This window comes from Esox lucius, chromosome 18, assembly GCF_011004845.1.
Source record: "Esox lucius isolate fEsoLuc1 chromosome 18, fEsoLuc1.pri, whole genome shotgun sequence".
Classification (NCBI taxonomy): Eukaryota; Metazoa; Chordata; class Actinopteri; order Esociformes; family Esocidae; genus Esox; species Esox lucius.
In genome coordinates this window covers 10,382,076-10,512,868 of record NC_047586.1, presented here as the reverse complement: position 1 = coordinate 10,512,868, position 130,793 = coordinate 10,382,076, and the positions used below count along the sequence as shown (strand labels likewise).

The 130,793-nt window shown below is 40.1% G+C and overlaps 9 protein-coding genes across 10 annotated transcripts; 7 read left to right on the top strand and 2 right to left on the bottom strand.

The window, feature by feature from the left end:
* Positions 1 to 9,297: 9,297 nt before the first annotated feature.
* On the bottom strand, positions 9,298 to 62,445 carry tbc1d32 (TBC1 domain family, member 32). Its single transcript, XM_010883008.3, has 34 exons — positions 62,252 to 62,445; positions 61,396 to 61,587; positions 61,150 to 61,308; positions 60,779 to 60,956; positions 60,276 to 60,347; positions 60,025 to 60,150; positions 59,666 to 59,744; positions 58,242 to 58,336; positions 57,689 to 57,750; positions 57,446 to 57,596; positions 56,597 to 56,656; positions 54,693 to 54,795; positions 51,655 to 51,792; positions 51,415 to 51,504; positions 50,635 to 50,777; positions 48,497 to 48,624; positions 48,061 to 48,262; positions 44,521 to 44,600; positions 44,203 to 44,347; positions 40,881 to 40,968; positions 40,654 to 40,772; positions 39,716 to 39,835; positions 39,062 to 39,150; positions 23,417 to 23,539; positions 22,643 to 22,751; positions 22,078 to 22,171; positions 19,097 to 19,222; positions 18,182 to 18,265; positions 16,533 to 16,602; positions 15,993 to 16,108; positions 15,216 to 15,370; positions 14,085 to 14,225; positions 11,710 to 11,898; positions 9,298 to 9,636 (listed from the first exon to the last, which is right to left on the bottom strand). Exons 2-34 carry the CDS (start codon positions 61,548 to 61,550, stop codon positions 9,517 to 9,519), a joined length of 3,909 nt encoding a protein of 1,302 aa, XP_010881310.2. The 5' UTR covers positions 61,551 to 61,587; positions 62,252 to 62,445; the 3' UTR covers positions 9,298 to 9,516.
* Positions 62,446 to 62,545: 100 nt separating this feature from the next.
* On the top strand, positions 62,546 to 64,752 carry hsdl1 (hydroxysteroid dehydrogenase like 1). The gene is made up of 4 exons (XM_010883006.5): positions 62,546 to 62,973; positions 63,061 to 63,500; positions 63,616 to 63,825; positions 64,066 to 64,752. Exons 1-4 carry the CDS (start codon positions 62,748 to 62,750, stop codon positions 64,135 to 64,137), a joined length of 948 nt encoding a protein of 315 aa, XP_010881308.2. The 5' UTR covers positions 62,546 to 62,747; the 3' UTR covers positions 64,138 to 64,752.
* Positions 64,753 to 65,028: 276 nt separating this feature from the next.
* On the top strand, positions 65,029 to 66,827 carry cx34.5 (connexin 34.5). Its single transcript, XM_010883004.3, has 2 exons — positions 65,029 to 65,086; positions 65,811 to 66,827. Exon 2 carries the CDS (start codon positions 65,833 to 65,835, stop codon positions 66,730 to 66,732), a length of 900 nt encoding a protein of 299 aa, XP_010881306.1. The 5' UTR covers positions 65,029 to 65,086; positions 65,811 to 65,832; the 3' UTR covers positions 66,733 to 66,827.
* Positions 66,828 to 67,371: 544 nt separating this feature from the next.
* On the top strand, positions 67,372 to 69,204 carry LOC105017942 (gap junction Cx32.2 protein). The gene is made up of 2 exons (XM_010883003.4): positions 67,372 to 67,478; positions 67,916 to 69,204. The coding sequence occupies exon 2, from the start codon at positions 67,939 to 67,941 to the stop codon at positions 68,791 to 68,793; it is 855 nt and encodes a 284-aa protein (XP_010881305.1). The 5' UTR covers positions 67,372 to 67,478; positions 67,916 to 67,938; the 3' UTR covers positions 68,794 to 69,204.
* A 1,849-nt stretch (positions 69,205 to 71,053) lies between these two features.
* On the top strand, positions 71,054 to 73,502 carry LOC105017941 (gap junction Cx32.2 protein). 2 transcript variants are annotated; one of them, XM_010883002.4, is made up of 2 exons: positions 71,054 to 71,153; positions 71,825 to 73,502. In XM_010883002.4, exon 2 carries the CDS (start codon positions 71,830 to 71,832, stop codon positions 72,613 to 72,615), a length of 786 nt encoding a protein of 261 aa, XP_010881304.1. In that variant the 5' UTR covers positions 71,054 to 71,153; positions 71,825 to 71,829; the 3' UTR covers positions 72,616 to 73,502. The 2 variants fall into 2 exon arrangements, with proteins under 2 accessions (XP_010881304.1, XP_010881303.1); XM_010883001.4 differs by having other exon boundaries at positions 71,822 to 73,502.
* A 104-nt stretch (positions 73,503 to 73,606) lies between these two features.
* Positions 73,607 to 75,729, bottom strand: LOC105017940 (gap junction Cx32.2 protein). The gene is made up of 2 exons (XM_010883000.4): positions 75,660 to 75,729; positions 73,607 to 75,440 (listed from the first exon to the last, which is right to left on the bottom strand). Exon 2 carries the CDS (start codon positions 75,423 to 75,425, stop codon positions 74,673 to 74,675), a length of 753 nt encoding a protein of 250 aa, XP_010881302.1. The 5' UTR covers positions 75,426 to 75,440; positions 75,660 to 75,729; the 3' UTR covers positions 73,607 to 74,672.
* A 2,205-nt stretch (positions 75,730 to 77,934) lies between these two features.
* LOC105017939 (gap junction Cx32.2 protein-like) lies at positions 77,935 to 79,763 on the top strand. Its single transcript, XM_010882999.3, has 2 exons — positions 77,935 to 78,103; positions 78,343 to 79,763. The coding sequence occupies exon 2, from the start codon at positions 78,361 to 78,363 to the stop codon at positions 79,201 to 79,203; it is 843 nt and encodes a 280-aa protein (XP_010881301.1). The 5' UTR covers positions 77,935 to 78,103; positions 78,343 to 78,360; the 3' UTR covers positions 79,204 to 79,763.
* A 1,527-nt stretch (positions 79,764 to 81,290) lies between these two features.
* On the top strand, positions 81,291 to 87,730 carry cx43 (connexin 43). Its single transcript, XM_010882998.4, has 2 exons — positions 81,291 to 81,413; positions 84,955 to 87,730. Exon 2 carries the CDS (start codon positions 84,968 to 84,970, stop codon positions 86,117 to 86,119), a length of 1,152 nt encoding a protein of 383 aa, XP_010881300.1. The 5' UTR covers positions 81,291 to 81,413; positions 84,955 to 84,967; the 3' UTR covers positions 86,120 to 87,730.
* A 1,832-nt stretch (positions 87,731 to 89,562) lies between these two features.
* Positions 89,563 to 93,168, top strand: LOC114829440. Its single transcript, XM_034287961.1, has 4 exons — positions 89,563 to 89,610; positions 91,404 to 91,479; positions 92,294 to 92,604; positions 92,643 to 93,168. Exons 1-4 carry the CDS (start codon positions 89,563 to 89,565, stop codon positions 93,063 to 93,065), a joined length of 858 nt encoding a protein of 285 aa, XP_034143852.1. The 3' UTR covers positions 93,066 to 93,168.
* Positions 93,169 to 130,793: the final 37,625 nt, after the last annotated feature.

Below are 130,793 nucleotides of genomic sequence, written 5' to 3'. Positions count from 1 at the left end.
CTTGGAAGGGTAAATGTCACATCCCAAATTGGCACTCCACTGAGCAGCAGAACAAACAGGTGGAGGAAAACAGGTACGTTCTCAGTCAGATCATTAAACTGTGTGGAAAATGTGAAACTGCACTGCGGGGGCACGATGAGTCGGTGGACTCCCTGAATCCTGGAATATTCAGATGCATTTTCGAGACTATGCGTGAAGCCGATTCGAGACTTCAGAGGTACTATGCTCACCAGCTGAACCTGACCTGCAGCAACTTTGTTCAGCAAGGATGAGTATCCTGAAGGTGTTTTTTGCAGATTTAACTGCTTTTGCCACCTTTTTCTTTGGCGCTCCAAAAGTTTTGCGGCACTTGCTAAAGCAGCACAGAGACGCATTCCAGGGCCCCCCGCTGTACGATGGAACTTTATAAGTAGAACTGTCAATGCAGTTTGGGAAAACCGTGTTGCACTGCTCCTGTGTATGGAGGACATAGACACACAACCAGGATGGGATGAGGCCACCATAAGTGAGGCATACAGCCTGTCAAAAAAACTCCGGGACTGAGCCTTTCTGCAGCTGCTGGAATTTTTTTCTTCCTTATGCCAGAAGTTGATGTTTTATACAGCAGTCTGAAAAAACGGAGCATCAATGCATCTGGGATTAGCAGTGCACTCACACGTTTCAAGGACAATGTCCAGAATATGGGGAAGCAAACTGATGAATGGGCTGCCACCGTTCACGATGGAACAGACGAGCCAGGCTGACGAGTAACCAACACAGCGCCAGTGATGAAGGAGGCATGCGACACAGTCATCTCCCAGGTGGAGCAAAGGTTTTCACAAAGTGACCATCTGATTGCTGCCAAGCTTCCCACAATTTGTCCCGTCATTCCCTACATCTGAGCTTGACTGTGCAGTGAAACTGGCCTCTAGGAAACGAGGAAAAGTTTAAGTCTGAGCTGACCACTCTGTACAGCCACACAGAGCTTCACACTGGTAAGACGGCCATGTCTCTGTTAAGATCCATCTTTGAGAACAACCTTGAGGAGGCTTTTGCTGAGACACTGCTGAAAATTATCAGAGTCAGAGAGGATTTAGGTTTGTAAATATGACAGTGGTATGACAGTAATTTTACATGTGTGTGAGAGAAGGAGAGCAATTACAAAAGAAAGTCTCTCTCTCTCTCTCTCTAGTATGTGTACTTCAACACCTGGTAGAAGTGCTGCTCTGTCGTTAAAAGTGTTTTGTGGAGCCACGCTGTTTGTTGATGTGTTAATAAACACATCAGTAGCAAGAGGGAGTTTTGTAGCTTTACTGGTAGGTTTCCTATACTTAGAAAAATGTTGTGCCCCACCAATTTCTTACATATAAAACGCCACTGTTGAGGGTAACAACATTTAGAACTTCTCATTGCGGGCCTGCTGAAATAGACTTACCTGGTCCCTTTTCTGGTTAAATCTGAGAGGGTCATGTTATTTCTAAACAATGACGTTCCAGTTTATCTCAGCTTTTTTAGAATGAGTTGCTTATTCTCAATGTAGCCCATTTCCTATCCTGTATGCATCCCCTATTTGCCAGTCTAGTCGACCGACCGGTGGGTCACGGGAGATTAAAAAAACAGGTCTGGGGGCAGACAAAGGCATTGACCCCCAGATATAATATGCCAAGGCATTTTCCAATGACATTCTCTGCAGTTAACCTCGTCCAACATTATTGCGAACAGCGTATTTGTGCACAAGTGTCTGCGAGCGACATTTCTCTGCTAAGTGTATTGTGCCTCTCCTGCACAATTAGGGCGCGAAAAACAATAGTGGAGTGTGTATACCAGCGTTGGCTATATACTGTGTAAACTGGATGCTAGTTGGACGCACTGGTAAATAATTGATGAAGATGGAGTAAAACGCAAACTGTCCAAGTTACAGCATTGTATAAATGTTAAATACATAATGAATAATTGTGACTGCAGAAATTAAATGCCTTCTGTCCATGCAAAATGAAAGCAAGAGAACCCCTTATACAAGGATGTAGCAGCCAACTTGCAACAGGAGTGCTGTAATGGTAGGCTATACTTTGCCACGATACTGCCAACATCAGAGATCACGGATACCTCTGCAGGCAATTCCCCTTTACAACTGCAGGCTGTAAAGTTGTCTGAACTTGACTGGTCCAGTTAGTAAACGTTCACTGTTGCCCATGCAGTATATGCAACTCCTCAAACTCTGTGCATTATTGTTTAAACAAATTAAATTCTGGTACCTCGGATTTGATCCAAAACTCACCCCTTCGCCCGCACTGTTCATTCCGCAATTCACCAATTCAGCACTGGTTTTATTATTGTTGCAATAGGGGAGGGTCAGTTGTGTTTTGCCATTAATTCAGGGTCGCGTGAGTATATCTCGCTATGTCATAGTAAGCCTACTATAGACAACTTCCGTTTTTACCTGTTGTGTTTTTTTTAATGCAAAACTGTATTCACAGCTGCGTGTCCTGATATGTAGAATAATAACATGCTTTTTAAGAATACTGCATAATATTAGTTTTACATTTATAATAATATTACATTTTTATCAGATATTGTTTGCAGAATTCTCATAACCTAAAATGCCTGGGCTCGGACCCGCCTAGCTCTCGTTTGGACCAAGGTGCCACAGGCTAGACCCTACTGGATATAAGCTCTGTGAACATGCGGAACGCGGTCTGGTAGAATTGTGAATTCTCCTCCTGTTACTTCTGGTGTCATTCCATGTGGGTAAGGCAGAAATTATAACCAGCTTGCCAACCCGCTCTCTAATTGCTGATATTGTGCACATGCAAATTTTGAATGATGACTGTGTAATTATCAAAGTTCTCGAAAAGATGCTAGCCTGGGCCCTCTCTTATTTTTGGGGTGAACATTTGCTGCAATCAATACACTGTTGCCTTAAAAGCCTAGGCAACTCTTTAATGTGTAATTATTATTCAGTATCTACAGAATTACCAGAGATATGTCTGGAAGGTAGAGTTCATACTGTCCATCAAACCATACTGAATAATTTTATGGAAAAAACTCTTAATTTAGTACAAATCTACAAAAAGCTAATTTGGCAGGAATTGTAACATTAATACGTTTTCTTGACTGACCTCAATAATCAAGAGGGATTTAGCTTTACTCATCTAAGTTCATAGGGTACGTGCTGTGTGTGTGCTGTGTGTGCTTGTGGGTGTTGATACAGGATCTGTGTATGCTTATGTGTGTGTATAAGAACTACATGCGTTCTTGTGTGTGTGTGTATATATGTGCTCTGTCTGTAGATTTGAGAGCTCATTGCCACCCAGATCACTGGTTGTGGAGGCTCCAGGGCCACATCATTAATTAGTGCTGGTATAATTTGTGCCCCCACGTTGAACTTTGCAGGGATTCCAGTGCTAGTGCAGCTGCCACCAAATTCACGTCAATGTCTTCGGATGCAAATGAGGGTCTTCTATTTTTGTGCTGCTCTCATAAACGCCAGTGGCTCCAATGCTCGTTTCATTGTCATTCATGTATAGCTACACTGATCGCAGAACACATTGCGCAACTATGTAAATACATAATCTGAACTGGAGTGTACAAAGCATCTATTCTGTATCATGAATGTTTAAGGTTTTCAATTAAAAACATTACGGCACGCCTACTGCTACCTACTGCTGTTGAATCCATCCATATGATATAGCTTGATGCTAGCCAGCAAAAATACCTCTACGCTTTTAGGAGCCCTAAGTGAGATTACCAGGGCCTAGTCGAATAAAGTGAGATGTTTTAAATGAAAATAAATTGAAATAAACAGGCTACAATTACAATTCTTTTCAGCATTTCCTCTTCTAGATCATTCCCTTCAGCTACACTCTCTCCATCCTGACTGATTGGGTGTCTTTTGGACTACAACATAGTTGCATGGTATTAGTGTAAATATACCATAATTTAATGACAGATGTATTAAAATGCATTTCCTGCAGGATGGTGACTGGAGGCTATTCCAAGACTTGCTTTACAGGTGCATCAGTATTGGTTATCTGTTTTATAATATGCAGATGATTATACTGTTGGCTGTTCCCAGCTGGTAAAAATATCTAGGTAATGTTTATTGCATGGCAGGCTGGCCGTTCAGTGGCCCATCTGACGAGACGACACAGACCATCTCGCTCACTGACCTTTCATCTCCTGTCACAGGGAGAGCTCCTGTGACTCACCACGCCAAACTCATTTAATGTTGTACTTTCATCATTCGAACACATTCTCAGTCTAACTGCCAAACCTTGCCTCTGCTCATATCCAATGGTGAATACCAAACCAGAAGTGTTTGGAAAGTAACCAGTGTTTCTGCATAGCTGTAAATATTATTGTGTGCTTTTCTTTTTCTTTGTCTCAATTCGCAATTTTAGATAAGTGTAATGAATTTGCAGGATTTGCCGGGTGAATCACTTCTCCATGACTGGGAGCCTGCAGAGGGCACTCCGTGACATATTGTGATTAGCATTTGACTGGAACTCTCCCTGGTACTGTATATGGTCCCCAACCCCATGAGGAAACCATATTGATAAATTAAGTTCAGCTAGTTTCATCTGCCCAGTCAAAGCTATACGAAAGAGAACGGTTGGATGCCAATTTATCAGTGTCATCTATCTTTCACCCAAAGTTCTTTATCACATCCCCAGCAAAACCTGGCCAGTGTTTACTGTACCGGCCTTATTTCACAGTAATAAATCATGAGTCATGGTGACCTGTATACAAATATTTATCTCTGTGACCAAAATACTTATGTATGGACACTAGCTAGAAGACGAGACGTGTTCAGAATTCACATGAAAGAAAGTTACGCAAAGCGTGTAATTACTGGCATCGCCACCCAGGAAAGAATATGTTTAAGGCCTGGTAGAGAGGTAAACGCAACTTTTTCGTCAGTTTGCTTTTTCTGGGTACACTACTAAACCTGTTTCTTTTTTTTTTTATAAACATGGAGTGACATTTAGCCCTGACCTTTAAAGGACACGCGCGTGGCGTTGTTACCCATCGCCCCCTGACGTATAGCAACAGCCACGGACTTGGGCGTGCGCCGCTCAGAACAGCGTCTCTGGAGTTGTGATATTCATCAGCATAGAAGCAGATAGTGCTTCCGTGAACACTGACACTAGCCTGACATTTCCTCTCACCAGCAGAAAAGTGTCAGAGACATAGCTTTCGGGTTTCTGGCTGCACACTCATTTGAACTCAAAACCTCCAAGCATCAATTAAATTGCTGCCGAAATGAATGTAGCATTTTTATTCGCTATCCAATGAGAGACTTATACACACACTATTAAACCATATTTCAATTCAGTCCATTTATAAAGAAGGCCAAGTTACTGAGAGCTCCTGTATCAAAACAAGGGGATTTCTTTCAGTGCTAGTCCAGTACACGTAATATGCTGAGCAGCTTACTGTCAGGCTCTCCTGATGTGTCCTCAGAGGATGACCTTTCTCAGCAGGTGGCCTGACACATCAGGAAGCATTCCTGCTATCATGTTACTGTGATGTGTGGTGGGGACCTGCTCTGATTTAGCCTTCTGTCCTTCATTCATGTAGCGTAGTGCCCTGTTAGGTACTGGCCCTTAAACTGACGGAACGACAATGGCTCACAGCAGCCTTGCGGCCAATGTCACGCTCTTAAAACGCCTGGTTTGGATCTTGATTTCCTGCTTTAATGTGTTGGATGAATCAGTGCTCTTTGTGAAGGAGCTGGATTTAGACCCGTTTTAAATTAATTCCAAATAGTAAATTAATTAATGTAACAAATGAATTAAATATATAAGGAGTGTATTACAATTACAGGACAAGTATCAAAGATAAAGGTTCTCTGGAGACACAAGATGTTGCAAAAGCAAAGTATGTATGGAGAGAGGAAAATGCAAGAGAGCCCCTTTCCACAACCCACTCTGGCTTTTATTGTAAAAACTAGTGGTGGGTTGGATAGCTAACCTAAAGATAACCAGACTAGTCATAAAGAATAGCCCATCTTATCAACTATAGGGACACATTCCAATATGCTTCCTGGCACCATACTGTAAACAGAGTGATCCGTTCACGGGTCAAGATAGGGTGATTAAGGCATGACCTTAGGTCCTGTAGTCAAACCAGAGTTGAACATTCTAACACACCAATCAATCAATCATTCTTTTTTTTACATCAGCAGTTGTAACAAAGTGGTTTAACAAAACACCCAAGGAGCAAGCAACAACAGTGTTGAAACACATTGACCAAGAAAAAACATAGAGAGGAACAAGGCTCGGAGGGGAGTATAAATAGAGCAGGAGACAAGGAACATTTAGAGAGTACATTCCTTAAGTTTACAAGGATTTACAATGGAGAAGGAGAACTGACCCTACTCCCCATAATAATATACTGTAGCAGCGTAAAACCTTGAGGCTGAGACAGGGGGGTCCAGTGATAATGTGGCCTTATACGAGGGAGGCTCTGGACAGAGCCCAACAGGCAGGAAGTCAATCCACCCACATTGCCAAGAATCAATCAAAGGGACACCAACCAACCTCAACCCCACTGAATGAGTTGAGTATTGCCAGCAGAGTTCACTCCAATTGCACGATGGGCACAACAGAGAGACAACAACAAGCCATTGACTCCGTACCTACAAGTGTTTCTGTTCCTCTGTACTGCAGTCAGGTCTCTGTTTCTTTGCCATTACTCATCCATTCTGGCTCAGGGCTCTTGTTCAGTATTCAAACAGGGACATATTCTCTCTGCAGATTCTCTTGCAACTAAAAGTTTTTATTGGAATTATTCAGGTTAGTCCCTGTTATTTAAAAAAAAAAAAATTATATTTTTGCTTCAGAATGGCCAGCATTAACACAGCTCAGGACATGGGCGTGCTCTTGAAAAATGTGCTTTAACTGCAGGGGACTTTGCAGGTTGTGGGTTATAGACGGTAGCATTATAAGTGATTCAATGACTGGTAAATCAGTGTTATTTTGTAACACCTCCACTCTCAAATGTATTTCACACTTGTCTCTCCTGAAAACATTGTCAAACATGCTTAATTGCTGGAAGCGCTTCATTACTATAATGTGCAGCAAGTCCCTCAAGATACATGTGATGTGATATCTGAAATCGCTAGTACAGAATTCAAAGCTGCATTTCTTTTGGGTGAAAAGGGGTAATAATAACAAGGTGGTCAGTGCGATTAATGTGGTATTGATTCGCTCACTTCTACGCCCAGTGGCAAGGACTCTTTGAGCAATCCACAGGTCAATTTACAGTTCTCCACAAATTCTCCCAAAGGGTCAGAGACCACTGGCTTGGATGACATGCAGCACTGCACACAGAATGAAAACTACCCTTGCAAAGCTCATTTCTTTGCCAGTCAGGGGCCTGCACTTTCATGCCTGCACCTATCCATTTCAGTCACCCTCCACTGACCTGGGACCTGTGGATGGTATGAGCCCAGTACTGTGAAAGTATGAGGAGCCGTAGTTACAATTTAGACACACCAAATTGCTTTTTTACTGGGATTATCATGTACAGTTGTCAAACCATTCTCTCCTATAAGCTTTCTGTTCAAATGTCTACAGCTGCCTTTCAAATGGCAACAAATGTAGATTAACACTGGGTCGAAGTGTTTCTGCAGACTAATACAATCATGAAAGGTTAGGTCACGGAGGCATTAAATGAGATGTGGAAAAAAGAAAATAACATACAGAGTCAGCCACTTAGCCACTAAGTTGGGGACAGCAAAGCCATTACTCTTTAAAAGGCCAAGCAACATTCTGAATCAACCAATTCAAAGCCTGTACCCATGAAAAATAATCGGAAGATTACTAACTAGCAACTCAGAATCTTTGTTCAGTAATAATCCTGTCCTTTAGTACCTTCTCGCTCAAAATTGTTTATTATTCTGGCCACCGTTCTATTCTCTCACTGAAGAGAATAAATATAAGACACACAGAAGAACTTGTCAAGCTAGGGGTTGATGCCAAGCAGGGTTTAAGCAGAGGGACTATGATAGTCTACCTCTTGCATATTAATCAACACCAGCCCACTTCACATTAAACAAGGCAGACAAATAATGGAGACTCAAGTCAGGGAGTTTCTACTGCAGCTTGCACTTTTAGATCAATAAACAATTCTAAATGTCTGTCGTCAGCAAATAGGTGTTTGTAAAATGCTAAGCTCAGATGACATCTTCAACTGAGATGTATATAATCACCTATACTGTGAGCAGGCTGCCCATACATAGACTTTATCTCTACATAATGGTGAAAGGTATTTAATAGTCATATCTAAAACACACTGCTCCTGTGTATTAAGGTTTACATTATATGGTGCCAAAACCATTAGTGACCACTGACATACTAGTGACATACATATATTGGTAATACCTAGCCTACAGTACTATGCTTAGGAAAGTATTGGCAAGTCTTCTGTTGTGTTGCAATGCTGTGCCTTAATGACCACGCAATCAGTGTAATGATAACTAATTAGCCAATATAAAATGACTTCCTATCATTTAATCTCTATCATTTAGATTAACTATTAGATTGATTACTGTAAAGGTTGCAGATGTCATTTCTAAAATGTAATCTTACAGCAATCTCCAGCAGACACGGCACAGTGTTGTCCAGTAATTACGTTTTTTAACATAATTGAAATAAACAGCTCATTAGTCACAAATTATTGAGTCAATTGGTTTTCGACAATAAATGCATGGGTTGTGCCAACAGAGGACAAAATGAACAGACAATCAAACCTAGATAGGTTACATTTTATTACAGGGAGATCAAAGACTAAAAAACAATACTTTACTTTTAAACCCCACTTCAAGTGGTAAAAAAAATTGTGACACTGATTTCTATCACTTCTGTTCCCCTCTGGCCTGTGTAGATAGTAAACAAACAGTACAACAGTTGCTTTGTTGGAGAAACCTAAGGCTTTAATGATCTCATTTATTATTCAGAGGTGTTGGGATCAGATGGTCAGGCTGATTTATTAATGAGGGTTCATCATATCAACAAGCCTCCCTCTCCCTGGTCATCTCCAGCAGACCCACAACATAAAGCTACTTGGTAAGCTAGAAGGCATGCATGCAGACCCCACACTGCTCATTATGGTTTGGAGCTTAGCGTCCGTCTAAAGGAGAGGCTGTGCAGTCATTTGCTGAGTAGAACCAGATGTAGAATGTGTAAACAACTAGTCATCATATTGTCTAAATGGTTGAACTGGATAGAAAAGTCCAGTGGGGTTACAAGTAAATAATAGTTGGGAAAATATTCATAACATTTTAAGACACCTGAAAATAGAAAATAGAAAAGACACGGAACAAATGTTTATTACTATCAATTACATAATATTACACGTTTTGATGTCGGTTTTCTTTTACAGAGAGAATTCACAATCCATACAACATGACATTTGGGACTCCCAAAGCACACACAGGCTAATCCCTTCATGGGAAGCATTTAGCTTCCTAATACCTGTCCTTGTCCCAGTGGACGCAGCCTGGTGAGTGAAGTCTATGGTGTCTCAGCACTGCTAGTGGATTCTCTGGGAGATATTCTTCATGTCTGTCAGCACCATTGTTCTGTAGCTCCGCTCAAGGCCCTCCATGTATTCCAGGTAATTACTCACTTTGAAACCTGGGATTGGCTCCTCCTTATGGGAAACACGGGGGAGAAGGAACGCAAATACTCTGGTTAGGCTTTGGGACCAGCCCAGTGTTGGCTGTGTGTGTGTACAGTATGTGTGTGTGTTTTTGTATATGTGGTGGTGACATAGTAATATATAACCAACAACAACATGGAATTTAACAACCAATAGCACACAAAGTGCAACCAGACTGTGTCACATAGCTTGTCTGATGTACAACGACAGTTCCACTAAGTAGACAGAGGCCAAAATGCAAGGGACAAAAGTACAACGTAATTGCGCAATTTGTACAGTAGTCAGCAACTTAATTTAAGACAATGAAAACAGAGAATAAGATGTTTACAGGTTCATTGGAAACTTATTGTGCGCTGTAAAAGCATATTATATTTTAATGCTTTGGTTTGAATTTAAGAGGGTCCAGACTGAAGGAACTCATTACTATTATGTTTGATATTGGAGGGTAAGTAAGTCAATAACTGAAACTGAAAACAAATACTGCCAATCATTTTGGAGGTGATGCAAAGAAAAACAAAAAGCAAAAGACTGAACTAGTTGGTGTGTCATAATCCCCATAAAATGAAACACAGACCTAATTTGAAATGGATCCAAGCATCCCCTATAGAAGACATGCATGCTGTAATAACACAACAAGCATCCCCTATAGAAGACATGCATGCTGTAATAACACAACAAGCATCCCCTATAGAAGACATGCATGCTGTAATAACATAACAAGCATCCCCTATAGAAGACATGCATGCTGTAATAACACAACAAGCATCCCCTATAGAAGACATGCATGCTGTAATAACACAACAAGCATCCCCTATAGAAGACATGCATGCTGTAATAACACAAGAAGACCCTGTCAAACTGCAGCAACCTTGTACTAGTTCATATGATTTGCATTTTAAAGATTTACTAACAAGATGTTTTCCTTTTATGATACTTAAACAAAGACACATATAGGAACGTGATTGAACTGTAAAACTCACAGGGCTGAACTGACATACAGATATGCAACCTTAACCCTAAAGATTCTAGGCATGTTCACACACTGTTTTTGAACAACCACTGACGACACATTTTTCTTTAAGGTGTTATAAACTACATTTCTGTGTTATAATTCTAAACGAGTAAAAATGAAAAACCCTGCGGCTGGATTCAGGCTACAACATTCTCTGTTTTTACATGATATATGATAGTAGCAGAAACAGGTAGCTAGATTGGATTAAACTTTATTGTCATTGAATAGCATGAGTACAGTACAAGCGTACAGTACTGTACAATGAGCACAGTACAGTACATAGCAACAATATGATGAATAATATTTTATAGTTATGTTAGCATATCATAACCTAGTTATGATAGCTGCTGAAAAGGAACACATTTTACTGCTTGTATGCCAAATATCATGCAATGCACAAGTCTATTTTGCATGTGTTTTATATTCTGACAGAAATATATTCTAAATAAATAGTACAGTTACAAAAGCAGTGTAATTTTCCAGAATCTTCACCACAAAAAATTGAAGTGTGAAATAAGAATTCCTATTGAAAGTTAAGTACCAAATGTAATGTAGCCTTGCTCTTAGTGTTACTGTGAGAGAGGTACGCGGGGGCGGAGATGAACATGTTAGAAGGCCCTTTAGAAAAAGTCTCAGAGCAGTTCTTTATAAAAGCCCAAGTCAAGTCAGCTGAAAACCTGTGGCAACACTGCATAGTGACAGGCAATTTCTTTTGAATTTTGAGGAACACAGACAGGCTTTATTTTCCATTTTGTTTCATGTAACATCTGAGTCGCCGACAATACTTTCTCACTTTGTGTCTTCCTCCATATCGAGCCTGCATACTGCAATTGTGACAAATAATTTTTCCATTTCCATTTTTAATTCAGATGAAATACAGATATACTCAGCAAGCGCGGATATCTCCGAAAATCCAAAAAACCCACCTAACCGTCTGCCGGAAATGGTCCACGTGTTGTGGAATGTGTGAACCTCAATGAGCGTGCCAACTTTCCAAGATGACCTGAAGACAACTAGGAGTGTCCAGGCAACAGACCGACCGACAGATTTACCTTGAGGAAGACCTGCAGGTCCTGGTTCTGCGTATGCTGCAGGATCTCCTGCTGCAGGTGTTTCAGCACGGCCACACACATGTACACCTGGTAGTCCGGCCCCATCACCACACAGGTGGACACATAGTGGCAGATCTCAGGCCAGTCCAGGTAGTTCCAGAAACACTGACCCAACCACTGCAAACACATCTGTGAAACGAACAAACCAAAAAAAACATACACACCGGATTTACACTAGGAAATGACACAGGTAAAGGGACCATATTACTGGTTATGAATTTAAACTAATCAACATAAAACTCTGAGAGTTTTATGAGGTCTGTTACGTGCTCCCTGTCCTCGGGCTACATTACCTTGCAAGTTTGACACTAACCATAATTAACTGTCTTGTTCCTCTACTCAAGGTACTGAACCAAGCAGAAGACAACCATGACTTAGAATGCATAATAGAATACAATTAAGCTCACATTTTGCATTACATTAAAGTAAGGACAACTTTGTATGACTTTATTTTATAAGAATAACAGATCTATCCTTGAACCATCAGAGTATGTTAAGAAAACAATTGTCTCTTTAAGCTGTTTTCAATGACAATATTTTGATGGAAAGAAATGACTTTCAACTTGAACAGTTGAACTTCTACACTGCAATTTACTTTGTATGTTTAAAGTCTCTGAGTATATCTCCTAACACCTCCAAATGATGTTAGCAAAGGTGTAGCAGGAATTTCAATAAGGCAGACACCCATGTCTTCAATAATACATTGAAGACTTAATTTGAACGTCACATACATACATCATTCCTAATTCTACATCAGTACTGAACATTTAGAAATCACACCACATTTAAAACATAGTCACCAAAGGTATAGGGACAAGTGTTTCTGTTCAATCAGGTCTGTACGCTTGGGTCTGCCGAGTCTGTCCAGCTTCCTCCCACGCCATCGGATCCAACTCACCACCAGGTGGTGATCAGTTGACAGCTCCGATCCTCTCTTCACCCGAGTGTCCAAGACATATAGCCGCAGGTCAGATGAAACGACAACAAAGTCGATCATCGACCTACGGCCTAGGGTGTCCTGGTGCCACGTGCACTGATGGACACCCTTATGCTTGAACATGGTGTTCGTTATGGACAAACTGTGACTAGCACAGAAGTCCAATAACAGAACACGGCTCGGGTTCAGATAAGGGGGGCCGTTCCTCCCAATCACGCCCCTCCAGGTGTCACTGTCGTTGCCCACGTGGGCGTTGAAGTCCCCCAGTAGAACAATAGAGTCCCCAGTCGGAGCACTTTCCAGCACCCCTCCCAGAGACTCCAAGAAGGTCGGGTACTCTGCACTGCCGTTCGGCCCGTAGGCACCAACAACAGTGAGAGACCTATCCCCGACCCATAGGCGCAGGGAAACGACCCTCTCGTTCACCGGGGTAAACTCCAACACATGGCGGCAGAGCTGGGGAGCTATAAGCAAACCCACACCAGCCCGCCGCCTCTTACCATGGGCAACACCAGAGTGGTGAAGAGTCCATCCTCTCTCAAGGAGTGTGGTTCCAGAGCCCAAGCCGTGCGTAGAGGTGATCCCGACTATCTCTAGTCGGAACCTCTCAACCTCACGCACGATCTCAGGCTCCTTCCCCGCCAGCGAGGTGACATTCCACGTCCCTAGAACTAGTTTCCGTGTCCAGGGATCGGGTTGCCCGATCCTCTACGCACCGACCCCTTATGGTACCTCCTGCAGGTGATGAGCCATACCGGGCGACGTCACGGTCCTCAAAATGTTTGCCATCATTAAAGGGTTTTTGAACCCACAAAATACCCTCAAAATAAAAGCACAGAATCTATATAACCTCCTTGTTTGACTTTAAATACCAGTTGTTTGATTATAGAGCCAAAAGAAGAAAAACAATATTCACTGTCCAAATTCTTATGCAGGGCGCACTATATATTATGTATATTATTATAAAGTGTTTTACACCGAATGAATGACTTTAAATCTACATTGTAAACTCTTGAGCTTAAGAGACTATTTGGCTTTAGTTCCTGTTGACACATTATGTCTGAGATGACAGTCAGCCGGAAGAATATGGAGTCAAAAGAAGATGAGATCAAAAACAATATTTTGAAGGTGAACTTTTGGTTTGGACGTGAAAGATTCCGTCAAGGGAACGAAGTACGCTGAGAGCAGGAGGATTCTGCAACCTCAGTTCAGAACTTTTATACAGGGAATGAGTGTCACCTTGAGTTAAACTTATTTAAGTTTAATGTTTCATGAAAATAAGGTCTAAACTAGTATACTCGGAGTGTCCATTTCATTATAACATGATTTTGTAAGTCCCAGTAGAAAAAAAGAAAAAGGATGGTGGGTGATATTGTACCTGGGAGGGGGTAAAACCAGACATCTTGAAGGCAGAGAAGACCAGAGGCACCTCTTTCTTCAGCAGCATCTCTACATAGTGTGTTGTACATGAGTACACTGGATAGATGCCAGACTGAGCAATCTCAACAGGGAGGTGAACCTGTATAGCAGAGGAAGATTTACAGAGCATAATACTTTAACTAAAAAGGCAAGCTCTGTAGGTTAATAGCTAAACTTGCCAAGTGTGAAAGTGAAATGCAGACATTAACAGACAGCTGCTTTGTGTGATTTTCCCTCTTCAATTTCCTCAAAACAACAGTATTTTCAGAGCCCAATGCTTCTGGAGAATGCAGTATATGCAGTGTACTGTGTGTAAATGCGCTACAACCCCTTAATTACTTGCCCCTCCATTCTCTTAGGTATTTACAGAATCAACCACATACAATTTACAGGCTTGGGCCGCCTCCATTTAGACATTCCCCCTAATCTGCAACATGGTGCGCTAACTCCCATCTGTCTGCATACGTCCTGATTTTCTTGCACCGCTGATCAGATGGCAGAACTGAGAATTGTAATCCGTTTTACAAAGTTGTCCATGGTAGCATTCCCGATTTCCAAGACATACTCTTTCAGCTGAAACTCCATTAACTGCAGCATATTCACCATCATCTGCACTGAGAGATTGCCGTTTCCAAATTTGATGGGGACAATGGTAATGACTATGCCCCCGTAATCTCATCATATTCACCATTTCCATAGAGGAAACATGAGGTACTAAGAATCCCTAGACTGCACAGATACAAACGATAACGTAACACCAAACTTGTATATTTGGCTTATGATGCATAAATGGGGGCGAGAATATTAACATTAAAATGCAACTCATCTTTCCAATGTACGGCCATACAAATGACAGCATTTCATAACAATCTAAATGCAGCAGGATTCGGCGGACGTGCCCACCAAATGAAAGGCTTGTTTATCTCCCGGCATACTTTCGGTGTCCTCCTACTTGATTACTTCCTAAGCTTCATGCAAATAGAAAGCAGGGAGACACAAAAGAGGGGTAGCGGACAGAGAATGCAGCGACGCTCCACTGTCAGCCCGAAAACCCCCGGTTAACGCTCCCTTTCTGGCCATCTGGACTCACCGATTTGTGGAGTCTGGCAGGCCAAAGGAAGGCCGATGTGAGCAGAGTGGAGAGGTGGAGGAGGATGCGGAGGGCTCTCTCCACGTCTCCAGCCACGATAAGGAACACAGTGGAGAGGAACCAGTCATGGCCGGGGTAGTCTCCCTGCAAAGTATCTGGTGATGCAGAGTCAAGTGGAGGCTCGGACAGGAAGCAACATCTGGGCCTTCTTGCTAGGCAGGTTAGCGTTTAGCGCAGCGAGTGCATGGAGTGGTTTTAAATGCTCCAACCTCAACACTAAAACCCATCACAACATTCCCTGCATTGGGGAGAGACCTGACTCCAGAACAAGATCCGTGACAAAAAACACCAACCTCTGTTTGACTGGATCTCCCCATGGCACCCCAGCAGAACAGCCAGGCCAGGGAAAAATGTCATCACATTTTATGGCACACCACAGATCAGTCTCAGCAGGCAGCATGAGGGAGGGGTCCAAGACTCTACACAATTTCTCAGCTCACTTAATTTGATTGACAGACAAGTACCATAGTGGAGTGGAAGCAGCCAATCAAAATGATAAACTTATACTTCTCAGCCTGGGCAAATGTCATTTTCTGAAAGCTTCTGACTGCTCATGTTGTGTATTTGGAGAAAATCATCCCTGTTTTTGTTCCTATTTTATCAGATAGGTGTACATTTCTTAGATAGAGGTAGATTTATAGTTTTGGAATTGCTTGTGTGGGTTTAGTCAGTCCCTTTGTGATTCATGCGGTTGTCATACATAGCTGATAAGGATACATAGGGTTGACTTGAGTCTGGCTTTCTGTTGTGAGAGGAGCGCTTGGCAATGTTTCATCAAAAGACAGAGGTCCTGCTCAGAATCTTCCCTCAGTAACTTCAGATATCTCCCATACCTGGAAACAAAGAGAACGACTTAGCAGGGCTCCACCTATCTTATGGTGACACATCACAAAGTCAGAAGGAAAACATTCAGGTTCCCAGATCACACTGACTCATTAAACATGATGTGGCGTACAATCAGAACAATTAGAGTTAATGGAAGGATATCATAAGCCCAAATGAGCCTTGTTTAAATGCTCATCTCTTCATTAGCATAATGCCAAAAGACAATATGCGATATCTTAATTGAGTTCATTGTAAGTTTACGTCTCTAGAACATCTCTGTTATACCCCTGATCACGCTATAATTCAGCAATAATTGACTTTTTTGTTATCTTTTTTGGCCGTTCAGTGCCCTCTCTGAGAAAGTATCTGGTGCTTACAGGGGGTGGGGTGGGGGTTGGGGTGTAGAAGACCTTTAGGATGCAGACAGCATACCTGACAGAGGCCTGAATCCCCAGCTGGGCCACAGGCGACAGGGTGCATGTCTTTAATCCACTCTCCAATGCTATAAAACAGGCAATAAAGGAGCTGAACATTACCAGGGGTTTACACGTTTGCACTCAGCAGCCATCAACACAAATTTCATTTCAATGACTGCTGCAAAGCAACCGTGGCTTTGGCAAAGCTCACTCAGGCAACAAAACGAAACTAACCCTAACTAATCTTGCCTCTGAGTAACACATTGCAGAGACGATCAAATGAGCAATCTGTATTCATCATAGACACCAATACATGCTTTAATTGAGAGAATGACCTTGATGTGAGTAAAGAAAACCTAGAATCATTGTGGCAGCTTCATGGATACTACTCCACCCTCCATATTAATATCATTGAAGTCCACTTTCTGATTGCAATTACTATCTAATAGAGACAAATGGTTTCTATCTCCTGTCTGCCATTGTTGCTTCTTGACAGATGAGTCCGTGAGAAACGTTTGGGAGAAATATGGAGGAGATCACAGGGTTAAACCTCCAGCAAATGAAAGACACTGAACAAAGTGCTGAGCCTGTTGTTACGTCAATCACAAGTCAGGACAGAAAAGGGGAAACAAAGCTGAACCGTATAGACTATGACAGCTTCTCCCCTGATGGGCCATTTGGCAAAAGGAATAACTTAATAAAGGAAATACCTTATGCGGAGATGGAGAGCGTGAGAAATGGTTATCTTGACTTTTTCAAGTTTATCTTGACTTTTTCTTTGATTCACTGAAATTTATGAGCTACAGCGTTTATGCCAGCTCTGGCGGGTTTGTCTCACACACAAAGACTCCAGTATGTGTTTGCTCGGAGTTCAATAAATGAAGCAAGAAAGGAATATATTCTGAACATACAGTGGGGCAAAAAAGTATTTAGTCAGCCACCAATTGTGCAAGTTCTCCCACTTAAAAAGATGAGAGAGGCCTGTAATTTTCATCATAGGTACACTTCAACTATGAGAGACAAAATGAGAAAGAAATCCAGAAAATCACATTGTAGGACTTTTAATGAATTTACAGGCCTCTCTCATCTTTTTAAGTGGGAGAATTTGCACAATTGGTGGCTGACTAAATACTTTTTTGCCCCACTGTACATGCTATTTCTCCAGACGTCATGACTAAAACACCAAGAGAACTAAATTATGAATGACTTAACTTACACATTTAATAATATAATTCTACAAAGACACAGATGCCATGAGCCAGTAGTAAGTGGCCAATAATACATTTAAATTACAATATTTAGGTTTGGATTATAATTTAAGTATCAGACAGATTTTTTCCTAACATGTCCATACAGGTGACAAGACTCATCACTAATTAAAACACAGTTTTAACTGACAAATGTGTAATTACTGAGATGGTGAAATAAACATATCTTAAATGCAAAATGTAAATGTACAGCAGTTTCATGTATAATAAAGAAAAGGTCTGCATGAGTAAGTTTATCTAAAATTAAAGAATAATTTTCACAGAAAGTAATAGGTCTACTATCATTTATATGTGTTTTTTTTTTATATTTGCTGAAGCCCCTCCTAGGCCTAGCTGTTCACCCATGGTCCAGTTCCACAGACAGTCCAGGGGCAGATAATGTTTCCCTCACACTGACCTTTATAGTCTGCAGATGGGAAGAAACGCTTTGATGGCGAAGCGGAAAGGTAGAACACAGCCTGCTCCAGTAGATCAGCCAGAACTGAGGAGAAGGCAGGAAACAGAGGGAGCTTTTAGGAACATCACAGAGGCCTTTGAAAAGATATTTATCTTCAGTGGTGCATCAGGCAAGTACAAATTGTGCTTCCTTTAATGTACACCCAGCCGGAAAAATGGGAAGGTAATCAAGCATCTTGTTCATCTATATGAAGAAACAAAGCTCTGGAGAGACAATTCATTTAATTTTGAAGCAAAATCTAAGGCCTTAATCCTGGGTGTTTCTTTGTCTCTGAATAAATATGAAATCAGGAAGTATTATTCTGCGAATCGCAATGCCTTCACAACCAATAGAAAGGAAAAAAGGAACATTCAGAGGAAGCAATTGGAAACACAAAATGAACGTAAATTGTGGTTTCAATGAAAATCAACAACCAACAAAATAAAAGTCCTCAGAGAGCCCGTAGACACATGACAGCAAAGGCAACGTTTATACTTTCACAATTCCCAGTTATAGGCAGTTTTCTACAGTTCAAAATGTATTATTATTATTAGTAGCATATCCATTAATGGCAAGAACATCGAAATGACGATATAGGGATTTATTCTGAACTAACTATCAGAAGTATAGATCTGAGTGTGTTTTTACCATAAGACTTGTTTTTACTAGATTTTCAGGTCTCGCAGAATGGCTATGTTTAGAGTATTTTAGAAGATACATTATTCAAATGCACCGGGTTTAGCCATAGGTGTGAGTTTATAACTCTGTAAGCCATTAATGACCAGAGTAATTCCATGGCATTACAAGCTGCCAGAATCTTTCCTGGTCAGACTATGTTATCCATAACCTCATAAAACCGTATCAGGTGTCACCTACCATTTCCTGAGACAATGTTGGACTTAGTGGTCATTGCTTTGCAGTACTGTTTCCTGCAGGTATCCATCCAGCTCCCATCCTTCTCTAAGTCCTTGGAGGATGCCAGGAAGGCAGTTATCTCAGTGTCTATAGACAAAATATAATCCTTACTGAATCCCACATGCAGATATTCACATTCAACTCCAGAATAATTGGCACTCTTGAAAAGAGAAAAAAAGCTATATATAAACTGAGTACATTATCGACATTTTATGCTAAAAATATGTTATGAACAAATATATATTATTTAACACTTAGTACAAATGTTTATGTAAGCAATAGTATTACTTAAATAAACATTTATATAAAAAAAGTAAATATGTTTAATGTCAAAAAGACAAGTGTCAAAAGGAATGACACCCCCTAAGAATTCTTATCATCAAACAAAATAAAATTACTATTTACATTTGAAAAATACAGTGCCTTCATTTTTTTCCATAGTCAGGTCTTTGCATTTTAGAATATTTTTGTCAATGAATGTTGTCAGATCTTCAACCTAAACCTAATATTAGATAAACGGGAACATGACTGAACAAACACCACATTTTCATACTGTTTTGATTCATTTATTAGCAGCACTGACTACAACCAAATGCTTCTTGTACTTATTGATCTTTCCAAGCACTGTGGAGGAATTTTGAAAGCTGACCTTAGATGAGACGAGTGAAGAATTGAGATCCCTGGATGTTGTTCTAGTGTTCTTTGTAACTTCCTGGATGATTTCAAAAGTGACACAAGCACCTAACGCTGGTGTTATTCTTATTCTAAAAGGTCGGACCAAAGTCAATGTAACAAATGTGCACACTGCAGAAAACCAGATTGGGAGAAAATACTTCTTCACATCACTGTCTCTTACTGTGGCCTTCCATTGTTTCCTGTTCTACGAGTTGATACATTTTAATTCATTATGTAACACATAGTGAGGAAGGACTTGGGAGACAGAAGAGCCACAGTTAAAGAGTTACATAACTTGGATGCATCTTGACGTTACCAGATCTCAGAAATCTAACATGTGACGACGCCTACATTCAAATTGCCTTTTGGCCATGGCTCCCGGAAAAAAAACTTATTTATTGAGATCAACCAAAGCATTTGGTAAGATTCAATATGTTCTCAAACAAATGACAGGAAAAGGGTCAGGCTCATTTGCACATACACAAGAGTGCCAAATATATTTTTCCTTTTGCATTGCAAAGAGAGCATAGCCAAAAAGGCAAGTGAACTGTTAGTTGAGAAGATGATCAAAAACGTATGGGAGACATGGGTGTTTGCAGGGCATGACAGAAAGAGGTCCATAACATGTCAGGTAGTTTGTTGAGGCCACACCTCCAGCCTTAATTCTGGTTTTGAAAATAACCCAAATAGGTTAGGACACACCCTCCAACCTACACTGCTGCTTTGTACCCTAAGAATTACTAAAGACTTGTAAAACTGGGCCCAGTGTCTACATTGAGCAACTCTAGCCTTCATCTCTAATGGCAGTCAATTGGATGATGTTCCTAATCAGACTCCACATTTCTAAATACCTTTTTTTTCAAGGGATCTACAGTATCTCACAAAAAAGTGAGTACACCCCTCACATTATTTGATTATATCTTTTCATGTAACAACACTGAAGAAATGACACTTTGCTACAATGTAAAGTAGTGAGTGTACCACAGTGTAGCTTGTACAACAGTGTAAATTTGCTGTCCCCTCAAAATAACACAACACACAGGCATTCATGTCTAAACTGCTGGCAAATAAAAGTGAATACACCCCTAAGTGAAAATTTCCAAATTGGGCCCAAAGTGTCAATATTTTGTGTGGCCACCATTATTTTCCAGCACTGCCTTAAGCCTCTTGGGCATGGAGTTCACCAGAGCTTCACAGGTAGCCACTGGAGTCCTCTTCCACTCCTCCATGATGATATCACGGAGCTGGTGGATGTTAGAGACCTTGCGCTTCTCCACCTTCCTTTGAGGATGCCCCAAAGATACTCAATAGGGTTTAGGTCTGGAGACATGCTTGGCCAGTCCATCACCTTCACCCTCAGCTTCTTTAGCAAGGCAGTGGTAGTCTTGGAGGTGTGTTTGGGGTCGTTTTCATGTTGAAATACTGCCCTGCGGCCCAGTCTCCGAAGGGAGGGGATCAAGCTCTGCGTCAGTATGTCACAGTACGTTGGCATTCATGGTTCCCTCAATGAACTGTAGCTCCCCAGTGCTGGCAGCACTCATGCAGTCCCAGACCATGACACTCCCCCCACCATGCTTGACGACACACTTGTCTTTGTAATCCTCACCTGGTTGCCGCCACACATGCTTGACACCATCTGAACCAAATACGTTTATCTTGGTCTAATCAGACTACAGGACATGGTTCCAGTAATCCATGTCCTTAGTCTGCTTGTCTTCAGTAACTGCTTGGCAGGCTTTCTTGTGCATCATCTTTAGAAGAGGCGTCTACTCACTTTTGTTGCCAGTGGTTTAGACATTAATGGCTGTGTGTTGAGTTATTATGAGGGGACAGCAAATGTACACTGTTATACAAGCTGTACACTCACTACTTTACATTGTAGCAAAGTGTCATTCTTCAGTGTTGTCATATGAAAAGATATAATCAAAAACGTGAGGGGTCTACTCACTTTTGTGAGAGACTGTACATATTGAAGATAATTTTTTTTTATTGAGTGCTGTTGAATTGAAAAACTGTAAATGAAAGGTAAGCATGATTTAACAGGAGGATTATTTGTAGCCAGCTGTGAAATTGGTGCTGAATAAACAGCATTGTTCGGGAGACCGTTTTCCCGGACCCCGACTTCCCAGCTCAGCCAAACTCTTATGCACACTTCAAACAGCAAACTATTAATTGACCTAAATGCCAAGATATTTCTGCATGAATAACACAAATATCATGGGGACGCACCGCAGAAGCAAATGTCAACGTTTGGAATGAATTCTTACCCTGTTCACCCTGGATTGTCTTGGGGAGATCTAGAATGTAACACTCAGGCAGAGGGTATGATGAAAACATTGGCCATGGATAAGGGTCAGGGCCCTGAAAGAGAGGATCATTAGGACAACACATTTCAACAGCCTTACGTATTTCATATTACTGACACGCCAAAATAGTGAACTGTGTTTTCTGAAAACACCATCAAATAATGTAAATGTGAATTATTCTATGTTTAAAGATTTGGAAAATAAACCATGACATGAAATGGGGGCATGGTTAACCTACCTGATGCGGTGTACTCTAAATGTTAATGAGGTTTTGTTTGCTCATCCTTATTGTCTTGTCCGTGCTTTTTACATTAATCAAATACATGTTGGTTTTAAAGCACATCTTTTCAGGTCATATATTGTATTATAATATTATAATAAGCCTTAAAACAGGTTACCTGGTTACCATAACTAAGTAAGACATGCAGGTGATGGTATTTAAGTGAGGGGTGATAACTGAAATTTAGAAAAAATCTGTAGACTATAATTTGTGTAAGGGCGTGGGGGGGTGTATAAGAGCAATGACCTTCTGAAGGGCCCTAGGGGGCAGTCTCCTCTCTGACGGCCCTCCAATCACACTCATACGCACCAGGATATGGTTCCTCTCTACAGATAGACCATCAATTATGAAGTCTCTGAGTGTGGAGTAGATGGTGAAAGGTGAGAAGGAAAAACAATGGAGAGGACAAGAAAACAGGTTATCACCACTCCAGAAAACCTCTGTTGCGCATACAAATTTATCTGAGACCGGACAAGTCGGAGTCTTTCAATTCATGACAAGACGCAACATTGGGTATGTATTGAAAAGCTATTTGGGAAATGGCTTTTGCTTACACTTTCTTCATTAAAATGTAACAGGCCTAATTTGCTCCAACATTGTGGATGTGCTTTATCACGCACTCAAAATAGTTTCTGGTGAGTTAATGTTGTGAAAATCTAGAACTGCGCCATTACTTCAGATACAGGGCCTCTCAAAAGTATTTACCTCCCTTGCACTTTGACAAATTTTATAGTGTTACAGCATGATTTTTTTTTTTGCCACTGATCAAGAGAAAAAGTCTATAATTTCAAATTTGCAAAACCTCCTAATTAGACCAATACTGTCAGGAATCAATGAGTGCATGTAGTAACATCATAAAATGTAGAAAAACTCAAGGGGGTGAATACTTTTCTTAAGAGCTATTTTATATTATGGAGCATTTCTTAGAATACAGTACAATAAATACAAAATGCCCGAAATGGTGGAATCACAGCCTGTCATAACTTCATGAGACACAAGATAATAAAACAAAATAAGTACCCTTTACCAGACGATGGATCTAAGTTGTTGTCCTTCTGAGATTGCAGCAACATGTCAGAAACTTTGTACTGGGACTCCAGAAGTAGTAGCGAATCTAGGTTGCAGCACATTACACACAGTAATCTGAAAGTACACAAAAATATTAACAAATTGATTTCTCAAGGACATACAGTGGGCAAAGGTATACTGCAGGATGGACATAAAGATTGTTTGCTACTTACCAGACAGTGAAATAATTAATTAACGGCATATACATGGCTGTTACAATGTTTTTGTAATAGTTTTCTTTTCTGTCAGTTTCAAAAATAAATGTTCAATTTCAATTTATTTTCAGTCAGTTTCCAATCTTTTCTAGGTAGTTTTAGTTAGTTTCTATTTTAAGTCATATTTCTGTTTATTTATATATATAGTTACGTTTCAAAAATGTTTGGGTTAAACCTTATTAGAGGACAGTTGTCTGCTCCATGCTTAGACAGTATACTTATCAGGTCCACCAATCCCAAATAGCTAAGAGAAATTAAATGCATACATTTTAAAAGCTCAGGTCTTAGGAGGTTAAATAAATTCAGATTTTATGCAACTACATATGTATATATCTCGATATTCTATATTTTATATATATCTATCTATCTATCTATCTATCTATCTATCTATCTATCTATCTATCTATCTATCTATCTATCTATCTATCTATCTATCTATCTATCTATCTATCTATCTATCTATCTCTATCTATCTATCTATCTATCTATCTATCTATCTATCTATCTATCTATCTATCTATCTATCTATCTATATATATATATATATATATATATATATATATATATATAGATAGATAGATAGATAGAAATATCCATTGGGGTTGAAAACTTTTGAGAGCCACTGTAAGTCATTGAGCACTCACTTGTCCAGAGCAACTTACATTACTGAGCGCACATTGCGCCAGTAATTGTGCTACGCTAACAAGACTTAACTTGAATAATTTCCAAACTATAAAAAGAGACAGAACAGTGGCATTGCCAAATTTTTTCTGTGTAAGTCACAAAAAAAAAGAATAATTACAAAAAGAAAAATGTATGTCTTGCAGTATCCTTTTAAACATTTTAAGAACGACCCAACCATTTGATTTACTGTGCTTGTTCTGGAAACCTATTGGGTCTAGCTGTCTACAGAACTGTAATGTATGACATGTTCTCTTTTTCCCAGGTCTTATAAAAGCTATAAATTGCTTCTGGTAGCCTGCCTTATTGCCTTGTATATCAACAGAATCCACAGAGGGCCAAGCCAGAGTGCTTTGCATAATAGGGAGAAAGAATCCCTAACTGAATTGTGGGTTCGGCATTAGCGCAGCAGTTGTGAGAGTAATAAATCATTAATGCAGATCCAGGAGAGATGTGACGGGGACATTGTGTATCTGTGGAGGATATGGCCGACATAAAACAGGTTGGTGGTAGTGAGCAGTAAAATATGATAACCCCCGGGTGTTATTGTTAAGTGACATTATTAGCCATTCCCTCTCTAATGGCTAATAATGACGGGATTTACTACCAGTGTTTGTTCACATCAGCCTGGTTCTATTGCATTGACAGTAACACAATCCTATTGCCCGGGATTCGTGCAGAAACAAGACATTCACAGCCAAGTGCTCACGTATTTCCATTGCAGCCTGCGCTTTAACCCAAAGACCAAAGCAATATTGGGACACTTGGAGCAATTCTAGACAGAACTGTTAGAATACAGACAGCAGCAGTGCATGTCTGTTTTTTGTAAACAGGAAGAAAGAACAGGCCTAAAGCAGTGAGAATTCTACCATTCAAGTCATTAACTGCAAGTGAAATATATGGTAATACTTATTAATATATGGTTACTCATTATGATGCTATCATAACATGCAATAACAACTGACATAAGTTGTCATAGCCTTCAATAATATTGTCACAACACCTTCATGACACCTACAGTGGGGAGAACAAGTATTTGATACACTGCCGATTTTGCAGGTTTTCCCACTAACAAAGCATGTAGAGGTCTGTACATTTTATCATAGGTACACTTCAACTGTGAGTAACGGAATCTAAAACAAAAATCACATTTTCAGATTTTTAAGTAATTAATTTGCATTTTATTGCTTGACATAAGTATTTGATACATCAGAAAAGCAGAACTTAATATTTGGTACAGAAACCTTTGTTTGCAATTACAGAGATTATACGTTTCCTGTAGTTCTTGACCAGGTTTGCACACACTGCAGCAGGGTTTTGGGCCAACTCCTCCACACAAGACCTTCTCCAGATCTTTCAGGTTTCAGGCTGTCACTGGGCAATACAGACTTTCAGCTCCCTCCAAAGATTTTCTATTGGGTTCAGGTCTGGAGACTGGCTAGGCCACTCCAGGACCTTGAAATGCTTCTTCTGGAGCCACTCCTTAGTTGCCCTGGCTGTGGGTTTCGGGTCGTTGTCACGCTGGAAGACCCAGCCACGACGCATCTTCAATGCTCTAATTGAGGGAAGGAGGTTGTTGGCCAAGATCTCGTGATACGTGGTCCCACCCATCCTCCCCTAAATACGGTGCAGTCGTCCTGTCCCCTTTGCAGAAAAGCATCCCCAAAGAATGATGTTCCCAACTCCATGCTTCACAGTTGGGATGGTGTTCTTGGGGTTGAACTCATCCTTCATCTTCCTCCAAACATGGCGAGTGGAGTTTAGACCAAAAAGCTCTATTTTTGTCTCATCAGACCACATGACCTTCTCCCATTCCTCCTCTGGATCATCCAGATGGTCATTGGCAAACTTCAGACGGACCAGGACATGCGCTGGCTTGAGCAGGGGGACCTTGCGTGCGCTGCAGGATTTTAATCACTGGCGGCGTAGGGTGTTACTAATGGTTTTCTTTGAGACTGCGGTCCCAGCTCTCTTCAGGTCATTGACCAGGTCCTACAGTTTTTGCCTTCTCACCAAGCTGCTTGCCTATTGTCCTGTAGCCCATCCCAGCCTTGTGCAGGTCTACAATTATATCCCTTATGTCCTTACACAGCTCTCTGGTCTTGACCATTGTGGAGAGGTTGGAGTCTGTTTGATTGAGTGTGTGGACAGGTGTCTTTTATACAGGTAACGAGTTCAAACTGGTGCAGTTAATACAGGTAATGAGTGGAGAACAGGAGAGCTTCTTAAAGAAAAACTAAAATGAGAGCCGGAATTCTTACTGGTTGGAAGGTGATCAGATACAGTGGGGCAAAAAAGTATTTAGTCAGCCACCAATTGTGCAAGTTCTCCCACTTAAAAAGATGAGAGAGGCATGTGATTTTCATCATAGGTACACTTCAACTATGTTGACATAATTAGGAAAAGAAATTCAGAAAATCACATTCTAGGATTTTTTTATGAACTCATTGGTAAATTCCTCTGTAAAATAAGTATTTGGTCACCTACAAACAAGCAAGATTTCTGGCTCTCACAGACCTGTAACTTCTTCTTTAAGAGGCTCCTCTGTCCTCCACTCGATACCTGTATTAATGGCACCTGTTTAAACTTGTTATCAGTATAAAGGACACCTGTCCACAATTTCAAACAGTCACACTCCAAACTCCACTACGGCCAAGACCAAAGAGCTGTCAAAGGACACCAGAAACAATATTGTAGACCTGCACCAGGCTGGGAAGACTGAATCTGCAATAGGTAAGCAGCTTGGTGTGAAGAAATCAACTGTGGGAGCAATTATAAGAAAATGGAAGACATACAAGACCCACTGATAATCTCCCTCGATCCGGGCCTCCACGCAAGATCTCACCCCGTGGGGTCAAACGGTGAGCAAAAATCCCAGAACCACACGGGGGGGGGGGGGGGGGGGGGGGGGGACCTAGTGAATGACCTGCAGAGAGCTGGGACCAAAGTAACAAAGGCTACCATCAGTAACACACTACACTGCCAGGCGTCCTGCAGTGCCAGACGTGTCCCCCTGCTTAAGCCAGTACCCGTCTAAGGTTTGCTAGAAAGCATTTGGATGGTCCAGAAGAGGATTGGGAGAATGTCATATGGTCAGATGAAACCAAAATATAACTTCTTGGTAAAAACTCAACTCGTCGTGTTTGGAGGAGAAAGAATGCTGAGTTGCATCCAAGGAACACCATACCTACTATGAAGCATGGGGGTGGAAACATCATGCTTTGGGGCTGTTTTTCTGCAAAGGGACCAGGACGACTGATCCGTGTAAAGGAAAGTATGAATGGGGCCATGTATCGTGAGATTTTGAGTGAAAACCTCTTTCCCTCAGCAAGGGCATTGAAAATGAAACGTGGCTGGGTCTTTCAGCATGACAATGATCCCAAACATACCGCCCGGGCAACAAATAGTGGCTTTGTAAGAAGCATTTCAAGGTCCTGGAGTGGCCTAGCCAGTCTCCAGATCTCAACCCCATAGAAAATCTTTGTAGGGAGTTGAAAGTCTGTGTTGCCCAGCGACAGCCCCAAAACATCTCTGCTCTTGAGGAGATCTGCATGGAGGAATGGGCCAAAATACCAGCACCAGTGTGTGAAAACCTTGTGAAGACTTACAGAAAACATTTGACCTCTTTCATTGCAAACAAAGGGTATATAACAAAGTATTGAGATAAACTTTTGTTATTGACCAAATACTAATTTTCCACCATAAGGTACCAATAAATTCATTAAAAATCCTACAATGTGATTTTCTGGATTTTCTTTTCTCATTTTGTCTCTCATAGTTGAAGTGTACCTATGATGAAAATTACAGGCCTCGCTCATCTTTTTAAGTGGGAGAACTTGCACAATTGGTGGCTGACTAAATACTTTTTTGCCCCCACTGTATGTCTTGCAATAAAATGCAAATTCATTATTTAAAAATCATACAATGTGATTTTCTGGATTTTTGTTTTAGATTCTGTCTAAATTACAGACCTATACATGCTTTGTAAGTAGGAAAACCTGCAAAATCAGCAGTGTATCAAATACATGTTCTCCCCACTGTATGTAGACTTGTTGTGAAAAATGTACAATATATGATACAGCAGACTGTATCATATATACAGTATTTACATATACAGTATGACTGCTACATAAACATGCCATAACCCAAAGAACTACTCAAATCAAAGTACTCAGACAACTTGTAAATAAATTGAAAACATGAGCATAACATTTCCAATGCTTTTTACTGACTTACAGTTCATGAAAGATAACCATCAAAAGAACGAATCAATACCTGCGCTCTATAGATTTCACCCATCACTGGGAATACATATTTGAGTGTTCGGAAAGTTTCTGGCTTGTTTTATTTCAGCTTATGAAACATGGGACCAACACTTCTCATGTAATATTTTAACAAAATCAGTGTAATAGCTATGTTTATCCAGGAATGTTTGGTAATATTGTTTTAATATAGAAGTCTGGAGTGTAGCTACCAGAATGCTGTTGCTGATGACTGTGATGAATTCAGGTGCAGATTTCAGGAAAAGTGAATATGATCAGAATCAGTGTCAGTATCCGACTCTAAGATTATGTAGTGTACTGCACAAGACATTATCAGTGGGACTGATACTGTAATGATTATGATCATATTCAGTAATAATGCTTCCTGACAGTATCATAAAGTTTATTTGCCGTATCTGATCTATCTTTTTTGTTATGTTCATTTACAAGTTGTTTGATTGAATGACTTGCCTTGGGTAGCACATTTTGTGGATTATGACACGTTGAGGTAGTGTCATAAATGAAAAATATGTCATAACAAGTTACTGTAACATATGTGTCATGACAAATATTATGACAGGTTATGACGTTCAGTCTGCGGCTCTTAAATGCTATTACATGGTTATGAGAGCGTGAATGCACAAATTCTAAATGCTTGTCCTGCATTTATAGAGTGCCAAGTTCCCTCTTTGTTCATGCAATTACAGGTTCTGATGAAAAATGGTAGCAAACATACTGCTGAGACACTTGTGAACATTGAATAAAACTGCACAAGAAAATTACACAGCTGCAGCGTTTTGTCAACAGGAAGCCTTCTTCCTCCAAAACAAGAGTCCAAATTGATCCAGTTTGCATATTTAGTGGCCCTGAACAGGTCCCACTCAAGAGGGTGTAGCTCTGGCTCTTTCATCGGTAGTCTCCACCAAAGTCCTACACTCCCTGAGAAACAAACACTGCCTTGCCCTCCCTCTGACTGGGGCGGCCATCTCAAGATTCATTTGACTTCAAAATCTAAGAAGCCTCTGGCAGAGAACAAGTACAAACGCACACTGCTGAGTGTTCACATACTTACAGAGCCCTGGAGGTGACATTGACAGAGATTTTATTTTTAAAGATGCTCACAAATTATAAAACATGCAAAAAAAATGTTTACCTGCTCACAGTGGGCTAGGGCGCCTTGGGCAAACCCATTTTCCTTTCCGACCAGGCACCCCCCACAAATCACACAATATGGACGCAAGTCAAAATAATCTTCTACTTTCAAAATATAATTATGTAGGCTATTTAACCTACCAAAAAAACAAAAGCATAATGTTAGTGTTTGGTGCTTAAATATTTTAGACTAAATCTGATGACGTTATCCAGCTAATGCTAGCTTAGATTACCTAGCGAGATAAATAGCCCAGTTAAATCGATAATGTTAGGTAATGTAATAACCAAATGCTATTCTGGAGGTATAATCCAGTTAGTTGTCCTGTCTTGCTTATCAAAATTGACAAAATGTACAATTTCAAATTTGCTTTATGAATGTAATGTATCCACCAGGTTGGTACCAATATTAATGATATTTTTGGCACTAAATGGGGAATACAATAATAACAAATGGCAGCAAGTGAGGCATTATGCTCCATAACTTTGGAAGTGAACTCAATTACTGTGAGGTTAAGGAATAGAAGATCTGAAGCCCATACCCACAATGCAAATATAAAAAAAGGCATTGCAGTAGCATAGTTCCTTTATATTGGAGTTGAAAGCTGAGCTTCCCATTAACATGGAAAATATATATGAAATAAATCCCAACTCATAGGCTACAATATGTCATTTTCACATTCAAAATCTATTAACATTGTCATCTATCTTCTAAGGATCTGTCACTCACAGCAGAACAAAGTCATTTACAGTAATGGAATACACAATATTGGACAAAGTAGCTCACTAAACGACGTCAAGTAAACAAAAGTAAAATAATATGGACTCAGAAAAGTCTACATAAAATAGACCTAGATTGAAAGCAGGAACAATAATGTCTAGGGACAATTCACAAATGATTGAGCTAGAGACAGAAAGGGAACAACTTGTGATGAATGAGCGAGGCATACAGAGACAAGGGTGTCTGTCTGAGGAATTGTGAGCGGAGTTAGAGTGGCTTGTTCTAATCCAATCATGGCAGCAAGCTCAACTGATACAGCGGAACATGCCAAAACAGTTGTTTGCAGCAAACCTCTTTGTACACCCTGTTTGAGTGGCATTACAAAAACCTCATCACAAAATAAAATAATCTACTCCTGTCAATTGTGAGCAAAACAGAATTTTACAATGAGATTACTTTTTCATAGAGGGCAATAATTACTTTATTAATAATTTATACATGTGTAAGTGTCTCATGGCAATGTGTTTGGCCCAGCAGCAAGAATGTAATGCCAAACTGATGGTCCGTCACAGAGCATCTCCAGCTCAGGGAGAGCTAGCATGACCCCAGTCAAACTAGCATGACTAGCCCTGCAGAAGCCACGTTGCGTGAGGCTGATAGAAGAACACAAGTCAGTGGCTTTCAGACTCGCGGGTAGAAACAGGGCCTGGATGATGCCAACAGAGAAGGCCACTTGATTGGAGGAATGGAGGATAGGAAAAAGGATAGGAGAACAAATACAATAGTAAACCAACAAATGTACTATTTCAAATGACCCCCCTGTTGGCTATATTTACCTTTTTTATTAAATGCCATTTATCTTTACATTTGTGATTTGTTCAGTGACGGAATCAATCTCAGCTGTGCTGTTTTAGCATAGGGCTAACTGTATTTGGTTACTTGATAACCCATACCTTAATTATGGGAACATTTGTTGAGGTATTACACAATATTGGACAAACTGTCATAATTGGGAATTACATCTCGACACATCAAATTTGGCCTCTATTTATTAATTACAATTGGGTTACCATAAAATAATCTATTTAATGTCCAAAGAAATTGAAGACCCACTAGTAACAACTGACTGACATACTGTAGATGAACCTTTGTAGCATTTCAGTGACTTTTGCTTATGAGCTGTTAACAATTAATTAAGATGCATTGTATGTTAATTGGCTGCAATTCTAGATGCAGCTCAAAATCCCAAACTAAAAGTATTTTTATAATGCAGGATTTGAGAGCAAGACATCCCATAATCGCCTTGTTCCAACCATGCTAATGTTTTGACCTCTGGGGAGAGGTGGGTAACCACATCATAATGGATCTATACTTATAAGGGCCTTTTGCTTCATTTAAAAACTATGACCTTCCTCGAGATTTCTGCAGATGATAGGCTAACACCTCCCTGCATTCTAAAATGCTAGACCCTTTGTATTGGATGGTGCTTCAAAATGTGCCTAACATCAAGCAAACTTGCATCTCGTCTGTACAACAAATTTCGATCAGTCTACCCGCCCTTCAAAGATTTGTTCAAGGCAAAAAAGAAGGAAGAACTGGGTACTACAATTCCTTGGTCAGATTGGAAGGATGGCTTGGAGCCGTGCATTCATACTTGTTTAATCGATTCCAGACTCTGTCATCCAAAACAAGCACAAACATTCTGAGATCAGGCTAAGGTCTACATCAACAAGGAATGTGTCAGAGTGCTCGTGTGTGTGTGAGATTGAAAGAGGGAGAAAGAGTGAAGAACAGTGGAAGATATATACTCCTCACTGTTGCCATTCCTTCTTGCACTGGAGGAAATAATCTATATTCCCCCTCAGTCACATCACTGATTTATCTGACTAGCCTAACTGTCATTACGTTAGATGGGTGAGAACATTCAAAACACAGGTATATTACACAGTCAGGAAAGATTTCTCAATATGTAAGCCTACGCATTTCATTTCCAAATGAATTAGCTTTGTGCAAAATGTGTGTTTGGGAGGCAATGTTTAGCCTGTTTGTAGTCCTGTACAACACCCTGTCAGATTTGTGTGTGTATGCGCCTCTTTTTATGCGTTGTCCCCAATCGTTTATTCACCTGTTCCTGAGTTAGTTGCTGAGGCTGCCTCCTATCAGTGTTTGCAGAGACACCTTAAAAGAATTCCAAAACAAAGAAATGATTTCCCCACACTGTTTATTCTTGAGAAGTGATCTGGCTTTCGCTTTACATTTTTCTGTTGTTTTTCACATGTTGTAAAATGCAATTACTCAATGCAACTATAGTTACATAGGCAATATTTGGACATTTGTGAACAGCCATCATTAACCACAATCAATAAGGCACAGACAATTAAGAGAGCAACAGCGTGATTCAAATAATTAAAACATTGATAGAATCATTTTCAAACCTTTTGCTCCCAGACCTCAAAGATGTGGTTGTTCAATCCTAAAATCATTTTTGAATCTCAGCAGTTTTCTAGAAGAAACGGTCCATTATTTGAATGCAGCGCAAGGGTGCCATGACAGTACATAGCCAAAAGCAACAAGACCATGTTTTATAAAACAGGAGAAAGTTACATTTAAGCAATAAGGCACACAGAGTCGTGATATATCGCCGATACACTGCGGTTAAGAGCTGGTCTTGGGCAAGATGCATAGTGGAGTGCCTGGACAGTGCTTGGTATATTGGGAATATACAACAAAGCCCCTGAATACCTTACTGCTTTTAAAGACTGGTTACCAACGCAATTACAGCACCAAAAAGTTATCTGATGTTATAACTGTATTATATGGTCTCAACATTTGGAATTCAAACCAAAAATATATGCTATTTTGTAGAGATTTCAATCCAGAACCACAAACAGAAGCAATGACAGTCAGGTGCCATGCTCAAAGGCATAACAATATTTCCCCCTAATAAAACATCAGCACTTAAACATTTAAATGCATTCCTAAGCATGTTTTATGTCTAAAATATGTCAATGTCACCTCCAGGTGTTCATACATTCAAAACAGCAAAGGAAATAGTCAAATGAGTCCAAAGGTGCTATCTGATGAAAAAAAGGCTGTATTAGAAAATCTAGGGATATGCAGATGGAGATGTGATCTGGCTAAGTAAGTACATTGTGAGTCGCTGCTGTGAGCATTCTGTCAAACAAAGATGATTAATTTCTGTGATGCTGTTAACTGTCATCACACCCCAGTGTGATGGGTGCCTTCAGTCATTCAGTGTGACGTCCAGTGGAAGAAAGAACAGCTTTTCAAGTTCTAAAGGCCATCCATTTTCCCACCTCATCCTTCACTGTTTGACATTCTGCTCATAATATAACCTTTATTCTTTTAAAGAGTTTCAGCAAAAATAAACTTTATCTACATTTATTTTCAAGATGCAGATGTTCTGATCACTTCCAAGGACATTTGTGCACACTGCAGAGAAACCCTAAAGTTTGTGAAAGGCACCCTGGAAGTAGAACAAAAAAAATACACCACATTTCCAAGGGCTACATCCATGCCAGAGAAGAAATACAGCCCCTCAGCATTGAGAAATGGTATTCACAGAGCTGTGCATTATTTATTCACTCTACCTCCACTAGGGAAATGGTTTACACAGTCATAAACACACAGCAGCTGCTACATCGACGTAGCACTGTCGCGTTTGAGACCGTTGTCCTAATATAGACACGAACACGCCACCAACTGGTCTTTCTCCCTGTGATGTCTTGCCAGCCACTCCTGCTACACAGTGATGGCTGCGGCAATTGTTGGGTGAAATAAGGACACGAGTAGGGCCAGTGGCTCAGTAATGTTGACTTCTCCCCAAATAGTCGCAATAAAGCAGAGGTTATCCAGTGGCATGGCTATAAAGAGAAGAGTTAAAGGTCTATTAGCCTTTTAGACCATGCCATGCTATCCTAGATCTGAAAAACTTTTGTTGAAGCAATGTGTTTAAAAGAGGTGGAACGGCAGTGTAAATCAGTAATGCTTTGCAACATGTCGATCCAATAAAATGCCTTGCTCACAAATCCAAAAAAATAGAGCTAGCCACACGACAACCACTCTTTCCCTCCATTTTTCTCTCATTTTCCAACAACATTCCGTTTACCAGCACAGTCACTGTCCTCATTATTAATAAAGTTTGTCACATCTTCATAAGTGCATTGTCATCATCCCCACTGTGACTGCTACATACAGTATCTCACAAACGTGAGTATACCCCTCACATTTAAGTAAATCTTTTCATGTGACAACACTGAAGAAATAAGATTTTGCTACAATGTAAAGTAGTGAGTGTACAGCTTGTCTAACAGTGTACATTTGCTGTCCCCTTCAAAATAATGTCTAAACCGCTGGCAACAAAAGTGAGTACACCCCTAAGTGAAAATGTCCAAATTGGGCCCAATTAGCCATTCTGCCCCCCGGTGTCATGTGACTCGTTACTGTTGAAAGGTCTCAGATGTGAATGGGGAGCAGGTGTGTTAAATTTGGTGGTATCGCTCTCACACGCCTTCATACTGGTCACTGGAAGTTCAACATGGCACCTCATGCCAAAGAACTCTCTGAGGATCTGAAAAAAAGAATTTTTGCTCTACATAAAGATGGCCTAGGCTATAAGAAGATTGCCAAGACCCTGAAACTGAGCTGCAGCACAGTGGCCAAGACCATACAGCGGTTTAACAGGGCAGGTTCCACTCAGAACAGGCCTCTTCAAGGTCGTCCAAAGAAGTTGAGTGCACATGCTCAGTGTCATATCCAGAGGTTGTCTTTGGGAAACAGACGTATGATGCTGCCAGCATTGCTGCAGAGGTTGAAGGGGTGGGGGTCAGCCTATCAGTGCTCAGACCATACGCCGCACAATGCATCAAATTGGACTTCATGACTGTCGTCCCAGAAGGAGGCATCTTCTAAAGATGATGCACAAGAAAGCCCAAAAAGAGTTTGCTGAAGGCAAGCAGACCAAGGACATGGATTACTGGAACCATGTCCTGTGGTCTGATTAGACCAAGATAAACTTATTTGGTTCAGATGGTGTCAAGTGTGTGTGGCGGCAACCAGGTGAGGATTACAAAGACACGTGTGTCTTCAAGCATGGTGGTGGGAGTGTCATGGTCTGGGGCTGCATGAGTGCTGCCAACACTGGGGAGCTACAGTTCATTGAGGGAACCATGAATGCCAACATGTACTGTGGCATACTGAAGCAGAGCATGTTCCACTCCCTTCGGAGTCTGGGCCGCAGGGCAGTATTCCAACATGATAACGACCCCAAACACACCTCCAAGATGACCACTGCCTTGGTAAAGAAGCTGAGGGTAAAGGTGATGGACTGGCCAAGCATGTCTCCAGACCTAAACCCTATTGAGCATCTGTGGGACATCCTCAAATGGAAGGTGGAGGAGTGCTAGGTCTCTAACATCCACCAACTCCATGATGTCGTCAACCTGTGAAGCTCTGGTGAACTCCATGCCCAAGAGGGTTAAGGCAGTGCTGGAAAATAATGGTGGCCACACAAAATATTGACACTTTGGGCCCAATTTGGACAATTTCACTTAGGAGTGCCAGTGGTTTAGACATGAATGCCTGTGTGTTGTGTTATTTTGAGGGGACAGCAAATTTACCCTGTTATACAAGCTGTACACTCACTACTTTACATTGTAGCAAGTGTTGTTTCTTCAGTGTTGTCACATGAACAGATATAATCAAATATTTAAAAAACATATGAGGGGTGTACTCACTTTTGTGAGATACTGTACATACTATACATGCCCCAACAGGAGCTGTGTATAACAGGAGACATACTCAACAGTGCTGAAGGCCTAGTTGTTATATTTACTTGATTTACTCTAGCTGGCAAACTGGATCAAACTTTATAACCAATCATCAAGCCCTAGACTAGGAGATTCAGGGGGGTAGTAAAGGGCTATTACAGAGTTATGTAATGCCTGGGGGTCTCAGGAGAGGTACGAAAACCGCAGGCTTAGACATTTTGGTTAACTTTTTCTAAACTCATATTTCAGCAAACTGTCCCTCTAAGCAATAGAGATTTATAGAGATTGCAACATTTCAGTCCTCAGTGGCGAAGCCCATAGTGGCACATGCTTTTGGGTACTAGAGATTTTTATGCATTTCTTTCCTCTGAGCAAAGCACAACTGCAACAATTCCATAAAATACCTGTCAGTTCATCTCTATTAGTTTAGTGCCAAAACAATTCATGGGGTTGTGAAGCACTCCAGCATTTATGTTTTTATTAAGTTCATCTGGTTTTTAATGGAACACACCATAGTATGTACGTTTGTATCATGTAAAATATGGTGTGTATTTAGATACGCAGTTATGTGGATAAATAGTGAACGGCTAGTAACATTTTGTGTAATGAAGTGATGTCAGACATTTAGAATGAATGTAGCCTTGTAAATGTCTTGGATCAAATATGTCTTATTGTAATGCCATGTACTGGGTTGACTGAATTATGATTTGGTACTCTTGGGTAATGCTCTTGTGTTTAGAATTCAATATGATAATATGTATTTAATGCATAAAATATGCTGATGCAAATATGTTTTCTGTTTACAGTTTCTAGCTCATATACAATCACGAGCACACAAACAAATGCACACACACATCCACACACACAGTAAAAAACAGTAATAGAAATTAAGCAGATAGACAGAAGTCTCAATACTGAACCTAATGTCTCTGTCCATCTTTGTCCTTTTCCCGGGAGAACACCTGCAACCAGTGAAACCACCCAGTGAAACCACTCAGTGTAACCACCCAGTGTAACCACCCAGTGTAACCACCCAGTGTAACCACCCTGTGTAACCACCCTGTGTAACCACCCTGTGTAACCACCCTGTGATGCTCACAAGAAACCATGCAACAAACGCTGACAGGCCATCAAGCAGTAAAATCTTCAAAATAGGACTAAGACTGAATCCTACTATGTCAGATCTGACTCTCGTCTAATGGGGTAGGGCTTGCAAACTATCTTGTAGTACAAAGGGAAATCCAGCCGCGAGCTGTCTAGCAACATAAGTCTACCAAATGAGCTGAATGCCTTTGCTGCTTGCTTTGAGGCAAGTAACACTGCACCATGCATGACTGCACCTGCTATTCTGTACGGTTTGCTCACAAAGGATCATGCGTGTGAAATAGTAATATCATCCCGTTGAAGCTCCATACTGCAAAACAAGCTCCAACATAGGAAGCAGAGGACGACCTGTTGTGTGTCCTAGCTATGCAAAGAACTCTCATTTGGATGGGTTCGATAAAGAACACTTGCTGTTATATCCATTGCGTTATGCCAATTGTGTGATATAATAAGTGTCATTGTTCAACAAGTTGTACAGATTCTATATTTCCATTTCAGTCATTTAGCAGGCATTTTCATTTAGCAGTTAGGGTTGAGTCTCTAAATCCAGGGTGTGAGATAGGGGCTTCAACTCTGTGACATGGCAGTCACTGGCCCAACACTAGGGCAAAACCACATCCATCATGCTGACCTTCTAAGCAAGGGCTCCTCAGGAGTGTGTGCTTAATCTTGTCCATTCCTGTACCTCTGGCAACCAATGGGTAAAAATGACCACACTGGACTCTACAGGCATTCACACACACACACACACACACACACACACACACACACACACACACACACACACACACACACACACACACACACTTTTAGATTCATGAAATATGCAGCTACTGTTTATCAAATCTGTTGCCAAGTCACCTTACCCCCACATATGTCCATAAACCTCAATCACCAACCACTCCTGCATGTCATCCAATTTATTCTAAATCCAAAACGTTCATCAATAAGCGTTCTTCAGAGAACTTTAAAGACTTTCCCCACAGTTTCAATTTGAAGAATCACAACAACAACAAAACTCCATGAAGCCTTTCTTTTGACAGTGTAGTACTGGTCACTGGCATTCCTTATTCACTGTGTTGTTCCTTGTGCTGCAATTTCTTCATCTTTTGAATTTATTTCAATCTCTATCTCTTAATAACTCAGAAAATGTGGCAACTGTGATTTGATTAGAAATGCGGTTTACTAAAACTGAAAGGCTTGTTAACACTGTGTGGAATATATTGCCCTAACCAATAAACACACATCACTACGATAATAGCATGTTCATAAAGAAAAATAATCATTTCTGGAAGAAAATAGGAACATGCGTTCTAGTAGCTTTAACAGCCTTGGTGGATCTTTTGTAAATACTGGAGTGTTAACACAAGTTGTGTTTCTAAAAGAGCAAATTAGGCTTAACTCAATAATGAATGCTCCTCAAAGAGAAAGAAACACTCGCCACTTCTGAAAACAGCTCTTTTTATGTAGTTGAATAATTTTACGAGGCAGTCAATGTTGTGTAATGAAAGCATAAAGCAGAGTGAATCTCATCTCGACTGGAGAGAGTGGCTAAAGGGAGTGTGTGACACAACAGGCTAATCAGATGGTAAACGACACAATGTATGTGCTGCCGTGGCTTTGCCTCCTGCCCCCATTCAGTCTGGACAAAGAAGGGATAAAATAATTGATCTTACCTCAGGCCAAACGTGTGAGATTGCTCGTAGTTGAATAGTGAATGCATTTTCACATCTGAATTCACAGCAATCAACCTATCAATCAAATCCTGTGGCAAAGAAGAACACAACAGAGTTAAAAAGATGGAAAGACGTGATGACGTGAAAGGTAGATAATGGAATTCTTACCAACCCTGATAATGTACAGAGGTTATTGATTAGGCTGTCTGCAAAAGCCCTTATTTAGGAAGAACTGTAATACAACAGCTCCATTTGCACACAACCATTCTAAGTATGCCCTCCTATGGCAGAAACCTGGAACTGAAACCATATTTAAAAGTACTATTTACACACTGTCTGGATTGAAACAACAGAAATAGAGGAATGGTGAGAGACAGAATCTCTGAACAAATACAGGGACATCCAACACCTGTGGTACTACACAAAACAGGTTCTTCCTACAACTTCCTGTGCTCCGAGTTGTAACATTGTATTCAAGATAAGGTGACATCCCTAGTTGTTCAGAGCTTTACAAAGCTCAATCCACATGGTTTTCCAACAACAGTAGCATCAGATGAACAGTTAAAATAGTCTCCAACGTGGGACACAGACCGTATGTCAAGACAAGCATTCTCCTGGAAGTGTGTGAGGGTCAGTGTTGAGGTCAGGACTCACTGTGATGGAGGCGGGAATCTCTCTCAGGTTGTACTCAGCCTTGTTGGGAAGAGGTTGCTGTCCTAGTAGCTCCCACACAGCATATGGTGAGGACAGCAAGTTGACCAAGGACAGAAATGACTGTGGAGCAAATAATCAAAACTGTAATAATTTCATTGTTTGGAAAAGCTACAGTCAATATTAGAGTATCAGTTTATAACAAGGCTAAGGTGCAGCAATCTTTCTACATTTATTCTATTTGATTTATTAAAGAACATGGGATATCAATCCCGTTACACATTTCCTGCATGAAAATACCCTATTTGTTTTTGTCAAAAGCATGCCAATTACATTCACATCTGCTCCAGACAGCGTATAACAAATTTATGGATCACCTCACAATGATATACCAAACACCAACTGTGAATATTTGAGAAGATTACTTCCTTTAGATTTTTTATACAAATGAACAATTTCAAATAAAACATTACAAAACAAGTGCTATGCAATTTTTCTATCAGTACCTTAATTTAGTTTAGGAATAAACCCCACCAAAACAATCTTTATTTATTGTCCTTTTTGCATGTCTGGTGTCACTGTTTTACAGACAACTGGGATGGTTCCTGTCTAGATATGGTAGTTTATAGACCTACCATTCAAAAACAGCATTTAACCCAGCCAGTGTGTAGAGCAAACATCAGAATGTCCATCCACACAACACCAACGTCAATCCGAGCACTGCTCTCTGACATCTGCCAAATAAGATCAACCAACCATCCTGTCCCTGTGCACTCTGTCTCCAAAGTGAGTCCTCGTACTGGCCTTGCAAGCCCATTTAAGTAGGGCTGACTGAACGTCAAGGCTGCGTTGTCTCAAGGATTGTCCTCAGGAGGTTCCACTAAGAAACCACGGACGTAGAAGCACACGCAGGACTGTCCAAAACTGAGAAGATCATTCACCTTCAGACAGCTCCTGTCAATGGGGTCCATGGGAGTAGACTTGGGGTGAACAACCCTCACGTCCTCTCTGCCACATTCCAAGGCTGACCACAGCTCCACCACTATGGCCTGCACAAAACCTGCCAGGTATGAATTGCACGTCAGTTGTTTACCAAGGTGTTACTCCTGTGTAATGTGCAATAACCGAAAATGCTGTCAGTGTTGTCTGTGCTGTAATGAAGTAGTACCTGAGCTGCGTAGAGCCACCACACCAGGGGCTGTTGCTGCTAACTGTGTCACCATCACGCCGTAGCCAAACTTCTCACATCGGCTGACCTGCAGAAAAGGGCCTCGGACAGATCACAAATACGCAATAAACTGCTCTTTGTCACAAGCAATTTACTATCCTACAATCATGCAAATTCAAAAAGTGTGTATGTGTGTTTGTGATCACTTGTGAGGACATTTGTTGACTATGAAAAAAAAAGGCCCAAGACACTTTTTTTATCCTCTGGGATATTTAGATGGCACTCAAGTGTATACACATCTCTACTTTACTAGTTTGCTATGTTTCCAGACTTAAACCAAATAAAAAGGATTTATTAACTTTTCAGACATAGAATACCGCTACAGTAACATGCCAATAGCAGCAGCTGATAACCTTTTAACACTAGAACCGCCAGGCCTTTTTTACCCCCTATAAACGCCAGAGCTGAATGCCGTTTGGCGTCATTTCCCTATAAGAGGTACGAAATGAATAGGTGGTGAACTGCAGTAGTGGGGCAATTGGGTTGCTTTCAACGCCAATGCATAGCTCTAGTTTCCTAGATAACTGGCATATATTTGTCTATAGGTAAATCAATCAATCAATATTCGAAAAACCGAGAGGAGCTATTTAGAAAAAGATAGAAACAAGATATCATTGGAATTTCGTTTTGTAAATATTATTCAGCCTAATACATTTGTAAAATATTAATCTTCAGTAAAATAAGCAGAGAAAATTCAAAGAGACGATTGGATGTTGGGGTGATTTAGTTTCTCTTTCCCTCCTAAAATAATGTAGATTTACATTTTCAATTTAAATTTGATGAATAACCCTACACAATAAGCTGAATCTCCTATGGAAAAATAGTAACACGTGGTAAGTAGCCGATTTGTATTATGTTTCCATAATAGCCTAATGAAGTTTCCATTCATCTGGGAGTATCACGCGTTCATCCACTGACGTCATGCATTCAGTGAGGGGTGATTAGCACCTGGGTACCATTTGGGTACCAACGCTGAATGTTGTGGGCTGTTGGCGGGATAAGTAGGAGAACAGGGTAAAAAAAACAAACAGGTAAATCGTCTCTAAATCGTTTTCTGTTTGTCAGACAAAGGAACAATGTAATATAGGCCTATTAAGGAAAAGTCATGGAAGGACGAGGGTGTAGCTTTCAAAATTGCACTTTTATTCTAATTACAAACTCAAACGCCAATTGGCGTAGGCATTTGCCGGTTCTAGTGTTAAACAAATTAAAAAAGTGTAGCATTACAAGCATCTGTATTTCGCACAAGATAATTCGGCAGACTGGTGTGATACAGGTGGGTTTTATTCTGCTTCTTTATGTTATGGTAGCAACATGCATTTTATTTCTCTTGGTAAGTCACAGTATTAATAAACCTAAATGTACCTTCTTAGGAGCCAGGCAGGCTATTTTTGATGGACAGTTCTGTTCTGGAAGCCTAGTGACGCTTCTAATCTCAAGAGGTTTCATGTTGGCATCTAAAAAGCCATGGTGCGCCCTTACATACATACATACATACATACATACAACTCTGGGCTGGAACCGTTTTTATGAAGAGTGCCTGTTTACAATTTTTCCTACCAATTCTGCTGATCTGGGTGCTAGTTATGATTTTCATATGTGGATGTCTAGCGGCCTGCCTGGCTAAACCAAACAGAGGCATTGCTATTTAATGGCCACAGATCTAGATCTAGGCCTACCTACCTACCTGCATCAGATGAGGCAAGGCTCATAAGGCACTCTCCATGGTGCTGAATCTGGCACAGAGTTGTGTGGATTTTTTTTTTTGCAGGTTATTTTGATATATTGAACTATTCTTTTCATCAGGCATTTCGATTTAATCAAATACAATAAAGTTAGAAATACTGTTAAGTACGTGAATCCTTGTGGTTCATGTATTTTGGTCAAAGAGTAGGCTTATCTTTCAAGTCACATACTTTTTACAAAAAAGTTACTGAAATGAACAATTAGCAGGTATTGTTTTTAATTATAGTTAAAGTTTCATAAATTCAGTGCGACTGTTTCTGGGCAATATTTGGAGATTTTGAGCTGCACACAATCTTTGAGTTGTCCGTTGTCAGCAAGCTGAGCTTTTTTTGTGAAATTTTTATAAATAAGTGGTGTTGCAAAAAAATACTTCTAAGCTATCCCAGCTATGAACATTTAAAGGACCAGAGGGAGGATGCCCTGAGGATGCCTTGAGCTTGATCGTCTGAATTTCAAAGTCCTCAATCCACTGAAACAGGGACAGGTACAAGTGGCTCACCTCAAAGATGTCTGGCTTGATCAAAAAAGAAAACATTGGGCCATGTTTCTTGTCTTGAATTCTGACAGAGTACTTAGTCTTAAGCACTCCTCCGTATTCTCTGATGACATCAGTGCTCACAGTGCAATGACAAGGCAGTGTCTTTATGGACTTGGTCCTGCAGTGACCAAAAGTGTCTGTATGTCAAACATCAGCACGCAGCAAAGATTTATAACTACAACTTAAAATCTTGAAACAGATTTGCTCGGAAAAACAATACAGGGAAATGTAACCACTGGGTGACCAATCCTATCTTCACAATCAGCTTTGTAAATCTATTCTGTCTCCCCACCATAGTGTGGGTACCATAAGTAGTAATAGCAAATATCGTCTTTATACTGTAAACTCTCTTTCCTCAAAATTATTTGCAAAAGATTTTGCTACATCTTCCCCTTTCAAAGGCAACATTTTGTTTTTGCCAAACATGGCGTTTGGCATTGCGCCCAAAAAACATTTTTTGGTCTTTATCCAAGTGTTTTCTGGCAAACGGCAGTCATGTCTTGATATTCTTCGAGAGCATGGGCTTCTTCCTTCTGAACCTCCGATAAAGGCCAGGTTTGTGCAGTCTCATTCTGACAGTTGACTCATGCACCTTGACATTGACTACGGCAATGAGAATCTTCTATGAGCAGCTTTCAGGTAGCTCTTAGGCTGATTTTTGGGGGAGGACATTTGCAAGTGGTCTGGAAGTGGAATGCTTGAAAAAGAATTTGTAACCTCATGGGCATCAAAAGACCAACCAGAATGTTTCAAATCTTAATGAAAGGACCCTCCCAAGTGAAACTTTAATGGTTTTCTGATCACTTGCACAGGTTTTGGTTAGGGGTGTACTTATAATAGAACTTTCTAGAGGGTGTACTTATATTTTACATGACCGTGGTGGGCATCATGAAAACAAAGTGGAGAATTGGACAACATTTTGCCTGTTCATCCCTACTGTGATGTTGTCTCTCCACTGTCCCGATAATGCGGAACTACCTGCAGTTTCTTGGTGAACCTGGAGAACATGTAATTGACACACTCATGGATGGCTCCAGTCTGCTGGAAGAGAAGCAGGCCTTTTGGAGAAGCAGCAAAGTTCAGCAAGTTGTCCAGCAAAGCCTCTTCCCAAACAACTCTGTGACTAAAAACAGAAGGAAAGATTGACGGGAAGACTCATTATTTGCCACCTTATTTACCTTCCCCTAAGTTGACGACATGCCACAGGGGTGACTGAAAACCAAAAATAAAAACATAATTACCATATATACACAGGCGCTGTTTGCCTGTGGGGGAGACACAAGAAAGAAAACTCACATATTCTTCAGTTCCTGAGAGGATGTGTCGGTGATGGCTCCAGGAACTGGTGTGGGAACTCTTTCTGACAGGGAGCTTGTCTGTGATAGAGAGAGAAAAACACTGCGGACTGGGCTTTTGTTTTTTCCCCTGAAACACTGAACTTCAATACTACGATATCAGCAGTCATGTTAGGAAAGACATTTATTTTGTAAGTGAGATCAGTTCTTATATTTTAAGTAGAAACTATTCTGTAACAGTTCATGCATCATTTCAAATAACTTATTTTATATATTTAAATGTTATGTTCCCATTTAACAACCCCACCATCTGTATTGTAATCCTTTATTTCAAATGTTACGAGTGTAAAAAATGTGTTTCCATAGTAAATATAAGTAGTGGGTAGCCCAGGGCTCAAACCAGTAATCCTTGCATATATATATATATGTAGATCTTGTACATACATGGTCAGATCTTTTGACAACGGTCAAATTAAAGGTTACAATAGTAAAAAAATTGTTTGTGAAAATGGTGTATGTTGTTGTTAAAGGTGCATGTTGTATAATTCAATGTTAATAGAAAATCAGCTTCTGTCTTAGAAACAGTACTCATCCACCCATTCTCCACCAAGGGTTTCTAGCACACAGCTTAGACCTACAGTACTAGAGTGTATTTTTTTCTTACAATGTGTGGGCAGGTTCCTTAGAATTCAAACATTCTCAAACAAACAAATGTATGCTCTTAGAAGGGCTCCCACAATAACTGAATTTTCATTTTCAACAAGGTCAAGTATTTACACAAGACAAAAATACATACTATTTCATTAGTTACAAAGATGGGGAAGATAAGTTAGCAAGGTGACTGTGCAATGATTGCCAGTGCCTGAAATGGTGGTTCCAGCATCTAAGAAAAAGCTGACCTCGAGGGATGATCACACAAACCTGTCTATCGAGTTCACAGACAAAGGTGTGATTACCCAAATATGTGTCAGTTCTGAAGGCAAAAACACATTCATAATGAGAGAGGTGATAGAAGAATGGCCAGATTTGTTCAAGCTGTCAAAAAGGCCATAAACGCTAAAAATAACCACTATTCGAAACATTGTGTTGAACTCTGAAGCAGACAGAGACAATAGGCGTTCATACTCAACACTACATAGATGGACCTAACAAAGTAACCAGTGAGGTTACGTGATAGAGATAGAGATATTAAAACTGGTCAGTAGGTGTCCTACTTGACAACAGGTTGTGGTGTGTTGGACAAATTCCGGCTCTCACAGACCTGATACTGAGCATGAGTATATACAAATTGTTACAACAAATCGAAACAAAGAATCCTTTACAATTTTATCCAACCAAGTAAAGCAGGAACAGCTACAGAAAACAAGATCGGAACATAGTCAGAAGGCATGCGCAAGATCACTTATAGCCAGAAATCTCACAAAGTGAGACGTTGTCTGCATGTTTCTTGGCTATTTACAGTGTTTTGTACACATGCTTCACGTTTTTTCAATGTTTGGGTTAAACTGCACTGTTAGCATAGGCATGAGATTACTACACTAGTCAGCTTAAAGACAGCAAGAAATGTCCCATAGACATAAGTGCATGCAAGTGCCATTTCCACGGTTACCTCCTGGCCATAAAAGTGTAGTTTAATATTTGTCCGTGGAGTTAAATGAAAAGCAATATATCATGTTAATTCTTACTAGGAACAAGTTTTTTTCTTTCAGCGGCATTACACAGCATACTAATCACCGAGAAAAACATGAATGTGTAAAAACTACAAAAGATTGCCAAATAATCACCTGAATGATCCTCAAAAGTTCTAGAATACGTTTCTATGGACAGATGAGTCAAAAGCGTAACTTTCTGGGGAACATGGTCTGTTATGTATGGTGAAAACATTGGTTGCTGCATTGTGGTTTGGGTATTTGTTGCTGCATTAGGAACCATAACAACTTGCCATCATTGAAGTAACCATGAATTCTACTTTAAGCAGAGATATCCTCAATAGAATGTCTGGAAATGCAGCAAAACATGCAGCAAGGCAATGATCCAAAAGATGCAAGTATGGACAAGATGTTAAGTCTTGGACAGTTTTAGTGAAAGTCAAGCAAAGTGTTTCTAAATGGAGGAGTGGGTCAAAACTCTTCCACGGTGCTTTGAGAGACAGATCAATAACTACAAGGAGTGTTTTTGTCAGGGTCATTGCTGCTTTTTCACACAGCGGCACTAGGTGTTGCATAATTTTCTTTACTAAATAAATTAAATTAAAAACAGGACAATAACTTAATAAAAGAAGGCAAAACCTATAATGGAGTTTCTTAACAAAAAGAGAGTGAATGTTCCTGAGTGGTCAAGTAAAAGTCGTCAGTTTATTCAGCATAAACATATATGGTACGTAAATAAAATTGCATAATCCAAGTCTGCAAAGCTCTTAAATACACACAAAACTCACAGTTGCCAACGCTGCCAAAGAGGTTTCTCACATGTTTTACCTCAGAAGGGGCAGTACTTATCTAACCAATGTAGGCTACAATAGTCTTTACATATTTACTACGATCACATGAAGATAGTCAGGCACGATGGGGAGGGTAGGCCACTAGAATACCCTTACACCAATTTACAGAGTATTCTGTGAAGATTCTGGACAAAAAATAAATAACTGAATCAATCCCATTTTGTAGCTCTATTTTTTTATGTTGAAAGAAAATCCTAAGGGTATAAATAATAATTCTATATTTATTAATCTGAAGAAATGTCTCAATAAGCTTCATTTCCAGGAACATTTCTAGCTTCTTCCGTAGCAGCACCGGAGTTAGTCACTGGCAAGGGGTAGAAAGTTCCCTTCCGTCTTTTGTGGCTGCCTGTCTGCCAGACACTACCCTCATCACATAACAATGACTTTGGACAATATGTTTAGCTCAAATGTTCAGGATATTTGGTTTGTGAAGGCAGCCTGTTGTTCTAGGGATGTAAGGGCAGTTGTGAAGTGAGACACCATGTATGCTGGAGGATGATGATCAACAAAACAGCCTGTTAATCATAAACTATGGTTTTCTGTAAATATACAGGCTGTTGCAGAAATGTAACTAAACTGAATTTCTACTCTTCGCCACAATAATGACAAAAACCATATCCTAGGATACACAGATAAAAGCACATTCTTCAGTTTTTTTCTCCCACCCAGTACAACAGTTAATAATTTATGTTATGTTTGTGAGAGAACGGGATAACAATTACGTTGAATTCTATTTGATGAAGGCCTAGACATAGATTAGTTGTAGCCAACAGCACATGATATGGGCTATCCAGCCACTGAGTAACTGAACCAATAAAATGGTTGATAAAAGGCACACCCTTACAACACAGTCTTCTTACCCTACGCTACCTTTTACGGGTCTTTTTTGTTATTGTTATTATTATTGTTAAAAGCCATTGAGGAATTAACTGATATACAGTAGCTGCTCATAACAGGAGTTTGTATTGGCAAAACTCATAAAACAATTCAAAATGAATTTTCTGAAATCAAAGTACTGTAGTATTATGATGGAAGTACTACCTTTTTCCAAGCGGCAGCGATGACCTCATGCAGGCTATAGGGACTGAGCACCTGAAGTCCTTCACATGTATTGTACATCTGTCGACACACAAAGATGAAGGCCCCCCTCACGCCAGAGCTTGTCGCTGCCTCCTGTATAAATGGTAGCTCTTTAGCCAGGAGCCTTAGGGTGAACTGGACGATCACATGTGCAGCTGAAATACTAGACCACAAATCAAATCCTCAATGAATGCCTGATCTCTTGCTGGTCTCCCAATAATTTTTTTAAATGTATCTAACAATAAATTTTATGTTTTGCTATCAACAATGAACGATTAGCAATTCAACATTTCCTTATAGTGCTTTTGAAGAATGTAGTTTTTTATTTGAACACTCATGATACAATATTACTAATGATAAAAAATGTATCCTCTGTATAAAACTATTTTTTACTTACCCTTCTCCATCCGCCAAAACAAGATTTCTTTCATACAAAAAAAGTGATAATCCTCGCTCAGTGGTGGCAATTCTTGCAAGCGTATCGGCTATATGAGTCAGTGTAGTTTCTGGAGAGCTTAATTTGGCCTGTAACTCAAAAAATATTGAAAATAAAAGATATAAAATGACACAGACAACCCATATGCACACACACCAATCAGCCATAACATATAATATTGACCCGTAGAGGCATGGACTCCACTAGACCTCTGAAGGTGTGCTGTGGTATCTGGCATCAAGATGTTTGTAGCAGATCCTTAAGGTCATGTAAGTTGTGAGGTGGGGCCTGCATGGATCAGACCTGACTGTCCAGCGCATCCCACAGATGCTCGATTGGAGCATCCTGAACAATTTTTGCTGTGTGGCAGGGCGCATTATCCTGCTGAAAGAGGATTTCAGGGAATACGGTTGCAATGAAAGGGTGCACATGGTCTGCAACAATGCTCAGGTAGGTGGTACGTGTCAAGGTAACATCCACATGAATGGCAGGACCCAAGGTTTCCCAGCAGAACATTGCCCAAAGCACCACAATGCCTCCGCCGGCTTGCCTTCTTCCCATAGTGCATCCAGTAGACAGGGGTTAGCATGGTCACCCTGACTGGTCTGCGGCAACGCAGCCCCATACGCAACAAACTGCAATGCACTGTGTGTTTTGACACCTTTCTATCAGTACCCGCATTAACCTTTTCAGCAATTTGAGCTACAGTAGCTCGTCTGTTGGATTGGACCACACTTCGCTTCCAACGTGCATCAATGAGCCTTGGCCGCACATGAACCTGTTGCTGGTTCAATGCTTTTCCTTCCTTGGACCACTTTTGTTAGGTACTAACCACTGCAGACCAGGAACACCCCACAAGGCTTGCAGGTTTGGAGATGTTCTGACCCAGTTGTCTAGCCATCACAATTTGGCCCTTGTCAAAGTCGCTCAGATGCTTACGCCTGCCCATTTTCCCTGCTTCTAACACATCAACTTTGAGGACAGAATGTTCAGTTGCTGCCCACCAGCTGACAGGTGCCATGATAACAAGATTATCAGTGTTATTTACTTCACCTGTCAGTGGTCATAATGTTATGGCTGATTGTTGTACAGTAAAGCTTCCTGTACATACAAATTTAAATAATTTAAAAGATGCTTTAACCAGAGTAACTTTACATTGATGAGTGCATTCATTTATCGTTTATTCCACATTGGTTCCTTTTGAGAATTGTACCAACAATTGTAAAAAGAGCTTTATAAATAAATTGGATTGATTGATTGACAATCCTGGCACTGATCAAATTAAAGAATTCACAAGACAAACCAGATATTGTCGAAGTAAAGGCTGAAATAAATACAAATCATGATGAACCTATTATTCACCTTCAATAAGATTATGTATGCAATAACAAAGCCAACATTACATGTCACCTGAAATAAACAAACTACTGTTAAGCATGGTGGCAGCTGCATCATGCTATGGGGTTGCTTCTCTTCAGCGGGGACAGGGGCTTGAGTCAGGATAGAGGAGAAACTGAAAAGATATTTAGGCGCAAACCCTGCTGTCCTTTGCCAAGAAGCTGAAGTTAACAAATGTATTTTTTACAAAAAGAAGATCAATGTACTGGAATCCAGTCCCAGACTTCAATCCTACAGAATATTTGAAGACTGACCCAAAGAGGGCTGCTCACAGGAGATCCCCTCACAATCCAAGAGACCAATCCAAACACACATAATGCTATAATTCAAGTTGAGGGCTTTGCACACTTATGTGCTTATGTGCTATTGCTGTTTATTTTTATTTATTTTTTTAAACATTTCTGAAATTATTTTTCCACTTAAATGTCGTTGGAAACAATAGCTTCTTAAAAGGTAAAAAAAGTTCTTGATTTGTCTTAATTTGAGCCTTTTCATCAACAAAATCTGCATTATCAAAAAGGGTGTTGAGACTTTTGTTATTCATTGTATAATCTGTCCAAATAAACACTCAGGTGTAACTCAGATGACCCAGAGTTACACAAGTGTAATAGATACTAGTTCATAAACAAGAGAGACAACTTTATTAATTTACAGTATTCTAAAGTACCACATGACCTAACATACAGACATCTGAACCAGACCTGTTTTCCTTCAAGTAGAGTGATTATAGGTGCCAGCAATGTCTCTATGACAGGGGTTTGGTAAAGGCACTCTACTGCACACTCAGTGCAATCACCCAGGTTTCTCAGCACCTCCATGACCAGACTGGTGGGAGACAGAGAGTCTAAAAACACGTACGCAGGCACGTGCACACGTACAGGCAGACACACACACACACACACACACACACACACAGGAATCAGTTAACTTTAGGCTTTTATTGGACTGTAAAATAAATTAATATGTTATTGTAATCAGCACAAAGACAATGGAGGGCAATCTTATTATGTAAGTTAGTGACAGACAAAGGATATCCTGTGAGACGGGGAAGGTACTATTGATTACTTGATTGGTAAAAAGGTATTACAGTGTTAGTCATAAAAGTAAAGGAGTAATAAAGTTAATGTTTAATAGCTCAACATGGTTCAGGGAGGTTTTTAAATCTCGACTTTAATAATTTTACTAGGTTCAACTGAGAACACATTGTCATTTTCAGCAAAGACCTAGGAGCAATTTAGTTTAACTTGCTCAGGGTCAGAAGTACAGATGTTTTTACACCTTGCCAGCTCATGGATTCTAGCAAACTATTATATACTGGTCAGATACTGTAACCAGTACACTTCCTTGTTGTCCCTATCACACTCATCTGAATAAAAATAATAAAACTATGACAAACAAAGGTATCGATTGTTGCACCTTGAGGCACGGTTAATTCATCATCTTAGTCAGTAATAGGATGGGAGAGGAAATGTAAACCACACCTGCTTGTGATGAGTCACTGTAAGAAGGCTTGGTATGTTGGTATGTGATTCTAATCAGAATGACAATCAGGTCTGTAAGACTGACTGGATCTGTAAAACAGGAGAATGATAAATTGATCAGACAGGGTGGGGACCTATAGTAATGTATTGCAACAGCTGGGATCCACATTCGTTTTGTGAAATAACAAAAGATGGTTTTAAAAAACATCAACATCTAACTAAAAGTATTTCTGCTCCTACCTTTGCGTTTTTGTACTTTAATGGGAAAAAGCTTTCTCCCATTTGTGTACATTAGAAGCCTTCCAAGCACAGATAATGAGTGAACAAAGTAAGCATAATCCAGCTCCTTGGCACTGTAGAGAGTCCTTTGAGCAATGCCTGGGCAAAAACCATTAGAATTTAACAAATGGTAACGGAAAACATAGAATGCTATCTAAAGCCATTTAACATTTGATCATGTGAAACTCCCCAAAATACAATTTCATCACAAAGCTATCTTTTAACATATGCGGAAACAATACATACACTGTAGGCAGTGCTGACATTACAGGATCTCACAAGGGACCTTTGTGCAGTAACTGACAGCAGGGCAGTTTATCTGTGCTTATCCAATGTAAGGTCAAGAGTGTAGCCTCACTATAAAAGCTGCCCGAGAAGAAGATAACAGAAGGCACGTTCTGGAAAAATGCTCCATCCTCTTTGATACTAAAGCCACCTGGGCTGAGGAGGTTGGCAAGGAGAACGTATACAGAGAGAGACATTAGGCATCTCTTGTTCACTAGAGCTTCCCATGAGGCTGTGTAGATATCAAAGGCACTGTATTCAGGAAGAAAAATCTATGGAAGGAAATGGGTGGGCCATTCTGAGGTCTCAGGGGTCAATGTATAAGGAAAGAAGATAGAGGAGCTAGTGTGAATTAAAATACAGGAAAGGATGCTTAAATCATTTCTATACTTCCACAACTCCTTTAGTTAATTATGCTCTAGAACAGACCTGGACAAGATAAGGCCCCCGGGCCGGATCCGGCCCTTTGAGTCATTCTATCCGGCCCAAATCTTTAATACGAAATAAAAATACTTGACGAGCTCTGCAGATTACGTTACTTTATTCACTGCTGCGTATTTATTTATTTCAAACTCAATGTCTCGTGGCACTCCCATAATAAGTACATTATGGGAGTGCCACGATACGGCTAACAATATCTGAAAATGTTGAAAAGTTGATAACGAAAACGGTATTTTAAAAATATTTTTTTGCAGATGTCGCAGGTAAAGAAACTTGCTTAATTAATATGTAAAGCTAACGTCGCAGTTTTTAAAGAGTACAAATTGCAGAGGGACTTCCAAAGCGAGCATGCGGCAAAATACAAAAAACTCTCATCGATGTTAAAAGTCCAAGCATTCATCCAGCCTCACTGACTGAGTAGTAGCAGCAACGCACACTGCTTGAACAGACTCCTGACTTCACCTCTCCTGTCAACACCCACACGAGGCTCTCCTGTTCATAATGAGTGAGTGGCCCTAAATGTTGATTTCTTGGGTCTGGGCTGCCGGAATAGCTGTCGTTAAAAGCATGTAGTAAAAAAAATATACTGGAAGAAGTTAGATAACCGCAATTATACCAACATTTGCATTGAGTGAAAATCTTCTAAAGTGATAAAAGCTTGAAGATGGGACCGGGATGGTCTTGCGTATGTTGCCCATTTGGGGCCCAACTAACACCCAGTGTAATCTTGCATGAAACCCATATGTGCAATTAACATGGGGCGATTATGAAACCCGAGGACAATCCCATATTGGATCCATTTACTACCCATATGGTGCCCACATACCAATGTTGGCTGGAATAGACTTATGGCTGCCCTAATAAATGTTGTTAACAATATACCTTATGTAATATATCCTACTCTGTTATATTGAAAGTACAATTTTAAGGCAAGTTTGTGTTGCAAGATTTCCATTGAGTAATAACCTTGAAAATGGATTCCTTAGGCCTTTGCCTGCCATAATAACAGTTGTTAATAATACAAACAACATTGTTAAAGTAAATTAAGGTAGATTATGTTGCATGGAATAGAAATATGCATAAACGTAATATGCAAGTAAACAGAGTTAGCTATGCTGTGTGTCCTTTAAGCATGTTGGTTAAAAAATTTATAATTTTCAATTTGGCCCCCCAGTGAAAAATATTGCCCGCCCCTACTCTAGAATGATACAGCATACAATCCGGGCCAAGTCATTTAGCACGTTACGCTGTAATGCACACATGTAGCACACCACCCACTTTAGAATGGGCCAAACAATCATATTAATAATAATAACTTATTCCACATCTATAGAGCATTCCATTACAAAAAAAAGAGAGAATAGGACCATAAAAACCTGTACATAGCTACTGTACATAACTGCGTAGGTCGAATCATGGGTGGAAAATGTGTAATGTTTTAAGCCTCAAAAAGATGGAGTGACAGTCCAGTAAGGTCCTCATTACACTAACAGAGGAAGGGCTTTGTCATCAGCGGGGTTTGAGCAGGTCGTCCGGTGCTGTATACATTAAATGGCCAAAGACAATCTAGGCTTATCTATCCTTGAAAGATCAGACTTGAATATACTCTGGCGGATATTAGTCAATTAGCAATTCAGGACCGCTCTCCACCCACTGAGCTAGACTGACCCAGGCACTGATCCCTCCATCCACTATGTAGAACGCACAGAGCTCATCTTTATCGGTGCATGGGAATACTGCTATCTCTGACGACAGAACCACTGAGCCTGGAGGAGGGGAGGAATACAGACAAAGGAAAACACACTACCAGCTGCCTGATAACTGCAGAAACGGTCTGCCTCAACAATCCTTGACTTATTCAGCGTCTAACCCCCCTCCGCCACAGTTTAGGATAAGGAGGGTTGTGAACCAGTGGATATGGAGGAATGGAGGCAACTCGTGAGGGAGCCCTGACATCTGCATTGGATATAGAACAGGTGAAAAGCAATAGAAAGGATTTTAGCCACTGACGATTAAATAGTAGGAGTTAATGAATATACTGTGAATGTTCTCCCCCAAAACCTACACAGACAATTGGCCTGCATGTTGATTATAGGCATTGTGCTGCAACAGATGCACTGTAGGTTACCACAATATACTGAGAATAGAGCAGGGCTGCCTGACCCTCTTCCTGGACATATACCAGCCTTAACTATCTGAATCAGTTATGAAAACCTACATGTTCCTAGGTTGAGCTGCCCTGCAATACCAAAGTAAATAAAAGTTGAACTTACTGATGTGCTGGTGCTCCATAGAATCGATGACTTCACTCATCTCATCCCAGACAGGGTCACAGGACTCATAAAAACAAATACACTGCTGAAGGGCTGCTACAATCTGAAATAAAATGGCAGACATCATTACAATTATCAAAATAATACTTAAAATGCTGAGACCATAACTTAAGACCTCGAAAACACTACAAGAATAATAAATGTGAGGTAATTGTAAAGTAGAATATGCAATTAGAATATACAAAGCATTGTCTTCATCATCATCTATCAAGTTAATTTAAATCAAACTAAGTAATCCTTACTAATCACAAAGAAGTAGAATCAGCTACAATACATAGATAGTGAACAATTAAAATCTTAGGTTTAAAGCCTTTCTAAATGGTATCTAGATACTCAATATTCATGTAAAATGTGATTCTAGTACATATATTGATATTGTATCATGGTTATCAGGTTTTTCAAAGGAATAATAATTAGGTTACATTTCCTGTAAATAAACTTTACTCGAGTAGGCTAAATCAGAGTCACACAGTTTTGGTAGTGTTGGTCAGATCTACTTTGAAGAAAAGTATACAACTCACACATGATCTGCTTACAATAACACATTTTTACAACATCAGATACAGAGTTTAAATGTATTTGAGTTTAAATCCCAATATTACACTTTATATAAACTTAAATACAGTCGTGCTCAAGTTTGCATACCCTTGGAGAATTGGTAATATATGTACCATTTGTAAAGAAAACATGAGTGAGCAGGCAAAACATTACTTTTATTCTTGGGATTCACATTCATCTGTAGGTCATAACAGAATAGCACAATCATAAAACAAAAAAGTCTTAAGAACGCTTAGTTCTTAATACTGTGTATTGCCTAAGTACGTATTAAAAGTTTACCTAAGTACGTATTAACTTGCTTGGACAACTCAACACAAAGCACACATTTCATGTTAGCATGCTGTGCACTACTATAAATGTAGCTTTTGTTGATGAATAGGCTAAAACCAAGACACATCTAGACAACTATAAAACCAATATTTGGACTTGTATTATTTCCCAGCAGGCTATAACCAATTTCCCATAAAACAAATAGTCTGCTATTTCTAACACTGCTATTCCAGTGATGAATCTAAGTAATATCAGGTGAACAGAGCCCCTACCAATTACGCTCTACTTAACGAAACAAAGCGTAGTGATATGTCAAATCCTCTAAAACCCAACTCCCTGCACTACCACTATTTATCAATGCTGTCCCCCTGTAAGAGACATCCACAGTCTCACAGTCCAGAAAGCTGACACTGTGACAAAGTACCACATCAGGTACCTGTTCCTCCTCAAGCACACTAGGCACATCGCATCAGACTGAATGAAAGGGCATTTACATAATTCCTGTCACCATGGCCTCCATGGAACCCTGACTGCTCTTCTGGAACGTGTCTAGAGGAATGTCTCTAATATAATTAAAAATGGGTTGCACACCAGCTACCAGGAAGCCCTTGAAACCTTTAGAATCTCATCTTAAAAAGTAGGCAGGTGCAAATCTGGTTGAAATGTGGTAAACGCCTACAGAACACCCGGTTTGCAGACAGACTTCAAACTATTAGTGTTCACTCATTCAAATAAGGTATTTTATTGTTTTAATTTAGATCATTTTTGTAACATTTTATTTTCACTTGGATATTTTGGGCTACTGTGAGTAAATAAAGCCGGAAGAAGTCTGATACTATGTTTTCATTTCAGGCTGCACGGCAACAAAGAATATTAAAAATATAAAAACTTACAAGGACTAAATTGGGGTGTTAGCATTCCTCAAGTACTCATTAGCTCATCATCAATCTCACCACCACTTCATTACCATTTTGCCCACTATCACATAACATGAAGATCAGTCATTACTAACTCACCAAATACTTGTACTTCCTCTGCAGAAGTCTAAAGACAACAGTCCTGCTGTAGTAAGCATGCTGGAAAAGAAACAAACAAAATACCTATTAGGGCTGCAAAGCGACCAGATATTTAAGAAAGTTACAGGAATCCTAGATTATTTGGTCATTAATAATTTATATCCTTTCAACCGAATGTAATAAACAATGGCAGTACATTCAATTAACTGATACCTTCTATAAACTCTGATACATATCATTACCTCTGATAATCTTCAACTTAGCCAAACCAGCCCCAACCCTCAGGGGTCCACAACCCAAATAGTATTATTTCAGGCAGCAGGTAGACAGGCCCCGAAACAAAATGTACATAGGGCCCAAAAAGGCTTGAGTTGGTCCTGTTCAGACAGCATATGAACTTGGCATAAGGCAAAATAAGACAAAATGTGTAGAAAAGCAGGGTTAGGTATATACATGGGCTTTAAACAATGCGTCTCAGCCTCATGGAATAGCAAGCTTGTGACTGGAAGTCATTGCAGAGCACATGCGGCTCTTAGGTAAATAATTGCTGACTTGAAAAATGTATTTAGCCTAGGGGCTTGTAACATGTGGGGGGTCCTTGACATTAACAGCTTTAAAACCCAGTACACAGATGGCAAGATAATTACAGAAACCTGTGATAATCTGATATATCCAAAAAGACCACTAGTTGTTTTGTGGTTGAATACATTACTTAAATTCCTTGAAAGATGCCAAAATTACACTTAAACTATAAATTATACTATTATTGTAACCCTTAGCAACCCAACTGACAAGAAGTCAAACTTCCTAGAGGGGTGATCAGAGAATGATGGTTCAACTTTTGCCCACCATCCATTTCTCAAACCAGGTGGCTTTGATATCCAAAAGGGCAACAAGGTGCATGGGCTCCAAGGCTTTCTCTGGTCCTGGGCTCCCAGACCCATGTTCAGAATTTAAGGACAGAAGAGAAAAAGTACTCTCTACTATCTCTTCCATGTACCTAGTGAGACAGATAGAAAATTGCATTTTAGACTAAATAGAGTAATTATTTTCAAGTGCTTATAATGAACACACAATAAAACAGAAACTCACTTCTCTGGGTGGCGTATCCAAAAGGTGGTTACTTCCTTTTGAAAATCGTTCATCAGTCGCATCTGGTGGGGGGGGGGGGGGAGTATATAAAAATGTCATCTAATTCGCTGACACACAGCCCAAGTGCACATTTCCTATTAGCAAATTATTGAGTCATGTTGACTTATTCCGAAACAGGAAAAAATATAGGGCAGTGTTGTTGCTAAGTAACACACTGAGATTCATGAGGAAAAGCTGCCAAAGGAAGCAATTCAACAGAATTATGACTAGACGTTAACTCAGTAAGGTCAATCCCACAAAACAGGAAAAAAATATAGGACAAATGTTTATGCTGCATAACACCCTGAGATACATGAGGAGAAGTTGCCAAGGGAAACAATTTGACAGAATTATTACCATAAGAACTCAGTAAAGTCAATTTCACAGAAGGCAATGGTCACACCCACTAAGGACATACTTTTAATGCGCTAAGCGCAATATCCTGAGGATGAGGTTACTGACAAATATTTATATTTAAGCATCACTTATCACAGTATCCCATTAGATTGCATACTTGTTTTAGAAGACGAGCAATGTCCTGACTGGTAACATCAATTCCAACTGTGAGGCTCAGTTTATGGTACAGGAATTCAGACTCCAGACTTCTTGCTATTTGTCAAAAGGCAAAATATACATCCAGCTCATTATCCACAAAGAAGACAAGAAATATCAGAAACATACACTCACCTAAAGGATTATTAGGAACACCATACTAATACTGTGTTTGACCCCCTTTCACCTTCAGAACTGCCTTAATTCTACGTGGCATTGATTCAACAAGGTGCTGAAAGCATTCTTTAGTAATGTTGGCCCATATTGATAGGATAGCATCTTGCAGTTGATGGAGATTTGTGGGATGCACATCCAGGGCACAAAGCTCCCGTTCCACCACATCTCAAAGATGCTCTATTGGGTTGAGATCTGGTTAGTGTGGGGGCCATTTCAGTACAGTGAACTCATTGTCATGTTCAAGAAACCAATTTGAAATGATTCGAGCTTTGTGACATGGTGCATTATCCTGCTGGAAGTAGCCATCAGAGGATGGGTACATGGTGGTCATAAAGGGATGGACATGGTCAGAAACAATGCTCAGGTAGGCCGTGGCATTTAAATGATGCCCAATTGGCACGAAGGGACCTAAAGTGTGCCAAGAAAACATCCCCCACACCATTACACCACCACCACCAGCCTGCACAGTGGTAACAAGGCATGATGGATCCATGTTCTCATTCTGTTTACGCCAAATTCTGACTCTACCATCTGAATGTCTCAACAGAAATCGAGACTCATCAGACCAGGCAACATTCTTCCAGTCTTCAACAGTCCAATTTTGGTGAGCTTGTGCAATTTGTAGTCTCTTTTTCCTGTTTGTAGTGGAGATGAGTGGTACCCGGTGGGGTCTTCTGCTGTTGTTGCCCATCCGCCTAAAGGTTGTGCGTGTTGTGGCTTCACAAATGCTTTGCTGCATACCTTGGTTGTAACGAGTGGTTATTTTAGTCAAAGTTGCTCTTCTATCAGATTGAATCAGTCTGCCCATTCTCCTCTGACCTCTAGCATCAACAAGGCATTTTCGCCCACAGGACTGCCGCATACTGGATTTTTTTCCCTTTTCACACCATTCTTTGTAAACCCTAGAAATTGTTGTGCATGAAAATCCCAGTAACTGAGCAGATTGTGAAATACTCAGACCGGCCCGTCTGGCACCAACAACCATGCCACGCTCAAAATTGCTTAAATCACCTTTCTTTCCCATTCTGACATTCAGTTTGGAGTTCAGGGGATTGTCATGACCAGGACCACCCCCCTAAATGCATTGAAGCAACTGCCATGTGATTGGTTGATTAGATAATTGCATTAATGAGAAATTGAACAGGTGTTCCTAATAATCCTTTAGGTGAGTGTATAAGTGTGTTTGTGTGTGGGGAGGGGCTAAATTACCTAAACTTGTGTAGATCTCTCTCGTTAAATTCAGCGGAGAAGAAGAGAATGTTTTTGCAAAAAACTGCAAGACCTTATCCTGGATAGTAAACAAAACAACACTCAGAATTCTTATGACAGTAAAAGAGACCCTTCGGGACAGAGGGGTGGGAACTCCTGCAGGTGGGAATCATTGCAATTTCCATGTGTGATAAATGTTCATCAAACCCGAAAACAACCAAAGTTGTTTGCAAAACACTAACACGTCCCGGGGGGGGGGTGTATTGACAAATTACATAAACACTTTGCAGAGAGCGAATTATCTCCAGTACTTAGTGCCTTTCTGGTGACATTTCTGGTGACATCTTCAGCTGACTTACACTGAGTTCAGGGTTTGGGTCAGCCAAGGCAGCTAAGAGGTTCCTGCACAAGTCACTCCAGCTTTCAGAGCTCAGCACATCCGAGGGAGGGGCACCACACAGTGCCTGCAGGGCCTCCCGGCGCACCTGCACAACACATTACAAGGCCACTTAATGACCCTACATCGTCTGCTACAGTAAAATACATTTTAGCGAAACTAGTAATAATCTAGCAAATATACAGGGTAGAAACTATGCAGAAATCATTTTACCTCTTTAGGTCTACTAGGGTCAAGCTTTTCAGCAAGAACTTGCAGTTGTTCTTGTTTGATAAAAGTGTAACTCTGCAAGAAGTAACAGAAACAAGCATAGTTAATGCGTAATAAGTGTACTTTAGTTGTACCCTGTGAGATAGAATTAGGCAGCATCAATTAATTAGGCAGCAAACTCAATTCAGAGACAACCCAAACAAATTAGGCCTACAATGTAATTATATACAAGTATAATAATATTAGTTATTTGGACCAAAATAAATATGTTTACATGGTACAATGATACTTTTTTTTTCAGTTCAGTGGATTATTGGGTGGATCCTCACTTTACCCAGAGATTTAGCCCATTATGAATCACTATTAACTCTGATAAAAAAAAACAATTATCCTGTGTTTATAAAGCAATGTAGAGTAGTACAGCATGGAGTAGCAAATTCAACCCCTAAAACAGGAACTGGAAAATAAGCACATCAACAGTGACTTCAGTTTCTACATGCAATTACCTGATTGAAAGATGAATCACTGTCAGAGCAGTTGTCATTGCAATGGCTATTTAACTGCTGATGTTGGCTCTCCCTGTGAATCTCCTCTTTTCTAAGTTGGTCCTCTTCAAATTTATTTATTAGTGATTCAACAATGACCATCATTGTGTTCTTCAGTGTCTGCATCATTTGCTTGTATCTACAAACGTAAAGTAAATGAGACAAATTATGAAATATAGAAGCACATAGGATATAGCATGGGCAAGGCAGTGGTATATTCCATAATATAAGCGAGTAGGCATGTTAGTTATAAAGGAAAGAACACATTTCCCATTTACAGGTCTTCACTGGAAATGCTTTTTGGACAATGAACAAAAAGACACCCAACATACTCCACAGATTCTCTTGTCTTCCCTGCAACAGCATGAACTAAGGTGTCTTGGCCAGACGCAACAGCATGTCCTCCCCTGGCACAGCTCTCAGTCGCTTCCTCAATGACTGCTCCCAGAGAGTTTTCCACATACTGACGCAGGTATTTGACAAATTCATAACTAGAAAGAGACCAAACGATAAGCATTAGATAATGGATATACATTAACAAAGACGGTATGGTAGCAAAGTAGTATTTAATCGTATACTTGTGAAAGTTCTTGTCCGTCTCTTCCAAATGAAGTAGGATTTCCTCTGCATATTCTATGGATGGAGCACCTAAGATTCTGTCCTTGATGCTTTTTAGCAGTTGCCTCAACAGAGACTGAAGTTCAGCCTCATCCTCAGCTGACAATTGAGACATGGCCCTGATGTGGATTCACTCTTCTTTACAGAAATATCTGCAGAAATTAGAATGTTGTGTCAATTTACAGTAGCTAACGTAGCTTAGTACTGTACATTGCTGCCGGTCAAGCTAATTAGCCAAATAAATAACTATATCCCACACACGGCACAATTCAACATTGTTATTGATTAGCGATAACAAATATATTAATGTCTGAGACATCTGGAATCCAGTAAGCCCATTTATCACAACTTGATGTGGTAATAATATGGTCGGGTAGAGTTAACTAGGCTAACCTATAGCTACTGTACACCGTAGTTGACAAAGTAGTACTGTTCAATGACGACGTACGCTACTCACTGTAGCTTGCTAGCTAGGTATTAACATCTGTGCATATATGCATTGTCTTAACTCACATCTTTCTGCAAGTAATGTACTAACACTAGTACCTACAGTAGCTATAGCGTTTGTGTAACCACAGTAGCTATTAACGTTGCTAGAATCGATATAGCTAGCTATTTGCCATACCTTGTTAGCAACAACATTTCATTAAGTTCCTTGCATGACTCAACTTGACTCAACAAGTTAAACATGTTCTTAAACTATTGCATATTGTATTCGAATAAACAATGTAATACTTAAATATAGTGCAGCTCATTGTGGCAATATAAGCCTGCCACTACTACTGTAATTGAATAGCTAGTTAGAAAACAACCAACCTGCTGAAGCTTGGCTCAACCACCGTCGCTATGGAAACACGCATGCCATTGATTGGTGTGTGTCAATTCAGAAGCGATTTTACATAGACTATGCTTACAGAAAATCTGCTGAAAAGAACATGCAAACGAAAAACAAAGGTGAAGGCTATTTTAAAATGTGTAATTGTATCACTGACATATAATAAAACAGCTACTCCTGAGATTTTAACCAATGTTATTTAGCATAATTGTTGTCAATGTACCTTTAAATTACGTGTCACATGACATCCCTTGTTTACAATCTCTTCCGGGAAAGGCAAACGTGAGTGTCTCATTGATCGCAGGCAAAATTACATAGAATAAAAAAAAAAAAATGCTTTAGCTAGATGGCACAATACACAGTTTAACTGAATATCTAGTTAAGTGTTTAATCGAAAGCGTTAGCTATTGTTGTATCCAGTAAACTAGGATTATACATTGTAGATTGCATATCCAGTTAGCAATAATACAACCCGTGATGGCTGCTGTTGACAGTTTTGAGCTTTTGTACAGAGAATTTGCTCGGTCATGCAATTCATGTGTAGAAACGCTAGCTATTGTGGGTGCTCTGTATACAGCCAGCAAAGCTATTATCCTCTTGCGGGATTGCTACAGCTTGGTAAGGGTGCATTTCTTTCCTCGACTGATGCCAAACACGCGCCTTGCTCTTGGCCGCCGTTTTGGTGAATGGGCTGTCATTTATGGTAAGGTCCTAATGCAATAATATATAAAGCAAATAACTCTACAGTAAGTGTTTTTCTTTTCATTACCTATATGTCCATGTATTCCAGGTGCTTCAGAGACCATAGGGAAAGCCTATGCAGAAGAACTTGCCAGGCAGGGCATCTGCATAGTCCTGGTAAGCCAAGAGTGTGTCAGTTACACAGCCAATGCCATTTCTGAGACTTACAGAGTGGATACAATGGGTGTTGTGGCAGACTTCAGTCAGGGCCACACAGCTTGCAAGCCTGTCAAAGATGCCTTAAGGGACAAAGATATTGGCTTTCTAGTTAACTGTTTGGATGAGTCCCTTGGGAACTCTCCAAACTTTACTGGCTTGTCTGAAGACCAATTGTGGAATGAAATCAACAGAAACATTGCCGCCACCACTCTGATGACAAACCTGGTTCTACCAGGCATGGTAGAGAAAAGACGCGGGGCAGTGGTGAATATCTCTTCTGGTGCATGTTACAGACCCTCTCCAAGCAAAGCTGTTCTCTCAGCTTTCACGGTGAGATACTACATGTGCACACACACAACCTAATTATCCTTGAAGTTCAATCTCTTTAAATGAGCCCTACTTGTTATAATAAAGGTCATGTGATTCTTTCATGGATTTCTTTCAGGCTTATATTGACAACTTTTCCCGTGCTCTGCATCATGAATACGGTCACCAGGGAATCTTTGTGCAAAGTCTAATACCTTTCCAAGTGGCACCTCAAGGAGCATCCACAGGTGGCTGGCTGAAACCCCAGTCAGATGTGTATGTTCGTCATGCTGTCTCTACGCTGGGCATTTCACACAGGACCACGGGGTACTGGCCCCATACTCTGCAGGTACACAGACCAGTGCAGATTAAGCTGGGGAGGGTTGCGTGATAACATTTTTTGAAGGTCATAGTCAATTTCATCAACTTAAAGAAGCTAACATCGCAACCGTACTGTGCAGTGCTAACAGTCTAGTTAGTTAGCAGAGTGATCTCAATCCCACAGACTGCACAATACAACATTGTAAATCGTAGTCAGTTCTGAACTATTCTAACCATGTATATGTTGTTTGTATTTTATTTTTTCTAGTTTCAGCTCCTGCAGTCTCTGCCAGAATGGATTTGGGTCTTCTGGTCACGTATGCTCTCAAGCTCGTGTTAAAGGGTTCTCTTCATACAGAACTGAGTTCCCACCTCTGAACAAATGACAGCAAAGTAGACATACAGTTATCATACAAATTGTTACACTAGTGTTAATGTGATTGTATTTTACTTTGCATAAAAATACATAATAATTCTGGGAATATAATACCTATGTAACTGTAGGAGTCTGCTGTAGCCTCTCTGTTATGTTTATTACTCTGGAGTGCATATATGAGGTGATACATTTTTCTCAGTGGTTTGAGAGGTTTGTTTGGCATTTTGAGTATATTTTGTGTATATCTGAGATTTGGTTCTGAATAAAGGTATTACTTAATTTGTTTAGGTAGCCTACTTTACTATCAGGAAATTGTTTTTGAACAATATAAACACACAAATGGATCTATAGTCTAGTTATTTCAATAATTTAAACAAAAGGACCAACTATGCTGACATTGGAATATAATTTAGGAAAAATGAATTCAGACATGGTTTGTTGTCCTTACAAAAGCATCTAACATGCTGTACAACAGAAGAGGGGGAAAGGGAACATTTAGACTGTAACATTTGAAAAATGAATGCATGTTGTGTAGGAAAATAAATACTTGGACTGTTGACAAGTCATTTGTGTTGCAGATTGGCTGTGTAAGTTTCTTTTATGTATTTAGCCTCATGTGTTGCCTACATTTTTATTACATTTACATTGTAATTTAACAGACTTCAACTGTACAGGAGCAAGTATGGTAGGTATCATAGTAACCTAAATGGTCACCTATTCCTTGAGACCAAAAATACCATAAGTCATTGAATGGGTCCATTGCTAAGAGGAGGGATATGTTGTATCTGTGGTGGTTTGAATGGTCCCTCCTCCATGAAAGGGAAAGGTTTTCTTTATAAGATTCAAATCTGTACCCTGACATCAGCCTCCTGAGAGTTTTTGAGCTCAAACCTTTTGTCGGCATATCCTTTTGGTAAGTTGAGCTGAATTTGTACTGCATGATCCGGTAACATAATTTTTCTTCATTGTATCAATGAAACTGAAGTGAGATGTAATGGTCTTGAGTTAATTGCTTTGCCTCAAGTTAGTGTTTGGTGTTAGACGGATATCTCACTTTTTCTGTGGATAACAGGATTGCTAAACATGTCACAAGTGATTATATTATATTCAAGTAACATCGAAAACATTTTGTATTGTTAAAACTAGCAGTTTACCTATACATTATCTATGAGATTTTATGAAAAATAGACTGCTTTCTGCAGTAAGGGAATGTCTTTCCACAGTAATAGTGCCTTCAGTTTACATCCTTACATTAAATTATGGCACAGCAAAGAATCTATAATCAAAATGTATCCAAATTATTGATGCGCCTTGTTGTGCCTGCTGTATAGAACAATCAGTGTTTAGGAGTTGAACAAGGTCACGTCCTTGTTTCACACCAGATTGGAAAAGTTATTGGAATGACTCCGGATATCTGCCCATGGGGCTTCACTTATCAGTGTACTCACTGGTCTAAATGAACAGATAAAGATAGTCCTTGGTGCTATACAAGCCCTAATCTGTCATTTTTCTATGCAACTGAATTAAGGCTGTTATTGAGACCAAAGGCTGTTATTTTCTTTCTAAAAATGCAATATCTTATACATTTTTGTCATAACTGATCCAGCATGTGATAAATCATTTGCCCCCCCCCCCAGCAAACGCTGACTGGTGAACAACATGGGTGACTGGGACTTGCTTGGCCGGTTGCTGGACAAAGTGCAGTCCCATTCAACGGTCATAGGGAAGATATGGCTGACCGTCCTGTTTGTGTTCAGGATCCTGGTCCTTGGGGCCGGTGCAGAGAAAGTATGGGGGGACGAGCAGTCAGACTTTGTCTGTAACACCGAGCAGCCGGGATGTGAGAACGTGTGCTATGACCACGCCTTCCCCATCTCACACATCCGCTTCTGGGTGCTTCAGATCATCTCCGTCTCCACCCCAACCTTGGTGTACCTGGGACATGTCCTCCACGTCATCCACACAGAAAAGAAGGTCAGGAAGAAGATGATGAAGAGCCAAGTACAGGATGAGCAGGCCAGTAACTTCCTTAAGAAGGCCTACAAAGTCCCTAAGTACAGCAATGACAATGGAAAGATTAACCTGCGTGGCCGTTTGCTGCACAGTTATGTAGCACACCTACTGGCAAAGATCTTACTAGAGGTGGGGTTTATCGGGGGTCAGTACTACCTGTATGGCTTCACCCTCCAGGCCTGCTATGTCTGCAGTCACCTGCCATGCCCTCACAAGGTGGACTGCTTCCTCTCCAGACCTACAGAGAAGACTGTGTTCATCTGGTTCATGCTGGTGGTAGCCTGTGTGTCTCTGCTCCTCAACCTCATTGAGCTCTTCTACCTGTTTGTGAAATCAGTCCAAGAGTGTCTGGATCGAAGGCAGGACTACACGGTGACACCTGTCACCCCTGTCTTGGAGAGGAAGGCCTTCGAGAACAGAGACCAGATTATGCAGAACTGGGTCAATTTAGAGTTGGAGCTGCAGGGAAGGAAGTTGGTCAGTGGAGTGGCAAAGAGTGTGGCTTCGGAAGACAACACTGCAAACATGGGGGAGGTTCACATCTGAGGTGTCAGCTTTTGTACACAGATGATTTTCTCATAACATGCATCCATACTAGGGTGAAGTTGTACCAGGCTAGAGCTCTATGTAAAAGTATGTAATTCCTGAATATAATTGAAGTTTATGACATTTTCATTCATTGAGCTTGTGTAGTAAAATATAAATAAAAATAATAAAAATGTTGCTATGTATCTTTTCATTTAAAGTAGTTTCAATGTTTAGAAATGCTAAATGATTAAGCCAACAATGCTTTTGATTTCCCTGAAATGATGTTATATGGGTGTCTGTATAAAACCTGTTGTCATTTCTAAATGTTAAAACCAATATGTACAAAAATACCCTGAAATCAAATCTCAGAATCTATACTTTAACCTCATAGTATTTGAAACTGTATCCAAGCTTATGCAGCATCAAGCCAAAATATGAAAAAATATGCTTCATTGTACCATTGAATTGGAATTTGTATTATTGTTAGTGGCATTGCTTGTATTACTTGAGCTAATTGACCATCATACATACAGAAAACAACTCTGTGATCTCTTTTATTCAATACAATAAAAACATTTTATGTTAGGCGGGGCCTCCCAGTCAGTCTTCTAAAGGTTAACTTTGAAATTTGAATTTGCTGATTATGACAACCTGACAGTGAACCTGCAGGTGCTTTACGCAATCTTCACTGCAGGCCCCAAATACTCAAGGTTCAACTCATGTTAACGATCAGTTGGTCAAAGTCTTCATAGAGCCAGGACCAGGTAAGCGTAACATTTCTCTTCTTATTTTTTCTCTTCTAATAGTTTATTTAATCAAGTTTGTGTACGTATTGTTATCAGATGAAATAAGTTTACATTTCTAGTTGTTTATGTTATTAGTTAATATTTCATACTAAATATTTACTATAGTAACTTTTATTGTATATAATTAATTTATTACTTTATTTGTATTTTGGGATACTTGTTAGAAGCTAACACAGGTGATTATAGAAACTTGTAACAGTATGTTTTTTTTTGTTAAAGGAAAATGCAAGAGATTGAAGGGATATTGAATTTAAGCTCTTGGCTTCTGGCTAATCTGTCTGTTTTCCAATAGTAAGATTAATGATTAAGGATGAAAACATAATGAAAAGCTAACAAGCTGACACAGATAAGATGGAACAGATTCACTGAAGCCATGTTTTATGTCTTTTTTCTAGAAAGCTGTTGAACGTCAGCAAAAATGGGCGACTGGGGTTTTCTTTCCACATTATTGGACCAGGTGCAGACACACTCGACAGTCCTCGGGAAGATATGGATGAGTGTCTTGTTCCTGTTCCGAATCATGGTTTTGGGCGCTGGAGCAGAGAGTGTGTGGGGTGACGAACAGTCTGGTTTTGTTTGCAATACGCTACAACCTGGTTGTGAAAACGTGTGCTATGACTGGACCTTCCCCATCTCACACATCCGCTTCTGGGTCATGCAGATCATTTTTGTCTCCACACCAACTCTTTTATACCTGGGGCATGCCATGCATATCATACACCGGGAGAACAAACTGAGAGCCATGCTGCAGAACCAAGTTGACAGCAGCACATTGAAGAAGCCCAAATACACAAACGAAGCAGGGAAGATCAAAATCAAGGGGAATTTACTGGGCAGTTACATGACTCAGTTGTTTTTTAAGATTATTCTAGAGCTTGCTTTCATTGTGGGCCAATACTACCTGTATGGATTTGTCATGGTCCCCATGTTCCCTTGTTCTCAATCTCCCTGCCCTTTCACGGTAGAATGCTACATGTCCCGTCCCACAGAGAAGACCATTTTCATAATCTTCATGCTGGTCGTAGCCTGTGTGTCTCTTGCTTTAAATGTGATTGAGGTGCTCTATCTGTTTTGTACAAGAGTCCGATGTGGTGGTCCCAAAGGGCGCAGTTATCAGATCGCCTCAGTGCCTCCTGGCTGGTCTGCTCATGTGGATACTGAGATGGATGCCCTGAGACAGAACAAGATGAACGTGGAGTTTGAGAGTGGCCAGAGTATAGGGGGCAGTCTGGATGGAGCCAAGGAAGGGAAAAAGCTGCTAGGTGACCATTAGAACACGTTAATGTTATTTTGCCTTGAATGTATTTTAATCTCTTGTAATATTGTCTGCCTGAATGAATGTTTTTTCATATTTAGATTTAGACCGTGTATTTTCTCTATTTATGTTCAATGTGTGCTGTTCAATTGTGGATTACTATAAAATGAATATATTTGTACTGATATATTACACTGACTCTAAATTATGATAAATACTGACATTAGAAATCTATTTCTTAATATCACCATGGTATGTCAAAAACACATCTCAAGTTTTTACATCTTCCTGTGGGGTTTTGAAATTATATTTAGTGATTTATTAATGTATTCCATTAATATATTTTATCCATCAATATGTGTGTATGTACACAAATCTGCAAGGGTCCATTGTATATTTTAAAAGAATAAATCAAATATATTGTGTAAACATTTGTGGTGTTTTGTTTGTACCAATGCCTGCATGGAAAGACATAGAAAATCTACAAAATCAGTTAAGCATGACAGAATAATACACATTTATTAATTTATACAGCTGTTAAATTAACATGAGTAAAGAGCAAGAAGTAGTGTTTTCTAAGTTATTTTACTATAGCAGACCATTACCAAACTTGACACATGTACCAGAAGTGAGTGATTGTATATTTCAGCTTTTGCAGTATCAATCAATGTTAGAGTTTACACAGCTGGCCAAAAACAGAATTTGCATTTTACATTATGGGTTATATACAGTGCTTTCGGAAAGGGTTTCTAAACCATTGCTTTATACCTCAATATGATTGGGCTACATCTCTATGTTGCACACTGAAGGTCTGTCAGATATTCAGTCATTCCAATTAACCCAATAACCCATGATCTTCCAAAATCTGACTTTGTATTATCAAAATTCTAAGGATGTGTTAGCCCATTATTCTATTCGTTTTTTATTGCTTCAAAACATTATTGAAAAAGAAGTGCCATTTGATGATGACTCTCTTCACTGTGTTCCATGGTATATCTAATGCTTTGGACATTCTTTTGAACCCTTCTCCTGACTGATATCTTTCAACAATGAGATCCCTCTGATGCTTTGGAAGCTCTCTGCGGACCATTGCTTTTGCTCTGAGATGCAACTAAGAAAATGTCAGGAAAATCCTACTCGAACAGCTGAACTTTATTTGTGATTAATCACAGTCACTTTAAATGATGGCAGGTGTGTAATGACTTATATTTAACTTCTATTTAAGGTTTATATTTTTCATTCTTTCCCCTCAAAGGTTTCAATTTGTTTTTCAATTGAATTGTTCACGTTATAGGTCACATTAATGGTGGAAAAAGATCTGACATAATTTACCTTTGTCTCATTCTTTCGCATCACAAGAACCTGGCATTTTAACAGGGGTGTGTAGACGTTTTACATCCACGGTGTGTGTGCCCTTCACGCATGACAATCACTCACACACTACAACTGAGGCGCAAAACTGTGATTTGGGTTCAAATAACAATGTTTTTAAAACATTACATAAAAAATTCAAACATGCAACCTGTCATGATTATTTCACAGAGCTAATCTTTTCCAGAAAGAAATCCAAGACGTAATCATGCGTAGGCCTGCCTGTAATAAAAGTAAGCCTATCTGTAATATGGTTACAATATTTTTGCTTGTAAAAAAATCCTTTTGCATGTAACAGACTTCTTGTGATCTTTTTCATTTAACTGACTACTTGTAATCCGTTACTCCCTAATTTATGCCTAGATCAAATTATTGATCTAGGCATAATTTGAAAATAAGTATGTTGACATGGCCCTTGTCATCAGAATGGCACATCATTCTTCACTCTTCATAAACAGGCTTAGATAAGTTGTTAATAGATAAATGGGCTCATAACTATAGGCTAGTATAACAAAAAATATTGTAATTCCAGGAAGAACCCTAAGAAAGTACTGACAATAACAAAGATATGTACTCTATAACAAATATTTAAAGAAATCAAAAGAAAAAGTTGATTTAAAATGTCATGACAATAAATTACCTTTTTCTACCTTGATTAACACCATTTCAAATGAGCAATTACCACGGCTAAGCCTTAAATTGGAAGGCTATTTCATTGTTATTGATGATTTAGGCGGAAACGCTGAGCCATAATAATGACTTTCTGTGGAAAAGCAGTTTATCATTTTGTTGCCAATTTTTAACACTTATTAACTTGTACTATCATACCCAGGTACACCCAAATTTTCCCGAACAACCAATGTGACCTCTTACATCACAGGAACATTGTGCAATTCGACAAATCTAAAGTTCAAGGTAGACTGCTGTTGGCTACTACGCACCTGTAACATTTTATAATTTCAAAGCTGGTGGCTGTGGTGCCCAGTGCTGAAACTGTCTCCTTAACGGTAAGAGATATCCTAAGTTATATTAAATGTCTTCTTTATTTTTGCCTGTGTATAATTATGAACCACTTTACTGTTTTTCTCTTCTAACATGAATAGACGTAATAATGCAAATGTAAAATTATTATTAACCAATAAGCTTTGAGTATTCTAACAGTATATTTACAATACAACATTAAAAGTGAAACATAACCTCCAGTACAAATTATTACAACAGTTATTACAACCAGTAAAGGAGTTAAAATAATATATCATACACAATTTAAATAAAGAATTTGGTACGTGTAATGTTTTACTTATTGTCAGTGTGTGCATTACTTAGAGCAGGTAAATCATTGATACAGACCACACACCTATAGCATGTATACTGATAGAGTGACCCTAAGAGAGCACCGTGGGTTTTTCAGCACTCGCAATGCCAAAATAGTAGACATCATTACAGCAGACAGTGCAGGATATCTCCTGTTATGCAGAGGGTTTTCAAGCTCATTTCGGTCTTGTCTAGGAAATAGCCATACAGTCCCATTTGTGTTCTCTCTTTAACACTGACTACATCCCATTGGATGATGTTCCTCTTCATGTGTTTACTGCTGAACTCAATCAGTTTACTTGCAACTAGTGTACATTGACATTGCACTCATGTTTTCTTTCTTATTCTTTGCTTTCATAAGCAGCAAAAATGGGAGAGTGGGGATTCCTGTCAAAACTTCTGGACAAAGTGCAGTCGCACTCTACGGTCATCGGAAAAGTTTGGATGACTGTGCTGTTTGTGTTCAGGATCATGATTCTAGGAGCTGGGGCAGAGAAGGTGTGGGGCGACGAGCAGTCTAGCATGGTGTGCAATACCAAACAGCCTGGCTGTAAGAATGTGTGCTATGACCATGCCTTCCCCATTTCACACATCCGCTTCTGGGTGCTTCAGATCATCTTTGTCTCCTCTCCAACTTTGGTGTACCTGGGACATGTCATGCACGTCATTCACAAGGAGAACAAAATGAGGCTATGGCTAAATCAGGCTGGCAGTGGGGTGGGGAAAATGCCTAAATATTCTGATGACAAGGGTCATGTCAAAATCAAAGGTGACTTGCTGGCCAGTTACATGGTCAATATATTTTTCAGGATTTTGCTGGAGTCAGCGTTCATAGTGGGTCAGTATTATTTGTATGGGTTCGTGCTGGAGCCAAAGATCGTATGCAGCAGAGCTCCCTGTCCGTTTACCGTAGAATGCTTCATGTCACGGCCAACGGAGAAGACCATCTTCATCATCTTCATGCTGGTGGTGGGATGCGTATCTCTGCTGTTGAATGTGGTGGAGATATTCTATCTGATCTGCTCCAAGTGTTGTTCTCGCTCCAGAAGAGTCAAAGCCACTCCAGCTTTCACAATACAGAGCGGTCTGAATGGAAGCAGTATGATGCAGAATGAGAAGATGAACCTTCATGCATCTGGTTCCAGCAAAGCCTGAAGACAGTGATTACCACTCGCCAGTCCCTAACTCTATGGACATTTCTGTGGCCAATTTGGACAGGGGTAGAATTCCCTCTGGGACGGTTCTGAGATACAGTAATTTAGGATCGAATGATTATTGTTAGGCTCTGTTTGATTCTATACAATACAGTAGAAGTTACAATTTTGAGCAAGAATCTTATTTTTTTTGTAAATCAACTAATAATGTTGTAATTGTAATCGCCCCATACATCTATAAGCCCTCATGGCATACAGACACACCCAAAGTGCGATGCCTTGCACTTTGGGAACCACTCAGAAGGTGTAACATTTACACACATGACTTGGGCTGTAGTTTACTGTCCTCTGGTAAGTCAGCGTGTTTTAATTGTTCATGGTGTGCACTGGGAGGAAATGAAATACTCGATGCCTGGCTCCTCTACTGAGTTGTCCCTAGTTCCCTGTCTTTCTTGGGAGATTTTCCTAGCTATTGTACTTCTGCATCTGCATATGTTGCTCTTCTGGGTTTTTGCTGGATATCTATAGCCAGTAGGCTTTTATGGAGCTGATGTGAAAAATGGCTTTATAAGATCAATGTGATTTAATAGATATACTATGCAACCTAATTTTCAGTAGTATTGTCTTTTTACAGGGATGTTCCTAGGGTATTTCTGTGGTTATGTACGCATTTTGATTCATTCCTCATACACTTTTTCATCCCATTTCTCTCCCCAATTGCTTTGACATCCACTTCATGATTAAGGCTCTGCATCATTGCCAAAACTCCCAGTGGACTCAGGGCAGTCGATGTTGAAACATGTCCATTGGTTCTTATGACGCTGACCGTTCAATCAGGAAGTCTAGACTGTAATAATGTTCTCGCTGGATTGAGGTAGAAAGGAGTTGCTAGACTGCAAAAAGGCCACCGTATTTGATTACTAAACCCTCCATAAACTGGATGGGGCAGGCCAATCCCTTTCCACATCTGGGCTAATCCACGAGCAGGGGAAACCTCATACATTGTTTGTGATATATTCTAAAGTGACACTGAACATTTACTTATGTAAATATTCAAATTGATATAGGAATTTATTTATAATGTAAATACAATTTACAAATATGACTGTTGTCTGGACTGTATTTTATGTCATAAGATAAAGGAAGATGAGAAACAGGCAACTATTGAGATGTTTGTTTTCTTTGTATGTAAAGCATATATTAAAAAGTACATCATGGAGCAAAAGAAGGATATTGTCATTTATTGTCAAGAGATCAAACAGATTTGTACTGGTATTGAACAATAATAATAAATGTATTTGAAAAGCCAGTAGACCACCCACTGTAGCTAATTTATATTATATATCTGCAGGAATGTACAGAATAAGCCAACTTGGGCTTACATTTAGTGACACAAGTAAAGGTACTTCTGTTAGATTTGATGATGCGATATCTTTAACACAATCTAACCATCTATGTAATTTTCACTGATATTGGTGTAGCCACATCATGAAAAAAAGGAATCTACACTTGAAGAGAAATTACGTAACATCATAAAAGCTATTCAACCTCAGGTCTGATCTTAAATACTTGCCTGCCTGCATGGAAGGAATGTATCTAAGGTCAATCCTAAAGTTGAATAGAAGTTGACAGATGCACTTTATTTGTTAAAAGGGCACATTTCATATCAAATGCACATTGCTATTTTATGATCCATATGAACCAAAACAAATCACAAAACAAATCAAATAACATGTTCAGTTGAAGCCTGGGTATCTAATCTAGCATTGTATCGAATAAAACATTCCTCAGACGCCCTGAGATATTTAAGCCCCAAGTCAGCAATTTCTTATCATATGTTTGAACATTCCAGTTTTCAGAGTACTGTGTGCCACACCCCTTCTTGGTGTAATTGGAATGAAAACTAAATACAAAACATTTTCTCAGTGTTACACGACGGTCAGAGAATACTGGTTAAACAAGTTATTGAATTTGTAAGTACTTGTTATTAATTATGAGGTTTATAGCTCTCGTAATACAAAAGAAAACATTTAGTTAGGCAGTGATTTAATTGGATATTCAGCAAAAGGTTTCTTTATGGGACTGTTGGTTTTTGCCATCAAGTGCAAACATCTCAACTGCTGATGGTCTGTTATGCCTCTGCCTCGCTTTTGTCCCAATCAGATAGAACATCTCCACCACATTGAGGACAAGAGACACAAAAGCCATCACCTGCATGAAGATGTGAAATATATTCTTCTCCGTGGGACGAGATATAAAGCACTCCACATGGATTCCCGGGCATGGATCTCCAAAGCAATTAATCTTTCTAGGCAACAATAAACCGAACAGGTAGAACTGACCTACTATAAATCCAGTCTCAAATATAATCTTAAAAAAGATATTGCACATATAACTGGCAAGCAGATTCCCCTTCATGTGAACTTTCCCCTTTTCGTCTGTGTATTTGGGCAATTTAATGATTCCATTTTTTCCTTTTACTTGTTTTCGTCTCAGTTTGTTCTCCTTGTGGATAACGTGCATGACGTGTGCCAGGTAAATCAGAGTTGGGATGGAGACAAAGATGATTTGAAGGACCCAGAAACGCATTAGTGAGATGGGGAACGCAACGTCATAGCAATGATTCCTACAGCCGGGTGATTTCATGTTGCACTCCATACGTGATTGTTCGTCTCCCCATACTTTGTCTATCCCAGCAACCAGTACCAGCAGTCTAAACACAAACAGGACAGTCAACCAAACCTTCCCAATAGCTGTAGAGTGGGACTGTACTTTGTCCAACAGGGAGGCAAGAAAGGACCAGTCCCCCATTGTTGTCAGGTGTAGCTAAATGTACAAAGAAAAGATAACATAATATGTGAATTCTGTATGAACTACATGTTTATACAGTAGTCAGTAAATGTTCTATGTAACATGGAGGGTTTGGATGTATGGGTTGCATACTGTATGTCACGAATGTAACAATACACTTGGTTTCAAATTCTTTAAATGAGAGAGTAATATCTAAAAAAACATCTGTTGAAAAAATCAATGCATCTTTCTTACCTCAGAAGTGAGCACAGTGGTCTCACAGCAGTTGTTCTCTACTGAAGTAATCCTCTCTTTATGAGCCTGATTCTTTACTCTTATAGCTTGAGACCATCATTTGTATTATCATGTGTCAAAACACCCCACCCTCATACGTGCTCACATCCTACATTCTCCTTTCCCGTTTTACTCATTTCAGAACCAAGCAGGGAGGCACTTCCCCTAAAAAATGTGTATGTCATCATATTCAGCCTCCCAAAGCCTTATCCCTTGCCACAAACACATGAAAAAGTCACAATGAGTAAATGAAAAAGTCACAATGAGTCAGTGGTCTTGGGCTGAACCCCTGTATTTCACAGATCTTGCATCACTGGTGAATCTTAACCACACCAACTGGTGAAATGTTCTACAAAACATATTGAATTCTCAACCATGCTCACAGCACTATATACAAGCCATAGGACAATGCCACCCATGCCACTCATGGGCACTATCTCCCCCTGGCATACAGACACTTAAACCTGTAAAGTCTGTCTAACATACAATGTTGGAAAAGGGAGCAAAAAACGACCTTGCTCTAACCACAATGATTAGAGGAGTCGGGGGCTCCAGTGCACAACTGTGCAAGAGGACAAAAACGTTAGAGTGTCTAGTTTGAGAAACAGATGTCTCACATGTCCTCAACCGGCAGCTTCATTAAATAGTACCCGCAAAACACCAGTCTCAACATCAACAGTGAAGAGGAAACTCCAGGATGCTGGCCTTCCAGGCAGAGTTCTTCCTTTATCCAGTGTCTGTGTTCTTTTGCCCATCTTAATCTTTTCTTTTATTTGGCCAGTCTGAGATATGGCTTTTTCTTTGCAACTCTGCCTAGAAGGCAAGCATTCCAATATGATGTTGTTTTAATGGACAAAAACCAGGACATTTCTAAGTGACCCCAAACGTTTGAACGGTAGTCTTGGAGGGAAAATAATAAAGCAGTTCTTCTGCAGACTTGGGAAGATGGTTAAACACATTTTGGACTCTTAGTCCCTCAGCAGTGGAGTGCTGCCAGGGTGCATGTTCACATCCCTTCACCACTCACTCTACACCAACGACTTTTCCTCTACAAGCATTCAGGTTTTTAGCTGATACCACTTGGGTCGGTCTCATCATTGACACTGATGAGTAAATGAACAATGGTACGGTTGACTGCCTTGTGGCCTGGTACAGTCAAATACCCAGGAACTTATCATTAACAAACCCATGAGGTTGGTGGTTGACTTACAGGGGAGCTATCGATCTCCACCCCGTTACACTGAAGGCTCAGCTGTCAGATCCGCTGAATCATTTAAATTCCTGAGAACCATTATCTTTAAAGCTGGATCGGTCCTCCAACCTGTTAAGCAGCAGTTGTAAGTCAATCTTCATGTCCTGCATCATGCTGGTTTGGATCTGGAGCTTGCTGCAGGGATAAACTCCAATGCGGTCTACATCAGCTACTACCGGTCCTCCATCAATATCCTAATTGACTCCAGGGCAGGGATGATGGCAGGGAAGATCATTAACGGCCCCTCCCACCCTAGTCACAATTGTTCCAAACATTCTCCTCCAGCGGGCCGAGGGCAGGCAGACAGTCCAGATCAGTCATGACCAAAAGCCTGCCATTTGAACAGTTTATTTGCTATCACTGTCAAATGTACCACATATCACAGTGGATGTCAGAGCAAAAAACGAAGCCATAACGTCCAAATACATACAATTCTGTAAACCTCCAAGATAGAATAGCCGAGGTGTAGAACCAAGGAAGGTTATAAAAAACTGCCACAGCATTGAACATTCCTGGTAGCACATGTAGGCTCCATCACTGTGAAATAAAATAAGTTTGGAACCACCAAGACCCATCCTAGAGCAGGCTATCCAGACAAACGAATTAACCGGACAAGAGGTACACCAGGCAGGAAGGTAACCAAGAACCCAATGGCCACTTTTACAGTGCTTCAGAGTGTTCCTGCAGTCTATAACATCAAGTAAATGAAGGTCCTAGGCACTATAATTGCTCATGGAGCATCTTAGTCATGTGAAATAATACAGATGAAAATATCCAGACACAAATTTCAATGCTGTCAAGCTTTCTACAGAAAAACAGTCAACGTCTGAATGACTCAACACATTTGTAGATGTGAGAACTAGCACATACTCTCAATTATGTTATACATGGAGTGGGATTTGAGTGTCACAATAGATCTTGCTCTTCACTTTTACAGGAAGAGAAACTGCTTTCGGCAATTCAGAAGAAATGTAGGGTCTGATTGGTTTAGACGAATAAGTATGATTGTGAGTCAGGCTGACCAATCCCTTCTGGTTTATAAATATGACTTAACCGTTCCTTTTTTCAATATTGTAATCCAGAGTTTACAAACATAATTCCTCGGGTACTAGCTTCTTGATGAAAATAGTTTTTGATCGGAGCAACATAACCTGTAAGTAAATCTCAAACTGGGGACAATGTTGGATATAATGTAAATGTAGATATAGATAAAAATATATAATTAATCTGTATTTAAAATGTTTTTAAATTAAAAATAGTGCTGGAAACCAATGTAAGTCTTTAGTATTTTCACAACTCACTAGACTACTGTAAAATGCATTGTGTATGATTTCACTCTTTCTTTACAATGGCATTCGTGAATAAAAGGCACTTCAAACGTTATCCCCACAGAGGTAATACACAGCGGTAATGGGGGACTGGTCATATCTTTCAAAGTTATTGGACAAAGTGCAGTCCCACTCAACGACCATCGGGAAGATATGGATGAGTGTCCTGTTCATCTTCAGGATCCTGGTTCTCGGGGCAGCCGCAGAGAACGTGTGGGGCGACGAAATGTCTGATTTCTCCTGCAACTCCAATGAACCTGGGTGTAACAACGTGTGCTATGACTGGGCCTTCCCCATCTCACACATCCGCTTCTGGGTCATGCAGATTATCTTTGTCTCCACACCAACTCTTCTATACCTGGCGCATGCCATGCATGTCATACACCGGGAGGGCAAGATGAGAGAGGCACTGCAGAGTCAGGTTGACAATGGCTGGTTAAAGAGGCCCAAATACACAGATGACCGAGGAAAAATCAAAATCAAGGGAATTCTGCTGCGTAGCTACATGACCCAGTTGCTCTTTAAGATTGTGTTAGAGCTTGCTTTTATTGTGGGACAGTACTACTTATATGGATTTGTCATGAAACTGTCGTTCCACTGTAAACAAAAGATCTGCTCCAGAATTGGTGCTGAATGCTTCATGTCCCGTCCCACAGAGAAGACTATCTTCATCATTTTCATGCTAGTGGTAGCCTGTGTGTCTCTGCTTTTAAACGTTGTTGAAATTATTTATTTGCTTTGCGCCAGAGTAAAATGCAGAACAAAGAAACAAAACCAACTCATTATCTACTCAGCTGAGAACCCAGGCCCACTCTTCAGTTCACCATCACCAAGACAAACTAATCCAAGCAGTCATGATTCCATACTCATCCAGAGACCCCAGAGGGGAGTTGAACCAATGAACGAAAAGGAGTATACTTCTTAGGCTTCAAATAGATTTCACTTAATTATATTCTAATGCTTGAATTTACATAAATAAGTTCTATTACTTCACTACAACTCCAGTAAGTTCAATGGTGTAGAAACATTTGCAGTTGACTAACGATAATCTTGACATTTTGTTATCTGACTATGATCAAATGCAGCAGGTTTAAAACAAATGTCATGCAATACTAATAGTTTAACAATGTGACAGAGATATGTGTCTGATAAGTCATGTTTTACAATTCTGCACATTCTGTTATCATACTGTATTTTAATGTTTTAAAAAGTATCAAATAAAATGTTTAAAAGGAGGTTGGTGGCCCCGGAGCAGGAGCGTGCCATAAAGGTGAGGAGATTACCTACAAACGTCAGTGTAGTTGTTCAACTACAACATAGTCTACTTCTAAATTGTGTAATTTGAAAGAATACACAGTAGCAGTCATGCTTATGAGACTAATCTACACCTCCGAAAAAAATTAAGAGACTACTACACCTTTTATTTCCCTTCCTAAAAAGTCAAAAAGTAAGGTTTTGGGTGTGGAACAGAAGGGTTAAAATTAAGAAACCACTGCAAATGGAACGCTTCTGTTCCTCACTCAAAACTTTCTTTTTCAACTTTTTTGGAAAGGAAAGAAAAGGGTGCAGTGTTCTCTGTATTTAAAACAAATACATTCGGAATTTTCGTTTTTGATGATGATTATTTATCTCAGTTCTAAAAAGCTGTGTGTGGAACACATCACTAAAGACAGGAAAACAATGGGAAAGGTGTTTGTTTATGATAGGTCTAATCAACCATTAATGCCAGAGAAGTTGTAGTTATGCATATCGGTTTTTACAAAAGTTACAGATCTGGATCTGTAGGATTCGTTTTATTAATGTATGACAGTATTCTGGTGAGCTCCACATCACCTGTTTAGCACGATGTCTAGCTCGCAGACACTTAGTAAATCAATCAATCAAATGTATTTATAAAGCCCTTTTTACAACAGCAGTTGTAAAAAGTAAATGTGTGCGCGATGTCTCTCTCAGACACTGTAAATGTGTGCTGCTTCTGGTGACAACTGATGAACATCACAAACGAACAGCTTGTGGATGGTTTATTTTAATTTTTCAATAAATTATTTAGCTACATAAAGAGCCTTTTTACTATATTGTTTCCAATTATAGTTTGCCTACCAACTGAACATTGAGTTGACAAGAGTTCGAGCACGGGCAGCCCTACTTTGTTATCGTGTGTAATTATTGAAAAGCGATTTTTTTATAGCCTACATACAAATGAATTCTTGATACCAAAAATGCATTCACCTCTGTTAAACCGCTTGCCATAGCCTATATACAAGTAAAACCAGAGAATACCTGCCACTAGCCTACTTCACTAACGTTTGTAACAGTTCGTCTCAGGTTTCTACTGCTGTCTTATAAACACATAGACCTCTCGTGTCCACCATAGTGTAGTTTCGCAGTAGTCTAGAAGAAAAGCAGAAAATATCTCAAATCTGCACATTCCTACAACATACACAAGATGGCGGCATAAACTTGAAGATTGAGATCACATCTGCTCCGCACCAGCTGAAAGTCTGATATGCATTAGAGTCCTATCTATAAAACCAAAGGCCACATTTCAGGGCAATATTTTTGTGCAAAATGTGTTCTTCAGTCTTCCCCATTCATATTTTAAATTTTGGTCTTTCATTTGAGTTAACACAAAAAGTGACAAAAGAGTGTCAAGCCAGTTTAGCAACTGTCTTTAATCTACACACTATGGATGTTATCATGAACAATTAAAACCACACTTTTCAACTACGCTACTTACGAGATTTGCGCACAGGACCAACACATATATAATATGTTGAATATTGCTATCCATTAAACTTTTATTTAAGTCAATGTGACAAATTAGATGTTACTTTTGTTATTGTCACTTTACATTTAGTAGTGTATGTATGTCTATTAGGAAAGGTAGGCTACAGAAAAAGAGCGAAAGGAGGTACCTTGACGTAGGGGTCAGGTGACAGCAAACTTTACTCTAGATCGCAAGTTTTTTCTCCCCCCAACCCGTATGGGGCCTGATATAAGCAAGGAAAGTTTGAAAAGTCAAGCTCAGTTTCTCCGTGGTCCCAAACTTGGATTTCAAGAGAGCAGAGACAGTTTTCAAGAAGTGACGGAGAAAGTCCCTAAGGGCTCTCTTCTTACTTCTCAGTAACCTTCCAGGTAAGCTTTTTCAGAAGTGAACTTTCCTTATTGATCTGAAGAAGTACAATTTAATAACATATGCTGAGAAACTTAGTTGAACACAATCCAGACGAACTGTGCCGATTCAAAAGCGTTGCATTTCGAAAGACAATCCGTTATATTAAAGTTTTTTTCCCTTAAGTTTAGTAAATAATTTTTTAAGTGTCTTGAACAAGAGATTGGGACTTGGATTCATCTGTTTCTTTTGCTGTTTTCTTTTTTCTCGGCGCAATTATTACTTAACCTGAGGCAGTTTTCACTAAATGCAGCATGATGTGAATGAATGAAAGTTTAGAGGACTGTAACGGAACCACTAATAAATTCTAGTCGCAGGATTTCTTTTAACCAAGCTTTTTGACATTCTTTATTAATATGTTTTTATTTTCTTAAAACACTGATTGTATATTTTTTAATCCTCTACTTCTGGGAAAGTTTTCCACTGTAAGCAAATCTTGAAGTTGAAACGATGTAGACTAGATATTGCTTGTAATTTATGTTGTTTGCTCAACTTCTTGTTAAATTGCTGTAACGATGGCTTTAGAAGATCAAAGATCTGAAAGGGATGGCTACGGTGACGTTTTATCGTCTTTTAGTCTGCACATTTGAAATACATACTGTAAGCCTAAACTTTTTAGAATTATACATTACTTTACAAGATATTCTTTGATATAATTCTATATTATTTGAAAATATTTTCACTTGGCACCATCATTGAGAGCGAAGCTAGATTATTTCACACGTTACCTTAGTCATGTGGCGCAAGAAGAGGAGATCATTTAACGTTTGGTGGAAATACCCTGGATGTATGTATATGTATATTTTGACTAACAGAAAGTTATTCATGTATTTGTGCATATACTAAATACAAAGTTAAATGTGCACAAAAAGGTTGTTGGTGATGTGAAATTGCTTACTCCAGTCCACTATGTCTGCACTATATGCAGTACATTATCAGCTAAGTGGAGACACATGCTGCTGCTACACCCACCCTACAGATGGTAACGTCTTCTGTGAACTGGGTCTGTTCATTGTGCAGTCTTTCCAGGGACTTTAATTGTGTACTGGCTTTATTCAGAATCATCAGCCCGGAGGTATTCAAACTGATAAACCTAAATCCCATGTGTGTGTAATTCATACACACTCTTCAGTCCTCAATACGCTTTTGGTTCCCAGTAGGAGAGCTGTTGTTCCTGGCAGGTGAGGTGTGGTCCCAAGTTTGATCACTTGCACTGAGTGCAGAGATCCATCCAACCTCACTGCAGGCCATTTACCGATTCGGGTATATACTGTAGGTTCGTTTGTACATGGATTTATAAATTGATTCGATTCCATGTCCAGCTTTTGGGTATTATATTTATTGAGGAGGATAGTTAATGAGGATATATTTATATATCTAGGATAAGCCAAATGCAGATACATCTTGTATTAGGAATAGGATAGGATTGTGTAAGATTCATGTCTTTTGTGAAGAGCATTAATAATGGTATCTGAAATGGCTTAACATTTATTAACACTCTGGGTAATTGCATAAAAATCATTTGATTACACAGTACAATACAATTTAACATTGAGAAATGCTGACGCACACAATATTGGATGTATTTTACATCCTTTATTCCTACATTCTTTAATGTTTATTAGAGTTGTTAACAAACAATGGTTTAATGAGAAACACATTTTTATAGCCTGTGATGAAGGGGAAACAAATGCGTTTGCTTGGGTTTCGCCAACCTGGGCTCTATCATCTACCATTACATTATTCACTTTGTATGTTTAGAAGTACCATTAATATTGTGGTTCTCTTCTCAAACTTTTAATAGGCCTACAGTAGCCATCTAAATCACACGATGGTTGTACTATAAGATTCAAAAAGCATAAATTAAGGAAGGGGAGGCAGCGGGAATTGGAACGCCAGAATCAAGCTGTACAAATCCATATCACATTATTTTGGCTAAACATTTACATTGTTTGCCAATATTGCTGTTTATTTCAAGTCCATTTGTTTTTTCGTAGCAGGTTGGTGAAGGTCAATTGTAACGCAGTATTTTATTGCCAAGCCAGCATATTAAGAAAAGCATAATTTTTCTTTGGTGTATTTTGAATTATACATGCATTAATCAAATATTGACTTTATCCTAGATTTGTGCCAGGTGTAGGGGCCACATCTGCAAACATTAGCAACAGTTTAAAGTTAGTACGATTGATCCCCCTTAAAATCTGCATCAACCAATAGATGTTGCACGTGATACAATGCTATGTTTTAGTGACTCCCATCAGGTAACCCAACACACTTAGTCCTATGCTAAAAGAAATGCAGCTCTAGTTGAACTTTCAAATTATTTGTCCTTAACAGAAGCAAGTTTGTCTGTGGGGTTGCTGGTGAAACAAAGTAGAGTTAATGCCTCATCAAGGCAACTGGGAACTTGGAAATCTTCCACCTCTGACAATGTTTTCAGAAAAAAATAGCTCAGATTGGGAGAAATCATTTTGAACGTCCATCCAATTAAATATTTGAGTTAGAAAAATGGGGCAACATCCTAAAACCCAGAATTTCCAACCTGAAGTAGATCATTTACTTCATTATATGAACTAATTCTTATCCGAAGTTGATCTCTAAGCACAATAACTGTCTACCACCAAACATTGAATCCTAGTTCAGATGCTGTTTTTTTTCCTTTGAATGTAGAATCGCGTTTATGTTGTTAGAGTATAGACTGATTTAGAACTGACATTTACATTTAATGATCAGCTACAATCATCTTCACTGCTGATGTTCATTTCATTTAATGCACTGTTGTATGCATTAAATTAACCTTTGCTCTTACGAAATGACTTGACTTTATCGTTTTTGTGTATACAATGTATATACGATATATACACAATAGCTATTTGAAAGTTAATCCGTCTCTTTTCCTTTTAACCATGCTAAACACATGGTTGTGTATGATACAGACAAGCAAAAGTCATCATTTTTGTTACAAGGAAAAACACATTATTGAGAAATGCCCTACTAGTTAGATGAGATTCTGTCTAGTAGTGCATAACAATTTGAAAAGGAAATCCAAATAGAATATCTGGACTTATTGGAGAAAAATATAAATATGTTTGCCTTATATGGAATTATAAAACATACGAATGATTAGGAGACAGATGTATGCTTTGTTCCTAATATCAAAGTGTCAGTCCTAGTTCATTAGGTCTCAAAAACAGACCACAACTGTTGTAATTGCCTCCGTTCGCCACTAGTGGAATTTCATCCTTTGGTTCATTTGATATTTTTCTCATTCAGCCTTCTTTGGGAATGTTATTTGTTGTGTGTATCACGAATGCCCAAAAAAAAAACAACATTACAAACACGAATCAAACTGTTTCTCAAACATCGAGATGTGCAATTAGATTCAGAAATTTAACAAATGCAGAATCACAAATATATCTTCCAATATAGTGACACTTACTGTGTAGACAGGAATTATTTTGTTGTCCACAAACAACATTGTCATTATATTCTGTCTAATTGCAGCTAAGACTCCATCATGGGCGACTGGAGTGCTTTGGGGAGGCTCCTTGACAAGGTGCAGGCCTACTCCACGGCTGGAGGGAAGGTGTGGCTCTCGGTCCTATTCATCTTCCGGATACTGGTGCTGGGGACGGCCGTGGAGTCCGCCTGGGGGGACGAGCAGTCTGCTTTCAAGTGCAACACCCTACAGCCTGGTTGTGAGAACGTGTGTTATGACAAGTCTTTTCCCATATCACATGTACGGTTCTGGGTGCTGCAGATCATATTTGTCTCGACACCGACTCTTCTCTACCTTGCCCATGTGTTCTATCTGTTGCGAATCGAGCAGAAGATTAACCGTAAAGAGGAAGGGCTGAAAAACATCCAGAATGATGGGGGCGATGTGGACATACCTCTGAAGAAGATTGAGATGAAAAAACTCAAGCACGGACTGGAGGAGCATGGGAAAGTTAAGATGAAGGGAGCCCTCTTAAGAACCTACATTGTCAGTATTTTTTTCAAGTCGCTTTTTGAGGTGGGCTTCTTGCTCATACAGTGGTACATCTACGGCTTCAGCTTGTCTGCTGTCTACACGTGCGAGAGGTCCCCCTGCCCCCAGCGAGTGGACTGTTTCCTCTCCAGACCCACGGAGAAAACCGTCTTTATCATCTTCATGCTGGTGGTCTCTCTGGTCTCTCTGCTCCTGAACATCATCGAGCTTTTCTATGTGATCTTCAAGAGGATCAAAGACCGTGTGAAGGGGAAACAGGCACCCATCCACTACCCTGGTACTGGGACTTTAAGTCCCACTCCCAAAGATCTGTCCTCCGCAAAGTATGCCTACTATAACGGGTGCTCGTCTCCCACCGCCCCTCTGTCTCCCATGTCTCCCCCGGGCTACAAGCTTGCCACAGGGGAGAGAACCAACTCCGTTCGAAACTACAACAAGCAGGCCAATGAGCAAAACTGGACCAACTACAGCACGGAGCAAAACCGCCTGGGCCAGAATGGCAGTACCATCTCCAACTCCCACGCGCAGGCCTTTGACTTCCCCGACGACACCCAGGAGAGTAAGAAACTGACCCCAGGGCACGAGCTGCAGCCACTGGCCCTGATGGACCCCAGGCCCTGCAGTCGGGCAAGCAGCCGCATGAGCAGTCGGCCGCGACCAGATGATCTAGATGTCTAGCCCCTCTCCAGCTCCCTGGTCGGTGGGGGGCCTTAGTGCCAGAGAACAAATAGCACGAGGAGGCATTCTAAAAAGTGCTGAGTGGGGCAAGGTGAGGCATAGACCATTCACTGTCCTCACTAGAGACTCTAGTCAATAATGAGACATTAAAATACTTACACTGTTGGAGGTACTATACATGTAATGATTTGTTTGAAACTAGTGGCGCTAACAAGCTTTAACAACAACACAAATAGTGGGCAAAGAACATAACAATGTTCTGATAACTTTGTCCATCTGTCCCTTTTCCCTACCGGAAGAATATGCCTTGGTAATGTGTTTGGTTTAGTTATCTTATTTTTGCCTGTAGGTTCCATTATACGGCCACACACAATGACATTCCATTTAAAAAGATTGCACTTAAATATAGTAGATACATGTCTTTTACCATGCCTTGGAAGTAGTTTGAAAAAATACTTGGCTTATAGGTTTTCATCACACTCATCTTCAGTATGACTTCCAAGTCTGTTTTGTAAAACAAGGCTCTAAGAAGGATGAATATGATGAAAGAAGGATGCTCAATTTGATGAATTCATATTTATTTATTAGTAAAAGTATGCAGGACATCCACCACTAGATAAAGATTGACTACTAGCCAAGGTCATGTCCATATAAATGATGTAAGTAACTACACCCGACTGCATATTTATTGATAATAACCAACATTTCAGCAATACAATTCTCTCAAAACAAAATAAGTTGCTTTTATTATCGTGGACTGTCATTTCCTGATAAACTTTGAATTTATGTGCTGTCAGTTGTTTTTTGTTTGTTGTTTGTTGTTTTGGGTTTCGTGGGAAAGAGGAGGGTTTTATATGTGTCTTGAAGCATCATTGAAAGAAAGTCTTTATTTCTTCTCATTTTATTAATTTTTTTCTTTTACTTTTGGATGGTAGAGGAGGGCAGTAGAATGATTATTTGTGTTTTACCTTTGGAGTGATTTATTTTATTTTTTAACTCAATGTAATCATTGCTGCTTGAGAGATAGATTTATAGTACTGTAAATCAAGCTAACTGTGTCACAAATGTGAGTTTGTAGAAGACTGCTTATAGAGCTGGACTAATATTTAGTCAAATATATTATGCCAATGTAGCTACACAACTACCAAACACTTTGTAGATGGAATTTCAATTGGACATTTTTCTTTATCTTTGTTTTTCCCCCTTCAATTATGCATTATAGTATTTTGGTACTCAAACAGAGAATTTCAAGGGTTTTTCAGCTACAATGGTGTTTGCACTGATATATTGACTAGGGTATAATATGATGCAAAAAGTGGCAAGTTTTTTCTGATATGCATGTTACTAATTTATTTTACAACACACTAAGCAAAAATCTCTCCAGTACATTCTATCAAACAGTGCTTTCGTTTGACAGCTGGTTTTAATTATTTTGAAAGGCTAAAGTAATGTCTCCATTCAGAGTACAAGACATACTTGGGTGTACATTTGTTTGATAATGTGGTCAGATAATGCCATTCCATGCAGTGTGTAAGTGCATGATAGCAACAAAAAAGTAATTAATCGTATCTGTGAAAAGCTATTTTAACCAATAAAGATTTTTCTTTCTTAGGACTGTTCTTTCTTTACAAGTCTGTCACCTTATGCATCCTTTGTTGCCTGACATCTTCTTGATACAGTATATATCAAGAGTGCCGACTCAATGGTCCCCCAGAATGTAAAAAGCAGGCTTTAAACAGATCAATATTATGGTCATAAGGTCCATTCGTCATGTATTGAGACATCAAAGTCTGTCTTTTTTTTTATAGATAGCAAATCCTAAACAAGGTATCACAATTGAATCATGTCAGTTTGGGGATTTTGAGATAATTAAAAGGTCTATACGGTATCTAAGGCCTACTGAAATGTCTTGGACTGAAAATATCATGATATGAAAAGATTCAGTGCCTTTTCTGTTATCCAAGTTTCCTTTTTAACCTTTCCACAAAGCTAAATAAAACCAGATGTTTGGACAGTCTGTAGACCACATGTGACTGGAGCTGAACAAGAAAAAGCCTTACATTGATTCAAGCTGATCAATGTAGATTTAATTTAACAATATGATTCTGTCAGGGGGTTAATGTAAGCAAAATTGTCAACATTAACAGGGAAACTACACTAAGAAAAATATTTATTAAATAAGGCATTAAATACTCAACAGTAGATACAAAAATAAATCATGTAGAGAGAGGGAAATGTAAATCCATGTCCCTATGTGTAAGTAAAGGAAAGACATGAACCCTGATGCTGTGAAGTATTGTGTTTCAAAAGCCATCAGCAAAATCCCCACGCTGTTTCACATCTCAAATGGCAGTCTTACATTTGAATGCATTCAGAAGGTGATAGAACACAAAATACTACAACTTCCAAATATCTAGTGCAGATGCTAACCACTTGAATATTTGATAAATGTCAAATAAAGTCCTGTGACTATAATTGCAATTGCTGCAGTGGTCAGGTTAAGGAGACTGCGTTTTTATTATTTATGCATGTTACATTGCTTACTTTTTAGACAACATGGATTCAAGTGAGGATCTTTACAGCACGTCAAGATGTATTTTCACCTCAGAATCCTGGAAACCTTAATGTCTGAGTTACATTTCCGCCTGTACATCCTCTCAGACCACAAGGCCAGGGCGGTTCTACCAAAACATAGTGAGGCTGCTAACCTTAACTAAAAATGGCAAATCATCATGACGTCACCCCAGGACCAATAAAAAACAGCTGGTGTCTGGTGCAGACCTCACGTTACATTACACATCACACCCTATGCTTTTAAAATTTATGTATTTTGTAATGTTCTTGGGAGGACAGGATTCATTTGACAGATTGACTCTTCCTTTATCCTCTAAAGAAGTGGTTCTCAAACGTTTTCAGTCGGTGTACCACCACGTAAATTATTCCCTGATCAGATTACCCCTGTACCCTCTTATTGGCATTTTATCAGTAAGTTTTGGTTTATATGTGTGGTTTGATTGTCTCGCTTGATGATTTATTCACGGCTATGTTTCAGAAGCCAAGCAGAAAAAAATCTGCTTTTTATTTTATTTTTCTTGAGGCGTCCACAATGACCAACACAAGCACATTTTAGATCTATAAGCCCCCAATGTTTGCCAGATAACAATTATTAAATGTACAAAACATATCTGGCATTTGATAGCCATTCTGTAACAGGGTCTAGTACTTGACAGAGTTCATGATGCCATTGACCTTAAGTGCCCCAGGACCAGCACAATCAAAATATCAATGATCCACCATTATATGTTAAATTAGGTACGAGGTCATGTTCTTGATTTGCATTGTTCTTTTTTATTTTATTTTGTTTCCAGTATCACCAAATGTTTCTGAGAATGCCATGGTATCCAATTTCAAGTGATGACCTTTTGTCATCGCAGCAACCCCAAATGGGCTCGGTGGAGGAGATCAAGACAGAACCTCAGAAGCTGCTGTTCGTCTCGATGCCTGCTTAACCAGGAAGAAGCAACCATGATTTTGTTGTCCCGGTTCAGGGGCTGAGTTGGACCATGATCTGCCACTAGTCCCCCAAGCATCCGGCATCCTGTGGGCGCGGTTCAAACTTTGAGGCAATGGGAGAACAATATTGCAGGGTATTAAGGGGATAGGAAGCTCCCGGGGCCAGGGTCTTTCCCAGTTATTCAGGTATGGTACTTATTCTTAGATTATTATGTGTGAAGCCCCCCCCCCCAGTATTTGCACAGTAATGAACAATTACCTCAAAACCCTGTTAGGCTAGGAATTGATGGCCTTGAAGGCACTGCCCTGATGCTTGGGGAGGTTTATGATACCATTGAACTTTAAGTGTCCCTGGACCAGTGGAAAAAGGAAACTCCCATAGCATTGTTGATTGATTATACAGTAGGTGTGGTCATTTCCAGCAGTTGCACCATTCATGTTTATTTTATCGTCATTTTATTTTCTGTCTTGTTTTACCGAATGTTTCACAGTATTCAATCTGGAGTTACAGTATGTTGAAGGAAACTGCAGTTCGACTGTTAACCTCAGTCAGCTTGCTAGCAACTGGTATTCCATGATGCGTTGCTAGAGTACGATGAAACAAGAATTCCCCTGCCAGCTATACTCTTCCCTAAACTGGGAAATGCTAGACCCACTGGATTCCCGGTCACGACCAGCTGGGACACAACCTTAAAACAATCCAGGATGTGGTGGTGCCTCAGCCCTTTGGTGCTTTTGCCTGCTGTACCACTCAGACGGCGCAGGCTCACATTTCTTTTAATGCCAAAGCCACTGCTAGTGTGTATGACCAGACCTCTATTTTGGTCCCATCTGACCATAGCACCTGGTTCCAATTCCAGTGCCAATGCCATTAAGCAAGTCCAGGCATACTTCATTTTTTTTGTAGTTTTTTGTTGTTGTTTTTAATAAAGCCTCTTCCAGAAAGCATGTTGGCAGCCCAGATGTCACAAAGTTATGTAGTTCTCCAGGTGTGGCCATTTGACATTTCTTTGCCTCCCAAACTGTCTTCCAAACTTTCCCTTGAGCCAAGATACATAATCGTCATTTACCATGGTAATGTAATTTGTACATTCCAGTCAACCAGTACACCATGGCAGGCTTCTGGAACTGATATTCATTTACAAAGTAAAATGTTAGAGCACATTCAATTTTTGTTTAATTTTATCAACAAAGGGCTTCGGGGATGGCATTCATTTAAACACCTATCTTTTTGTGATAAACAAATTATCTTTCTCTGGGCAGTTGAATTGCCTCCATTGGTAAAACATGGCACTCTGGCAATGGCATTTTTTTTTTAAATTGATATTCATGGGGGACAGGTAAGAAAAACAGTATTCAAATATATGCACTCATGACTTTATAATTTATGCACTCATGACTTTATAATATATTCCATCATGACTCATGATGTTATTCCAGAGTGTCTACTAAATGACCCATTTTCTATGACTACATTTTCTAATGCCAGACCATTAGCAACACCTCTTTTCGGGTGACACATTTGTTTTTCACATCTAGTTATAGGACAAAGCTCTGGATATATGAATAGAAAGGAAGACAGAATGTTTCTCTATTTACTTTTGTAAATTCCTGAGTCAGCTAACCATTTCTGACATGAAGCTCTGACAAAATCACTGCATGGAAATATCACACCTGTTGCTAGCTGGCGGCAGCGGGGATTGTAGGTGAAACAGAACATCGTATTTCATCTTTCTAAGCAGGTGTTTTATCGGTCTTCAACTGAGCACAGAGAACGAGGATAAATCGAGCCTTTCAAGATGTGTGTGGGAGAAAAAGTGGGGGATCTTATACGATTCCACGGAAAGGTAATGTGTGTGCTGTTTGTGGATTGCATCCACCCCAGATCTTTCTTACTGGGCAGCTCCAGAGTGAGTGCAGATATAATGCTAAGTCATGTTTCCAGAGCTATCTACACGCTTCCATCTTTTTATATTAGCACATCTTTTGTTATAAATGTTTTTTTAAAACACACAAATATATATTTTTTCAGAAAACAAACAAACCAAAAACAACAGAAATGCAAATGGAATTGGCAGAAACAAAAGGGTCTGAATAGGACATGACCCATGACTGTCAAATATTTATCACATTTTGATTGCTTATGGATCAGAATATATCAAATTCTCTCTAAATGTAGTGTGTTTGGCATTTCATGAAGCCACAATGTAATACAGGGAGCCTGTATCTTTTTCCAATACATCTGAATTAATTTATGTAGAGTATATTGCTTTGTGGATACCTGTAGTGAAATGCACAGTTTCTTTGATCATTTAATGAAATCAAGTACTTTTTAATAACTTTTGTGTTGCTATTTGGCTTGTAGCCTACAATGTACAGAAATACATTGTGTACATGTCACAGGTGTTTTGTGCACCTGTGACATTTTGATTTGTTGTTACCTGTATTAGCTGCATAGGGCTGTAAGCTAGGATCTGTTTGCTGTTTCAATAGTTTAACACCATGGTCAATCCATTTGCCATACTGGGCATCAGGTACAAATGCGTAAAAACTAAACACCTTTATATTTTTGATGAAAATGATAGTGATCGACTAAGGAGATAAACATTTTCATGGAAGACATATACAATCACATGCATTTATGTGAATCTTGTGTTGTAGTGCGTCCTTGTCATTGGTTGAATGACACTGCCTGGCAGGCTACCCATAACCTGCATGCTGACCCCACTGTCCGGCAGGCTACCAATGCCCTGCATGCTGACCCCACTGTCCGGCAGGCTACCAATGCCCTGCATGCTGACCCCACTGTCCGGCAGGCTACCAATGCCCTGCATGCTGACCCCACTGTCCGGCAGGCTACCAATGCCCTGCATGCTGACTCCACTGTCCGGCAGGCTACCAATGCCCTGCATGCTGACCCCACTGTCCGGCAGGCTACCAATGCCCTGCATGCTGACCCCACTGTCCGGCAGGCTACCAATGCTACCAATGCCCTGAATGCTGACTCCAGGCTACCAATGCCCTGCATGCTGACCCCACTGTCCGGCAGGCTACCAATGCCCTGCATGCTGACTCCACTGTCCGGCAGGCTACTAATGCCCTGAATGCTGACCCCACTGTCCGGCAGGCTACCAATGCCCTGCATGCTGACCCCACTGTCCGGCAGGCTACCAACGCCCTGCATGCTGACCCCACTGTCCGGCAGGCTACCAATGCCCTGCATGCTGACCCCACTGTCCGGCAGGCTACCAACGCCCTGCATGCTGACCCCACTGTCCGGCAGGCTACCAATGCCCTGCATGCTGACCCCACTGTCCGGCAGGCTACCAACGCCCTGCATGCTGACCCCACTGTCCGGCAGGCTACCAATGCCCTGCATGCTGACCCCCTTCTCTTCCTTCAAATCAACAGAGGCCAGACATTCACAGTGTGACAAAAATTTGGAATGATGGCCTTGACCTCAATACTTTTCATCCAACTCTGGAGAAACACAGAAAATAACGGCTTTATAAAATAAAAGGCATTATTTCATCTTCTTTTTACCTTCTTACCATGGATTAGGAGTTAATTAATGTAATTCATAAATACAGGATAGATTGGGTCATGTGGGTTGTTTTTCTCTCCACACCACGAATCAAAAGACAATAATTATTACTTTGCTGAAATAAATCTTCTTTAATCAAGCTTCTCCTCGACAGAACTAGCTTTTCAATCATAGATGTCTTTTCAATATGATGTACTGTCCTATTGAAGTTCATACCAAATCTGGTTGCTGGTGTTGTTGCTGAAATGCCTTAAATCAAGTACAATTGCCCTACCTATTTTGGGTACTGCCAATGTTGGGTACAAATTCATAAAATTGGTCCAACTTCTAGACAGGACTCCTCGTGCTATGATACCAACCATTGTTGTCATAATTTAACCACCACAGTGGGACAAGACAGGGATGTACACTTTCACCGCTGCTTTTGCCTCAGGCCATCGAGCCTCTCAACGACACCTTATGGACTCTCACATCAAGCCTCTCATCGAGTCCTTATGGCCTCTCACATCGAGCCTCTCATCGAGACCTTATGGCCTCTCACATCGAGCCTCTCATCGAGGCCTTATAGCCTCTCACATATCGAGCCATTTAGCAATACCAAAGACAGCATATGATATTCATTAACCCATTTATTTGGGATTATATAAAACACAGGACAGGTAAAAAAAACATAATTAAAGAAACATTTTCTATTTTAATTATATTTTATAATAGGATAAAGATAAATGGCTTCAAACAAACAGCTGGCGGCAAGACCTTTTCTCATAGAGCTCCACTACTGTGGAATGATCTGCCAATTAAGGTTATAAATGCAAACTCAGTGCAAACTTTCAAGTGTCTACTAAAAACTAATCTCTACAGCACGGTTTATAATTAGGTGTAGCCTGGCCCGGGGGCGTGAAGGTGACCAGTAGGCTTGATACTGTCCACCCTTACTCTCTGTTGCGCACTTGTGCAATTGGGCTGTACGCTGCTGGCAATACTCGGCCCTCATTCAGGGGGGTTGCGGTTGGTGGGTGTCCCTTTGGTTGATGCCTGGCAATGTGGGTGGATTGATTTCCTGCCTGTTGGGCCCTGTCCGGGGCCTCTCCCGGGTAGGGCCACAGTGTCACCGGACCCCCCCGTCTCAGTTCCAAGGTGTTATGCTTTTATATTATTGTGCTGGGGGATATGAGGAATGCACTTTCTAACTTTTCTCAGTCTCCTCCAGTTTAAAATTTTAGGAGGAGATGAGGTCCTGGTCCACACCTGCGGAGTACCTGGTTTGGGGGGCCCGTTGCTGTCCCTGTCCCTGTCCTAGTCTAAAATCAAATAGACTCTGGATTTAGCCCAGAGAAATTTATAAATTAGTCCAATTGGACTCTCAATATCTCACCCAGCACAGCCAGAAGAGGACTGGTCATCCCTCTGAGCCTGGGTCCTCTCTAGGTTTCTTCTTAAAATTCGGCCTTCTTAGGGAGTTTTTCCTAGCCACTGAAATCCAACACTACTGTTATTTGCTCCTTGGGGTTTAAGGCCGGGTGTCTCTGTAAAGCACTTTGTGACAACTGCTGTTGTAAAAAGGGCTTTATAAATAAATTTGATTGATTGATTGAAACACACCCAAATACAGTTCATCTTTAACAAGCTGAAAACTGCTCAGTATCATAGGTCAATAAATGTTTTTGAAACTGTAATTTGAAATGCTTTCCATTTTTAAATGGGAAGAGTTAAAATGTTACATCTGTTTTATAGATGTTTATAATGAAACACATACTGTTGATTCTGGTCTTCATTTTGACAATACAAAAATGTATCCCACAGTAATTGGTATATTCCCTGGATATTCCTAGTTAATATATTGGTTTATTTTCTTTATGAAGTGACTTAAAAAAAACATTGAACATTTTAACCATATTATAAATCATGGAAAACTAAAGCATTCATGGTGGTTCTTATCATGATATAATCCATTACATATATCTTAATGAAGCATCCTTTTTTGCTGTTTACTGATTTCAAGGCACACGTACGAACACACGCATTCACTTTCTCTTTCTTACACACACACACACACACACGGACACACACTCACTCACTCATTCACTCACTCACTCGCTCACTAACTCACACACAAGCACACACACACACCCATACACACACACACACACACACACCAAGAAACACACACATACCCAGAACAACAAATTCATATTTGCATGGGCCTTTATTTCAAGGGACATAAACCACTGATTGTAAAAAGCTGTGTCCCAGACATTTCGCTGCTTTTGAAGTCTGTGAGCAGCACATGAGGCATATGGTTGAAGAGCTTTCTTGTCCCAAACAACTGGAGCCTAAGGCAGGGTGAGACACAGAGAAAAAGCACTGTGTCTGAAAACAGGTCTCTGAAAAGATTATGAATGCAGGGCATTTAGTTACAGTAATGTGGCTTAAATAACATTAAATGTGCAGTTTGCATATATTGACGGTTGAGTTCACTGCCCATCCTGCTTGGATTTTGATAGATGAGACAGTGACTGGTATTCTACAGTTTATTTCACCAAGAAATGCAACAGGTCATCAAACAAGCCCTTTATTCAAAATTCTACACAATATCAAAACACACAATATCAAACATCACTGTCATCACATACTAATATGTCATGTTCATACATAGGACATGCATAACTTATTTGTTTTTCTTTAATATTGTTGAAATACCTTTCACTATCACTATGCTCATGGTTCCTAGCTGATGAACACCATTGCCTGCCATAGTAGTAACTACAGCTGGTAACCATATTAACCCTGTAAACCATGTGAACACTGGCAATGTCTTTCAAACTGAGCTGCTGTGCATCAAAAGTACATATTTCGTAATAGATACATCAGAATCCACGTGACCATATCAACCTCCTTTCAGCCCACTGGAAATCCATGTCATGACATCACCGGTGACCAATGTCAGGTTTGAATTTGCCATGCCAGACTATTTTTTCCACAGTGCATGAACAATTACGATATTCACTGTAACATGGACAAGATACCTTGACCAAATGCCAAAGACAGAATTGACACAACTTAGTGCAGTTTCTTTTTGTTTGTTTTTGATACAATTGATTAGACAAAAAAAAAACATGTTGCAATAAATGTTTTTTATATCAATGATTATAGATGTCTTCATTGATTGCACTTGACTATGGGTTAGGAATTACTGAAATTATTTTCAGTGAACTGTGATGGGTTGTGTACAGTAAGTTTTGCCAAATTGGAGAAGAGTGAAATTAACTTAGACAGATTACTTTAAGCACTTCAACAAATTTAAAGATTTAATGAGTTAGAAATGTAATCAGTTTTGAGTTTTGTATTAATAGTTTTGAAAAACAGCAACATACTGTACTATTGATAAGATCACCAAAGCGACAAAACAGAACTGTAAAATTAATGAGGCTTTTTTGACAGAGTTCGGTTTCCTAAAAGGTTATAATATAGAAAGTATGTAACATATAGAAATGTAAAAACTACCTTTCCTGGCACACAGACATGTTTACTTAATAGTGTATTGTCTAGACATGTCCATATCAGCTTCCAGGAACAACATGTACTGGCTGATGTATAACTATGTATCCTGGTAGGTGCATAGGAAATTCTGGTTAGTCCATATTTAGCCAATTGGGTTCTGGTTTGTCTTGGCAAGGTCTTAAAAATCCAGCCACGATTATTCTAAGAATGGCGAGTCTGACATTCAATTTCACATACCTAATATGCTTGCGATTGAATCGCTTGCACAAAATTGTTTTGGCAATGCTGAACATATTCGCCAAAGCCATAATTTAACCGGGAGAAGTCTGCAAGCAGTTATACTCTTTCTCTTGCAGAGGGATGAATGGCTTGGAAAGTCATTGGGTCAGGCCCAAAGTCAACGTCCCACTTGCATAAGAAACTGAACCTAATCGTTGGGTTCAATATCCTTCAGGACATATAGTACCTGACCTTGCATACAAATTAAGTGAAACAAGATCACCAAAATGTCAGTAACGTACCATTAGGGTAACAAAAGCAAATGGATAAATGTAGACAGTAAGAGGACAAAACAGAAATTATCTTAATCTGATAAAAATATCCTTTAGGGTCAGCATCTGTTTTTTATTATGATTTTGTGGTGATTTATAATCAGAACGAGTAGATTGTCTGGTGATAATGATACATCTGGATTTGCTCATGTAACAGTAGCTAAAGCTTACCTGACCCTAATGACCACAATCCTGTTTGCCTTAGAATCCATCTACGTAGTAGCTTATATCACAAGAGACAATTTATGAGCACTTTAAACACAGAATGCAAATCCTTAAACCTTCTGACATGTTTGTTTGTTCTCACATTACTCTTTGGACTTTTCCAGAAAATGATAGTTAGCGTCCAGATTCTGTAGATTAGTGAGGACTGTAGGCTACAAATTACTTTCAGTGGCCATTACAATAAATTTAAATACAACCCTTTAACAGCTGCGGACACATACAACAAACAAGTTGAAGAACACTTTCACCAATGCCAAAAACTAAGCTTGTTTTCCTTGGTGAGCTATATATGAAGTACGCATGAGATGTAGGTTTTTTCTATGATGTTTGCGGCAGGGAAAATGATGTGGCGTGTGATTACTCACTGAACTATATCTTATGTTGAAACATCTAACATAACGTTGTCTAACAATGGATTTTTTTTTTATGTTAAAAATAAATAAATTAGGCTAGACTTCCCAACAGGATATTATAACACTTGGTCCCTTTCTGCCAGTTTTTTAAAACTCTATGTGGTTTGCTTAGTCTGTGGTGCGGTCCCCTTTTTTTGTGCCAACTGAACACAAAAATCTTAGTTTTGGCCTTATTCCTGCACCACTCATTATTGGCAAGACCACTTCCCTTGCCTCAACCTCTTCTACTGGTGGGACAAACAAGATGATGTGCAGAATCTCCCAGAAAACTAAACAAAATAATTTAACGTTCTGAACATTTCAATATTATGGATTCACTGACTTTTCAATGGTTCAAGATTTTTTTCATTATTACTGTTATTACTGTAATTATTATTTATCCATTCTCCAATTTTGTAACATCTATTTGTTTCTATTGATCAGACTCATTGCAACAGTATAGGGAAGAGTGGAAGATTGAGGCAATCTTTTCGTATTGTTGTCCTCACATCAGGATGTCATGCATGGACAGTGTTCCATAGGCTACATAACAGCTTTATTGAGAAGACTACAACACATTTAATGAGAGTCATAACATATGGGGGTAACGTTGCAATTTAAGAGTCAGGACACAGGCTTAGAAAGAACAGAGAACATTTAATCAAAGGAACTACGACTTAACAAAACTAAAGTAGAATAAGAAAAAAAAAACAGAACAACTTTGCATATGAAATGCAATCCAAACACAATGACGGTTAGACTATGAAAGTTACACTAGGGAAGGAGGAACTTAATTCAGGACAGCGATAAGGAACACAGGTGAGGGAAGTAAGAGCAAACAGGTTTCCGTGCTCCAAATGAGGTGTATGAACTCACAGGCACGGCAAGCCTGCTTTGCCAGGATGTGACAAGGGGTGGCGATTAGTGTACAAAATAGGGCGTAAAATGTTACACTTAAACATTAGTCAATATGCAGTATGTACAATACATATTATCTTTTAATTTCAGTCTATTAGCTTCTAAAGAGGACAACAAAATAACTGAAGTGAACTGTATGTTTTTTCTTTATTTATTTTTTTATCTAGAGTATATTTTAAATAGGTCTGAGATTCTAACTCAGCAAGCATGCAATGGCTCTATTTTTTCTTATCTCCTCTAAATGTGTTTTTAATAATATAGAGATGAAAGGCTGAAGTTTTGATCTGATGATTATATCTCAAAATATTTTTCAGATATTATATATGATGATTTGTAGATGGTCTCTATGCATATAACTTACTATTTCTCCCATTAACGTAGGGACCTGTGGGAACATATTTGAATGTATCAGAATGAAAAGAATGAAAAGATAATGAGCAACTCATGTAGAATAAGAGGAGACTGGCCACTAAGGAAATTGACCTGGAGGTGGAGGGTAACTGTGCATTCCAACAATGGGGACTGGGCAGGTTTTGTAGAGCCAGAAGAATAAAGATTGAGGATGTTGATCATACTGGTTCCTGGAAAACATCCAGACAGTTTTTGGGAACCCTCAACATCCATTTCCCCCTTTGTTCAATAAAAAAAGAGATTCAGAAAATGTCACATTGTGAAGAAAAGTACACAATCACAATACCTGTTTATTATACTGCTATTTTTATTGATCTCGCTAAGGCATTTGACAATGTTGACCATCAAATTATTTTTGATAGGCTGCTGTCAGGGTTATCCTGCGCGGACTCAAAAGCAGATCGGACACAGAAAAACATTTAGAAGTGTTTATTGAAAATAAGGAACAATGAGGAGGTCGGTAGAAGGCGGGTATGAGGGCGGGGTCTGGAGCCGAATCCAGGAATTTGTTGACGGTGGCATTTTTAAGGGCATCATAACAGTTACGGAGTGATGGAGGTGTTTCTGGACAGAAAACGAGAAGCAGGAATACGATATGGCCAACAGACAAGAGAAAACTGAGTCGAAAGGTGCAAAACGATATGTAGCAGGTGCGTAAAGGTCAAACATACTGCAGGAACTTAACGATCCAGTGGGGATTGGATGTCAGGTCTCCTCCAAAATACGATGGATTCTAAATAGTCCCTGGCATGGTTTTCCGACATTTTGACCAGTAGGGTTCAGTGTGTTAAATCTCAGCCCCTACCTGACAGTAAAGGGGTACCTCAAGGTTTAATCCTAGGTCCCAGTCTCTTTTCAATCTACATAAACCAACTGGCCGATCTGTCGGTAGGTCATCCATCCACCTACATGCTGATGACACAGTTTTGTAATCAGTTGGGCTGTCCCCAGATGTTGTACTACACGATATTCCGGATATCTTCAACGACGTTCAACACTCTAAATCCTGCGTTGAATACAGCAAACATGAAGGTAATGTTGTCCAGTAGGAAGCCAGTTGTCCCCCCCAGTCATGTCACCAACCGTGATGGATCAGTGCACGAAGCAGTCATTTGCTACAAGTACCCAGGGTTTTGGGTTGATAGTGTATTTTCCTTTACACGCCATGTCACAAAATTGCAAGGAAAAGTCTAGACAGGGGATTTTTGTAAAACATTGCTCCTCTTTCACTCTCTCCGCTAGACTTACACCTGTTCAAGCCACCGGCCTTCCTATGCTAGATTACAGCCAAATTATTTACAGGTTAGCCTTTAAGTGTTCTCGAACGGTTAGACGTTATATGCCATTCTGCAATCAGATTTGGCACCATTCAAGACACACCACTGCACATTATATTCTGTAAATTGAACATTCTTGCACAACCAACATAGAATCCACTGGCTTGTTCTCATCTATAAAACCCAGCTTGGGCCGGCCCCTACTTATCTTGTAAATTTGTTACATACATTATCCTCCACCCACAACACACGCTCTGCCCGCCATATACTATTAAATGTTCCTAAAGCGAAATTGCCTTCGGTCGTTCTTTATTCCAGCAGGCTGCAGCCATGGCCTTGATTGACCTACAAAAGATCTTAGAACGAGACACATTTATCTCTGTTTCTGCTTTCAGGAAATCTCTTGTAGACACTTTTTCAGATGTCTGCAGTTGCTTTACAACTGTCTAACGATTTTTATCAATTTGTGCCATGTGTTCTAATATTTTAAGCCTCTTTATGGCCTGTTATATTTAACAAATTCACTGATAATTTTCTAATTGTTTTCCGTACTGCTTTCTTCCCCGTCTTGCCGGATTTATTTTCCTTTGTGAAGTTTTGTTTGTGCATTGTGCTTTGTTATGGCTCTTGTATCTTTTGTTTTGGCGTTAAATAACACAAATAAAATGATGGTTAGACTTTAAGATATTATTTACAAACATTTATAAAACATTTAAAGTTTGTAAAAACTACTTACCTTTAATTGCATAATTATTATTGAATCGGTAAATGTCAATAAGAAATCTCCATATGGTGAATTACACATTTAAATATACTATTCAATCATGTTTTTAAAACTAAGTAATTAGGTGTTTGATCATAGTGTGTCAACGATTTGTTCATGATTACTGATGTACATTGGTCTTGTCAACCAGTTTTAAAGTAGTTATTGTCAGGTCATAACATTTGTATGGTGTTTCTTAATGGTTAATTAACAATCTGACTTGCCATTTACTGTACATTGGCTACATATTTACACATGCCAAGCTATATTTATTTAATCAATCTATTTTTCTTTCTTGCTGTCAATTAAAATTGTCCATTCCAGATTTAAGTCACTGTAACCTATCTATTCACCACTATTCAAGTGCCCTTAAAGACTTCTTAAGTGAGCTTAACAACTTCATAATCTAATTTCCTGACAATGGCTCATCACGGATATTACTGGGTGACTTCAGTCACCCAGCTTTTCTCTTTTAACCTTATTCTTTCCCAGTCCCCTCCCACTAACCACACAAGCACTCTGGCTAATTGCTTTGTCCATTCACACATCTTCCCTCTCTTCCCCAACCCATTTCTCTTTGTCTGCCCGATTCGGTCTCTTTAAAACGACTCTTCTTCCTCTCCAGACTGTATGACTCTCACACTTCCCTTTCCTTCCCACTGGCTTCGTCCTCCACACTTGCTCTGTGGCTAAATGACTCACTGCAAGCGCACAAAAGCAGTGCTTTGGGCCGATGAGTTAATATCTAGGAAAACACACATCAGTGTGAAGTATTGTAATATCATCCCCTTCTGTCTACTTCCTCTTCATCTCTGTCCACTGCAAAAAAAACAAACACTTTCTATCATTCCAAATGTCATCATTCTTCCACTACCCCCAGCTCGTTGCCCCATTCTAACCACTAACATCTTTTTCCAAATTATTTCTTACAACTAGTGACGACTGGTTGTACGTCAACCTCCCCTCTTGCAATCATCTCCTCCCTCTCTTCTCCAGACCATGTTCACATGGGATCGTGGATCTGCCCCCATCTACCTGCACAGCACAGCACACCGCTGTGTGATACCGTGATACTGTGGTGACTGACATGCTATTGTTCCTACACACCTAAACGTTTGGTTTTGCTACCCCTTGACCACCTCATTGTGAAAGCTAGGTGAGGAGAGTCCCTGCCCATTTTTCCATACACATATGTGTGCCAGCTGATCCTGGCTAACGTTATTTCTCCCTTGCCGATGGCACTTGCCAATTTGCAATGCCCATGGAGCTTCCCAATGACGGATATATTTAGGAAGTGCACTTATGCATTTTAGTACATGCAGTTACCAATACTTCAGTTAATGATAAATGATTACACATCCTCTACGTAGCCCCCGAATTCTTAATCAAACAATCTACATTCTTCTCAAAAAACATGTGTCACCCATAGAAATGTTTATGAACCAAATTCAATGGAAGTGTCACAGTGGCGGGAAGGCAGGATACAAGGCTCAGAGCTGTAGTGAAACATTCCTTTATTCTTTCTTCACAAACACAAATCAAAGGAGAGAAACCAACCAAGAACTGTGTGCACACGCCATAAACACAAACAATGAACCACACCGGGTGGAAGCAATGGAACTTAAATAGGATCCTGAATTAGAGGCAACGCAGAACAGCTTCCTCTAATTGGGGACAACTGAAACCAAAGCACGAAGATGCCTAGAGGCACCCCTGCTGTCAGGCCCTGACTATCTCCACTAGACACCCATAGAGATTCCTAAGGGCACCTCTATAGACAGGACCCACCCCCAAGGCGCAGGCTCCAGAGCGGAGGGGGGCTCCACCCTCGAGGCAGGATGGGGTGCTGGAGCCGGAGGGGGGAATTGGTGATGGCAGGTACTGGGCTGGGGATCGGCACTAGGTGCTCCGGGCTGGGGAACGGCGCAGGAGCCGTGGTGCGAGGAGACGGCACTGGGAGCTCCGGGCTGGGGATCAGCAGGCAGGGACAGGAGGCCTGGCTCTACATCGCCTCCTCCAACGTCGCTTGCTCCCAGAGCTGCAGGGGCTCTTTGATGACCACCCACGAGTGTGGCAGCGGGGACTCCCTTTCCCATCCCTCCAAAGACCCACATAGAACCCCCAAAAAACATCTGGGGGGCCTCCTGGGCTTGTCCTCGGGGTCGCCGACGTGGCCACCGCCCTTGATCCTAGACAGGGTCCAGACCCAGGGTCCAGGTCTGCTTGGTCCTGGTTTGGCGGTTCATTCTCGCACGGTTCTGTTCGTAATTTTTATGGACAGACTTTCTAGGCGCAGCCAGGGGCCGGAGGGTGTCAGCTTTGGGGACCACACGATTCCGTCTCTGCTCTTTGCGGATGATGTTGTCGTGTTGGCCCCTTCAAACCAGGACCTTCAGCATGCACTGGGATGGTTTGCAGCCGAGTGTGAAGCAGTGGGGATGAGAATCAGTACCTCCAAATCCGAGGCCATGGTCCTTAATCGGAAAAGGGTGGCTTGCCCACTTCAGGTTGGTGGAGTGTGTCTGCCTCAAGTGGAGGAGTTTAAGTATCTAGGGGTCTTGTTCACGAGTGAGGGAAGGAAGGAACGGGAGATTGACAGACGGATCGGTGCAGCTTCTGCAGTAATGCGGTTGATGTATCGGTCTGTCGTGGAGACGAAAGAGCTGAGCCGCAAGGCGAAGCTCTCGATTTACCACTCAATCTACATTCCTACTCTCACCTATGGTCATGAGCTTTGGGTCATGACCGAATGGACAAGATCCCGGATACAGGTGGCCGAAATGAGCTTTCTCCGCAGGGTGGCTGGGCGATCCCTTAGAGATAGGGTGAGAAGCTCGGTCACCCGGGAGGAGCTCAGAGTAGAGCCGCTGCTCCTCCACATCGAGAGGGGTCAGCTGAGGTGGCTCTCCCACCGGGAGGAGACCCCGGGGAAGACCTAGAACACGCTGGAGGGACTATGTCTCCCGGCTGGCCTGGGAACGCCTTGGTGTCCCCCCGGAAGAGCTGGAGGAAGTGTCTAGGGAGAGGGAAGTCTGGGCATCTCTGCTTAGGCTGCTGCCCCCGCGACCCAGCCTCGGATAAGTGGAAGATGATGATGATGATTCTCGCACGGTTTGGAAGTAGGACCCAAGGTTTAGAAGCATGGAAACAGCAACTAAAGTAGGATCCCCAATTGGAAGCAACGCAATGCAACTGCCTCTTATTGGGGACAACCATAACTGGAGTGCAGCGATTCCAAGAGGCACCTCTGCTGTCAGGACCTGACTATCACCACATTTAAAATTTTTGGAGTCATTAGGAAGGCTTACATGGGCATAACATAACCTCCAGTTTTACTGGGGTGAAGACAATAGCTGACTTGTGTGTTTGACTGTGTTTGACCTGTGTTTGACTTGTTTTTCAAATACTGTTTTTATATTTACAAAGCAATAATGAGTAATAAATGGTAAGAAAACAGTTCACTAATGGGCCTTTGAAAGAAAACAGACAGCAAGTTGCTATTTCCACTACACCTACCTTGTGGCAGTGGTGGAGAGGATATCTCCCAACATTTGATATACCGCCATAATTCCTCTCCACCGTCCCAGACAAAAATGTAATTGTACTTGGGATTAATTACATAATCCACTTGGTTCATGTTCTTATATGAACTCTAAGCCATTTTACAATACGCAGCACACACAATGACCCGGAATGAACATTAGCACACAGTCACCTTATGACATGCTTTGTGTAATACAAAAAATTATACAAATACCAAACATTTCATTCATGATCGTTAGGCAACATTTTTAATATTTTCCACCGAATCTTGAGGAGGATATTTGACATGGAATTGTCAAAGACACCCTCTGTGTTGAGAATTAAGAAAATACATCTGGATATTGGTTAAATATACACTTTAACAGTTAGAATGGACACAGGCTGCAGTTAAAGAGCCAAGCAAGGCACAGGTTTTCGCGACTGAGCCACGCACAAACAACAACAACCACAACAAACATGTCCAACTGGAAACCTACAAGGCACTTGCAACAGACACGTAGCTTTGGAAATATAAATGGCACAACCTTTTGGCAACTGGAACGGACTTGGCCGTCCCATTGCAACCTGGGGTGGTATGAAAGAGCCATCCAGGACATGGCTTTCTCAGTGACGATAATGAAGGATTTGTGTCCAGTCACGGAAGTGGTTTTGATAAATCTGTTTATGTTTCCGTTATTGCGATGTGAAGCTAGTCACCTCGGTGACCCACAGCCTCTCGAAGCGTATGCTCTAGATTAGGTCTGGAGGCAATGGCTAATACGCACAGGGATTAGGGACAGAGCTGTAGGTAGCCGAGCAAGCAATGTAGTGGGCAAAGTAATAATACAGCAACCAGTCATCATCTTTCACTTACACGGGCACCGCCGGAAAGAGATACTTCCAACCAAGTTCTTATTGAACAGGAAGTCCCTTCAAAGTCTAGTTACTAATACTTGGATCTTTTTATTCAAAGACAGGGTTTAGACCTCACAGTAATGCGCTTTCCATGCCCTTTGACAGTAGCAGCTCAAGTGACAGACCTAACTGAAAATAAATGCAAGTAGTTAATCTCATGACAGAGTAAAGAGCGTACAATGGCAAAGACACTCTTAACTAAATGTGTTTTGCTTTTTCACATTTTCACCGCATGAGCCCATGTCAGGAATTTAGTTCCTACGCAACCCCACCTCTGCTTCGCACGTCTCTGAATGCTTGGCCGTCGGCCTTTGTGATATTGGCAACAAAGAGTTTGACACATACTTAAATGCAGTGCCAAGCTCTGGATGCTTTTATGAAGGCTTTTAAAAGAAACACCTTTAAGTCCAAAAGTACTATGTGTATTTCATCAGTGTTGCCTATTTATACTGCAATTTATACTGCTATGGTTGATTTTAGATATGCACAGCAGAAGGAAGGAGATTACCTCATCAGTTACTTCAGATGTAGAATTACATATCCTTTGATATTCAGTCAGATAGTGTGACGTGACTAAGGAATACTAAATACATTTGTTCGAGCAGGTAATGGACTCATTTACTGCACACAACTGGGGGATATCTCTCCCACAAACTGCAGATGAGTGCATGAGCTAGTGATGTCTGCACTAGTTTTTACCAAAATAGTCCACAGGCAATAGAAAAGTGTGAAGAATGGTAACCATAGCAAACATAGCAGCAACAGAGCATTGTTTAATTTTCTCTCTCTTCCTTTCATCAAACGTTATGTCCTTCCTTCCTGTCTGTACAAGCACCCTTCTCAGTGTTCTCATAGAGCTCTTAGGTCTAGCACAGAGAAAGTACCATCTTTTTATGATTTACTTTACATCATAAAAATTTGCTGTTTCTTGCTAAATGTGTGTGTGGGGGGGGGGGGGTGCACAGAAGAGGAGGTAACACTTTATTAAGATAGTTTCAAGTAGATGGTTCGTAGATCTTCAGTAGACATTATATAACTTTCAACCACAAAATTGTCTGCAATCAATTGTGATTCTCCAATTTCCCTTTCTGCATATTGGAGTATTATATCTCAGGCCCTGGGATTCCTAATGGTCGGCCAGAATGGGAATATCCAAATTATTATCCAAGTGTAATTGACTTGTACAGCTTTTACTTGGCAAATGTAATACTTTATAAAAGAGCATTTGGAGAATGAATTACAATAACAACTTAAAAACCAAAAAAGAACAGTAGACAATGTGATCTGGTCTTAATCAGAAAAGAAACGCCGGAAAAATAAGATAACAACCCTCACACGTCTTGTAATTATTAGAAATTGAAATCCCATACGAAACCTCAGGGATTCTTGAGATCTGCTGAACCCGTTTTTTTTGCCCACAACATTTGTTTTTAATAAAAGCAGTTTGCCGTTGCACTTTAATGTTATATTCCCGAAGTTGAACCCAGACAAAGTTTACTCCATGGTTATGTAATCACACGTTATGCTGCCAATACATCGTGTGTGTCTACGTATGGTTACGCTTTGTTTTGTCTAAACATATGGCTCTGGAGGAAATTATTATTTTCACCTTTTAGTAGTTTGAACGTTCCCACCGTTATGTTCCCACAGTGTTTCCTGTTCAGTCAGGTGCGTCTGGCCAAGTCTCTTCTAAACGGCGTCCTGTTTCAGTATCACGCATTCTTGGTATGGAAAACCTTATTGAATCTTTAGCAACCCCAAGCTCTAACAGCTGTATCAGACAGTTCGGTCAGGCATGATGCAGGACAACCGGTTTAACCAGTATATTAGGTATGTTGGTCAACAACGTATTTTTAATTATTAGTTTTTTGCTGGGCTCAGCGATAAGTAATGAAAATTAACGTAGTTGAGCATTTATATGCTGTAATTACTGAACTGTTTGGACTGGGTCTCTCAGACAGAGACAAGGATAATAACCCTCTTCTTGGGTTTTACTGCCCACAAAACAGCATCATAAACAGTAGCTGCTCGCATCACCTGCTGGGTGTGTTTGGCCCGTGGACGGGGGCTGGCCAGGGGCAGTGGGGCAGTGCCACAAGAGGAGCTCCCTGTGGGTCTCTCTCCCACCCGCCTGTCCCCCTCACCACGAGACCCAGCCAAGACTCATGTTTCATCTTCCTTTATTGGACTAATACGCCTTGGTGAACGTATGGCAGATTTCTCAGAAAAATGTGTGACTGTGAAGTCATAATAACATGTACAATGTATGAATTATTAAGCATAAACAGTTGGAAAGGAGAGGTGTGATGGTCTAGTAGATTTAGTGGAAATCCAATGTATTAAAAATACTATTGGACTGTGTCCATCTCATTCAAGTGACCTGTAGATGACTACTAAAATACTTTGGCTCCCCTGAGGTAGGGTAGCTCTGATTGGTTAAACAAGCTGTTGACATGTAGGCTATTTGTTCTTTTCTTTATTTTCATAATAATGGTGTAGTCCACATCAAAAACCTGCCTGTGTGATATATGGCGTATATGTACAGAAACTGCTACAGAGTGTTGAACCTTTTCACCTCCCGTCCCTTATAGAGTAGCATATAAATGAGCTTGGTTCAATACGTCTCCAGTGGAAAGTTTATGTGGCTTTAAATTAATGGCTAGCCTATATGTAGGCATGTCTGCTCCTCATGAAGTGAATTACAAAGTCTCTGTGAAGTGAAGAAAACCCCAGCAAGAGTGTTTGGGATTGCATCATCCATCAAGAAATGAATAGAGACCCTAAAAACTGTGTTTAAAGGCCGCCACATACTGCTAACGAAGTAACAACACATTCACTATAACCATACCTAAATGTGAGTATATTTTATGAACTTTTATAACAGGAAAAAAAGATTAAGATGGTCCTCTGAACTCCTCATTTTCTATATGGTTTTCTTTTTTTTCTTTCTGAGAGAGAAAAAGTGGCCTTTGGACTTGTTTCCAGGAAACCAAGGAGACACTCTCCTCATAAGTAGGCTACCATCACTGAATGGCCAATGTTAGCTTTTCAATGTTGTTTTGTAGTGAATGATGGCAATAAATAAACATCTAGAGTTTGCAACTTGCATACAATCTTTATGAAGTATGCCCTTGCCTACCCAATAAGGATCCACACAACTGAATTAAATACTGTAGTTAGTTAAATAAAGATCCAGAAAAAAAAGTAAGAGACCTCTGCACCTTTTTCTTTCCTTTCCAAAAAAATTGAAAAGGAATGTTTTGAGGGAGGAACAGAAGGGCTGAATTTGCAGTGGTCTCTTAATTTTAACCCTTCTACACAAGTTCATAAGTGTTCACTATACAACTTTTCCAGTTTTTGTAACCTCGGTTGCAACTTTTTTTAAACATGTTGCTGGCATCAAATTCAGTGGGCATATTATTTTTCAAGAAACAATAAAATGTCTCAATTTTCTATTAAGTATAGTGTTTAAATTATTTGCAAATCATTGCATTCTGTTTTTATTTACATTTTACACAGCATCCCAACTTTTTTGGAAACCGGGTTGTAGTTTTGTTGCTTTGCCTTGACTGGTATAATGAAATGTATAACACGTTTTAGAGCCCAGAATGAGGTTTCAAAATACATCAAGATTAGGTATGTGCCACATATAGAACAACTGTATTGTAGTCTTGCAATTCCCTGGAGAAATGCCAAAATATCATAAACATGCCAACATTGACAATTTCTTTCTCAAATATGTTTATACAGCTCCGGACAAAATTAAGAGACCACTGCACCTTTTTCTTTCCTTTCCATAAAAGTCGAAAAGGAAGGTTTTGAGTGAGGAACAGAAGGGTTAAAATTAAGAGACCACTGCAAATTGATCGCTTCCGTTCTTAAAACTTGTAGTGGTCTCTTATTTTTTTCCGGAGCTGTAGACAGAATTGTCAAATATATGTCAACAATCATTCCTCAAATGTCAATAATCCATTTCATGACAATCCAAAGAAGCTGTATAGTATTGTGAAACTGCATATCTCATGGCTCCACAAGCTGGAAGCTATCAAAATTGGCCATAAATGCTCTACTGGGATACAGATGTAAAAATACAAATCTGCCATTGGTGAGCATGCAAATTAGCCATGACCATTTTCTCATTAGCTAATAATGTTGTTAAAAATATCCAATACAACATACCTTGGTGATAGTTTTTCTGCATGCCCCTTAAAAATGAAACATGTTGTGTGCACGGTATGCTATTAGCATGGTAATACTCATTTAGACAGACTGGTAGATTAGCTGTGCAAACTATGTGCTCCTTATCACTGTTCTCCCTGTCTCTCTCTCTCTCTCTCTCTCTCTCTGTGTCTCTCTCTCTCTCTCTCTCTCTCTCTCTGTGTCTGTCTCTCTCTCTCTGTGTCTGTCTCTCTCTCTCTCTCTCTCTGTGTCTGTCTCTCTCTCTCTCTCTCTCTGTCTGTCTCTCTTTCCGTTTGGAGAGCATCTTGCTAGTAGCTTTCACAGACATGGCATGTGGCTAAAACATGTTGGCTGGAATTCAAAATGCTAGGGGGCTGTCCCACACGCCTGGTGTGCAGTGCATGGAAATAGAGCTGGTTGGTTGTGGACAGTTGTGGTGTGGAGTCAGTGACCCCAAGCAAACATGAAAATCCACAAAGAAATTCTTCATTCTCCGCAAAGGATTTACCACAAAAACTCCATGTCTATGGACTTCGATCCCATTGAAAGCCTATGATTTGAATTCACTATGTCTGTCCATCAGATGTTAGATGGAGGGATGGTTCACAATCCCTGCCTACTAAAAGGGCTTAGTGCCAATATCCCTGCAAGTAGAGGTTGCAAAGTACTGATGCCAAATATGTCCTTTTGGTTGATTCCCTTGGATCACTAATATTGTACAATGTACACATGTTGGAAGAAGACAACATGGCTCCCGTGTTGTTTTATTTTATATAGCGTTTTGACCATCTTTGGTAGGTGACAGTGCATAATATACTGTCAAAACGCCGCTAGCCATCTCTATGTTGGTCTAGCTGGGATAGTCAGGGCCTGACAGCCGGGGTGCCTCTTGGCATCTCTGCGTTTTTGGTTTTGCTTGTCCCCAATTAGAGGCAGCTGCCCTGCGATGCCTCTAATTGGGGATCCTATTTTAGTTCCAGCATTTCCACACTTGGTGTGGATTGTTGTTTGTGTTGTAGTTATATACTCAGTTCCCGTTAGGTGGCTAGATTTTTTTATTTGTGGAGATGATATAAAGCAATGTCCTACAGCTCTGTGCCTCGTGTCCTGCCTCACCACCACCGTGACAGTTTTAAGTGCATCCAGAACAATTCTCCCACTTGGTAAAGACAAAAAGCATGTGTTGAGGTTGTTTATCAGCCTGATCTAACAAAAAGGGCCTTCTACTTATATGTATTCATGAATAATGTCTAAGAATACTGAACATTGCTTTATTTCTGGTGGTGTTTTCCAGGCTGGTTCATGTGCTCTTTTGCTACCAAGGTGCCCACCCATCCCTGCCTGATGTCAATGTGACTTCATCTGGAAAATCATCTCTATGAATACAGTATAAACTATACATACATACAGTGTCCTTCTCTAGTAAGAGTGACATGTAATAAATAATGTGGTGACTTGCCTATTTACCTTGAGTTCTGGATTGGTGTGTGTGGGTATAGGTAGGGGCAGTGGTGTACAAATAATAAACAGTAGCAGTAACAGCATATGTAATTAATGTACAGCATGTGTGTGTGTGTGTGTGTGTGTGTGTGTGCGTGTGTGTGTGTGTGGAAATGGTTGAGGTGTGTTAATGTTGAATATGGGTGACTTGGGATTTTCCACTGTCAGTTTTGCAAGAAGACAAATTCAAGAGGGTTTGTGAATTAGTGAATACTTTGTCTGATAAAACACAATGATTTTTGACCCCTTTCAAAGCAATGAGCAAATGCTTCATACCAGCAGATTCCTTTGACTGTGATGGTCAATGAAAATAAAGAAGGGCTTTTCTATCATCAACAAAGGCACCGTATTTACAAATTAAGTGATTGCCGGATTGACCTCCCGGCAAGGGTAAAGCAGTTCTGAAATTCCGCCTGGTATATTGTGGTATCTTTGTGTTCTGCTCTTACACAGCATTTTCCCCAGACACTTACTTATCAGATGGTTTGGGGACTGCTGCATCAGTTTAGCAGTGTTTAATACTACTATCATGAGAAAGCATGCGATCACTCGGCGCAGCCTGGATTTTTGGTCAGCACTTCAAACAGCACTGTAACTCACACAAATGGCCAAAGCAATCAGGCCCTGATTGCATGAGCCATCCAAGCTCTTATTATGTGCAATCTTTGGTAATGTTGCAGACAACCAAGGGATCTCACGTTCTCATTTTGTCCTTTCTGATCTGGTATTAAAGAGGGTGAGGGTGAAGGCCCATTAACATACCCCACGCCACACTACAATGCTGCTCAGACAAAAAGAATGGGCTCAAATTTGTTCTACAAAAAAACATATTCTCGTTATACGTTGCCTTTTTTATTTGACCTAATTGAATACTTCAATGTGCCCTCTAAAAATAAAATGTTTCTGAGAAATCAGGCTAAGTTTGCCAGCTACATGGCTCTGAGCGAATAGCACTTACCACGGCATTGTCTGACTCTGTTCCTTTCACCGGGCGATGCCTATCTGTCCCACAATGCTTCATGCTCTCTGGCTATATGCAGTACACATTTTAGGTCTGTCTTAAGAGGTCTAAATTATGTTTTAAATAATCGTTCTTTGTTTCCACCGTGTGCAGTCAGCATGAAGCAGAAACAAAGAAATTATCCCTTTAACGCTAAGTGCTGTTGGCTGTTGTGTCCAATGTTTCTCTCAGCGTTACTGGTTTTCAAGGATCCCCCTCTAACCGCATGCAAGTCATCCATCACCCTGTCAGGGAGGTTTATCTTCAAGCGTGAGGACGGGCACCCATCTGAAGGGTTATTCTGCTTGTACAGTTCAGAATTGAAAGACGTACAACTTTCTGAAGACTTGCTTAATGCAATTCTTTTTTTATCAAGATTGGCTTAGAAGTAGACATTTGTGCATGGCACATATGTTTGTACCTTGACCTACAGTAGAGCCTGTGAGTTTATTTTCAAATAGCGTTTATTTTAATTTTTTCATAGTAATATTTTTATTTTCATTGCACTTTTAAAGGTACCTCGGAGCAGGCATTATAAAACCATTATGAAAAAAAATCTAAAAGCTTCAGTACGTTTTTTTTTTACACATCAAACAGAAGATTTAATCAGAGAAATTAGGTGCATGCTAATTGCATTTCTTTTTATGTAATAAGATATGATAGATAGATGTGTTATGTCCGAAACCAAATAAAAGATATACTGTTATATTTCATAATTATGACAAAATACAAGCTGCTGTTTTAAAAACAGTGTCTTTGCTTCACACAGCTTTGTATCTCAGCAACCCATCTATTCCTAAATTGAAAATGGGTATAATTTCTCAGGTGGGTTACATTTAAGAACTGAAGAAATATTGGCTTTCAGGTGGGCTATGACCATACCTGCTCTCCTTCTTTGTCCTTAAGGTACAAATGGTTAACTACTGTAAGGAAATGTTGTATACTGGAAAGAACTTTTTTCAATCTGTCACTTCTGTGAAGTAAATCAAATGTTAAGATTTACATCGCAGAATTTGATATTTATAACACACAGTTGACCAGAGTAACAGGCTACTTGCTACTCGAACCGCATTGACACACCCAACCCAACTCTGATGTTTGTGCTTATGTGTCAGTAAAACAGACCAATTAGTGGATCAGAATATGACAACATAAAAAAAGAATAATACAAATGCCCTGGTCATCAATTCAACCTATATGATATAAGTAACCCAGGTTAGCCTGAATATACCTTCAATTGCCTTGATTTACCCAATAAGTACATATTTAAGTTAAGGTGATTTTTTCACTCAGAATTTGAGAGAAGTTTATGAAATTGAGGGGGGAGAAACACTTAGAACTTAGCCCTGTATGTACCTTTGGACGAGTAGGAGAGAGAAGAGAAAACACGACATGCCTGAATTTTGCCTGGACCCTTCCATGGCTAATTGAGCACAGTCAATTAGAAGGGAAAATTTACCATTCTTAGTCCCATCTACCTGTGTCCTCTGCCCCACAGGGAATCCTTTGCATTGGAACTTCTGAAGTAAATCCCTGTCCTGTCCAATACCTCCACAAGTGCCTGCACACCTGTTTTCAGGGCAGCGACTGTGTCCCAGCTTTTGACAGATCTTGCCAAACTCTTTTCACTTGGATATCTGCAAAGTACTGTGTCGCTACAATCACGTTCCATGGCGTTCAGGGCGTATCTGTTCTTCGGGTTTTTGGGCATTTGAGATGCGAGAGGTACAAAGAAACGTAAATGCTCAAGCCGGCAAGCTAATCAGAACATTTGTATGTTCTCATCAAGATTTGAGAAGAACATTTGAATGGACTTTGCCAAACATTCTGAGCTGAAGAATTGTTGCAATGTTTTTCACACACTCAAAAAAGCTAAAAAGGGGAACACACTTGTTTTTTTCAGGTCAGGGGCGGAGAGCCCACTTCATATAGTCCTGGCCCTACAGTATATGGCTCCAAGAGAGCCCCACCTAGTGCAATCCATTGACCAGTGCCTCACACAGGCCATAAAGGTCTGCTAGGGGTCTTGTAAAGCATTATATCGCAGCCATTAAAAGATCTTCATCTGAAAATGTTTATCCTAATCTGTTCAATTGTCCTAGTGGAGGATCGGAAGAGGCTGAAGAAGTATGTGAGTCAGGAGAAGATAATTCATCCCTCCAACATGTAATTATAGCATGGAACTGCTTTCACTCACCACAGCTGACCACCTGACCGCACTCCCATGTTATTTCAGCTAAAGATAACAACAGCCTACTGTGACCTCTCTGTGAAAGTAAATTCTGTATATTCCAAAGATATTATTATCACTCACCTATCGTGCATACTGAGGATTGGTGTAGAACTGTGTGGTAGTGGCCTGCCATTAGTAGGTTGGCTATGTATTGCCCTGAAAATAAGTACTTTACCTCAGAGTATAATCTCCTGAAATCTTGGTGTTTTCATAGGGTTTGAGTAATTGTGTCCGGTTCTTTATGGATCTGGTTTGACCAGGTAGAGTAAAGTAGGGACCCAGGCCCAAAAGACAAGTATCATCATTTTACAATCGCCACACTCCATTAAACATTTCAGCAGTTCAGTTTCCTTTCAACAGATTTCATTTCCCCATCATTGAACTGTTACAGAAACATGCACTTGAAAACGATGCTAATTAAAACCAATATACATTTAACACATAGAAACCAAAAAAGGGCACAGGAAGCAGCCTAGCTCCGGAGGCAGCCATCCAAAAAATGTTCCATAGTTTTACCCGACCATGTCTAAGACTACACCATACCTACAGACTGCACCACTTCCTCTGGGCAGCCTCCACAACCACAAAAACAGGGGGGTTTGAACCACATTAAAATCACACGCCCATCTAATCAACCAATCAAATACATTTTGTTAAAACATGCATTTAATCACACCTGTGACAGTTCCACTTATTTCAGTTACCCTAGCAATACAAATTGTTAGTCCAGCTAACACCCTGACATTATGACTTAATAACCATATAATAACCACCCCAATTACTCACTTACAAAACCAAACCACCTCAGGGCAGTACCAAAATGTCATTATTCTGTTTCCTCATGTCAGTCTACAGAGGGCTGAAGACCCAATACCATGTATGATTTTTGTAGAAATAATTTTACATAGCCTAATGGTTTAAATGATTACAGGTTGCTATACTTCTCTTTATATCTGTTAACAAACATAATGTCATGGTGTTGGGACTTAAAAAGCTCTTGGTGAAGAAAACATTCTTGCAACCATTCGACACCACCCTTAATCCTCAGCCAATCAGGAGATGCAACTGGACCTGTGCTTCCTAACGCCAGTCTTTGAGTACCTGCTGCACATGAACAGTAAATTAAACGATGCACTGAACTATTCTGAGCAAATATTTGTCCATTTTTCAACCCTATCTTAGCTGCAGATGTTCAGTGAAAAGCCATGTAAAAACATGGAATTAAGTTTGTCTCTCTCTGGCATCTTTTGTTTTTTTTATCAGGGCATTGTTTATCCTATATGAATGCAAGAAAAAATTAAGTTATCGGTGCTTGTTGCAAAGCTCTAAACAGAGGAAAGGAACAGAAGAGACCACATCAGACACAACAAACTATGCATGCGACATGTAATTATGTTTGAAATGTGGTAACTAGAAATTTAGATATCCAATTATTTGTGAAGTCTTTGGAGATATGTCTGCTTCAGATGGTTCCACTTTACTAACTAGAACAGAAACAAACAAATTGCACCTCATTTGGTTCACTAGGGTATTTTTTACTGCCTTTGGCTAAAGTGGCTGCAGGGCAATCCATAACGTGCTGGAGACAATAACTGACTGTGCAGAACAGTTGATAGCACTATGTAGCTGTGTAGATGAGAAATGTAGAAATGGCTTAATGTGAAATGGCTTAATGTGACACGCGGAATGAAGACCATATCATCCATTATATGAAGAAACAAATGATTTGTGTGTTTAAAATGATAAGCCCAGCTTTAGTTTTATCTGTTTGAAATAAATAGTATAGGTTGAGATTGTATTGTTAAATTGTTCAACTTCACGCGTGGCCCTGCTGCAGCAGCTCCACATTACATTGTTCTCGTTTTGGCATGGACTTGAGAAGATGTGTAGGATTTCAAAAAGGAAAGTGCCTTGTTCTTTTTATTGCTTAAAAGCATCCTCCAATAGTGCCGCTTTTATAACGCAGCATAGTGTGCTGCTTGTTCGCTGGCTCCTCACATGTAGAGCCAAGCTGGCGCGCTGAAGAGAGGAACCCATAAAAGTCAGCTTGGTTTTGTACAGACAGCATGGTGTTAGCTTTCCTCTGTAATTGGACACTTTAACAGGAGCCTACGGTTGAAACTGAGCGATTTAGGGAGCTTCAGATCTCCCCATCCGTTTCTGCTGGGAGCTAAGGAGTGTAGAGCAGACACTACTGTATGCAAGCACGAACTCACAGAGTTGAAGATGAAACACACACTAAAGAATGAAAGGTTCTAGATACAGGTACATTTACCACATTTTTGTCACCAAAACAACATAAGTCAGAGTGTTGTGTTTCCCATATTACTCAGAGACTAGCTTGCTGAAAAGGAATAACAAAAAAAGTAGCATCTGAATACAAGCCAGTGATTCCGTGTTTTTTTATTGCTGAAAATATACAGTAATAGAGAAAGTTACCACAAGTCAACAAATTAACAACAGAACACAATAGCTCAGTGACTACATTATTTACCAGAGGATATAACTCAAAACACTGAGATTACACATTGTTATTTAACTCACATAAAACTTTATTAGTTTTTACGCAATAAATTGCCCAGTCATGCTGAAGTTTTTTCATGAAAACAAGAGGCCTCTGCTGCCCTCTTAAAAGAAACAGCACAGTAGACACTAAGCAATTCTGAAAGCAAGGGGCTGGAAGAAGAGGGGGAGATTGGGCTAGTGATGATGAAAGAACTTTATCCCTCTTTAAAACAAACTGCCAACAACTCTCCCGTGTTATAATGGACAATTTATGAACTGTTCACTGTTATAATATCTTTTTTAAAAGCTCCTTTGTAAATAGGAAAAATGGTTCACTTCACACCAAAAAGTGTGACATCCATTTTTTAATGGAAACAAAAACCAGGTCTGAGGAGAAGTCAAATGCCTGCTGCTCATTTTTTGTTCTAATCCACTCTAATTAGCACGTGATTCACCTGAGACAGGGCGTCAGTGAGACGAAGTAGTCCTGTCCTTTGGGAAAGGATTGGATGACACAACGGAAGAGGGTAAATTGTCAATGTCATTTTGTTGGGCTATTTAGAGTGGTTCACTCTTGTTACCATTTGTAGCTATGCGCTAATTTCATCAATGCATGAATAACTAAGAAAACCCAGAGTAAACAATGCAATGATTGAATGCAGAAAAGCCCCCCCACAAATTTGTTTTTTAATCATAGCAAACTGATATGCGTCTTTGTAAACAATTTCTATTCTTTGAGTTGGGATTATAATTTTTTTGAGGGACAGGGGTTGCCTTCCGCTGACATTCCATGTTCTCTCCAGTCGGCAGCAGCAACCGACGGATCCGGTAGAGAAGAGTGGGACAGAAGCGGGAGGGCTGGGGGTAAAAGGGGCAACATCAGAGGGAACAGCTGTTTATTCCTCAGGGGTCTCTGGGTTAAGCCCTCTCATAACCATGTCTCTGGCTGGACCGTGGCCTCAAATAATTACTCCCACAAAGGCCTTTCTGCTGATGGCGTGGGTGCATTGTTGCCATACTGGTGGTGTCCTGTCTAATTTGATGGGATTGAATGGTTACAGATGCTGAGTGCTGACCCAACGCAGTGAAGGAGAAACAGGAGCAGCAGACAGTGTGGCTGTAGTTCCCCTGCCTCGCCAGTCAGAAGAAAGAAGGCACGGTACACAACTACCCACCCACTGTTGATATTCATTTGACTGTGACCTGAGCTAGGAAAACAACACATTCTGTAAGGGAGTGTGACACATATGGCATTGGCACAATTAGCATGCAATGTGGCTGCTCACATAGGGGGAAAGCATGCATCTCCGTGTAAACAAACAGTATACTGAATAGGTCCAGTTGGTGCGAACCAATAACCAGGGCTTTTTGTTTGTTGGACCTTCAGCCCATTCCTTCACCACTAGTGAACTTGTCTGGGGACGTTCTAGAGATCATTCCACCTTTCAGGAAATTTGGTGAAATCCTCATCGTTTTGCAGCCATTTCCCCAAACTGCAGGTAAAAGAAGATGAATTTCATAAAGAATTCAATCTAACTCTACAGTACAGTTTCACATGAATCACTTCCCACTTCATACGATCATCATCCACACCGTTAAGAGTTTCTTGCAGACTGCCGAGGCACTCCATCTGCAGAGCTGGTTAGCCACCATAAACAAATCAAATACAAGCCTGCTTGTCTTGGCAAGTCTGGGTGAAATAGTTAATTGCTTAGAAGAAAGTTTAATGCCTGTCGAACCATAACTGTTGAGGCTCAGTTCCAATACTGTTGTTTAAAACACAGTCAGACTCTTTTGCAATGTGGTAAGTGTGAATCTCTGAGGGTTTTCACGATAACCGTCTTTTTTTTCTTTTCTTTTTTTTTGGATGCATTTTTCAGGAGCCATGAAAATAGTTCAGACGGTGTTATGCATGACCTCGAGGTCACGCGAATGCCTGCGAGCAGAAGCGGCAGTTCAATTAACATGCGGCCAATCCACACTCAGCAGCCCAGTGCATATTAGGTGTAGAGAAGGAAATCATTAGAGAGAAAACCCCGGTCGACGTCAGAGGTGTGACTTCGCTGCACCATGTTCTTGGACATCGTTCCCGCGCATCTTGATGTATGCGTCCCTTATTGTTCGTCGCTTCCACGCAGGATGTCACGTGGCCTCGCTTGTGTTCGTGTCAGCGTGGGAAGCGGAGTGTCCTGCAAGTGCCGCGACGCATCAACAGGAAGAAGAGACGAGGTCAGGGCTCACAATTGAGGCGTGCGTGGCTCTGAGCATGGACTGTAGCAACGTCTACTGTACGCTTGTTCTTACTGGAGGAGCAGGGGTCAGGCTTGCAATTATATGTCTTTGACCTTGTGCAGAGCAGCAGCTTATACGTCACCCAGTGAATCCCACTGTAGCCATTGCCGAACAATAGCCCTGTGTTTAAGCACATTTTTCTATGCCTCACATTTATAATAGGCTTAAATTTGTTTTGAGGCTCCCATTTCCATTTGTTCTATAGATAGTAACACGTATCGCCAATCGTTCAACTAGCTGTCTGCTGATAAGCAACTTCTTGCTGAGTTTAGGGATACATTTAGAAAACTGTTGACTGCAGGTGCAATGAAATAAGATTGAACTCATGCGGCGTGTTTTTGCACTGACCGCTGACCCTTTCCAATCAAACGGGAGGTATTTACATGAACATCAACTCTGTGACATTAATCTTTTCCCATTGTCGCTTCATAATACAGCAAGGCAATGGCTGAAACATAATGCCACAACAACTAGGACGTTTTTCAGGGACAAAAAAAAGAGAGTAATTTCCCAGATTTCTATCTAATTGAACACGCCTTTCATACGCTAAAGAGATTTAAGGGAAAAGAGCTCAAAACAAAAAGAGGAAGGCAGCAGTACAGGGTTGGCTGGGCATCAGGAGACGACATAACCACTGTCTGGTGGGGTCAATGAGTTGTAGACGGCAGGCAGTTATTGCATGCAAAGGATACCCGACCAGACGTTAAACATAAATGATTAATTTGGACGTCCTATTAATCTGTCCCAAAATGCTTGCCGCACTAAAAAGTGTTAAATAAATGTGAATACAAATACCAGCAAATAAAAGCTGAGAATCAGAACTTAACCCTCTCAGTGATCCAAATCTGAAATAGCCAAAAGACGAATATCTAATATATAATTGTCCCGGTGCTTCTGGAGGGCAATGTATATTACTCTGTCTTCTTGGTAGTTAATGAATGGCCATTACATTAATCATCATATCACAGTCACAGAATTGAAATGGAATTTGAATAAAGCCACGGAGTGTGACTGGAACAGGAGAGAGGTAAGGACTTCATTTGGATCTCAGTTTACAGCTTGTCAACACGTGTGTGGAACCCCATTTCACATCCAGTATAAATGTCAGCCAGGCCCTGGAAGAGGGATTTGCCGATTCATTCCTTCAGGGCTTTAACACCTAACTAGCTTCAGCCTTGACAATGCCATTGTGACTTCCTGTACAGTAATGGTGGACTTCAGGAATATTGGCACCTCTAAGTACAATATTTTGCTTTATTTTAACAAAGATCTGTAGGAGTAGAATGACAATAGCAGCCTGCTGTCATTGTGTCTCTAAAAAGATGTTTCCTACTTTCTAGCCTGTTTTCTTTCTTTTATTTCTAACCCCATTCAATGTGGTTTCCATTTGCTTACATTGCAGAAAGCCAGTCATGAAATATTCTGTGCTTAACTGCCAATTCACCCACAAAACTAAAAGTACTTGTTTATAAATGGACTCATCCTTACCAATGCAGTGAGATCCTACCATATGACTGGGTCATTCTGGGCCCTTACAAATGTCATAAACTGGGCCTTTGACGGATCAGTTAGTGAAGTGTTTGGGAAAAGTAATGCGTTTTACATTAGATACTTCTGTGTAAAACTTAATCTGTGACAGAAGAAAAGTGAGTCTGCTGAGGACACGTACAGTAGGCCTGTATTTTGCCCTCAACAAGCAATTAGTCATGACTCCGAAAGTTTATGGTGAGAAAAAGTGGCAATAAAAAACAGTGGTTGCTTTCATTTATATCTTTAGTGACCAAATAAATATTTTAATTACATTTCCATCGCCTGGATACAAGACTTATTCAAATAGGGTCATGTAGTGTAAAATGTGCAGTGCTTTGCCATAATGCCTATAAAGCTGTAAAAATACTTCTTTTTTTTTATCGTGACGACTCTAATTCTTCAGAGTCAGGGATGTTCTCCCATGGCCTTCACTAGACCCATGGTTATTTATTTTCCCAGAGCAATGTCACTGGCGGAAGTGGGGGGGGGGGGTGCTTTAGGAAGACCCTGGCTGCTCGATACACTGGGGACGGGCGGTCGTTTAGGGATGTGTCCAGACACACATGCAAACATGGGGAAGTGTGCGTTCATTGTCAGACAAACGGAAACAAATATCCATCTCACTGCTCAAGGATCTGTGAGGGCAAACTTATAACGACGGTTCCATATGTACTCCTTGGAGGTTTTCACAAACACACGCTGCCTACGTCAGCACGGAGTCAGCGCCTGAGTCGAAGGATTTCTACATCTGTTGTTGTTGACGCTCTGCGGAGCTGCCACCAGCACTTATCACCTCACCTTTCACTTCTGGTCACGTCTCAGAAGGGGAAAAAGGCTTGCTAGAGGAGTTCACGATGTTGGATCAGCACATCCGCAGCTTGTGGATCAGACAGCAATCCGATCAAAGCATTATAAATATTTCCATGTGTAACACAGGATTATATAGCCACGGTGAAACTATAAAACCTCCCAAGAATTCATTCATATATATTTTGTTTTAAATGAAAGGTATAATACTGTAATAACACTCCTATTCTGTAGAGGTGTCAGGGTGAGTTCACTCACAGGGATAATGGCTGGGAATGTCAGGAGAGTTGTGACGCAGAAAGGCTGAGAAAGTGTGTTTCCCTCCTGATCTTATCAGAAGTCCATTAGTTACCAATAACGTTTACTTTCAATGGAAATACAACACTATCTAGTTTGATAATTCACAGGATGTCTCTCAGAGTTTTTGCAAGGGTGGTGACATGTATTGTGCTAGATAGTAATGCGATTACCTTAAAGCACGGGGTTGTCATCAGTATTACGAGTAAATCCAGTTTTAATACCAAAAGTGTCATTATTGTTTATGCAATGATAAGATTAGAATAATTCCCAAATTGCCACAAAACACAACTATTTGCCAACAGTGGTTTTACAGGCCCAGTAAAGGAATCTCAAGTGGTTTTATTATTTTCACTGCAATATAATGTGGGACAATCTTTTCGGGTTGATATACAGCCCAAATAAACCATTAGGATATGTAATCTAATTATGAGCTGCTTAGGTCTGATGTAAACTGATTGACCGTCACTGTAACAAAGACACACTATTCTCAATGTGTTCAATATCAGCCCATGTTCAGTCAATATCTGCCTTTTCTGGGATACCTGATTTCACAGCGAAGAAACAGCAGGTATCTCACAGGCTGTATCAGTATGACCAGGCCCGGTGATTTTTCATGTTGATTTACCCTTTTATTTGTTATTTTACGTCTCTGATGCCTGCTGGCTACACCCCTTGGGGGGACAGGGATACCAAGAAACAGATTGACCAAGCCCAGTGTGAAACAATATTTTGCAACCACATGTCTCTTTTAAACAGCATCCATTGTTCAGTCATGAGTATGGCCAGTTTTGCCTTTCCGTGTAACATGTCACTGGTGGATGTAGCCGATAGAGAAGACCCATTCAGGTCACTAGTCAGTTGTCAGGGTCAGGAGTAAATCCAGAATTCCTGTCCCTAATCTTAAAAGATAATTCTGCACAGCTTGAAAGCACACAACAACTTCCTGATGTTATGAAGTGACATTTAGTGGCGTTGGATGAGAGCGCATGGACGTGTCATTTTCTAGTTGCTGTCGGTCTTGTTTTGTTGTTTACATGCGAGGTTTTTGGTTCGCTTCTTTTGGAAGCAATTTCTACTTCTTCGTCACGTATTTCTCTCATGAAATAAGAGCATGGAGCCTCCGCATCTGTTTCACTATCCTCTTAATGTCTCCTGAGCTGTTATTTGTGGCAATTATATATTTTGCAGCGTAATTGCATCTTATAATATGGCCAACATAGCATGCATGTTTTATATTTGCTATTTATACTCCAGACTGGGTTTTGTCTCAGTGATTTGATAAATACCATACTCTTTGCCATCCTGACTCTCAGACCTCACGGCAGCACAGAATAATGACCGTCATCATGAAACTCATGACAGTAATAAGTGTTTTGAACTAGCATTTCAAATGACTTGGCATGTCCAGGTATTGTGGTAATTGTCAGTTAGAGGCTGAGCAGGGTGAGTCATTTGAAAGTAGTTCTTTGGAAAAGCACCACGGCCACCCGCAACTGATTTCAGTGTGTTATTACTGACAGCTAGCAGACAAAAACAGCTTAAACACACCCTGAAGATGGTGGATGTCACTCACTGTCCTAAAATAAAAATGTGGATGTGCCATGAAACAAACAGACAGAACTTATGGAGTTCTTGAGGCTCCTTTTTAAATAAAATGTTTGTGTGCCTCGGAATGTGCTTTGTCGTTGCTTGTAAAGTGGTAGAGACAATGTTGTTGCTTGGTTCCAATCTGGTTTGGTAGAATGGGCTAGGTGTCATATAATCTAACAGAAATGCTATTTTGTTGACTAATGATTATTGTAAAATGGTAAATGCTGCTATTGTCAAATGTCTAGCCATTTGCAGAGACCAAAAACCTATGTTGTATTTCAGCTGATTAAAAATAAAGAAAAATAAAGGGCATATTCTTCATAAGGAATCTGATATTCCACACTGAGATGTTGTGAGATGCTTAAAGAAACCTGACAACCCAAGCAGACACTGGCAAGTACACACTGCTGTTAGAAATGACCTCCGTCAAGCTTGCAGTCACCCAACCACCTTAGGGAGTAGCTACAGAGTGCCATGACACAATGGAGACAATGTTTCAGCGAAACATTTGCATCCTGCAGTGGTACCTTGGGTCAGGGTGGCGCCTCAGCACTGTGATGTAGTGCCTCTGGAGGCTGACTGGATATATTCCAAATCAAGTGTTTTTGTTGGGAACATTTTGTCTGTCTCTTTGGAGTTTGGCTGTGTTTCTGTTCGCCCGCTCACAGTTAGTTAAAGTCTGGCTTTGTTTATTTGCATGACCTTGGTCTGGCAGTGTTGTGAGCATCAACACTAATTGTACCATTCATGCTGCAGCCTGCAATTGATTCATTCACCAGTAATTTTTTATGGAAGTGAACTCAATCCCAAGAGCAAACCAGTATGACCTTACATGAATGCAATTTAGATAACTATTAGTCACTGATCTGTGAGTCAGGGTACAGGGGGTGAAGGTCACTTTTTAAGCAAATCAAATAATAATAACAAAAAACGAACACTGCAAAGGGACATTTACTTTTAATTTCAGGACAGTTGATGAGACAATGCTGTTCAGCAGTCTGGGTACCATATTCTTGGATTAGCGTTCAACCTTTACCAATTTGTTGAAAGGGCGTCCGACGCCTGTGACACGTAACACTTGTTGTTGATGGGGGACTGTTTGGACTCATTCGTTGCATGAGGTCCTCCTCCATGCCTTGCTTTGAGAACTCTAAACTCAGACACGGGTCACTTCCTGTTGTAATTGCCTTCCTGACTCCCTGCTTCAGGAACTTCCAATTCCTGATTATTAATAGCTGTGACTGTTGAAAGGCATCATTTACTGAGTACAAAGACGGAAGGAACGACACACTGAGCAGATGTTTTCCTTTCAACAATGACAATGTTACTGTTATGCTGAGTGGCAAACTTCACTGGTGCGGGGGGCGGGGTGGTGGGGGGGGGGGGGGGTTTGTCCATACGTGAACGACGTGGGAAATTAGGTCGCAACGGTACACATTGTCTGCACCTTGTCTGCATTTTGAGATTCCATGCCGGCTGCACTGAAAAAAGGCTTTTCGGCTCTTCGCATGGCATTTTTACCGTTCGCAGCGCTGCGCTGTGCTATTCCATCGGGCCAGCTCTATGCTGGGTGGATTCCAGTGTCTGAAAAGATAGAGATTTTTTTTTTTCTCTGCCAGGGTTTTATTCAATGGGTCTTTACAAACGCTGTGTACCCAGTGCAGAAATAACACGGCTCATAAGGAATCAGAGGAGCTTAATGTAGACTGAGTAGTTTGTGGCTGGCTCCAGACAGTGGACATTACATCTTCCAGCCCAGTGACCGCATTGACGCCTGTGTGGAGACTTTGTTATTCTACCCTGACCCCGCTGCTCAGGCCCCCCTTCTTAGAGCCAGTGTTTAACTTGCTCTGCGTTATGTACAGTAAATTAGGCTACATTACGCAATGTTCGGCTCACACAAAGCAGACAATTAAAATTAAGGAGCCAATACATATTGGTTTTGGAATGTGGGTTGTACACCTTATCTAAATTGTGTCTATAGCTTTGATGGTGTACTGAAGGCTTGGTCAACCCTCTCTGGGCACCCTGACATTACAGTGGGATAAGTACGTCGTCCGAGTGTCTTCTAGGAACAGCAGAATATGAATGTTCTGATTTCATCTTCCTCACCCACGCCAGTCACCCCTTTCCCATCTCTTTCAGGCCTTAATACAGTGTGTCATGTGTTCGACCTCTCTGTGATTTTCTTGAAGGACATCCTGAGGAGGAACAATAGCAGCGAACAGAGTGGAGCAGCTGTTCCCAAGCTTTCCACACCATTGTTTATCTCACAATGGTACCACTCAGCCCCCAGTGCCATGACACCTGCACTTCACAGTGAATCCCATCAAACAGTGTGCCACACATTCAACACCACCCACTCGAAGGGAGGGACAGGGTAGATACACTGAATGTAAGTCATGGCTGAAGGACCTGACAAAATATCTAAGTCAGTGTGGCTAAGAGCTGGTCCAATGGTATGTACCCCTCTGGGAAATGCTGTTTGTAGTGATCATAATAGGTAAATCCTTCAATCCCCCAAACAGGCAATACTCCCAAATAGGATGAAGCTTACTGGGAAATTTCATATGGAGAGTGTTTCAGTTGTTTTTCCATGGATAAGGCTTCCTCCACAAGCTGTAGAGTCAGGGCATCAACCCAATTCCTGTTGTCTTGAAGGTAACACAGGAATCTTTCCAAACTACAATCCAAACCATAGCCTATGAGCTATTGCTTCAGTTTAGTGATGGCCTAAATTTAGCTAAACCGGTCTTACAGATTGGTGTAAACAAAGGCATGAAGTGCCTTCACCACTCCATGATCAGAGTTACCTACCCCTGATGGACAATATACAACACGTTGTTCCTGAGGTTTATCCGATGACAAAAACACAATGTGTTCACAATAAAATGTAATGAACCACCCATACAGTAATTGTGTCCAGAGCCATGTCTATTTGTCAGCACATGTTTGTGAGTAAACAATCGGGACACCTCTGGTGGAAGCTAAACACACACAGGCCTGGAAACAGCTTTCCTAGCCAGGAGAAATGAGTGAGGCATGACCACACTGCCTGTCTCCTGAGTTCTGGGACAGCTCTGTAAAAGTATAGATGCTGGGACACTGGGACCTTACTAAAGACAATACTGCTGGGTAATGAAGCAGTGACATTTATGATATGATAAGGACTATGTAATAGCGGTGTTGTGGGAATGAGTGTCTACTTTGCTATTAGTCATTATTTGAAATGCTTTATAAAGATATGGGTATAATGGGCATGCTTGTTTATTTTACCCATCTGGTTAAACAAGTTTCAAAAGGTTTATTGATGGGATACTCCCATTCTGGCTGAGAAGCACATGTATCTCGCAGACAATGTTGAAACCATCTGTAATATGACAATAAACAGAAAGGTGAATACTTGAAGTGACTTGAAAAACATATTTTCCTGATCCAGCTTTGCTCCTGCAGTTTAACCTACTGAGCAACGCGCACTTGATCTGCCCACACAGCATGTGGGACCATATAGAGAAGAGGGACAGCTGATCAAATGTCCTATTTTCACAGTGAGAGAGAATCAAACATAATATATACAAACTATTAGGTTCCTGTGTTGAAAATACCACATTGAGACATGTACAGAAAAGCACAGTAAGATCTTATAGCATTGTTCTATATTATATATGGCCAAGTACTAAATGTTGTGTAATTCATAAGCATTGTTTCTCAAACCAAGGGGCCCTACCCTGTGTTGGAAAAAAGCGTTTAGTTCTTAGAACCAGGATTAAGTGAGTATCTGCTGGAAGCCTGTACGTTGAGGTTTCCATTTTCTTCCTCACAATGTAGCTCTTACATTTTAATTGTTTAAGCTACAAAATATTATGACCGCATTCCCCATAGAACAGAGCAAACAAGACCAGGAAATAAAGTCATCATCAATGATTGTGTTCTTTCATACCAAGAAGATAGTTGTTGCTTCCCAAAAAATTTCTGAATATAAAACCAAAATTGTGTCACAGGCCATAAACGTTGTGGAACCCCTGTTATTAAGACTTCACATAGACTTCATAAGCACAACATTAATCTCACAAATCGTGTAGACTAATGTCATGCTCTATTAAGAGTTCATGAGTCATTTCCTGTAGCCAATTTGTAGTTATAATAAAAAGACCAGTATACAATGTATGACCCATTCCCCTTAAAACTGTGGACAAAACCTGGCAATAAAGGCTAGAGGAAAAAGAACACCAATGATAATTATCAACACCAATGATAATTTTCTTTTTCATACAGAAGATAATTACTTCCTGATGATCTTCCTTGATATTTTCTTGAATCCCCTGAAAATCCTTCTGATTAATGTAAAACCAGACTTATTTTATGGAAACATTTTATTAATCAATCAAAACTTCTTGAAGTGTTGATAACATTATCTTAAAATGGCTAGATTGTCACTGCTAGAATGGAAAACCATAATCGCAAACTTAGTTTGACACCAACATTTATTAACATTCACATATCATCGTACAGAGCCAGCTGCAACTGTTAGTTCCACTATGCATTCACAACTTTCAATTATGTCAGTCACTCCAATGAATGTGTGTGTGTGTGTATTTCAAGGCCAAGACGATCTGCAATAGTCCAATCCAAGATCTAGTCACAAGACATTCCTTTACTTTTCCCATGGTGAGGACCAGGGTTTAATTATCAAGTTGAATTAAACCTTCTGTTTTTAGCACATTTCTTTAAAATGCCCTTTAATTTGCTTAACAGGTAACATAAAGGATTTTTATATACAATGTTTCTATACAATGCCATGATACAGTGTCAACCTGGTTTCAAGTTAGTTGAAGTAACGTTCGAGTTATAATCCCAATGTTTTTTTTTATCAGGGTTTGTTTCAAACCCAGGACCTTCACCTATGAATACTGGTACACTACTCACTGCTCCATATAGAAACAAGTAGTGGTGAGTTGTGGTGTTACAAGGTCAACATGTTACAAGTGATTTCCTTTCTAACACTTACCCAAACCCAAATCCTAACATTAACCCTAGTGCTGTGATACCTAACCTTAACCGTAACCTTAACCCCAGTGCTGTGATACCTTACCTTAACCCTAACTGTAACGCTGAAATGCTTTTATGACATATTGTTGCGACGTTAGTAAGGCCATTACTCATGTTTCAAATCCATTGTCCCTGTGTGACGCAATGGGTAGGATGCCCACCTGCACAGCTGAATGTTGCCATTTCGAAACATGGCTTGGATGTTTTGTGCAAATTTCTTAGTGTATGATAGGTTTTAGTAGTGTTTGTAACATATCATACGTTTTTGTAGCATTCATAACATATGATACGTTTGTCTGGCGTTCGTAACCTATGATATGTTTTAATAACATTCGTAACATGTTATAATTTTGCCCATTCGTAATGTACTATACGTTTTGGTAGCACATTGATAATGTAACCTAATGTAATGTAACATATCATACGAATTAGGGTGCCATGGATTTACATTAATGAGTCTACATCGTCCCGAGACCAGGTTGACAGTGTAAATATAAAGGGTTGAGAGACAAATGCAGTAAAGTAATGGTATCGCTGGAAATGTAACAGTGAACAGGCAGTAACTGACAATGGTTGGTACATCCTCATCTATGCTGTACAGTTAAATTCTATTTTAAATAATAATCTGGGAAGACTGTAATGAGGACTGGTAGATAACTTAGATATCACCATCTTGAGCATCTTTTGTGGATTGATACAAGAGTCCATAGGGACTCTGGGGTACAGATTCAGACTTGTCAGGTAGTCTTTTTAGGCTGATACATGATATATTTGATATATTGATGATATATTGTCATGGAAATATGTCACAAACTCATCATATTTATAGTTTGACGATAGGTATGGGCTGGAGAGAGCAGGCTCTACAAGACTCAGTTCTTTTAAAATAACAACCCTATGGATTTTTCTACTAAACGTATTTCTTCTAGCCTTAAAGTAGATATAAATGTGTTATTTTCAAAAATGAAGGTAAACTTGTTATTTGAATTTCAAAGCATGACAAATAAAAGATATGTAATGTTAGATATATTGTACATTATGTACTTTAGAATGCATTGGGAAGTTTTTTTTTAAGTCATTACAAGCTGAACATGATTTTAGGTGGGACTACTTTAAGTCATCTTTATGAAATATTTGTAGGTTGCCTTATAGAAAATACATATTTTTACACACTATCTAAGGGGCATCATAGTTCTCTGCAATTACTCATCTCTGTTACGGCCAAACATATCCTAAAAGAATCAACTCAGGCCTCTGAGAACATACTGGCAGGCAGGCTAAGAAAGTTAATTTGCTTCCTCTGTTGTTAGTCTTCACAAAGGCTTTGTGAGCAGGCAGAACGTTGAGACCATGGACAGGGACAAACACAGTGGGCTTCCCATTATTGTTTTTCAGGACGAGACACTGATCCACGTCTCCCCCCTCCTCAACCCCAGGGCCCCAGCCATCCGGAACCCCAGGTAACGACCGTGAGAGGCATGTTTTATAGTTCTGTAAGGACAAAGGGTCGGAGAGAGGAATTCCCATCAGAATCCACAAACTCATTCTGTTGAACTCAGCTGTGTATGATTGTCTTTCACTCTTCTTACAGTGCAGGGTGGCTCAACTTGCAGCACATTTTTAATCTTCTCTTCAGCAGGCATAGTTCCAGGGAAAAGGGGCTTACAAAGGTGGGGGATGACCATGCTGGCACAAAAGCCAATATAAATCCAAATACACACAAACCCTTTGGGTTCTGCATGCCTTTAAGCTCTTCTTTCTCCCTGGTCCCTCCCTTAGCATTTATTCCTGATTCAGTGTAAATCATGTTTAAAGTACAGAGAGAGGATAGGCACAGCTGTCAGATCAAACTGGCGTTTTTTCATTTCACCCTGACAATCCACGCCCCAGGGAAGGGTGCCTAGAGACTTTATGTTAAGTTCAGAAAGGGATCACCATTGTGTGAGGTAGGCTGGGCCTCTGAGGGGCTCACTGCTGGTTGATCAAATCACCTGTCGCCACTAGGAGTAGAGCCGGCCCTCACATTGGCTGACTCTTAGGTTTCCACAGCAACACCTCTTCTGGGAATGTCATCCCAGATACTCTGTACTTTATTCTTTTATTCATGGGAGCAGATCAAGTGAGGTATGTTTTAGCTGTGTATGTTTAGAAATTAGC

Bases quoted from the DNA above. Each gene is read 5' to 3' on its own strand.
- tbc1d32 (XM_010883008.3), bottom strand. From the start codon at position 61,550: ATGTCTCAATTGTCAGCTGAGGATGAGGCTGAACTTCAGTCTCTGTTG. The intron at 60,151-60,275 runs GTAAAATGATTT...TGTGTTGTGCAG, and splicing joins ACCCTAGTAGACCTAAAGAG to GTGCGCCGGGAGGCCCTGCA. The intron at 39,151-39,715 runs GTGAGTCCTGAC...TCTTTGCCACAG, and splicing joins AGATTCCCGCCTCCATCACA to GATTTGATTGATAGGTTGAT.
- hsdl1 (XM_010883006.5), top strand. From the start codon at position 62,748: ATGGCTGCTGTTGACAGTTTTGAGCTTTTGTACAGAGAATTTGCTCGG. The intron at 62,974-63,060 runs GTAAGGTCCTAA...CATGTATTCCAG, and splicing joins TGAATGGGCTGTCATTTATG to GTGCTTCAGAGACCATAGGG. The intron at 63,501-63,615 runs GTGAGATACTAC...GATTTCTTTCAG, and splicing joins CTGTTCTCTCAGCTTTCACG to GCTTATATTGACAACTTTTC.
- cx34.5 (XM_010883004.3), top strand. From the start codon at position 65,833: ATGGGTGACTGGGACTTGCTTGGCCGGTTGCTGGACAAAGTGCAGTCC.
- LOC105017942 (XM_010883003.4), top strand. From the start codon at position 67,939: ATGGGCGACTGGGGTTTTCTTTCCACATTATTGGACCAGGTGCAGACA.
- LOC105017941 (XM_010883002.4), top strand. From the start codon at position 71,830: ATGGGAGAGTGGGGATTCCTGTCAAAACTTCTGGACAAAGTGCAGTCG.
- LOC105017940 (XM_010883000.4), bottom strand. From the start codon at position 75,425: ATGGGGGACTGGTCCTTTCTTGCCTCCCTGTTGGACAAAGTACAGTCC.
- LOC105017939 (XM_010882999.3), top strand. From the start codon at position 78,361: ATGGGGGACTGGTCATATCTTTCAAAGTTATTGGACAAAGTGCAGTCC.
- cx43 (XM_010882998.4), top strand. From the start codon at position 84,968: ATGGGCGACTGGAGTGCTTTGGGGAGGCTCCTTGACAAGGTGCAGGCC.
- LOC114829440 (XM_034287961.1), top strand. From the start codon at position 89,563: ATGGGCTCGGTGGAGGAGATCAAGACAGAACCTCAGAAGCTGCTGTTC. The intron at 91,480-92,293 runs GTAATGTGTGTG...CTTGTGTTGTAG, and splicing joins TTATACGATTCCACGGAAAG to TGCGTCCTTGTCATTGGTTG. The intron at 92,605-92,642 runs GCTACCAATGCT...TGCTGACTCCAG, and splicing joins CTGACCCCACTGTCCGGCAG to GCTACCAATGCCCTGCATGC.